This window comes from Pteronotus mesoamericanus, unplaced genomic scaffold (assembly GCF_021234165.1).
Source record: "Pteronotus mesoamericanus isolate MK-2021 breed Mesoamerican mustached bat unplaced genomic scaffold, CSHL_Meso_final contig_2, whole genome shotgun sequence".
NCBI lineage: Eukaryota > Metazoa > Chordata > Mammalia > Chiroptera > Mormoopidae > Pteronotus > Pteronotus mesoamericanus.
The window spans coordinates 10,459,082-10,569,690 of NW_026555084.1; the positions used below are offsets into that span (position 1 = coordinate 10,459,082).

The 110,609-nt window shown below is 41.8% G+C and overlaps 4 protein-coding genes across 5 annotated transcripts; all 4 read left to right on the forward strand.

The window, feature by feature from the left end:
• The first annotated feature begins 14,234 nt into the window (after window positions 1-14,234).
• Window positions 14,235-16,972, forward strand: GARIN3 (golgi associated RAB2 interactor family member 3). Its single transcript, XM_054567898.1, has 3 exons — window positions 14,235-14,843; window positions 15,512-15,761; window positions 16,065-16,972. Exons 1-3 carry the CDS (start codon window positions 14,235-14,237, stop codon window positions 16,970-16,972), a joined length of 1,767 nt encoding a protein of 588 aa, XP_054423873.1.
• A 9,749-nt stretch (window positions 16,973-26,721) lies between these two features.
• MED7 (mediator complex subunit 7) lies at window positions 26,722-33,737 on the forward strand. Of its 2 annotated transcripts, none has more exons than XM_054567899.1 (2): window positions 26,722-26,789; window positions 32,427-33,737. In XM_054567899.1, exon 2 carries the CDS (start codon window positions 32,444-32,446, stop codon window positions 33,143-33,145), a length of 702 nt encoding a protein of 233 aa, XP_054423874.1. In that variant the 5' UTR covers window positions 26,722-26,789; window positions 32,427-32,443; the 3' UTR covers window positions 33,146-33,737. The 2 variants fall into 2 exon arrangements, with proteins under 2 accessions (XP_054423874.1, XP_054423875.1); XM_054567900.1 differs by lacking the exon at window positions 26,722-26,789 and adding an exon at window positions 26,954-27,740.
• A 16,626-nt stretch (window positions 33,738-50,363) lies between these two features.
• HAVCR2 (hepatitis A virus cellular receptor 2) lies at window positions 50,364-62,753 on the forward strand. The gene is made up of 7 exons (XM_054567901.1): window positions 50,364-50,418; window positions 51,459-51,797; window positions 52,659-52,745; window positions 56,695-56,735; window positions 57,583-57,709; window positions 60,728-60,764; window positions 62,531-62,753. Exons 1-7 carry the CDS (start codon window positions 50,364-50,366, stop codon window positions 62,688-62,690), a joined length of 846 nt encoding a protein of 281 aa, XP_054423876.1. The 3' UTR covers window positions 62,691-62,753.
• Window positions 62,754-75,434: 12,681 nt separating this feature from the next.
• LOC129066368 (hepatitis A virus cellular receptor 1 homolog) lies at window positions 75,435-98,302 on the forward strand. The gene is made up of 10 exons (XM_054567903.1): window positions 75,435-75,446; window positions 77,830-77,887; window positions 79,923-80,261; window positions 82,533-82,622; window positions 85,610-85,699; window positions 88,534-88,632; window positions 91,581-91,636; window positions 94,702-94,810; window positions 95,656-95,692; window positions 98,087-98,302. The coding sequence occupies exons 1-10, from the start codon at window positions 75,435-75,437 to the stop codon at window positions 98,196-98,198; spliced, it is 1,002 nt and encodes a 333-aa protein (XP_054423878.1). The 3' UTR covers window positions 98,199-98,302.
• Window positions 98,303-110,609: the final 12,307 nt, after the last annotated feature.

Consider the following 110,609-nt stretch of genomic DNA (forward strand, 5'->3'; position numbering starts at 1 on the left):
AAAAAATACATATATTCTTGGCTGTATGGTTTGCAAATGATATTTGAAAAACCTTAGACTTGAAATGATATGAAGGACTGGAGTTTAATCTTTATAGTTCCTGGTGCAGCCCTTCTAACAATTAAGGCATGTAGCAGCAGGGGTAGGAACAGGGGTTCTGCAGCCAATGGGCATAGTTTGTGTATCAGTTTCCTGCTGCTGCTGTAACAAATTATTACAAACTCAGTGGCTTGCAAATTTATTTTACCATTCTGTAGTTCAGAAGTCCAAAATGAGTCTCGCTGGTCTAAAATCAAGATGTCAGCAGAGTTGGAATCCTTTCTAAAGGTTCTCTAGGGTAGAATCTGTTTCCTTGCCCTTTCCAGCTTTTAGGATCACCGGCATTCCTTGGCTTATGGCCCTCTTTCTCCATCTTCAAAGCCAACAACAAAGAGCAGGTCAAGTCCTCTCATCTCATACAACTGAAAGCTCTTCTTCTGCCTCCCTCTCCTATACACAAGGACCCTTGAGATTACCTTGGGACTGCCTGGATAAGCTAAAATCGCCCCTTTATGTTAAGATCAGTTATTAGTGAGCTTAATTGCATTTTATATCTTAATTCCTCTTTGCCATGTAACCTAACATATGCACAGGTTCCTGGGATCGGGACATGGGCACCTGTAGGGGAGCCATTGTTCTACCTACCACAGCACAGATTCTGGCTCCTAACTGGCTGGGAGACTGCAGGCAAATTACTCAAGAGCTACAAGCCCCATTTTTCCCATCTCTAAGAAAGAATAACTGAGCTCCTACTCAAGGCCCTGCAGGGCTGTTCCCAGCCTCATCTCACACCTTGCTCATGCGGTCTTACTTCAGCCCGCATGCACGCTCCTTATGCTGCTTCAAACATCTGTTCATTTTACCTAAAAACATCTTTCCTCCCTATTTTGCCTGATTAACTCTAAATCATACTGCAAGTCTCAGTCTACATGTCACTTCCTCAGGGAAGTCTTCCTGGCTTTCCTAAGTCAAATCCACCAATTATACCCAGATGGCACCTTGTATGTTTCTCTTCACACCACTTAAGATAGTTGTAATTGTACATTTTGAAGGGTGAATTTTGGATTAATGTCTGGCTCCCCAACTAGTCTAGAATGTCCATGATGGTCAGGATTATGTGTGATTTGGCTCACCATTATATACTCAACAACTGTCCCAGTGCCTAGCACGTAAAAAGGATGTTAAGAAAAATTGTGTTGAGTGAATCACCAAAGAGGGTGGGACAGTTGAAAGAGACAAGGAGCATAAAACACTTAAGAAAAATATATTGAAGTTTTTTAAAAAATTTAAATAAAAGCCCATAGGAATCGCTCTATGTCACAGGTAGATACTTTCTTTTCTACCCCAAAACTTAGTGGAAAAGCAGAAAATCAGTAAATCATCCAGAATGGCACAATAAACAAAGCGTGTATGGGCTCTGAACACAGACAAAGGTATGTTGAAATCCCATTTCTCTCACTTACTAAGCTGTTTATATCCAAGGGAGCTAACTATCCTCTCTGATCCATAGCCTCCTTATGAGGGCCCTTTTGAGAACTGAATCCCATAAACTCTGTGAAAGGTGGATGCTAAATATCTTGCCTTAGAATTAGTACTTGTTTGAAGTATAGCATGTAAGTCCTAATTCTAGCTTGAATAACCAAGAAATCTGTTTGTAAGCAGAGATGACATATACTGGACAGAGATGAATAATAAAGCAAAACAATCAATATTGCTATACAGGAGTGCAGTTATCTAAAATTTATTTTAAAACATAAATGATCAGTGAGCAGATTATAGCATAATTTTGTTTCATATACTGGAAGCCCGAGCATAATCAAGGTGGTGGGGAAGGGGGCACTTTAAATGATCCTTCCTCCCCCATTCTGGGGTTTTAAGGCATATTCCTAAAAGAAAGGGGTAGTTTTCTGTTGTTGTTGCAGAGTTGTTTTTCTTCTGAATATGGGCCTGAGACAGTACCCGCTCTCCCCTTCTTCCCAGGTAACCGACTTCCTAAAAGTTACCTGGATATCTGGTCAGCCAGAATAAAGGTTACATTTTTCAGCCATGTAACTGTTTTCTAACTAATGGAACATAGCAGAAGTGATGAGCACGACTTCCAAGAAGTATCCTTAAGGGCAATCATCATATCATTTTTATTCTCTTTTTCCTTCTTCCTGCTGGCTAGAGTATGGATATGTTTGTTGGAGCTGGAGCAGCTATATTATATCATGAGGTGAAAATTATAAGTTGAGAGGAATGGCATGTAGGATAGAAGGCTTTTGGGATCCTGATGACCTTGGATCTTCCATCCCAGCCTGGGAGCACTTTTTTTTTTTTTAACATAAAGAAAAATAAAATTCTATTTTCTAAGCCCTCGTTATTTTGAAGTTCTGTCATAAGCAACAAACCTAATTCCAACTAATGCAATGCTATATTCCAAACTAGACTGTAAACTCCTTTGAGAAGGGTAGATTTGTACCTGGTTTGTTCAGGTTGAAAGATTTACAGACTTCACCAAGTATCTGAGGCGGGAAAGCAAAATATCATCAGTAGGTATTATGATAGGAACTTTCATTTGCCAAGTCTCCATGGAGTGCAGTCATAAGTAACTTTATTCTCTCTCTCATAGCCCCTTCAAATCCACTCGCTGGGATTTGTCTTTGTCCTCACCTAAATGTAACCCAATATTTTCCCTATTACTTTCAAGAAAACATACATAAAGAAAAATAATCCTGCTTTGGTTTAAAAAGTTCAGTTCATAGGAACCAAATTCAAGAAGCTCTTACTAATCAAAGGTGAAAGAATCTGGGCATCAAAAAATCAGTAATGGCAATGACCTGAATAACAGACAAAATGTTAACATCATGAATTCATAAGATATTTGAAGAAAAATCCCAACCCATCGATGCTGGAGAACCAATTTATTATTCTGAAAACTGGGGAACAAAGGAAAAAAATAAACTCTAGTTCTGTTTTTCCTGAGGAACTCTATCTCAGTTTAGTAATCAAGTATTTAATAAGAGAAAGTCCTTTAGTGAAGAATTCCAGCAGATAAATAAAGGAGTGATAGACTATTACCACTTTGCAATCCTGATGATATAATAGATCTGGGCAACTGTCATCAATTAACTACTAAAATCATTATGTAAAAAGCCACTAGGGAAATGTGTAATTTATATACTAGACTGATAACAGTGTAACACACTGATCAATCTTAACATCACACAAAGAGAGAAAACTAGACATTCTATTTCCTGATGTGATGCAGTAGGAAGCACAGGAAACACCTACGCAAGGGTCTTGCCAAAAAAAAAAAAAAAAATCAAACATGAATCTCTTTAAACCTCTAGATCTATATCCAAATTTGCAGGAAACATAGGAGGTGGAGGAACATGACAAATGCATGGAGATACAAGTGGATAAGTCCCAAATACACAAATGACCCGTGTCTGCAATAATTAAGTCAGAGGGAGAACCTATGGATTGAGACTTTTTGAGAGACATGTCAAGCATAGGATGATTTTGTTCTGATGTAGTCAAGCAAATTAATTGTGTAAAGACATTATGAGACAATTAGAAAATCAGAACACTGCATATTTCATGATTAATCATCATTGCTTATTAATCAAAATTTAATTATTATTTTTAAAGGTGTAGTAATGGCACCATTGTTATGATACCTTTATCTTTATTTTCCACAGAAACATACTGAAATAACTATTGATAAAATAATAGAATGTATGAGATTTGCTTTGTTAGAATCCAGCGGAGAGGGACAAATAGGTAGGGAAGGGGATGAAAACTGGCCATGAGTTGAAAATTGAAGCTGGGGACTTCCGGTCAAGATGGCAGTGTGGCCAGACATGGCTCACCTCTTGCCACAACCACATCAAAATTACAACTAAAATATAGAACACCCATCACTCGGAACCATCAGACATCAAGTTGAATGGAAGTCTTAACAATTACAGAATTAAAGAAACCACATCCATCCAGACTGGTAGGAAGGGCACAGATATGGATTGGGCTGGTCCCACACTCACATGTGGTGGATAAAAATTTGGAAAAAGTATTTTGGCAGTGAGGAGTCCTGGTCCCTCACCAGGGTTCCAGTGCCAGGAAGATAAGTCCCCAGAACTCCTGTCCGTAAAAAGCAGCAGGGACTGAGTTGGTGGAAGAAACTAATAGAGCCCCAAGTAGTTCCTCTTAAAGAAGGGGATGGGTCAAGTCAAGGAACATATATAAAGAACCCATGGACAAAGCCAAAGGCGGGTAGGATTGAGGGTGGGAGGTGGGGGTGGGGGGAGCAGGAGAAAGTGGTGGCGGAAAAATGGAGACACTGTACTTGAACAACAATAAAAAAAGGAAAAAATACAGTACACAGATCATGTATTATAAAATTGTACACTTGAAACCTATATATTCTTATTAACCAATGTCACTCCAATAAATTCAATTAAAAAATAAAGAAAAAAAACCCACACATGGACTCACGGACTCAGACTCATTGCCTTTGAGCTCTAGCATTGGGGTAGCAGATTGAAAGGCACCAGTGGCATACTGGGAGAAACTGAAGTGCCTGGCATCAAGGTGAGCAGAGGCCATTGTCCCTTTTCTAAGCCCCTCCCCCCTACCCCCACAGAGTTGGCAAGCTGGCGCCATATCTGAGACTCTATTAACCTGGCTAATGCTGTTTGACTTGCCTTGGAGATCCCCGGAGACTCTGCCTATCCAACTTACGGCCCACCCAAGCTGCTTTTCCATATGAATGGCTGGTCTTGCTCATACTGCACACCTTCATAAATCCTCTCAAATGAGAAAGAACTGGTTTCAGTAAGTCCCAGGCCCAGCACTAGCAGCAGCCAGCCTAGTTTCACAACTTGGCTTTGCCTGGGAATCTCCAAGCCCAGCACAAGTAGCAGTCATCTCAGATTGCTTTATAGCTCAGGCAGAGTGGCCCTGGGCAAAACATAGGTAGGGACTGACCTTGGCCTGGATCAGCCAGGGAAAATGCAGGGCCAATGCACCCAGTGGACAGCTACAGACGACATCAGAGCACCACGATCCTGCCCTTGCACAGCTGATCCCCCATGGAAGAAGGAGGTTTGTGGTCAGTGGTCACAGCCAGTCCTTGCAGCTAACTGGCTGGGTTAATCATTCCAAGGCTCAACACAGGAAGAGGGTGTACTCAGTCCACCAGAAGGGCACAATTTGAGTACCCAGTTTTGGTCATAGGGAAGGCTGTGCCACTGGACCCTGCAGGACACCTACTACATTAGGCCACACTACCAAGACATGGAGTCAAAGCAGCTCTACCTAATACATAGAAACAGACACAGGGAAGCTGCCAAAACAAGGAGACAAGAAGCATGGCACAAATGAGAGAACAGATCAAACTCCAGAAAAAGAGCTAAACAAAATGAAGATAAACAATCTATCAGATGCAGAGTTCAAAACACTGGTTATAAGGATGCTCAAGGAACTTAGTGAGGACCCCAGCAGCATGAAAAAGATCCAGTCGGAAACAAAGGATACACTAATTGAAATACAGAACAATTTACAGTGAAACAACAGTAGAGTGGATAAAGCTGAGAATCAAATCAATGATTTGGAAAACATAAGGGAGAAAAAAAAAACAACCAATCAGAACAACAAGAAGAAAAAAGAATTAAAAAAATGAGGATAGTTTAAGCAGCCTCTGGGACAACTTCAAGAGGTCCGACATTCACGTCATAGGAGTGCCAGAAGAAGAAAAGAAAGAGCAAAGAATTGGAAAGCTATTTGAAAAAATAATGAAAAAAACCTTCCCTAATTTGGTGAAGGAAATAGACATGCGAGCCCAGGAAGCACAGAGTCCCAAAGAAGATGTATGCAAAGAGGCCCACTCCAAGGCAGATCACAATTAAAATGCCAAAGGTTAAAGATAAAAGAGAATCTTAAAAACAGCAAGAGAAAAGAAGTTAGTTACCTACAGGGGAGTTCCCGTAAAACTGTCAGCTGATTTCTCAAAAGAAGCTTTGCAGGTTAGAAGGGATTGGCAAGATACATTCAAAGTTATGAAAAGCAGGGACTTAGAGCCAAGATTGCTCTACCCAGCAAAGCTATCATTTAGAATCAAAGGGAAAATAAAGAGTTTCCCAGACAAGAAAAGACTAAAGGAGTTTATCATCACCAAGCCACTATAATATGAAATATTAAAGGGATTTCTTTAAGAAAAAGATCAAAATTATGAACAATAAAATGGCAAAAATGCATATCTGTCAATAATTGAACCTAAAAAACAAACTAAGCAATTGAGAAGAACAGGGATAGAATCATGGATACAGAGAGCGCTTTGATGGTTGCCGGATAGGAGGGGGTGCGGGGAAATGGGTGAGGAGGTGAGGGGATTAAGAAACACAAATAGGTAGTTACAGAATAGCCATGGAGATGTAACGTACAGCATAGGAAATGGAGTTGCCAAAGAACTTATACGCATGACCCATGGACATGAACAAAGTGTGGGGATTGCCTGAGGGAGAGGGCGGTGCTGGGTGGAGGGGTGCAAAGGGGTAAAAATCAGGACAACTGTAACAGCGTAATCAATAAAAGATCATTAAAAAATTAAAAAAAAATTGAAGCTGAGTGATGGGAGTACTTTATTCTATTCTTTTTACATTGCTGCACGTTTGAAACTTTCCATAAGGAAAAGTTAAGGGGAAAGAAACAATTCAGTGTATTAATCAAAACTTGAATCACATTCAATTTAATGTTTTTTCCTCAAGCTAAGTATGGTTCTGCTTCAGGCTTCAAAACGTGACACTTTTTCCCACGGCTTCCTAACTTCTCCTTCCCCACACCCTAGCCGGGCTCCCAACCTACCCCCTCAGGCTCAGGCAGGGGGAGGAAGAAGGGGAAGAGGCACCACATTCAACGGGACTACAGCTGTAATCTGGATTCCATGTCCTTTGTGGGTGGGAGACACGCCATTGCTACTTTTTCTTTCATGGGGAACTTGTTCTGTGTTTTGGTGTTGCCGTTATTTTCAGAGGGCCCTGATGGTAGTTCTCTTGATGTGGGAGACGCCACTCTGACTGGCCGATGCTCCTAAGCCTCAGCCCTTGGGCTTCTGCTGGTGCGCCTCCAGGGCGCCTCCTTCTCCTCCAACTCTGTCGGGATCCCTTCGCCATTTCAGTTATCCTCTTGGGTGAAATTCCTTGAGAAGGACCTATACACCATTTATTCCCCGCCATGGCTCTACTCTAAGACCCAGGCTTGTGCTGCTGTTAACAGATCTACCTTTTACTCCAAGTACAGCCTCTTCTCCCTCTGATACCAAATAAGCGGCTCTTCCACAAGCCTTCCCCATTACATTTCTCCCAGCGGGATTTGGACACCAAGTCGCGTCTCCTAAATTCTATGAGACTTATGCCAAGCTCTTTGAGAAGTCGCTTGGCTTCTGGTGAATGCAAGCAACCGCTCTCCTTTACTCTGGTGGGTTGTGAGAGGAAGTACACAGTGCACTAAAATCTCTCTCTGTATTTCAAACCCTTGTATTCTAAAGGCTGCAGGCGGGTGAACACTATCACGGACAGACCCTGTTTTGCCTCTTATTGTGTGGAGCATGGTTAATGCACTACTCAGTCTCAGGATAGGATGGTACTTGATTACTTTAATTGTATTATTTTAGGCCTTTGCCTAAAACTGAGTTGGGTAAAGCCTCATTTGATATACTATAACATTCTATAATTTTCTAATTATAAAAACAACTCAACACGGCACTACTAGATATAGATACTTATACAATGACATCAGAGCTTTTGGCTTTTACTTCTTAGCCCTGTGTTGGCTTCCTGCTGAGGCAGGCTTTCCTCCGGAGCAGAAAAAGTGGTTGACATTTACCAGGAGAACTGGATTCTCTTTTCCTTCTAGTTTCAGAAAAAGTCTCAGAACTGTGAATCATTGCCCTGGCTTGGGTGACAGGTAAATATGTCCCTTAATCATTACAGCCAAGGCAATGGAATATTTTGTTGTCCATCTCTAGGTCTGCACCCTTTCCCGGATTTGGGGGTGGGATACAACCGGCCCTGCCCAACCCTGTAGGCCGAGAGTAGTGGGAGATGGTTCGCCAAAGGAGCACCTGAGCCCTGCCCCTGCAGTACGAGGAAAGGTTGCCGGCTCCTCAGCAAATGGTCTCAGCCCCACACTCACCTAAAGCCCATCTTCTTCTTTGCTTTCTCATTTGACACCTTACAATTCCAGTCCTCTTCTCTGGTCCGGGAAATGGCCATGCAGAGAAGTGAAGAGCCCTCCCGTGTCCAGGCCAAAAAGGTCCTTCCACTGTTCTCTTAGGATGAGGCTGTGAAGCCCTTTATTTTCCTTATGGTTCTCATCCAAGCTGGATCACGTTTATTTGTATCTGTTTGAGAGTAATACCTGGAATATTTGGTACTTATGTAACCTCTGTATTCTGAAAAAAGTTTTTTAAAAATTCTTATTCCACCTAAAGCTACTAATCCTAGAGAAAGAAAAGAGCATAAGCACATAGAGGTATATGTACAAAATGTTCAATGCAGTGCTGTTTGTAATGGAAGCGACGTATATACATCGGTCATGAAACTGGTTCAACGATCTATGGTACATCCATTTGACGGAACACTACGAGATCATAAAAATTAATAATGAATATCTGTAATGCATCACCATCAAACAGTGAAAGATACATTGTTCATTAAGACAGAAAGGGTGCAGACCAATGAGTATGGTATGATTTGTTTTTACATTAAAGCATTTTGTGTTTACATTAATGTACCAGTATATGTATATGCATATGCATAAGGCATTATTAGGAAGTTTACATATCAAACTTCTAGCAAATGAGCTGGAGAGGTAAAGAGATGTTTCATTTTTTGATTTATGTAATTCAAAAAGGTGGTATTGTGGGAGAATTTTTTACTTTCCAATTTAAAATAAAAATATGTCCTTTGTCAGAAATCATTGATCAGTAGAAGACACTGATAACTGAGGTGGCCAGAAAACTTAGAGCTAATTTTTTGAAATATATAAAAATATTTCTGGTTATAAAAGTGAAAATATTCTCAGTGGAAAAAGCAAAGCAATAAATAGACAAAAATATTAATCACTTATAGTCTCACTCCTCAGAAATAATCAATAGTCACATTTATTTTACATTCTTCCAGTGTTTTTTCAGAGCTAAATTTAATATTTAATTGTAAATATCAACTTATCCCAGCTTCTGAATTCTTTAGTTCCCTCTACCCATATAGAGGTTTTCATCTTTATTTTTAATTTCACCATTAACTGTTTTAATATTTGTGTGCCTACTTAACTGCAAGCTTCTTCAGTATAACATCAAAGAAATAAATATATAAACTGAGTTGGGACATCTCATGGTTCATAAATACAGCAAAATTGGAACCTGAGAGAGGGAAACAGTCCTAAGACTGATAAGCAGGGCAGAATTTTGGCTCTGAGTTGGGCTAAATATGGCTGAGCAGGAAAGAAACAAGCAGGGAGCAGAAAGAGTGTAGGAGGTGGAGAGAGGTGCCTCTAGTTGGATCAGCAAGTTGAAAAATACAATTATTTCGATCACCTGCCTGGCTTCCTTTATTGTATACCAGCCCATTTTCTTTCTGGGCTTTCTCCGCCCCCTCTCCCCCCCCCCCTCCACTGCCATTTTCTTCTTAAACCGAATGCAAAAGCAAGCGGATTTGCATAATGACCCTCAGGGGAAGAGCCTAGGTGACTGTGGTCTTTTTCTGACAGCCAGAGGTAGTCTGGCTGGCTGCCTCAGTCCTAGGTGCCCGAAGCTAACCGCAGCTCATCCCACGCCATCTCGGCTTCACAGCATCAACATAAAAGTTCTGTGGATTGTATTTTAGACCAGGGGATTTACCCAGTATGTACACATTGTATACAGTATGGAAATCTCCCCACCCTCACATCCTGCCTTGCTCACAGTGCCCTCCCCGGCAGCATATTCATTGAAAAGGCTATTTATAGCTGTCTGCTTGCCTCGCTTTTCAAAATAATAGATGAGGGGCACAACAGACTTGAAACCTCTTCCCATGATAATTATGTACACTTCAACCATCTGTAATTTTGCATGTCTGTGTATACTCAGCACACCATAGAGTGTTTTGGGTTTTCACTCTTCACATCACTTCAATCTTAGGCCAATTTAAAATGTACAGATAACTATCCTCAGAATTGTTTGGCAGTTTTTCTTCTTACAAAGCAATTATTGTTAGTTTTAAATATTGTGATAAATGTTATTAGTTCCACCATTCTTTCAACTTATTCAGTATTCCTCTGTCCTGTATTTAATTGCCCTCCTGTTTTGTTCTGTTTCTTCATTGTGTTTTCCTGTTGGGTTGTGAGCTTTCTGGATTTAGGGTCATGGCTTATACATGCTTCACTATATTCTTTTTAGGAAAAAATTACTCAAAACTTGTAAATTAAAAAATCACAAAGCAGACAACCTGTACTTTTAGTGTCATATTAAAGCTTGTTTAATCCACTTGCCCAAGGATTATTTAATTATTTAAGAGAAGAAAGTAGGGCAGTGAGTTTGGATCAATAAATCAAGACTGAAGTATTGCTATCTATTATTTTTAACAGCTTTATTGAGATACATTTCACATACCATAAAATTTACCCACGGTTAATGTATAGTTCAGTGGTTTTTAGTGTGTTCACAGAGTTGTGTACCTATCACAATGTGATTTTAGAACATTTTCAGCACCCCAAGAAAACTATTATTGATTAAAGTCTCAGACTGTGATATTCTGTAATTACATGTTTTTGTTTAGTAGAAAAGGTAACCCCAAAGGTTATGCTTTTATTACCCTGTAGACATTTAACCAGTCTTTTTTAATCTAGCCTGGCTATGTTAATCCAACATTCTTTCTCCAACACCAATGCATATTCCTAACTTCCTTTGAACCAGCTGTGCTGTCCTGCTGGTTCCCTTATTGATGAATTAATTAAACCTTTGACATGTTTTCATTCTATATTTGTAAGAGAGTCATGTTTACAAAAATTTGAAACTTATATTTTGACAACCTGAATACTCTCAGTACAATGATGGGCACATAGTGGGTCATCAATAAGTATATCTTGATAGATTGATCTCAATATATATATTTTTTTTTGATAAGGGATGTGTCCGAGTTTTAAACTTTGGGAGAAAAGAATAAATTTTTGAAAGGTCTTAAAGAAAAAAATCAGAAAATGGATTTTGAATAACATTTTGTATTTTTGGTTCTCAAATTCTAAAACTTGGTGTCAGAGAGAGTTAAATTAGAATGAAGCTATTTATTTATTTTCTCTCTCTAGGCTTAAATCAATGAATATTCTCGGAATATACTTTTACTGGCATACCATTTTTATAAATCTATGAACTAAAAGCATTTTTTTTTTGTACAAGTAGTATATGCAATGGAACAAAAACTGAAAGGTATGACAGAGAATGTCCTGGAAAGCTAAGGCTCCGTTCCACCGCGTCCCTCAGCCAGAAGTTGCCCAGCGCTGCTCCTGTTACCGCTTTCTCGGCACCCTCTCACACATGCACACCCACAAACACGCACACAATTAAAACCATTTTATTGAAAACTGTATAGCGTACCAATATACGCTACTTTGCAACCTGCTTTTTTTTACTTACTAATATTTATTGAAAATTGCTCAACATCAGTATCCATAATATTGATCTCAATCAGAACAAGTTTAGTGGCTGATCACTGCTCACTACTTTCGTTGTTACGACATATGTCTCCCCATCAGCCTCCACTTCTGTCCCCCTTGTTCTTCTACCATCTCTTTTCATCATGGTGGCGCAAATGATCCTCTATATATACTGGTCAGATTATCTCCCGTTTAGAGCAAAGTCGAAGACCTCAGCATGTCTCACAAGGGCCGTCCCACATGGCCTGCTCCCGATAACCCCCACGGTGCCCCTCAGCCTCATCTCCAACCACTTTGCCTCACTTCACCTGTCAGCGTAGCTCCCTTGTTACCCTCTAACACGCTAGGCACGCTTCCATCTCAGAATCTCGGCCCTTACCAGTCCCTCTGACTGAGATGCTTATCCCGCAACATCGGCATGGCTTCTTCCCTGAACTCGTTTAGGGTCTTTGCTCAAAGGTCACTTCTCATTGGGTCTTCCTTGATAACCGCCACTAGTTCCCCACCCCCTGCACATACCCCATCCCCACTGCCCACTTTATATTTCCCCGTAGTGCTTTTGAGCTTTTGACATACCATATAGTTTACTCATGTACTGTCTAGATACAAGCTGCATGACAGCAAGGATGTTTGTTTTTGTCTACTGCTATATCCTTAGCACCTAGGGCAGGGCCTGGTACAAAGTAGACAATTAAGTGAATGGATGAATTTATGCTGCATAGTACTTGTATATTTGCCTGCTATTTGTGTGTCCTAGTCTACTGCAGTTACGCCATTTCACGCTTGGGGGCTTCTATGTGCTTTTGGTCTCTGTGGTCTTGATGAAGTTGCTTAACTTCTCTGACCCTTGATTTCCTCCTCTTTGAAAAAGGGATAATAGTTGTACCTATATTTTACAGGGCTGTTGTGAGCATTAAAATTTTTTAAAATGTAAAGTGGGTAGCACCATGCCTGATTTATACTACGTTCTCAATAATATGATTGATTTCTCTCATTAGTAATCATTCATCAGAAATGGACTTATGAGAATACAGGATCAGGTATAATCTAGAAAAATCTTATTTCTTATTTTTAAACCTAATAGTGTTAACTTTATGTGATTATCTCTGTACAGTAAAATGTAAGCCACTTTGTTCTTTTTTTTTGGAGAAGCCATTTAACATCCTTAGAAAAAGCATTTTAGCACATCAGAGGTAGAGTCTATCTTTGCATTTCCACTTTCTGGCTAGTCCTGAAAATAGTACTTGCTCAATACATGTGGTTGAATAAACAAATGAAGGAATGAATCTCAATGGGCACAAGCAAGTTCATATTTATTGAAAAGTTGCCATGTGCCAGATACTGCAGTAGACTCTAGGGATATAAAAAAGAACATTTGGGGGTGGGAGTTTATTTCAAGACCTTTACAGAGTAATCACTGACCTTGGGGGATGTATTTTATATCAGTAGTTTTCTAACTGAGGGAGGGGGAATTTGGATTTTTCACCTTGTGCAAACTGAAAAAGAAAAACTCCAGAAAGACGTCTTTGCCATAATTTCTCCGAAGAGCTTTTCAAAGAAACCGAGCATCAGTGGTTTATCAGGTAGACATCAAGAGTGAAGTAGACATACCAGTGTGGGAAATCCTATGGTGATTCAAGAACTTTTATGAATTCCTGTGGTTCCCTGTGAGTCCCCACATAGATGACTAACAACAAACAATTCTATATTTGGAGCACAGTGAGAGTCTAACAGTGAGCCGTGCAGCTGGAGGCAGAGAAAAATCTCTGACCTGAATCCCAAGACCTAGGCTAGAACCCAGCTCTGCATTCTGACCCTAAGCAAGATAATCCTGGGCCTCCGTCCCTAACCATAAAATGATGGTTTTCAAAATTAACCTCCTTCGAATGAGGAAATGGGTGAGAAATTCTCCATACCCTGAAAACCACTGTACAAGTGGGACTCTAGTTTTGATAGGTAGCAGAAACCCCTTTGGACCATTCATTCAATAACTTCATCCAACTTCTGAGTGCCTGCTGGCATTGTGCTACTCACTGGGCACTTGGAGAACAACAATCACCAGTCCACAGCCCACTCCAGGCAGTTTTTCAGCAAAAGCAAAAATATATTTGCAGGAAGATGACCGTTACAGGGGTATCTGTAACAGCAACAAAAAAACAAACAAACTGGAAACAACCCAAATATATTACAAGAACAGGGTGGCTTCATCTATTATGCATCCCAACATTTTGATTAGAAAGAATATCCAGGCTACCCACACCTGTACCCTGGCAAGGTCAGCCTGTGACCCTTAGAAGTGGTGGTTGGTTTGGGGGGAGACTGGTGACCGTGCCCCAAGGGGGTGGCTGCTTGGAGGCTGGACAAAGGGGTATGTAATGGTGACAGGTCACAAAGGACTGTGAAGGGTAAATGCAGTGGTGTAAGGAGGTCTAGGCAGAGCCCTGCAGGGAGATGGGCAGTTGCCTTCACTCCCTCTCTCTCGGAGACTCGATTAGTGGCTGGTGGAACTGTCTTAAATTTAGAGAACCATGAGCAGTGAGTGTTTGCTACCTTATTACACGGCCCGCAGCTACCGTTCCATGGGTGTGTTTGATACCTCTATGGGGGACCTGCAACGACAACTGTACAAGGGAGGAGAGTATGATATTTTCAAGTATGCACCAATGTTTGAGAGTGACTTTATCCAGATTAGCAAGAAAGGAGAGATGATTGATGTGCACAACCGTGTCCGCATGGTGACAGTGGGCATCGCATCCACCAGCCCCATCCTCCCACTACCTGACGTCATGCTCCTGGCTCGACCAACTAAAATCTGTGACGAGCATGCCAAACACGCCCGGCCCACCAAGGGGAGAGGTCGCAAGCCCACGAAGACCCTGGAGCTCACCAGGCTGCTGCCCTTGAAGTTCGTCAAGATCTCCATCCACAACCGTGAGAAACAGCAGCTGCGCCTGAAGCTGGCTACTGGCCGTACTTTTTATCTGCAGCTGTGTCCCTCTCCAGATGCACGAGAAGACCTATTTTGCTATTGGGAAAAACTTGTCTATCTCCTGAGGCCACCAGTGGAGAGTTGCAGCAGTACCCCAACACAACAAACTGGGGACACGGCGACCATAGAGGATGACAAAAGCCTGGTGGTAAGCATCTACAGAGACTCAAGATAATGGGGCAGGGGGCTTTGGGAGAGCAGAGCAAAGCGGGTCCTACAAAGCCTTTGGCGGTCGCTAAAGCTCAACTGGGAAATGCATTCCATTTTTAAAAGGCTCAGGGCCCCCGCGATGGCACTCACCACACTGGGGAGGTTCCAAGTGCTTCTCCCAATTGTCTCCCAAGGCCAAATTTGCAAGGCCCAGGTGGTCTCTTCCTTCCTCTGTCTCTCTGAGACTACCATTGCTGATTAAAATCAGCATAGCCCCTCTGTGCGCCTGCACATGCATAATTTCTTTTAGCAGCCACTGAAATGGAAAACGGGTAAAACCCCCAACCCTGCAATTCCACTTGTAAGAATCTGTTCTGCAGAGAAATAAGCACAAGTGTGCAAACTAAAAGTGTGTCAAGATTGGGAGCTTTATCAGTGCTTTCCATGGCATAGGCATTATCCAAGCAAAACTGAGTGACTGACTGACAGGGGTGCTGTAGCTGGGACGTGGCATCCCATGTGACCATTAAGCTTAGATGGAAAGACTATAGAGGTTCTTCTAATTAGAAGCTCTGGAGTCGCTGTGCTCCAGGATGAGAGAGAGCAGACTGCTGTGGCCTCGCTTTGTCATCTCTGTCTCACCTGTTTGTCCTCCCATTGGCACAGATCTCAGAACTCCATGGAGAAGGGGATCGGGATAGCGTGAGGCTTCACAAGCTTTGTGATGTGTCCAGAGCCACTTCTTCTGGTTATGCTGGGGGAGAGAGAATGCCCGGTTCACCTTCCACCAGCAAAACTCCAGGTACTGCCGAAGGAGCAGCAAGGCGGGCAGCCACAGGCGTGGCAGTAGCAGGAAGAGCTACAAGCCCTACAGCAAACGTGGCAGTAGCGGGAGCGGGAACAAGCCCTACAGCAAGCATGGCGGTAGCAGGAATGGGAACAAACCGTACAGCAAACGTGGCAGTAGCAGGAACAAGCCCTACAGCAAGCATGGCAGTAGCAGGAGCGGGAACAAACCGTATAGCAAACATGGCAGTAGTGGGAGCAGGAACAAGTCCTACAGCAGGGATGGCAGTAGCAGGAGCAGGAACAAGCCCTACAGCAGGGATGGCGGTAGCAGGAGCAGGAACAAGCCCTACAGCAGGGATGGCGGTAGCAGGAGCAGGAACAAGCCCTACAGCAGGGATGGCGGTAGCAGGAGCAGGAACAAGCCCCACAGCAGGTGCTTTGAGCATAGCAGCAACCAAAAATGTGGGCACAGGCCAGGGAGGCTCAGCCCTGGTTGGAGCCACCGCCAAGGGCCCAGGAGAAAGTGGATTCAGCAAGGCCGTGGCAGGTGCTGCCAACATATCCTCAGAGGGTACGAATTTGGTGTTGGTGGGTGCTTCCAGCTCATCCTCCTTAGGTACTTCCATCGCGACCACGGGGGCTGCCAGTGCCTCCACGGCGAGCAACCTGGCGTTTGCAGGCCCAGTGACAACCAAAAATCCTGCCACAAAAAGAGCTAAAGGTTCAGTGACTGGGCCCCTTGTCTCAACCCTGAAGAGTGAAGGCTACATGAGTGAACGGGATGGAAGCCAGAAGGTCTCCCAGCCTGGAGCTGAGGCTCAGAAGGAAAAAAAAGAAAAGAGAGAAAAGAAGGACAGAAGTTCCACGAGGAAAAGTTCCCACCACCACAGGCCAAGAGGGAGCAAGTCGGCCCGGAAATCATCCTCCCAACAGTCATCGTCTGGCCATAAAAGCACAAGAGGTGACAAAAAAGAAAAAGGGCAGAGCAGCGTCAAGGGCAGAGGACACAGCTTTCACAAGAGCACCAGCCACAGTGCCACCACAAAGGAGTCGAGGACAGCCCACAAACTAGGGAAGAGCAGATCTAGCAGTTCAGGTCATTTAAGTAAGAAATCCAGTAAGATTGGCTCTTTCTTCAGAAGTTTCAGAGTCACTCGTGGTTCGAAAACTGAGGTCTCATCACATGACACAGAGATGGATTTCATGGCTAAGAAGGTAGGGAAGCGCAACATAGAGGCCAAAGTAGAGAAACGCCCAGGTGGCCAGGATCTGGAGATCTGTGGTACCATGACATCGGAGACGATGGAGACGATCTTCATAGAAACCAAACCCATTTAAATAGGAGCCAGGGCAGGACGCAGCAATGGAGACCCAGCCTCACAGAGGTATCCCTGGAGACAATGCCCACTTTCTTTAATAAAGGACACCATACAACTCCAAAAGTAATGCTTCTTTTGTTTGACTTCCTATGTTCCCAGTCCTGGTAGTGACTTCACAGTGGCTTCTGTGATGTGAACTGCGCTCAAGCCTGAGACCCCAGCCTCCAGTCACACAGAACCCCACCTCCCTCCATGTCCAATATGAGTGTCCTGCCTTGACTCAACCCTCTTCTGCCTTTGGTTTCCCCAAGACCGTGGCCCCAGGTCACACCTATGGGCTGGGAAGCACCACCGCCACCAAGTCCCCATGCCCTTCTTACTTTTCTCCCCAAAGGTCCCTGAACATGGACATTCAGTCCAGTCCCTAGACTAAGTGAAGATAGGATTCATGTCTCCTCAAGGAATAATTAGGGGAGAAAAGAAGGGGGTGCAGCAGCATTTGTAGGCAATCAGAAATTGGCCAGGAATTGGTAGCCTGAGGGCCAAATCTTGCTAATTGCCTGGTTTTGTAAATAAAGTTTTATTGAAAAATAGCGACAGCCATTCATTGATATATTGGCTATGGCTGCTTTCACACTGAAACAACAGATCTGAGTTGTTGTGACAGAGACTGTATTGTCTGCAACGTCTAATATATTTACTATCTACCACTTTCCAGAAAAGGCTTGCTTACCACAGATCTAATCTGAACAATTCTTCTTCCTCTTGGGTATATACTGTGCAGAAACTCACAGGTGCTCCCCAGGCGACAACTAGATTTTTAATAATAAAACAATTTGTAATAGCAAAACCCCAAATGTTCATCAAACAGAAAAACTGATAAATTGTGGTACTTGCCTACAGTGCATATACTATAACAGCAAAAGTAAATAATAGCTGTATATGTTAGCATGGATGAACCTCACAGAATGGTGAATAATACAAGCAGGTCAGAAAAATACATATGATATGGTTCCATTTGTAGAAGAGTCCAGAAACAAGGTCAAACAATATATTTGTGGGTATTTGCTAAGGGTGTAGAGAAAAGCAAGGAAATGATAAACACAAAATTCAGGAGAGTGGATTTCTACAAGGTGAAAAGGAGGGAGGGCTGACCTGGAGGTACATACGAAGAGCTTCAAAGGAGGGGGGACGGTTCTAAGCAAAGGAGCACATCCATGGTAATTTATTGTTGTATCTTTTTTTTTTTATTTTAACATCTCTGAAATCAGCATGGTTTTAAATTGCTGTCAGGTGGCAGTCAGTGCCTTAGAAATACCAACCAATTTATTTAACTTATGTTTTCCTTTGTGCAAGAGAAGTACATGACAAAATATCTAAGTCTGAAAGATATCTTTCAATAACTATAAAAGAAAAATTCCAAGTAACGTAAGTCCTTTCAATCCAGGAACATGGAAAAGGGTTAGATATCTCGTAGAATAATCCAAAATGCTGTGTCCTAAAGAACTCTACTAGGTATGCGTGTGGAAGGTAATTCCAAAAATAAATCATACTACATTAGAAATGAGATAGTAAGTTTTTAAAATGTCTATTTTTAAAAAAGAAATTACATTGCCTTTTCAAAGGAAAAAAGCTGTCAATGACTTTCACGAGTCTATCAAAATCATTACATTGTCTTAACAACAGATGATAAAAGTTGAATCTGAGAAAAACAATTCTGGGAACCATGCACATTCGTGTGGAGCCTGGGAGTGGCATGCCCAGCCTTGCAATTTCTGTCCGTCCTCCTCTGTGTCAGTAGTGTCTCACTGAGCAGTGAAACTTAGGGACTTTCTCCAGAGACTGAGTGTGTGTCCCAGAAGTCAAGGAGGTGAGAAACAAGGTATTCTGGGAGGAGTGGCAGCTTAGGAATATCAGGGGAAGCCCTTCCCCGTTGCTCTGATGGGTGGCTGGAAAATCCCTTCTCATGATTTCTGATGTACAAAGACCAATAGATGCTGGGTATCAAGGTGTCCTTGGAGTTGACTCCTGAAGCAGTGAAGGTAGAAGGTAAAAGCAGAGAACGAAGCATGCTCTCAGAGACCTAAGCGGGCCTTTGGGAAGCTTATGGGGAATATGAGAGGTTATGGGGTAAAGGAGAGGGAGGAGGGGGAGCTCTTTCCAAAACAGTCAAATTTATGCTATGCCAGAAGCCGATATATCCTAGTTACAAATGGCTTAATCTCATGATTCTGTAGACCATAGCTTTATCCTTTGTCCTTCTTTTAGCTTTATTTTATGCATTTCCACTCTCACACCCCGAGGCGCTTCTTTTACACAAACCTAATTTGTCCACCACGCAGGGCGTTAGCTGAGCAGACCCACAATTTACACAAATGCCGCCAAAGTAAAGTGGAGGTGGGGATTTGCCCACCACAACGAGCTCTGCCAGGCACTTTCTCTGTATTTCCTTTTCTATCTTGACAGTTCATCAAGAGACACATACAAAATACCTACGTATTTCAAAGCAACAGGCCTCTTCCTCTTGGGCGGGGGGTAGGGTGGTGGAGATATCAATTCAGGCATCAAGTCAACACACCCCATCAGATAAAGGCCAATACTTTTGACAGTAATATGCATCATCATGGTAGCAATTCTGCTGCAGCAAGTGTAAGGAGGAGATGGATGGCTGATTACCAACCCGTGCCCCACACCTACATACAAAAGATGAGAAGGGAATGTTTTGCCAATAGCAAAATAAGATAATTCATGGAGTCGTTGTGATTGGGTGGTCTTTCAGACAGAAGGAAGAGGTACCGTGGTGGGAAGAGGCAAGGTGCCTCAAACTATCGAAGGCAGTGTTGGGGCTGGCAGGGCGAGAGCATGAGAAAGGCGTTGAGGGACACTGCAGGGGACAGGGGCGGCCAGGCTTTGAGGTCCGTGTAAAGGATGTTAACATCCGACCTTAGAAAAATGAAAAGCCACTGAAGTGTTTTAAATAGGGGAGTGACTTGATCAAATCTGCGCTTTGTAAAGGGCGCTGTGTTTGCTGAGGAGAGAAATATTTGTGGAGGGTGTTATTAATGTGTGACCTTATGTCCCTTCCTATCTTTTGCTACAAGATCCATAAAATAAGGAGATCGGAAGGGATGTTTTGAAAGAGGACTTTCCATTTGAAGTATCCATTTTGGGGGGTGAGGGGCGGTGTGGCTAGGACTTGTGGCCTAGGCTGCCGGGGGGTGAGTTTGGATATTGCCTTGGCTTCAGAGTACTTCCCCACCTGAGGTAATGCTCTTTCCAGAGGACACGACGAGAACCGATTGATGTAGAGTGTGATGGTCTGGCCCTCTTAGTCCAACATAGAGCCATTCAACTTCGAGAGCTCTTTGTGGGGCCTGCCTCACAACTCGACTTCTTCCTCTGTGTACTCCTGCTTTCTTCTCTTCCCTTCCACAGGTGCTGGTCCTAAGGGAACTCCTTAATAAACATTCTTCTCACAGAACTCTATCTCAAAATCCTTTTTTGTTTGCAGTGTAATTTTCAATACTCAAGATATGGAAGCACCCAAGTGCCCATCAATAGACAAGGGACTAAAAAAGCTGTGGTACAGATATACAATGGGATATTTCTTGGCCGAACAAATATCCCCTTTGATAATTCACTGATTACTCAAAAATCGACCGGTTAGACTTACGCTTCCAGAAAGATGGAGTAGGCAAATTTTTCCCTATTCCTCTCATTCATAACTAAAGACCTAGGATATTGTATATACAATAAACATCGTAAGACTTTGAAAAGTGGAGAGATGCAGGGAGGCCAGCCAGGGACCACAGGGATTGAGGAGCAACAATACTGTGAGCTCCCTGGGCTTTTCTTTCTGTTTCATGCATCCCAGACTTGGCAATCCTGAAGAAAAGACCCCCAAAAACCTTATCTCTCTAGCCAAAAGACCAGGAAAAGAGCAGCCAAAAAAGGCAGAAATCTTTTAAACAATAACTGCTCCACTCCAGCCAAATAGCACAGAAAAAACAGTGCTTCCAGCCCTCCACTCAAACAACCAATAAAATGGAGAGATTCAAAAGCAGGTATGATAATGGTATAGTTAATTTTTCTTTGGTGAAACTTCACATAATGAATGATGTAGACTTTAACCACAGTAACAGCTACAACAAGTAATTCAAAAGGAATTACCTGCTTTTTTTGTAGGGTTCTAAATCCCTTTAAGTTCTTTAGCCTGCAAGAAGAGATAAGTGGCTCTCATTGGGACCACATTGTCTGTCAATGGGACCTCATACCTGGGGACACAAGTCTTTGTTAATAAAATAAAGTGTAAACTGAGGATAGTTCCCAAATGCCAGGGTTACTGCTGTCCCCTGCTGCTGAGGACAGGTATAACAGGCACAAGAAACCGGCATCCTCACATCCTGCCTGCTGCACACAGATCTGGGCTGTCGAGATTGTTAGTGATGAGGTCGTTAGTAACCAGGAGATTAGGGACTGAAACTGCATAGAAGGGAAAAAGCCATTAGTGATGACTCCCACCTAAAGTACATCATTTAAACAGTACACATGAGCTGACAGAAACTACATGATAGAAAGAAGCAGGAATTGGAGATGAAAAATTTAATTTGCTAGTTCTTATTTCTTCTGCATGGGCCGACAAACAAGTAACAATAATAGGTAATTGACTAAAAAGAGCTCAGAGATGTCATTTATGAACCTGTCTACTAATGACAGAGGTGCTAAGACCAACAGAATCAGAATCAAAGTAAATGGTGCTGGAACAACTGGACTCCCACGTGAGGCGGGGGTGGGAAGAAGAGGAGTCTCAATTTATCTTACACAAGATATATAAAAATTAACCCAAATGTAAAACACAAAATTATAAAGCTTCTAGAAGAAAACACAAGGGGAGATCTTTGTGACCTTGTGTTAGGCAAAGATTTTTTTTGGTTAGGACATGAAAATGTATGCACCATAAAAGTAAATAGGACTTTATCAAAACTAAAAACTTCTGCTGTTAAGAAAATGAAAAGATTAGCCACAGATTGGGAGAAAGTATTTACAAACTATGTATCTGATATAGGACATATCCATTGTGTGTGTGTGTGTGTGTGTGTGTGTGTGTGTGTGTGTTTTCATGGGCATGTTTTTTTATAACTCAATAGTGAGAAAACAAACAAGCAAGTTAAAACTGGGCAAAGCATTTGAACAGAACATTCACCAAAGAAAAGTTACACATGCCAAATAAGTATATAAAAGATACTCAATACTGGGGAAATATAAATTAAAACAACAGCACAACTATTGGAATTGCAACAAATAAAAATAAAAAGGAAAATACTAAGTGCAGATGAGGATTCAGAGCAGCTGCAACTCTTACAGCGTGATAGTAGAAATAAAACATGATACAGCCTCTTTAGAAAAATGCTTGATGCTTTCTTATATAGTTAAACATATAACTGTTACAAGGCCCAGCAATTCCTTTCCTATACGGACATTTATAGGACTGAAAATAGCCCAAATGTCCGCCCACTGGTGAATGAATGAATGAATGGAATTACATACAAGGGAATACTCCTCACCTGTAAATAGGAACAAACAACACTGATTTACCTCAGAAGTTCTATGCTAAGTGAAAGAAAGAAGCCAGACAAGAACATCTGTACACTGTCTGATCTTATTTATATGGCATTCTGGAAAGGCAAAATCATATAAACAGCAAAAAGATTAGTGGTTACTAGGGACTGGGGTTGAAGGGAGGAAAAGGAATGCAGAGAGGGCACAAAAGGAATTGCTTGGGTGATGGAAATATTCTATGTCTTAATTCTGGTGGTGGTGGTTATGTGGCAGTACATATTCATCAAAATTCCTGGAACTGTACACCTGAAGTTAATTTTACCATGTATAAATTTTACTGCAATAAGCCTAACCTCAAAATAAAGCAACAGGGTGGAGGAGAAGTGTGAACATTCCTGCTTGCCACTTAGGCGCAAATGATCGATAATGATGTTTCTTATAATGTGTCAAGCTCCTAAAACAGACAAGGTGCCAGTTACCATGTACCCCTGCCCGTTTCTGCCCCCTCATCCCTGCTCACTCTCCCTGTGCACACAGGTTCCCTTCCTGGCCCTCATTCAGGGAGATCATGGCAGCCTTGGGCTCTCTGCCTGGGGCTTTGGCTGTCTCCCAGAGCTTCCCATGGTTGACTCCTTTTAGTCACTCATGTCTTAGCTCCAAAGTCACCTTCCAGGAAGAGACTATCCTGATCATGCTGCATAAAGGAGCTATCCTTATCCCCTGCGACTATCGCATTATTTTGTATTTTCTCCCCATAGCCCCTTATGATTATTTGAAATTCTTATTCCTTTGCATGTCATCTGTATTTCTGCATTAGAATACACAGCTTTGCCTTTTCTACCTTCTAGAAAGGTGCCTGACACAGCAGACTCACAAATAAGGTTTGTTAAATGGATGTATTTCTTGTTAAGCTATACAAGGCATCTTTAAGGAAAAAACCTTCCATTCAGATTCTGGAAATACAGTTACATAAATGTTATTACATGCCATGTTTTCACCAGCCCCTCTCACGATAGGGATTTCATACCATTATTCGTTTGTAGTTTATTGTAAAAAACTCTAGACTGAGAGCTAAGGGTCCTAGACTGTAGCCTTGACCCTGCCACTGGCTGTAAGACACTGTACCTCTGGGTCCAGTAATTCCTTTTCTAGAAATTTATCTCAAGGAAAAAAGATAGACATGTGCACAGACATATACAGGGTGGGGCAAAAGTAGGTGTATAGTTGTGAGTCTGCAAAACACAGACGTTATTCTTGTATTATTATTTATTAATTATTATATTACTTTCCATATGAACAACTGTAAACCTACCTTTGTCCCATTCTGTACATACAAGGATGTTCATCCGGTGTATTAATAATAATAATGGAAATTGAAAGGAAGATAGTTGCACACAATAGGGCTCTGGCTAAATAGACTGTGATTTATCCATTACTGTCACACTGTGAATTCATTTGGAAAGGATGATTATATTCATTTTAACTTATTCAATAAATATGCATTGAGTACTTGCCAATTTCAGGCACTGTTCCTGGCGCTGAGCATGTAGCAGTGAATGACACAAAGGCCCTACACTTAAGAACACTGTTTTCACGGGGAAGAAAGACTAAAAATAAATCAATAAATATACTGCATAGCATGGTATCCAAGGATAGTAAAGCTCTATGAAGGAAGGATAACGTGTAATAAGGGGGTTGGGGCATCCCCCAAGAGAATGGCTGGGCGTGTGCTATTTTATATGGAGCGATCAGGGAAGACCTCTCTGAGAGGGTCGCATTTGACCAAAGACTTGAACGAAGTGAGGAAGTGAGGCAGGAGGTATCTGTGGAGAGGTCCAGGCCAATGCAGTGGCCCGAGGTAGGAGCACGCTTGACGATTTTGAGAGAAAACATAAAGCCTGTAGCTGGGGGAGAGTGAGCAAGGGAAAAAATAGGGGAGGGAATATGATGGGAGAAAAAGCCAAGGGCTTTATATGGGCCATTGTGAGAATATTTGATTCTCCTGCAAATGCGGTAGAATACCTTGGAGAACTTTGAATAGGGGAGTGGTCAGATCTGTCTCATATTTTAAGACTGTGTGGTAAGTAGGCTAAGGGAGGACAAAGTTGGAAGCAAAGCAGCCATTTAGGAAGCTATTTCAGAAGTCCAGGGGAGACAATGGCTGCACGGACTAGGACCGTAACGGCGGGGATGGTACGAGCTAGTCACACCGTATTTGGGACTTGTACGTCTTTCTACATAGAACTAGTACAAAGGGCCAGTATGGTAGTTTTGATGGCCTACGGGAGAAAGAGGAGTAAGGGATGAATTGTTAGATTTGAGCCTCTGCGGCTGAGTGAAGCTGTGTACTACCGTCAGGTAAGGAGGCCTGAGTAAAAAGTGGGTGTGGTCAGGGCCTGGATACCCGCCGGCTGCTATCACCTGGATGATGTTCTAAGAAGCGAGAACTGAGTCAATTCAAATAATCACATGGGCTAAGTGCTGCTGAGAGTGGAGTAAAATAAGGACTAAAACTGACCATTTTAAGTCACAGGTGTAGGTAACATTGGTCTCGGGGCAGGGAGAAAAGCCTGATTGAATATGCTCAAAAGTGAATGGATTTCCTCAACAAACGAATTTACCTGGGGGGAAAGTTGGGACTGGGGGAAGCAACCTATAGAGTACACATAATTAAAGGACACATCAGCCAGTCACAAAGGAAAGGACTATTGATTGAACCCTGAGGCAATTGGTGTCCAGATACTGACTTTATTTTGATGCTGTTAAATAATTACTCATTTATTTTAAAATGAGCTCTGTGGATATGTGACGAAAATAAGAGTCCTTATCTGACATGTTGAAATGAAATATCGATGGGTAGATAATTGTTGCAGTTGGGTGATGAGTACACTATTCTCTCTAGTTTTTTTTGTATGTTTTTGTGAACCCTGAGAAGGAAATATCTGCTGAGAAGGACTCCTCGGGGTTAACTGGACACAAATTTATAACCAGAGTCTAGCAGTCGTTGCTGACAAAGTTCTCTCGTGGGACTACTCTCCATTTCAGGGGGAAGCCACAGACTGAGCTACTCCTGTGTAGTACTGTCTTCCTGCCTGTCAACTCTTAAAAGGAGTGTCAGGTATAGTCTTTACGCCAGCGGGCTGACACAGTGCCCTGTCCAATGGGAATGGCAGAGCTATAGCCTCATTTGCATCTTCAGTGACCAATCAAAACAGCTCCATACCTAGCAATCAGAACATGCAACTCTGACCAATCAGGACAGCGCTACTTGAGCCCATCATGCTATGCAAATTTGGATTCCTTATTTGCATAGACCAATCAGGGGCTCGGGTGGGAACTTTCTCTGTAAAAAGTGGACTCCCCGTTGAGTGCAGGGAGCACATTTTCGTTTTCAGTGGGGGCTATGTCTCCTACATTAGTAAACTGTTAACCCCAATCGCTTCTCCCTTTTACTGCATCCCATGGTGGGCACTCCTGTTGGCATTAAATTGGTGGCAGCAACTTTTGTTGACATTTGGAATGCTCCCCAATAAGTTTTTAAAAGTGAAATCCAAGAATCTTGTTTTAAAGAGGTAAAACTTTTATCAGAATAACAATCTTTTACGTGCAACATGTTCTTGTAAGTCTTCTATGAATTTATAAAATTATGACACTTCTAATGGAATAACCTTCAGAAGAAAACTTTGATTTCTTTTTCAATTTGCTTATTTGTTACCTGCAAAGAAAACAGGCATCTCTGAATTTCTAAACAAAAGTAAAAGTAAATGGATGGTGAGGAAATGGAAATTGAGAATGTATTATTCATTCCCAATCACGGTCACACATATTTCAGGATTAAAAAATATTTAAAGAGTATGTGGAATCCAATCTCATTTTAAAAAATTGACATCATTTTAAAAAGTATCTCCTTATCTCTATTTTTCAATTTTTATGTATGGCGTATAGATACGTTGTTTAATTGTAAATATTTAAAAAAATGGAGCTACCAGCTGCTGTTGTAGTTTTACTAACAGAAAGTTAAGGTACAACCCTACACTAACAACCCCAACACGCTCTACCTCGGCGCTACTACTGGGAACCAAGCCTGGGATAACACAAGATATGCGCAGACGCAATTGCGAAACAGCGGGCTCGGGAGGGACTAGAGTCTCGCTTAAAGGACAGCTCTTTCAGCCAATAAAGACACAGCATCATTGGCTTTTTCCCGAAGGAGGACGGCGGAAGTCGGATTCGCTTGCGGTGGAGAAGGCGGCTACCAGAGTAAACGCAGAGCTGAGGTAAGTGGGCGGCGACGTTTTGGGGCTCGGTTCCGCGAGGTTTTTCCCGTTCCGGACCCCTCTGCTTTGTCAGGGCGGACTGGGAAAGGGGGAGGCCTGGCGCGGAGTCCACTCGCTCGCCTCCCCTCCCGCGCCCCCCAGCGCGGCCTCCCCGCCGCTTGTGGAGCCAGGGCGTGGGCGGGCTCGGAGCTTCCTCCGGGTGGGGAGGCCGAGCCGGACTGGAGGTTTGGGACGCCTGGTTTGCTAAGCTGTGTGGCCTCGGCGGGTCGCCATCCCTGCCCGCCCTCCTCAGGGAGCGACCCTGAGATGGCCGACCTGATAGGGGGCGGGGGAGGGAGATAGGCCCCACGCCTAGTCGTTCAGGATTCCCCTGGAGAGGTTTTAAAACTACGTTGTAGCAGCCTCTTTGAAAGTAGACAAAGGGAATCAAGTGTCGGGGCAGAGGCCCGGGCGACGCGCCGTGACCCCTGGCGCTGGTTTTACTGCAAGTTCGGTCTAGAGAAGTGATAGAGAAGTAAAGCGTAATTTCTCTACTGTGTCGGGGTCCTTTCGTACAGTGGGAAGCTTCACGGTTTCCCGACCTGGGAGCGGGCGCCGTGCCGCTGCGAGGACCGGGCGGGAGGAGGAGTCCTGCCCTGCACCGGCCGCCAGCCTTTTGGTCTGGCGCCCAAACTTCCCTCGTCGAGACTTGGGCTCCTTCTCTCTAACGGGGTATTGGAGCTCGTGCTTAACTCGGAAGCGGGGCGAAGGTGGAGAGGGGATATACAGCAATGGTACCGTTACCCGCGGTTGGCCTTTGGAAAATGGCAGCTTGAATAGAGGAACGGGCATGGTGCAGAGGAGCACGAAACGGGACTCGACACCCGAAAAGGCTGGAGTGGGTGAAACCGAGGCTGTCCCAGTGTGTGTTGAAGTACCAGATCAGTGCCAGTTCTCTGATTTTTGTCGTTGGTAAGAGAACATTCTTGTTTTGGGAATATGCCCAGCAGTGTTTGGGTGTAAAGAGACGAGAGACCAGTAGGGCAGATGAGGGGACATGTTAACATTTGGAGAACCTGCGTGAAGAATATGGAACGTTCTGTGTAGTAATACTATTCATACAACGTTTCTGTGTCTGAATTTATTGATAAAAAGTTTTTAGAAGTGGATTATAACTTTGCAGCCGTCATAAGTTTGTAAATAAATGGCACAGTACACATATTTGTAACCCCCCACCCCATGCACTTTCACTCTTTTTCCTTAATGTCTGTATTGTATTATATGCACTTTTTTGTGTGTGTGTGTGCTTGTACCAGTGTTTTTATAGGATAAATTCTAGAAATAGAATTTTTGGTTCAAAGGATATCAGCATTAACATTTTCAAGACTGCCAAATTAAATCCAAATATGTACTTGTTCCCTTTTTTATCATGTGGGTATGAGAATTTTCCCATATTCTCTGGGGTACCACCGAAGAGTGTTAAGTGGTGGTTGTGATGGTGGCTTCTTTGAGGGCTGAGGTGAGTGGGTGCTCACCCCACAAAGCTTCCCTGAAGGGCCAGGATTGCTAAAAGCCTGCTTCTAAATTTGGGAGGACCCCTCTGAAGAAAGTGAGAGGGAGGAGCGTGTGACCTTTGCTAGGGCCTGCCACACAGAAGGTCTTCTCACATTTGTGGAATCATGGAATATTTGAAATTTTGTGTTAGAGGAGAAGTATCCTTTTTAAAATTTGGTTTTAAAAGTGTATTAGCCTATCTTTCTGCCATTATTTAGCATTTGCATTTTCCTTGCCATCCTTTGCCTATTTTTTTTTTAATGTAGGTTTTAAAAAGACTCATTCAGTGGAGTTTCACAGATCTCTAGCATCTTTTAGGTCTTGTTTGGGGTGCTTGAGGTAGAGATGTGAACAAGACAGGCAATTCCTGAAGTTACAGTGCTTTTCTTCTTGTGGGGATGGAATCAGAGAATACGTTTTTAAAAAATCAAAATAAAATATCTAGTATTTGCCCTTTGTTAGCTTTCAAGCATTTTTATCCCCCCCAAATGGGATTGCCTGTTAATTTTGCTTATGATGTATTTTATTTGTTTTTATTAAATTTATTGGGGTAACATTGGTTAATAATAATATTATGTAAGTTTCAGGTGTACATCTTTATAATATGACCTCTGTATACTCCATTGTGTGCCCATCACCCAAAGTCTAGTCTCTATGTTTTTGACCTTGTACTCTCTTTGTCCTTACCCACCCACATTCCTCTCTGGTAACCACCAGTCTGTTGTGTTAAATTTATTTTTGGTAGTGAATCTATTGGTCTTTTGCCGTAGTCTTAAAACTTTGATGTTATCTCCTTGATAGATTATAAACAGCACTAGGGTGGAGGCACTGTTTCTTGTTTACTTTTGAAAGACAGTACAGTGTAGGGTTTGAGCCGGTCAGACTCTGGATCCTTCCTCAACTTCTTACTCTGACCACCCAAGCAGCTCACCTTTTCTGAGCCATAGTTGTCTCATTTCTAAAATGGAAAGAGCACCTTTCTTTTCTCAGATTTCTCACAACCATGAGAAAAGTATTTAGAACACTGTCTGGCATATAATATGCCCTCAGATATTATCTGTTATCATAATCATCCCTGGATACTCACTGTCATATATTAACAAACAATAAATATATAAAGGAGTGAACAAACATTAAGGACATTTGTACCTACTTCCAAATTCTCATTGATTTGGAGCTCTCTTGAAATGAATGGGGCTGCTCAACAAATATTTATGAAGCTCCTGTGTGCACGGTTGTGGACACAGTGAGAATTATGATAGTCAAAAATTTTCTCTTCATAGAGCTTATTGTCTGATTGGGGAAACAGATCAAATACTGGTACAGAGAATAAATGCCGAAAGGCAGAATCTGCTTTTGATGAATAATCAGAGAAGTTCTTTCTTTAGAAGTGACATTTTAAGCTAGTGCCTGAAGCAGGAAACCCAAAGGCAGAAGAAGCTGTTAAAGAATTGCGTAAGAATACTAGTTTGAAGACAATATTGCTAGGCTATATAAGGGGAAAGGGATGTGGTGTAAGAATTATGTTGGCCATTATAAAGAACAGTAGTGAAAGCAAAAAGATCCCTGGGGAAGCAGTTGTATTCCAGCAAGAGGGAATAGTGACTTGGTCATACTTGATGAATTTGAGGTAGTGAGGGTGTCGAATCAACAGGACATCATAAATTGGACAGTGATCGGGAGGAGAGGAGGTTGATAAAAGTGGAAGATTAAGATAACTCTTAGGTTTCTGGCTTGAAACCCTAGGTAGGTAATGGGGACATTTTATTGAGATAGGGAAAATGAGAAACGGAGGAGTAGATTTAGGCTGTTTCGTGTATATAGGGGATGAAATTTTTATTTATGTACGTATGTATTTTTTTTTTTTTAAGTTTGATTACCTTATGAGACATCCAGAAGGGGCTCAGAGGCAGTCTGGACTGGAGATGTAAAGAGACATAAACATAGACCAGAGTTTTTGTACTTTGACAGAACATATTGACATTTTGAGCTGGATAATTCTGTATTGTGGAGGGCTGTCCTGTGCATTGTTAGTGTTCAGGAGCATCCCCAACATCTACCCATTACTTGCCACTAGCACCCCTTCAATCATGACAATTAAAATTTTCTCCACCTTGCCATGTGTCTCCTTGGTGGGTAAAATTGACCCTGGTTGCCTAGGAATGGTATTAAAAGCTATGGAATTGCCCTGGCTGGTGTGGCTCAGTGGATTGAGTGCCGGTCTGTGAAACAAAGGGTCTACCAGTTTGATTCCCAGTCAAGGCACATAACTGGGTTACAGGCCAGGTTCCCGGTGGGGTGGGCTCATAAGAGACAACCACACATTGATGTTTCTCTCCGTCTTTCTCCCACCCTTCCCCTCTCTAAAAATAAATAAATAAAATCTTAAAAAAAAAAAAAAAAAAAGGCTATGGAATTGACTATGATCACCCAAGGAAGAATTTAAAGCAGAGGTCTAAAACTAGTGGCCAGCAAAATTGTTGTAGATAAGTTCATTTAGACCCCACACTACTTGACAATTTCTGGAATTAATTAGCAGTATTTAAAAATTGAGAGGTTTCACATAAAAATCTGGGTTTTTGCTCTCTCTTGAAAAATTAAGAAACTGAGGAGCAGTGAATCTTCATTCCCACATTAATGCTAATGGCTAGAAGTTTTGAAATCTGGCTTGTGTTGCTTCGTTCACTCTTATCCCTGCCCCATAGCGCTTCACTCTTTATGTTGCCTACCTTTTCCCTTTTGCGAATCCTTAGAAGAGGTCCCAGCGCAGTCCTCTGAGACACCCCGTGTCTCATAGGGTGTTCAAACTTTTTAAAAAATGGATTTGCTTTCATCCCCTATACATACCCCTATATACACATATAGCCTAAACCTTTTCTTCCCAGTTTCTGATCTTCCTTTCCTCAATTAGATGTTCCCATTATCCACACTGATATTAAACTTTGGATAAAGGAGAAGCGCAGTACAGGAGACGGAGAAAGAGTGATTAGTGAGGTAGGAAGGAAACGTAAACGTAGGCTCACAAAACCTGGGCGGGGAGGGGAGTGTTGCAAAGGAAGCAAATGCTGCTGATAGGCTGAGTAAACGCCTTAGAAAAATATCCAGTGAATTTGGTCCTGTGGTGATCGTTGATGACCTTAATGAGCAGTTTTTGTGTAGGTAGGAGGTTGAAGCCAGATTGGATAATAACAAAAATGAATATGCAGAAGGCTAGTAAAACAGTGAATTGTGGGCTCGTACAGTAACTCATGATACCTGTCTCCACTGTCTCACTGATTCTCAGCAGTATTCTGTCTACCACTTTGGCTTGGTGGAAACTCAGGGATATCCCAGAGCTGTTCTTAGAACGTAACAAATTCCAACTATAAAACTGCCTCCAGTATATTACGGATCCAGTATATTATGGATGTTGTGGATCTTGAAAATCTAATAAGATCAGTCTAAATGAACACTCAGAAGGGAACCTTCTCGTTTTATGATATACCTAAGCCTCAAGTGAAATAGATGTTATTGTGGCCATAGAAGATACATTTGGGTTTGAAATTTCAGTAATAGAAATAGAAAAAATAGACGTAGAAATAGAAAACTTGTAGAGTACCTTGCAGGAAAAATGGGGTGAAATTGGATCATCATTTTATCAGAGAAGCTTAGATGATACCAGCTGTCTTGAATACAGCAATATTAACTTTGTCAAAGTGTTTATTACAGTTATAGGTGTTTGCTTTTGGAAATCAGTCTATAATATAAAACAAAGGTGGTACATGTGATAGGGAGACAGCATGGGTAGTTTGGCTGTGGAGAAGAGTAGATAAATAAGGCATAACTGGTGAGGTGTGGAATCTAGATTTTCTTTATAGATGAAAATATACTACAGCATATTTTGTTATGCCAGTGAAAGTATCTAGGGAAGGAAGGTAGTTGGATGATAAGAGCAGGATGGCAGCCTTTCCCCAGTGTAAATGTGAGTTTTAGAAACTAAGGAGATCATTTTGTGCTGGGCCCCAAACTGCTAGGGTGAAAAAAAGAAAATATTCTGTCTCTAGTCACCCAATGTGACAGGTTTGTTTTGTAGAGGCACTCTAAATCTTTGGTCTCTTTCTATAGGTTCTTGATCTTCCACAATGGGTGAGCCACAGCAAGTGAGTGCCCTTCCACCACCTCCAATGCAGTACATCAAGGAGTATACGGATGAAAATATTCAGGAAGGCCTCGCTCCCAAGCCTCCACCTCCAATAAAAGACAGTTATATGATGTTTGGCAACCAGTTCCAATGTGATGATCTTATCATCCGCCCTTTGGAAAGTCAGGGCATCGAACGGCTTCATCCTATGCAGTTTGATCACAAGAAAGAACTGAGAAAACTCAATATGTCTATCCTTATTAATTTCTTAGACCTCTTAGATATTTTGATAAGGAGCCCTGGGAGTATAAAACGAGAAGAGAAGCTAGAAGATCTTAAGCTGCTTTTTGTACATGTGCATCATCTTATAAATGAATACAGACCCCACCAAGCAAGAGAGACCCTGAGGGTCATGATGGAGGTGCAGAAACGTCAACGCCTTGAAACAGCTGAGAGATTTCAAAAGCATCTGGAAAGAGTCATTGAGATGATTCAGAATTGCTTGGCTTCTTTGCCAGATGATTTACCCCATTCAGAAGCAGGAATGAGAGTAAAAACTGAACCAATGGATGCCGATGATAGCAACAATTGTACTGGACAGAATGAACAACAGAGAGAAAGTTCAGGTCATCGGAAAGACCAGATTATAGAGAAAGATGCTGCTTTGTGTGTTCTAATTGATGAAATGAATGAAAGACCGTGAAGGATGTTTCTTTTGTTGTTGCTTTTTCTTTTCAGTAAATAGCATCATATATTGTTAATTTTCTCTTCAAGAGTTAAAAGAGAGAACTAAGAGTTACGTAAAGAGCTTCAGTCTCCAACTTTATCAATTATGAGATATCACAGACAGTAATTTCTCTCTATAGCAAGCATAGGCAAATGAGTATGACTATATTAAGAGTAATCAATTTAGCCCTGGCTGGTGTGGCTCAATGGATTGAGTGCTGGCCTGCGGAGTGAGAGGTTGCTGGGTTGATTCCCAGTTTGGGCACATGCCTGTGTTGTGGACTAGGTCCCCTGTTGAGCGATGTTCAAGAGGCTACTGATTGATGTTTCTCTTGCACATCACTGTTTCTATCCCTCTCTCCCTAATTTCCACTCTCTAAAAAAAAAATAATAATAATAAAACATTTTTTTAAAAAAGTAATCAACTTAAAAAGCAAAGTGCTGCTGTTGTGTGGAACATTCCTGTTGCTGTAAACATTGAAGATAATACTTAGTAATAGCAAACTTTCATCCTTGAAAAGTAGATTGGTCATCTGATTTAAGAATGCTAAATAAAGAATATCAAACTGCATAAATACGACATTATGAAGTCTTTATATTTTACTTAAAATTTGCTTAATCTCTAAAAAATTTTAATATGTTAGAGGAACCCCGTAGAGTTATAAAAAAGCAGTTTTATTTTTTCTCTTGACTGCTCTTGTAAACACACTATCTTGGCCTCTTGCCCCTGTCCTGGATGGTCCCATAACTTGTTTTAGTCATTTATATAGTAAGTCCTTTGATCACTTTTAGTTGCAACCATTCATTTTAGTATAAAAATGTTTATGTAACTAACTGTACATTTTCTTTAAAATTAAATTTATGCTTGCTTAAAGCTGGGAGCCTGCAGTGGGAAGGTAGTTTGGTGGCAGAGACTGTTAAGTGTTCACTGGAGATTGTGTCTCCCGAGATAGTTGTTTAGATAAGGCTACCCGGCCAGGGACTACATTTCCCCACTCTCCTTGCATCTATGTAAGGCCACGTGACTAAGTTCTTAGCAGTGGAATATGAGGGTAAAAATTCAGGCGTGCCCCATAAAAATTTCATAATTCTCCATTTTCATCTGCTGGCTGGATGGCCACACCTAGGATAACTTTACCATTTTGAAGATAGTAAAGGTTCTTGAGTTTGGGCACTTGAATGACTGAAGACTAGGCCCCCCCTTTCATTAACTCCCCTCCATCCTAACCCCAACTGATTTGACTTTATATGAATAAGAAGTCACCTTGTTTTTTTCACAGATTTTCTTTATTTTTCTTATCTTCCCTCTAACCTCCCAACCAAAGTCTTGGTGAAGAATTGGCCTTGTATCTGAGTTTCTCTGTTGGTGTTTCTCTTAACACAGGCGAGTGGTTCTCAAAGTGTAGCCTTGGGCTAACAGCATTAGCATCACTTGGGGCCTTGTTAGAAATACAAATTTCACATCTAAATCAAACTTTAGGGGTGGTGCCCAACAAGCTGTGGTTCAGCAAGCCCTCAGATGATTTTGTTGCAAATAAAATTTAAGAATCACTGATAAAGGTAATGTCTTTTCACAGATGTCCACTTCTGATTTTTTCCCTCAGTCCCTGGTTTCCAGTATACCATCCTTAAGGAATTAACTCTATTAAGGTCTTCAGCTCTAGAGCTGGCAAAGACCTGTTTAAAGTGGCCAGAGGTCAATTCTCTGTGAAACATCCATCCTTCTCTTTAGGAATCTTGGAGTGTAGGCTATTCCTAAATAGACCCTGGTCACATTTGTTTTTGTTTTTTTTCTCGGCATGTGTTTGGTGTAGATCTGTGGCCTTCAGAGACTAGAATACACAGTCCAGTCTCTTAAGCTTAAATTGAGGGGGCAGGGAAATCAAACTAGACATTGTGTTAACACTTGAGCAACTCTCAAAAGAAATCTCTTCTTTGCCCTCAACCCTTTTATAACTTTGAAGGTGTTGGGTTAAAAGGAACAAAACCAATTTTTGGCTGCTTTGCAAATCCTCGCCAGGGGAAGAAAACTAATTGAATACAACGTTACAAGATTTACAACATAATTTGTATATGAATTTGTGTGCATTGGGAGAGGATTAAGGGATTTAAATTTTAAATTCCACTAGGAACCTTAAAATCTGAGAGGATATATCTTGTAGATCTTTTAAAAGAGTTTTGATATGAACTATTACACTGATATAAAGTAGCACTAGTGGTCTGATAATTACAAGTTTAAAAGTTTATATAAAATCAGTCTTGTGAAAATTAACATCTCTGTACACCTGGTAATAATGGTTATTCCTGATAGATTGATTCCTCTGAAATATCTGTAAGAATAGCCTGGGCACCTCTTACAATTACCATTCCAGGTCCCAGAACACAGAGATGCTTATTGCATTGTTCTGGGGCAGAGTCCTGGCTTTGACTTTTAAGAATCTCTAAACTACTTTACTGTGCAGTGGGTTAAAGGAGTATTGCATTAGTCAGTACTCTATACTTGAACTAGTGTAAGCAAAGGGATGAATTTTTTGGAAGCATACTGTTACATGATTGAAGGATAAGTAGAACATCCAAACTATGGAGAGGATTGGGAGGGTCTCCTCTGGAACTGGAACTTAAACTGCATCCAGACCCCCTCTGCCTCTGCTGCCTGTCTTCTGTTAGCCTTACTCTCAACTTCCTTCTCTTGACAGCCCAGCTTGTTCATGGTATGGCCGAGAACATGGCTGCTGATTGTTACTAAGTGTTAAAGTCTTTCTGCACCTCTATCTGGGAGTTGTCTCTTAGATTTAAAGGGGAAAAAAAAAGTGAAAGGCTAATTAACCAGTCTGCATGGAGGAATTAGCCATGGCATTCCTGATTCCAATGGGACCAATCAGTTGGGCCCTGTAAGAACTTGACAGTCCCGAAAATGTCTTTATTGGGGTAGGTATCCACCTCCCGCGGGAAAGGAGATGCTGAGCTGACCTTACTGTCGATACCTACTACAAATTAAGCACACATAAGTTTTTGATACAAATAGCAAAAATAAACGTACTAATTTATAGTTACCTTATCTATGTGAGGGGGTCTTACCCATCATTCTGTCATGTATTCATTGTATTCAGTATTGTCTTTTCTATGCTTGATACTTCATTAGTTGCTGGGGGTTTGGAGAGTGGGGAGGAAAGTAGAAGAAAGATGAACAAGAAAAATGAGTTAATTTTTGAAGGTGTTCACACCCTAACCATATAGCTATCATATGAGTAACATTCTGAAGACTTGCTTCCAATTATATCCCTATTGCCTGCTCAAAACGCCTTTTTCACTCTCTTTTTAAGTTACGCTTACATGGTCACATTTGTTAAGGGCTTTGGAAGGCAGCTTCAACTGTGCTGTGTGGTATTTCAGAAAAGGCCTGTGCTAGGTCCTGAGGTCACTGGAAACAAGTTAAAGGGTGTCATGAGGAAATAAAAAGTTGACATGATTTGGATGAGAAAGGCCATTGTGCCCACAACATAGGAGATTAGATGTAGAGAAGCAGATGGAGGGCAAGTTACAGGATTTAAAAGGCCAAAGAAGGAGTTTGCTTTCCTCTAAATCTGATGGGAAATCAATAGCAAACATATATGGGGCTTTGCTGACACTGTTCTAATCACTACATGAACAAAGTCATCTTATCCTCACAACAACCCAATGAAATCAGTATAATTTTTACACCCATATTACAGATGAGGAAGCAGTGGCTCTGAGAAGTTACGTAATTTACCCAAGGTCTCCAAGGCAGTGAGTGGCAGAGCCAGGATTGGAAAATCAGTTTCTAAGCCAACACACTCAACTTCTATACTTTACCACCTCTCTACTGCGTCGTATAGTTAATAAGTCACAGGTAAGTAGTGGAGCCAAGAGTAAAATCTAATATTTTGACCCTATAAAGGTCCATACTCTTAGATATTACATGATAATGGACTGAGGGAGGAAGAGATTTGTACATGGAAACTACGAGCGAGCTCTGGGCATGTTAAGACATTTATGTCTTAAACTTCTGTGGGTATTTTAAGGAGATACCTACGTATCATATCCACTTTATGAAACTGAGGGCCAGTTTTGTGGTTTTATGGCTACAAAGCACTTAGCATAATTTCTAGTACTTGGTAAACTATCAAAGTTCAACTATTCTTCCTGCTAAATTGTCTTTTGCCTGGGGCACTTAGAATTAAAGATTGAAGAACTGGTTTCAAATTGCAATGTAATGAATCTAACAGTAAGTGGCACTCTTACCTCAAGTGTAGTAGCTGCATCCAGACGGCAGAGGCTGAGAGAAAGATGACGAAACTCAGAGGTTCTGTTTTTGATTCTGAGGTTTTTTCACTCACCAAGCGAGGCTTGCTGCCTGTGCCTGACTGTGACCTTTTCTAGTGGAGAGAACAGGGTGTGAATTCTTCAAAATAGTCAGTATTGTGTTGTGAATTAGAATCTTTTGATCAGAGCCTTTCTCCCAGGGCTGCCTAGAGGAGACCTGGGGAAGACCTCAGATGTTACTGTTAGTAGTAAGACACTACGATGCTTCTCACGCTTGCTTAACCTGTGACCAGATTCTGTGAAGTTGCTGGTTCCCTGCTTCCCACTCTAGGTTTAGAATAAGGAAAGAGATTAAAAAAATGGGAGTCCAGTGGAGGTGTGGTTGGCCAGGAAGGCATTATATCAGCTCTACAAGAAGAGATGCCTTGTGGGTCTTTGCTGATTTTTACATTCATTCATTCAACAAATCTATTATGAATACTATGCAACCAATTAAGTTATTAAGAATGAGAACACTGATGTCAGAAGATTAAGATATGGTAAGAAGTTGCTGGGTATAGTCTGAGCCCATATTTGTGTGTGCATAGTCAAATTAAAAAATTATATAAAAACCATTTCATGTGAGGAAACTGAGACTCAAATGTAATTTGCCACACATGACACTTCAGCTAGCAAATGGCAGAATTAAAACAGAAAACAAGAAAAAGAACAGGCGTAGTGGAATCTGGGCTTTACTATTAACTAGGGTAATTATGATACCTGTCTCATAGGCTAGGTACCATCCAATATTGAGGATGAAAGAGAAGACCTATCCTAATTGTCCCCAAGCAACATATTCAGGCCTTGGGCTTGCTAATTATCTGTGTGGAAATATCTGATCCGAAAGTGCACGAGTCTGGGGTGCTGAGTTACTGCTACCTGCCAGGGAGAGTGATAAGAGAAGGAGGAAGGCACAAACAATAGAAATAAAAAGGATATGACTATAGATTATATTGACAGTAAGAAATGGTATGAAAATATTGTAGATAACTTTATACCAATAAATTGGAAAACACAAAATGGTCAAATTCTTATAAAATATCCAGTATTGGTTTAAGAATAGAGAACTTGAATAGCTTTCTAATGATTAAAAAAAAAAAAAACCAGTATGCAAAATATCACAAAGAAACTTCAAGTTGTTTGAAATAGCTTTGCTGGCAAGTTCTACCAAAGATTGCCAGAAAGAAAAAAAATCCAGTCTTATGCAGACTCTTAGAGAATAGAAAAATAGGAAACATTCTTCAGCTCTTTTTATGAGACTAGCATTTTAAAAAAACATTAACCTAATAATACATAAAAAATAAAAGGTAATGCTTTATGGCCAATCTATGTTTATTTCAGGAATGTAAAATAGAAAACTAATTAATGTAGTCTGTCACAATAACAGATTAAAGGAGAAAAATCACTTGATCATCTCAACAGATGTACAAAAGGCATTTTATAAAATTTAGTATCCATTCATGAAAAAGAAGACCTCTTAGGATATTTAGGAATAGAACTTCCTTAGTCTAATAAATGGTAGCTCCATAGAACCTGCAGCATGTATTATACCCAAGGTGGAAAGCTAAAATTGTTCCTTTAAGAGAAGAAATGAAACTATGATGCCTCCTATCAAAAGTATTAAGTATGTACTAGATTTCCTAACCAGCACAGAAAAATAAAAAACACATATTGAGTCCTAGCTGGTGTGGCTCAGTGGATTGAGTGCCAGCCTGAGAATTGAAGGGTCACTGGTCTGATTCACAGTTAGGGCACACGCCTCAGCTGTGGGCCAGGTCCCCAGCTGGGGGCATGGAAGAAGCAACTGATAGATGTATCTCTCGCACATCGATGTGTCTCACCCTCTCCCCTCCTTTCCCCTCTCTCTAAAAGTAAGTAAATAAAATCTTTTTTAAAAAAGTATTGAAAAGTTAGAAACTGTGATTATTTGCAGAAAATGTTTTTCTACATAGAAAAGTCAATTTACAGATAATTTATTAATAAGAGTTTACTGGTTGGAGGAAAAAAACATTAAAAAATGCATTTCAGAATACCAGCAACAGACAAATTTTTAAATAAGATACTTTGTAAGATAACATCAATAATATGAAGTAGCCAGGGGAAAAATCACAGAATAAATTGAAGACCCCTATGGAGAAAATTTTTAAATTTTATTAAAATTTTAAAGAAAATCTAAATAGAGGAAGTATGTTTATGGATTGGAACAGTCAATATTGTAAAGGTCAAATTTACCCCACATTGATCTGGGAACTCAATGCAAGCCAATCAAATTTTCACCAGGTTTTTATTTTTAATTTGATAAGATGATTCTAAAATGTATAGGAGGTACAACGGCCCCAGCTAACCAAGGTGACCTTGTTAAGAGGACTAAGGGGAAGACTGGCCTTATGTGCTATGCAGGGTGTGGCAGAAATAACGCCCCTTGTTTTAACTACAAAATCATAAGCCTGTCATCCTGTTAACATAACAATATCACGCTCAAGAACACCATTTGACATTTTAGGTGAAATGTTCAAATTAAAACTATAAATTATTACACCCATATTATTACCCTACCAATCACACTCATGCAGGCATTACTTCTATATATGGGACCCTGTGTATAGGAACTCCACATACAGGAGAGCTTCAGAGACAGAAAGAGAAAATAAAGAATAAAGGACATTATGAGCTAAGGATGATGTCAGAGGCCTGGGGCCTCAGAGGGGAGTTAGGTCATTTACAGGACAGAAGGAGCAGATATTCAATAATTAGTTGTTTGCCCTGCCCTATAGATAGGCCAAAAAGGTTTTTTTTGATAATGACTCATTATGGGCAAGTCCCCTAATTTAAATTCTTTAAGGGAGAGGTAACATTTCTCAGGAGCCCTCAGGGTCTGGGTTGCCCCAATCTTAATGGTTCGTAAACCAAAGAAAAGGTGCTTATTTAACCTTGAAGTAATGAGAAAAATGCTGAGTAAAACCACAGTAAGATGCCTCTGTATCTTTACCAGTTTGGCAAAGAAGAAAAGAAACCCACAACTATATATACACATACACATACATGCATATATATCTGGGAAGCTTAGTTGGTTAGAGTGTCTATAAACTGAAGTTGATGCAATGTTCTGTGCATCTGTTATATTTTCCATTAAACAATAATTTAACCTTAAAGCCATGTTGTGACATCATCATATATCCATCATACTGGAAAAAATTAAAGTCTGACAGTACTGATATTGGCAAAGACAGAGTTCTTGTCACCACCAGAGAGAATGTAAGCTGGAATAAGCACTTTGGAAGACTGCTTACCATTCTCTTATAAAGTGGATTCCTACGAGAAGTGAAAAATGATGATATGGAGCCCTGGCGAGATAGCTCAGTTGCTTAGAGCATCATCCTGATATGTCAAGGTTGCAGGTTCAGTCCCCAGTCAGGATTCCATAAATAAGTGGAACAACAAATTAATGTTTCCCTCTCTCTGTCTCTTCCTCACTCTCTCTCTGAAATCAATAAATTAAAAAAAAAATTAAAAGAAGACTGATGCCTTTAAAAAATGACAATATGGTTCAGGGACAAAGAAGGAAAATAGTAAAATGAAATAAAATAAGAAAGAGTGCACACCAGAATTGGTAAGAAGCATGCCCCTTGAACTGAGAATCATGGTTAATTTTACTCTGAACCTGGGTCAAAAGACTAATAAGCAAATAAAAAGAAAGAAAAGGTGCCCCTTGGAGAACATGCTCAATACCTCTCCCACAAGGAAGGCCTCTGTACGAAGTATTGGGACCTGCCTTTTCAAGATGAGGATGCAGATGGGAATTCCCATGGTGACTCACACATAGCTCAGCAGAATTTTCTCCACGGTGGACCCCTTTTCATCCTTTTCAGTTTCATCACTTGGAGGTTCACTGAGCTATTAAGAGTAAAGTTTTCACATCCCTCCCCATTTCCTCTACTCTAAAGAGGTCTGATTACGTGGGCAGGGGCAGTATTAACTTCTCTTAGAAGTTACTCTCTGCGTAAATATTGTGATAGCTCAGAATGCTGACTTGCCGTGGCTGAGCCCCCATTTTCTGTGCTGTGGGGCAAAGAGCCCTGGAGAGGGCACAAAGCTGGCTCCTGCACTGATGTGCGTGTAACCTCAACCTTGCCTCAGTAGTCGCTAAATATAAAAACTCTACAAACACAAGAGCTCTTTATCAACACCCCAGGATCGTGAGGGGTGTGTCTTTGTAAGTTAAAAAAAAGCATAGTATTAGTAAAATCCCATTTTTGTAAGAAAAAGAATGACACATATTTGGAGGGGCAGGTGTTTTATTTTATTTTATTTTTTATATTTTTAGACAGAGGAGAAGGGAGAGAGAGAAACATCAATGTGTGGCTGTCTTCCAAGCGTCCCCTACCAGGGACCTGGCCCGCAGCCCAGGCATGTGCCCTGACTGGGAATCAAGCCAGTGGCCTTGTGGTTCATAGGCCGGTGCTCAATCCACTGAGCCACACCAGCCAGGGCTGGAGGGGCAAGTTTTCTTTCCCCATCTGCCTGCCTCATCCCTTTTGGGATGGGGTCTATAGCAGACATTTATCTTTGCTGCCCAGCAATCAGTCCTCCCCCTGAAATGTACTGCACTTTCTTGAGGGACCCACCTGTTATCTCAGAACATGAGTTTTGAGGATGTGACCCTGGCCTAACCCAATCAGTCCGTTTTGACCCTCTGAACACAGAATGTTTAGGAATGTGCCTGTAACCCAGTTTGGGCCTTTGAGGGAGCGTGAATCCCTGGGCTTGTGTGAGAGCAGTCAAGACATGTTCTTGGTGTGTGGATATGAGCTCTGTAGTGCAGGAGAGAGACACCGTGGAGTTGGAGGAAGGAACCAACGCTGGAGACAGCCCGACATCAGGTCTCTGTTAACGTCACTGGAGCCACTGAATTAAGTCTTGCCTGAAGCTGGGCTCATCACTAATGTCAGCCGAAAAAAAATTCACTTTATAGTTTAAGCTACTGTGAGCTAGGCTATCTGTCATTTGCAACATCGAGTTTGTTGGCATAAGATTGTTCTCTGAAAAGTGATCGGTAGTAAGGGAGAAATTTGTCTTGTAAATATGTCATCCCGGAGAGTGAGAGTGAAAGGCCTAGAGTTGTCCCCCCAGGTACGCCCAGGACCTCTGGTCTGAAGTAGCCCTCAGAACTGATACCCGGTTGGGGCAATGTTGAAACCATTTGATGCAAGCAAGCACTGAGACCACAAACATAAAAGTAAAATAAAAATGAAAAGACTTCCATCTGAGGTGGAGTCTACTAACTGACAGAAGATTTAATGGGGAATATGAAGAAATGTTTTGCACCTCCTCCTGGATCCCATTGTGTTCATGATATTCAGACATTAAAATGTTTATATAGAGAGAGAGGTACTCAGAAAAATGTCTGAAAGGAGATCCAGTATATTCATAGTGGGTATTTCATGGTACTGGGATCATGGCCTTTGTTTTATTTATTTTATTCTTATATAACTTTTCAGAATTTTCCACAGTGAATATGACATATAACTTAAAAAACAGGTTTTGTTTTTTCAAGTATAGATACGCATTATTACATGTGCTCTGAAAGGGAAGTCTCATGACTAGCTGCAACCTGGAAGTCAGAATATCTGTCTCAGAATTGCTTAATTTAACCTCTTACCCTCAATATCCAACCATAGTGTTTCCCTTTACAAAAATTTGGGACTAAAATTACATGGAACCTAAGTAAGATGTTGAGAGTTAAATAAGAGGACTTTTGATTCAAATCAAGTACATATAGGATTCCCTAGTGGGCACTGTGGGGACCCCCTCAGTATCCATTCCACTGTGGCTCCCGCGTTGAATAGGGCGGATTCTAATTGGACTGAAATTTTTCAGATAATCCCATTAATATCACCCTTCTTTTTTTCTGTCTTCTAACCTGGGTAAATTTCTCTAACTTGGTTTTATGAATTTAGTCAAGTGGCGCATTAGTAATCTTTATTTTGTAATTTGAATTATAATACATAAAATTCTAATGCTTTCATTTGGTGCTTGGAGGCCATCTTTAAGGAGTCAGATTTTCTGCCACTTTTCCTGCTGATGAAGGGAAAAAAGCAAAACACTGGCTTCATCTTTATAGTAGCATTTTAACCCAGTAGTTTCTATGTAGTGCCTCTCTGCATAATTATAACCAACACTTGACAACTGTCCCTGAATAAAATTCACAATGCAACTCTCTAAACACAATTTAGAAATTTAGAAGCTAATGGATTTCAATACAAGGCTCCTTTGCAAAAAAACACACTCCAGGGCTCCTTTTAAAAAACAAACTTCCATGCACATAATTAAAGACTCATAGTCCTTCATGAGTCTTTTATGGTCATCTTTACAAATAAACTGTGACAAAGTCTCCATTTCAAGGAGTTGATAATTTTGATATAGTCGCCCAATAATTTTTTTTAAGAAATTAGAAAAGATAGGACGTTTTAAAAAATTCATAAAGTTTGTTGGTGTGATGCTGGTTAATAAAACTATGTAAGTTTCAAGTATATCACCCAATATTTTGTTTTGTTTTGTTTTTATCTGGGACCAAACAAATAATTTATTTACCTTAATTACCATGTATAAGATGGAAAAACAGATGTTCTCTTACATGTGGTTTGCTAATTGACTTCATTCTTTCTGTCCATTTACATGAATCATTTTGAACATACCAAAATGCACTTGTCTAACAACAGCAGCAGGAAAACAAACACAGCTGCTACCACACTCTCATGCTCTCTAAGGTATTTAACATCTATAAAATCTTATTTGATCTTTATTCACAAATTCTGGCAAATTCAGTCACTTCTCCCTCCCATATTCATGTACATTCACACATTCCCTGGAAGTCAGGAAATTTGGCCACAATTATACTTAAAACCATGATTTAAATATGACTGATTTTGAAAGAAATGAATGACTTATACTTAAAATTACTCAACATTTCCCTGGCCAGTGCAGCTCAATTGGTTGGAGCATCGTTCCATAACCAAAGGTTACGGTTTCAGTTCTCAGAGAGGGCACATAGCTTGTAGGTGCCAGCCCTGATCTGGATGCTTACATGCATTTGGGAGACAATCAACTGAAACTTCTCTTTTGCATCAAAGTTTCTCTCCCTTCCTCTCTCTCTGAAAGCAATGAAAAAAATGTCCTATTGTTAGATTAAAAAAAATTACTCAACATCAAATATATTCTACGAAATCTTTATCAGGATCCATTTTTCTATTATATCTGCCTAATAGTAGCAATGCTAAAGTGCCGTGATCCACTTAAGTAAGAAGCTGACATGGTTTTCCTTTATATAATATAGCTGGTCATAGAATATTTAAACTGCTTTCAAATTTTAGGTTAATGTTCTTACTGCTGCCCTGCTACTTACCTTAATTCATCTTAGTATTTTATGGTGCTAGACATTACTGTCTGCATACTGATCACAGAAGTTTTAAATGCAGTGCCTCCTTTCTCCTCATTAATGCTGCTGCTAAACTTCACTTCTTAAAGAAAAATGATTATACTCTATGCCATATATGTTTCAAAAGAGATAAATATACTGTTGAATGATACTGCCATCTGTGGTACTTTAATTCTTCTGTGGAGTATAACTTGATTGTAAGTGTCCAGATAATATAAACTAAGTTTACCACTTTTTTAAATTACAAAGATAAAATAAATATGGTAATAAAAATCCAACATAACAAGATTATAAAGCACTAAATAAAAATCTCTCATTCTTTATTCCCAATTCTATTTGGCAAAGATAACTACTGTTTTTATTTCAAGTTCTTCTGGTCACTACCTCCTTAATACTGAATATTATATTTATATGTTGTTTTTTCTTTACCTTTTTATTTATTTGCCATTCAATCATTTTTTATTTTTCAGTTATTTTTAACATACAGTATTATATTAGTTCCAGGTGTATATCCCAGTGATTAGATATAACACTAAGTGATCATCCCAATAAATCTTTTACCCATCTGACAACATACATAGTTATTATAATATTTCTGGCTATTTCCATATGTTGTACTTTACATCCTAAGGACTGTTCTGTAACAATCAGTTTGTATTTCTTAATCCTTTCATCTTTTTCTCCCATGCCCCTAACCCACTTCCAACTGACAGCTGTCAAAATGTTCTCTATCTACGGGTCTGTGTCTGTTCTGCTTATTCATTTATTTTTATGTTTATTTTTAGATTCACTTGTTAATAGATATGTATTTATTGCCACTTTCTTGTTCATGTTTTTAATCCTTTTTTTTCCTTCTTCTTAAAGAAGACCCTTTAACATTTCACATGATACTGGTTTGATGGTGATGAACTCTTTTAGCTTTTTCTTGTCTGGGAAGCTCTTTGCCTGTCCTTCAATTCTAAGTGATAGCTTTGCCGGAGAGAGTAATCTTGGTTTGTAGGTCCTTGCTTTTCATCACTTTGAGTATTTCTTCACATTCCCTTCTGGCCTGCAAAGTTTCTGTTGAGAAATCAGCCAACAGTCTTATGGGAGTTTTCTTGCTTTTCTTATGGGAGCTTCCCTCTGTTTTTCTCTTGCTGCTTTTAAGATTCTCTCTTTGTCTTTGACTTTTTGCATGTTAATTATGATGTGTCTTGGTATGGGCCTCTTTTGGGTTCATCTTGTTTGGGACCCTGTGCTTCCTGGACTTGTATGTCTATTTCCTCTACTATGTTAGGGAATTTTTCTGTCATTTTTTTTCAAATATATTTTCAATTTCTTCCTCTCTCTCTTCTCCTTCCAGCACCCCCATGATGTGACTATTGGTACACTTGAAGTTGTCCCAGAGGCTCCTTACGCTATTTTCATTTTTTAAATTTCTTTTTCTTTTTGCTCTTCTGATTGGGAGTTTTTTGTTTCCTTATATTTCAAATCACTGATTTGATTCTCGGCTTCATCTACTCTACTGTTGATTCCCTGTAAATTATTTTTCATTTCAGTTAGTGTATCCTTTATTTCTGATCAGTTCTTTTTTATGGTCTCTATGTTCTTTTTCTTTTTTTTTTTAAAGATTTTATTTATTTATTTTTAGAGAGAAGGGAAGGGGAAGAGAGGAAGAGAAACATCAATGTGTGGTTGTCTCTCGCGCACCCCCTATTGGGGACCTACACCGAAACCCAGGCATGTGCACTGACTGAGTGGGAACTGCACTGGCAACCCTTTGGTTTGCAGGCCAGCACTCAATCCACTGAGCCACACCAGCCAGCATTCTATATCCTTATTCATGCTGTTGAATTTCTCATTAAGTTCCTTGTGTATCCTTATAACCATTGTTTTGAATTCTGTATCTGGTATTTTGCTTGCCTCTGCTTTATTTAGTTCTTTTTCTGGAGATTTCTCCTGTTCTTTCGTTTGGGTCCAGTTTCTTTGTCTCCTCATTTTGGCTGCTTCCCTAAGTTTGTTTCTATGTATTAGGTAGAGAGCTGCTACATCTGCCAGTCTTCATAGATTGGCCTTATGTAGCAAGTGTCCTGTAGGGCCCAGTGGTGAAGCATCCCCCGTCCCTCAAACTGGGCGCTCCAAGTGCGCCTTTTTGTGAGCTGTGTGCACTGTCCTGTTGTAGCTGAAGCTTGATTGCTGCTGGTTTCATTGGGAGGGATTGACTCCCAGGCCATTTGGCTGTGAGGATCAGCTATGACTATAGCTGAGGAGCTGCCATGCAGGAGCCGACCCTACAGAGCCGCACTTGCTTCAGTGGGGCTTCAAGGCTCACTGAGTCCACCCCTCGAGTGTGTTGCTTGTGAGTGTGGAAGGGCGGGTCTGAAGCTGTCCACAACCACTCAATGTTTTGTTATGTGTAATATATGTATGTAGCTGTAAGGAAGAACGAGGACATTCTGTACGAGCTGAAAGAGAGAGATCTTCAGATTATAATGTTAATTTAAAAGGTGCAAACAGATCAATCTTAGCATCTCTAAATGTGCAGCAACCAGACAAATGCGATGGAATCCAAAGGACTTGGCACTAGCTGAGAAGTATTCTTGAATACTTCTAACCAAAATCTAACCAAACCTGAATCTAACCAAACCTCTAGTGCTAAGTTTCATTTATAGGAAATAGAAAGAAAAGAGACTGAGACCACAGGGAAGCAGAGAAAGCCAGAATATAGGACATCCCACAGGGCAGCTGACTTGCACAACAAGTCCATGTGGGGCTCAAGGGGAGGAGGGGAAATTGTCCTAGATTAACAGGCAGTTAAGAGCCAAATACAGTGTAGGAACCTAATTGGGTCTAGACTTAAACAAACATAAAAGAACATTTCTTAGTTTATTTTTTTTTAGGATTAAGAGCCACTTTATTCTTTTTTGGTTTATTTTTTAAATTAAAAAATTTTTTCTTAATTTTATTGAGTGATTTTAAAGAGAGGCAGGAAACAAGGGTGGGGGTAGAGTGGGGGGAAAGACTTCAATGTGTTGTTCCACTTGTTGATGCATTCACTGGTTGACTCTTGTTTGTGCCCTGACCGGGGAATCGAACCGACAACCTTGTCATGTCGGGATGATGCTCTAACCTACTGAGCTACCCAGCCAGGGCCTATTTTTTATTTTTTAATTACAGTTTACTTTTAATATTATTTAGTATTGGTTTCAGGTGTACAGCATAGTTGTTAGTCATACAGTTGTTAGTCATACACTTTAAAACTTATTCTCTTGCCCAGATATTTCGGTACACACCTGCCTGGCACCATACATGGTTATCACAGTGTTATTGACTGTATTTCCTATATTGTACTTTATTCACTTATTTGTTTTTCTTTTTTTTTAATCTTCACCTGAGGATATGTTTACTGATTTTTAGAGAGAGAGAGGGAGAGAGAAACATTGATGTGAGAGCAATGTTTCTCTTGGTTGTCTCTCGCACACGCCCCAATTGGGGATTGAATCCACAATCCAGGCGTGTGCCCTGACCAGGAATTGAACCTGCAACCCTCTCGTGCACAGGAAGACACTCAACCAACTGAGCCACCTGACCAAGGCTCTGTGCTATACTCTACATCCACGTGACTGTTTTGTAACAACCAATTTGTACTTCTTAATCCCTTCACCTCTTTCACCCGGTTCCTCACCTTCCTACTCCCTCTGGCAACCACCAGGTCCTCTATCTGTGTCTGTGAGTCTGTTTCCGTTTTGTCTGTCTATTTTGGGAACATTTTTTTGATAATCGGGGGAATTTGACATGAACTAAACAATTAGGTGCCACCGGATAGTGCAAGATAAAGATACAAGGATGGGCATTGTAGTGCTTGCAATAATTTTTTTTTAAGGCTAGAAAGCCACCACATGCCAGAGAACATTTCTAGAACTCTTCCTGGCAGTGAGAAGGGACCTCTTTGAAAGGAAGTTGGCAGAGAGGCCCTAGCAAATGCCCACGGCGAGAGGCCTGGTCAGAATGTTAGGTGAATTTTTTTTTTTGGCAGCTTTATTGAGAGAGAATTCACATACCATATGCTCTTAGTTAATATGACTCCTAGCCCCATAGTTAATTCACCCTACCTCACACTTAAATATGGGCATTTGCTGATTGTTATTAGTTACGTGGGCAGACATATTAAGAGCAAATATCAAATTCATGAAACATTGTTTATAGTGGAACCATCTGGAGCTTAAGGACTTGTGTTCTCATTTGAAATTACCATTCATGTGCCTTTGGGCAAGTCAATCTTCTCCTGTCTGTTTCCCTGTCTGTAAAATGAAGAGGTTGACTATGATGTCTTGAGTTACTGCTTGTGATGCTGTCTGTGCTCATGTTGAACAAGCTGACGATTTGTATTAAATGCATTTAATGGCATAAAGGTGGGTGTTAAGGAAATCAGGAAGTAAAGACAGAGAAAGAAAGACCTCCGGTTCTGAGAAATTATTTAGTCTGTGATCTCACTTGTCTTTCATAAAGAACCCTTGGCTTTTAAATTTTCCAGGCAAAAGTCACTCTCCCAGGGCTGAGACTGCTTGGGTCTGAGACTTTACTTCAGTGATTACTGACAATTGATACCCGAAGCCCCTGGGGTGGGAGGAGAGACCCTGTGTATACAAGATGGAAGAGAAGTCTCCTTAATTCTGCCCACAGGAGGGGAAAAGCAGCTTTGCTGACAGGACTGTGTCTTCCCGAAGCAGAAGAGTTTGAAAGTTCAGGTCAAAGTAAAAATATTAATACAAATTTCTCATTTTATAAGTTTTATACGTGAGGAAACTGAGACCCAGCAAGGTTATATGACGTAGGCCAATTTGTGTTAAAATAAGGCTGGTGATGGAGTGGAAAGGGCCCGTAATTGTGAGAATAAGGAACATGCCATTCACTGTGGGATTCCCCGGCTCCTAGTCCACTGTCTGGCACATAGTCAGTGCTTCGTGAACAAAGGTCACACAGCTGACAAATTGACTGACTTCTTGAAAGAATGCATGTTTTTTTTATCTTTGTTCCCTAGTAACTAGCTGGACCCAGGCACAGTCTATTTCAAGCCGAGGACTATTTCTTAGAAGACATCAGAAGGCTTTCTTTACTTGCTAAGGGACACTTTTTTTGATTGAGTAACACCTTTTCTCTGAGTATTGCTTCCTCTTTGTTGATACTAACAGAATAAATATCAGAGCCCACACAGGATGTGTGTGATGTAGCATCACAGAGACCTGGAGTTTCATTTGATGTCACTGTGCACATACCATCATTAACAGAGGAGGGATCGGTGGTCTGACGCTGGTGTGCTGGGCTAGCCCTCAGGGAAGTGGCCGCTGCTCCTGTGATTGTGGAGCAGGGACGCCGTTGAAGGAAGTCTCCGGTGCAATTGGAGAGCTAAAACGGCACCGCCCCAGGGCCGTTCTCGGGCTTTTCTTCTGCAGGACTCATGTTTTCGCATCTCCCCTTCAACTGTGTCCTGCTGTGGCTGCTGCTACTGACAAGTAAGTCTGGGTATGGACTTTTGCAATGGGATTGTGCCGGATAAAGATACAAGGATGGCTGTCCTGATACTTGCAGTCGTGAAAGTTTGGAAGCAACCTAAATATGCATGAACAGGGAAGTGGACAAAAATAAATAATTGTGATCTATCCATGATGCAAACAGTGAAACTGACTAAACATAATGTTATGAGATGTCTGTAATTCATAAGGTTGATTGAAAAAAGCAAGGAGCAGGATAATACATAGCATAGAGTAGACGTCTACTTGTGTGTGTGTTGCAGGATGTGGGAATACATGAATGCTTCTTAGTGTACAGACTCTGGAAAGGGGAGCTGGGGAATGGGGAAGGGCAGAAGGGGACTACTCTTTCCATATACTTTTAATGTGGACTGCTTTACAATGTATTTTTTTTAAAGACAATTAATTTTAAACCTAAAAACAGCCATACATTAGTTTCTCACTCAAGCAAGGGTTTTTATTCATTATGTGCCTGGTGGTTGAAGAGAGAGAGAGAGAGAGAGAGAGAGAGAGAGAATGAAAGAGAGAGAAGATAAAATTGCGACAGAATAAGTGCCTTTGTTGGTGAACAGACAACTAGCCCCAATGGGTGAGCTGTTTTCCTGGCTGGCAGCGACTGACTATTTCTATCAGCCCTGCCCCTTCCCCCCCGCCCCCGTGTTCCCAGGCCCGGCCACAATTCTCTCTCAGAGCATTGGTCTTCAGAGTGAGGTTCCAAGGGCAGCCATGTTAGCAATTCCAGGGAACTTGCTAGATAGACAAAATTTCATGCCCCACCCCAGAACTATTAAATCAGTAATTTTAGTAATTGAGCCCAGGCATCTGTGTTTTAACCACACTTCACCATGACTCTGATGCCCCTCAGGCCTGAGAGTCCTTGCCTTAGGGGATCTTCCTCCAAATAGGATAGCAGCAGTGGTTTCTTCTTTATTCTATTAGTTCAAGGCATTACTTGCATTTTACCTGAAGTGGACCAAGCTCACTCATTGCCTGCATCTTGTGCTCCTTGTCTCTTTATTCAGGGTCTTTGGCAGGGTCATACTCATTCGAAGTGGGCCAGAATGCTCTTCTGCCCTGCAACTACTCTCCAACCACCTACGAGGATCTCGTGCCTGTGTGCTGGGGCAGAGGACGCTGTCCTGTGTTTCAATGTCAGGGTGAGGTGCTCCACACGGACGGAAGGCATGTGTCATATCAGATGTCCAGCAGATATCAGCTAAAGGGGTATTTGCAATATGGAGATGTGTCCTTGACCATAGAGAATGTGACTTTAGCTGACAGTGGGTACTATTGCTGCCGCATCCAATATACAGGCATAATGAATGATAAAAAGTTAGACTTGAAGCTGGACATCAAACCAGGTGAGTGGAACTTTGCATGCTCTCTTTGTTAATAAAATTCACGTGCAGTTTATGTTCAATTTACTGACCGGTCTCACTTCTGACTTCTCCAGTTACAACCTTGATGGTGGGCCCCTAACACGTACAGGACCTTCGGCAATGCCAGACCATGTTTAATTTCTCTGTCTGTATTGAAACTCAAGGATAGGATCTACAAAATGAGAGGAAAGGTCCAGATCAGTGGTTGGGAGCCTGACTCCCCATTAGATTTACCTGGGCAGCTTTATAACACCTCCAGATGCTTGAGCCCCACCCACAAGCCAGAGAAAGCAGCGCCTCTGGAGGCAGAGCCTGAGCCCGGGATTTTGCGCAGTCTCCCCGGGGCGGTTCTCCCCGACGTGCAGCCAGGATTGAGACCCCCTGAGCGGCCGTGTGGGGGGGAGGTGCCCACGCTTGGGTGTTGAAGAGTTACAGAGCGTGTCCGTCGTGGCTGCTGGAGCGGAGTTCAACTCCAGCTCTGCCTCTTCCTAGCTGTGCAATTTTGGGACAAGTTATTTAAACTCTGGGACTTGCTCCTCCATGAAATACGGTAATTCCTACCATATAGGCCATTGCAACCTACGGCTTTAGGAGACGTTTTACGAAAAGCATCGGTGTGGCCATTTGTGTGGCTGTGAGTTCTATTATTAACACTTAGACTGTGACAGCGATGACCGCAACACAGTTCTTAAAATGTGTAACAAAAGGTGTCCAGGTTTGAAAGTTGAGCGTGTGTTCCTGTTTGTTTGCTGTTTCCTGTTTTTTTCTGCTGCCCCTTTGATGCCTGCACCAAACTCCCTGCTCTCAGAGAAGCCTCACCCTTGCATTGCTTTCTCACATTAGCCAAGGCCGCCCCTGCCTGGACCGCACGGAGGGACCTCACCACGGCCTTTCCACGGACGCCCACTACCGAGGGACCTGGCTCAGGTAGTTATACCTGCGGGGCAGGAGGGAGCCTTTAGGCAGCTTCTCAGTTCAGGGGATTTTGAATATGGGGGGGGGAAAACACGAGGAAACAGTTTAAGAGTAGAGGTATGAATGTTTTTGCACACATGAGGTAGCATTTCAGGTGAGGGAGATGATGGAGATAAACCTGTGCTGGGAAAAATGAGCCCTAGGCGAGGGTCTGGGTTAATCAAGGCCTAGCCTGGGGCCAGTGCCTTTCAGTTCTTTGGGTCTCAGCTTTCTCTTCTGTCCAGAGAATTTTGGATTTCATGATCCAGTAAAATTCCTGATTCCCACCTAAAAGAATTTCAATCTACATACTTTGACAAGAAAGGAAAGCTAAACTTCTGTCTAATATTGCTATTACTTTTAGGTTAAGTAAATTTAATCTAATGAAAAACTCTTTCCATTGGTGATGTTTTGCCTTGCATTGGTTCCAGTCCCTGGTTGGGATTGGATTAGGTGGTTTCCTGGACCCCTTCTAACTGGAGTCAAGCCCAGCCGCCTCCTCAGATTTTGATCTCAGTAAGAGCAGTTAAATCCTTTAAGTAGTTAAGCAAGGACTTTCCCATGCTGTTCTGGAAGAGAAGATAGGATCAGAAAAGCAGGCTTCAGGTCACATTGATCAGAAAGGTTAATCTTAATTATTTATTCCCAGAGACCTAGTCTCTCCCAAACTCTCAGGATCTCAGTTTTTTATTCTGTAAAATGAAATTAAACATAGGTAAATCCCATTTCCTAATTTCATAAATGTCACAAATTGTACTTCATGAGATTTAAATAAGAAATGTGACTAAAGTGCTTAGCCCAGTGTCTGATCATAGTGCACTCAATACATGCTAGTTGTTAACATTACCAGTAAAAGCCAGCGGCAGAGTGACATTGTGGGTGAATGCTTCAGTGACAGGTGGGATGGGTTCTAATGTCAGTTCTTCATACTAGATTTGTGAACTCAGTAAAGTTGCTCAAACTCTGGGAGGCCCAACTTCCTCACCTCTCCAGTGCCTACTTCATAAGATTGTTATAAAGATTGAATGTGACAATGTATTTAAAGTGTTCAGCATAGTGCCTGGCCCACAGAAAGCCTTCAAAACTAGTTATGTGTATAGTTATTAACTTCAGTTCTCTACAGGTTTAATCGTTTCTGGTTCTTTAGTTATTGTTAGCCACCATCACTTCACACAGTTAGCGGGGAGATGAAATCCGGTGGGAACAGATGACCATCCATGTTGCAGGCTAATCAAGTAATACAAGTTATTTATTGTATGTTATTATTATATTTTTATTTATTTTAAAATTATTTTTAGTTTTTATAATTTAGAGAGAGAGAAACATTGATCTGTTGTTCTACTTGCTTATGCATTCATCGGTTGATTCTTGTATGGGCCCTCACCAGGGATTGAACTCACAACCTTGGCATATCTGGACAATATTCTGACCAACTGAGCTACCCAACCAGGCTACTATTATGATATTTTTAAAAAATCCTATAACCGCAGACCTAGAAGGGCCTTCAGGGGTCATTTCATCCCACTGTCCCATCCCGTGCCCCAGTGTTCTTTATCACATCACCGCCAAGGAGGCATTCACTCTATGCCCACACACATTCCTGAAGGAGGAGTTCACTTTCTCATGAGGCAGTGCGTTTCCTCGGAGTTGTCTGTACCATAAACAGAAGTCTCCTTCCTTTCAGTTCTTACTCAATTTGTTCCTCCCCTCTAGGAAAAAAAAAATCTCTTGCCTCAGGGAATACATGCACAGTACCTATAATCTCAGCTTTTCGAACAGTCAAAAAAATATTTAAACAAAAAAAGGAAGTGCCTTCAAAATAGGAAAATAAAATGAAAATTTCAAATTAATGATATTTAATTGCATATCTATAGTAGGTAACGTTATGATTGTCACCCTCAGGTCAACTCATATGTAGTTATATGTACCTCTTCTTAATGTTGAATGTGGGTACATTTAATATGTTTGCTATAAAGTGGACTGGAGCCTTAGTAAGGGTTCCAAGGATCCTGGAAGCTTCTAAATCCATCCTGAATACAAAACAAACGCAATCTCTCTTCCACCTGAGGGAGGCAGAACTGGGTCCTGGGTAAGTCGTCAGCTTTGGAAAACTTTGAATCTCAGGTTTGCTGATTAATAGTTGTGTGATCTTGGGCAAAGTACTCCTCTGAGGCTCAGTTTTCCATTTGAAAAATGGGAAAAGAATAGTACCTACCTATTGTGGTAAAGATTAAAAGAAATTTTGCACATAAGTTGCTAAGCACCACGTCTGGCGCATAACACATACTGGGTGGTAACTATTAAATTCACATACTTTTAAGACCATTGTATCCCCCCCCCCTCCCGCCCACTGCTGCCTTCACCACAGCCAAGGCTTGGGTTCCCTAGGAAAAACATTACAACTTCCTCCTACTGTTCTACCTTCTCGGTTGATGAGCATCTATGTGGTAAGCCACAATGACCTAAAAGAGCTCTAGTTTATTGATCATTTTCACTGTAAAATAAAGAGAGAGAGACAGAGAGAGGGGGGGAGAGAGAGAGAAAGAGAAAGAGAAAGAGAGAGAGAGAGAAGTCAGATAGTTTTAGGCCAAATAAATACAGGAAGCAGCAACTGGATTTTCAGTAGAAAATCTTGTATGTGGTTAAGATTAATGTTTATTAGCAGCTCCACCGATATGATTTTTATACTTTAAATTCCTTTTGGGAAACAGAAACAAAGGTGACTCTAAGGTAATCTTTTTCCTTTCTGTTTTTTAAAAAAAAATAATTTAGGCTGATACTATGCTCATATGATATTAAAATCATAGTCTGTTAAACCAGGGCTTCTATATTAAGGGATTTAGACTTTTAGGCCTCCAGAAAGTGACAGGGGCACTTAAGAAGTTTCAGAATCTCTGACTGAACCAAAAAAGAATGAGTAGGCATACTCTATTTTCCCAAAGCCAAATCTATGAGGTCAGGCAGGGCCTGTGCCCCTCATGTTCATTGCTCTGTCCCCTGTGCCTGACAGAGTGGGTGTGTAGTACATGTTCATCGAATCGGTAGGCAGATGAATAAATAAATAAACAGAAAGGAAAGAAAGTGAGCTGGCAGCTGGGAGATGTGATGCACTTAATAGTAGTGACAATGCGGATGTGAAGGTTGTTGAAGGCAGCACAGTTAGGAGCGTATGCGTGTATTCACAGTAGCCTAGATATGGAAGCAACCTAGTTGTCCATTGATAGATGAATGGATGAAGACACACACACACATACACACACACGCACGCACGCACACACGCACGCACGCACGCATGCGGGCGCACGCAAAATGGAGTATTACTCAGTCCCAGAAAAGAATGGAATCTTGCCATTTGCAACAACATGGATGGACCTAAATGGTACTATGCTACCATTGTTCCTACTTGTTCCTTCTTCAGGATAGTTGTTTTGAATGCTAAATGAGGTATTTTAAGAATTTAGCACAATGCCTGCTCCTGGTAAATTGTAGCTAAAGTTATTTTTATTTTCATGTTTAGGCAACCAAATACCCTGTCTCCCTCTGAGAAAATGCCAAACTTTTTCAAGAAAATTAACTCCTGTTACCTGTTGAATTCTAATTATAATGCCTGCCTGAGTGTTATCAATGTTTTTGGTATTTTGTAGACACCATTAGGGCCTGTGGATACAACAAACTACATAGTCAGCATAGGCCTTCCTGGCAGAAATTTCCATTTCATACAACATAAATGGTTGAGTTCATTACTTGGATAAAAAAATCCTGAAGTTGATTCATTAGTGTTCAGTAGAGTTTATTGGTCTCCCAATTCATTGTTGGGAAGAGTATGGAGTAGAATTAATTTCATATATGATTATAGGCATCTCTAAGACTTTTAAAAACTCAGATAAAAGAAAACATTTGTAACCATTCTTCTTCTTTGTGGCAGAGACACAGACACTGGAGAGCCTCCAGGACAAAAATCAAACAGTAAGGAACTCTGTGTGTGTGTGTGTGTGTGTGTGTGTGTGTGTGTGTGTGTGTGTGTGTGTGTATGCGCGCGCGTGCGCTAACACTGTGTTTAACTCAGAGAAAATAAAAGTTTGGCTTTAGCCTTCCTTCCTGTGCACTCTTTCCTTGGGGGAAAATGCCTTTATTCTCCTCAGTTTCAAATTCCTTGACTATAGAATGGACTGAAATTTTAGGAGAGGATTTTCTGTGTGACCTTCAGTTATGAGGAAAAAAATAAAATCAAGTGGCAGCAATGGCAATAGCTGTTATTCATTAAGTATTTATCATGTAGTCAATATCAGGTCCTGTGCCAAGCATTTTATATTTTTGTCACTTCATTTCCCCAATAACTCTACAAGATGACTCAGCTCTTGGTGACAGAGCTTGGGTTGGAACCCAGGATGTCTAGCTGCAAAGCTGTGGCTTTTAAGTCACTGTCTTTCTGTGAAAAAAGAGGTTTCACCAGACACCAAACTTGGACTACTCTGAAACTTTTTGGAACACCAGGGGATCTTGAAGGCAGCGGACTCTTCTCTAAAGCCCATTTTTGTTTGTGGGAGAGGGAAGGCCATTTACTGAGAGCCCCTCCTTTGTCTACCGCCCAGAAGGGCACATTTTATTCTCCTGTGAACTCCAAAGATTAAGCTGCTCCCTTTCTTTGGGTGTTTTGAGGCTTGTTTGGAAAGGAACAGATCAGGGGTGGTTTCAAGGTCTCTGTATACCTGTGATGCTCTAAAAGGCATGTTGCAATGCACAAGTCATGGAAATGGCTGAGCGTACAGCCAATTTCTGGCCAGATGCTGCAATTCTGTTTGTGTTTCCATAGCAAATATCCACATTGGCTAATGAGTTGCAAGACTCTGATGCTACCACCAGAAGAAGCATCTACATCGGAGCAGGGATTTCTGCTGGGTTGGCTCTGGTTCTTATCCTTGGTGCTTTAATTGTCAAATGTAAGTCATTTAATGTCGTATGTCTCTCCCTCTGATAAGAAACTGTTAACATAGAAACCAACATAAACCTAGATAGAAAAATACATTTATATTTATACCCAAAGGTGGTTAGACTAAAACTCTTTCGTCCTTCCAAACCCTAGCAATAATAATGGCTAATTTTTATTCAGTGGTTACCATGTAACAGGCAGACATTGTACTAAATGTTTTACATGCATTTTATCATAGTCACCATTCTATAAAGTAGGTAGGATTATTATCCCCTTTTTAAAGTAGGGGAGAGTAGAGCTTAGAGAAAATAAGCCACTTTCCCGAGGTTTCAGAATCAGCAAGTGGTGAAGCTGGAATTCAAATTCAAGCACCTGTTCTCAGTACCTGTTCTCTTGTCTTTCGTTAGGAAAATTAACCTTTTTAATTCATGAATATGTCTAGGTTTATTAGAAAGCCCAGCAATGAAAATCCTTTCCTTCTGTGAATTTTTCTGTCTTCTCTGTTTCCCAGGCAGAGAGCTTAGAGTGAGATATCAAGTCCTTTTACTGTTGGGTATGGCCAGGACTGCAGCGTTAGTATTTTCCTCAATCACAACAGTCAGCACATGCGTTTTTCTCCAAGTTACTTATCTTTATTTTTAAAAAATGTTACTAAAGGGTGATTTATATACAACAAACGTCTTATTTAAAGTATATTCAACTTGGTGAATTTTGGTGGATGATTGTACCTGGGAAACTATGACCACAGTCAAGGCCCAAACGCTTTCATGAGCCCAAAAGCCTCACACTTTTTTAAAACTGTGATACATTCTCCTCTTTGACGGCAGAGGCGAAGGCCTTATATCCCAGAGCTTGATGCATTATAGCAGCCTTTCTTACTAGTATACAAACAGGGACAGTGTGTAGGGTAACCAGCGGTCCCAGATTTGCCCAGGACTGAGGGGAGTTGCTAAGATGTGGGACTTCATTGCTAAAACTGGGACAATCCAGGGAAAATCAGGATGAATTGCTCACCCTAATTGTGTGGCTTTATGTGCATTAAATCCTTACAACTACTCTACTGAGAAAGGCGCCAATATTATTCTAACTTACCAAATGGAGAAGCAGTGTGCTGAAAAGTAAAGCAACGTGCCCAAAGTCACATAGGGAATTGCTAGATATAGGATCTGCAACCAGGGCTCTCCTGCTCCTCACGATTATGTTATTCTGCCGTTACTGCTAAATGGGTTATGTAGAAAAAGAAACTATTCCCCCTACACACTTACCAGGGTTTAACAAAGGTATCACTGGATTTGTGAACTGATCACATGAATATGAAATTTATGGATTGATAAGGAGCAATGATAACACTCACTACCTTTGAGCTCTGCCAAGGCCTGAATATTAGAGACCATTCTAGTATGTGTAAAGGAGGGTTAGAGCGGGGAATGAGGAGTAGGAAGTCTGACATTTTGTGTACACATGCACTCACACATACAGGGCTGGCCAAAAGTAGGTTTACAGCTGTTCCGATGGAAAAATACATAATACAAAAGTAAATAAGGCATGCGCCCTCTTGGGAGCACGCCCACACATTTCTTCCTTCTCAATGTGCATCTTCTAAACTCTCAGAGACCCCAGAAGACTTGCAATGAGGGGAGCAATGGGAAGCGGCATCTTGTCCCAGGCTAGCCCCGTGAACCTGTCTCCAAGGCCATCTTTTCTCTGGTTTCCCAGTGAGCCAAAGCAGCAATATTGAAGTTGACTCTCACTTATTCTAGAAAGTCTTTCTTCTCTTGGCTTCTGAAACAGTGTTCTCCTACTTCACTGGCCAATATTTTTCAGTCATTTTTATGTCCTCTTCTGCTTGACTTCTAGGTGTGGAGATCCCTCAGGGCTGGCCATTTCCCTCTCTCTACACCTTTATGCAATGACCTGTATTTCCACAGTCTTAAACGTCACCTTGGTATCTCTCTCCAACTCTCAGAATGTTTGTTCAGTCGACACCCCCACGTAGATGCCTCAAACATCTCACATGTCCAGTGGAACTCGAGAGCCTACATTGCACCTGCCCAGCAGGCAAACTCTCCCTCTCTGGTCCTCCCATCATGATGTTACACTGCCATTTGAAAGCCAGAAAGCCAGAAGTCATCCTTGAATCCTCTCTTTCCTCGCTCTTAACATACAATCCAAGTTCAATTCCCTCAGCCTTTCTCCAAAATATATCTAAAATCCATTCATTACCCTGTATCTCTCTTAGTCACCACCTTACTCTGACGGAACATCATGTCTACTTACCTCCTCACTTCATTCTACCTCCTTTTAACCCACCTTCCACATAGCAGTCTGAGTGGTTAAACCCAATCACACCATATCTACATGCGTAGTTATTTCTTACAGGTCTTAGTATAAAATGCAACCCCTTGATTGTTACTTAAAAGGTCCCATAGGATTGAGCACTAGCCTACCTCTCAGATCTTATCTTGAGTTGCTCTCTTATTCCAGCCGTGCTTTCGGTTTCAGGCCCTCACCACGATCTCTCTCAGGGGTTCTCTCTGCCTGGAATACTCCATCTGGCTCTTCACTTGGCTGAGATCTCTCAGAGCTGACCTTAAAGGTCCCTTTTCTGAGCGTGCATTCCAGGCCACCTTCTCTAGGATCAGTTCCAGTGCATTGCTGGTTTCCTTTATATCACATTACAATGAGATATTATTATTATTATTATAGTTAGTATTGTTGCTTTAAAAATCTACCCTCACTAGAACACAGGCTTCACAAAGTCAGAGCTCATAATTTACCTTTGTGTTCTTAGTGCTTGGCACACTGCCAGACACATAGTAGGTGTTCCACATATTTGTTAAATATGAAAAATGTATTTTTATTACTTCTAGCATAGTTCATGTAATAAACCAAGACACACAGTGGTAGTTTGATTTAATTCGATCTAAGGGAAAACCAGGTGTCTTTAAATAGTCCTTGCCTCCAATGAGTTCATCTTATTTATTTATGACAACAATTTTAATAGACTTGTCTTCCCTCTTTTACCTAGGGTATTTTCATAGGAAAGAGAAGTTACAGAATTCAAGGTAAGAATAAAGGGCGCAGTCGGGGAAAGCGGGGATCTTGGCGGTCCCTGCACTAACATGGCTTTGATCTTTGCCCTCAGATGTCCTGCCCTGGGACCTTGGGATCTAATCTTACTCTTGCTTTTTGCTTTACGCCTAAATTTATGAAACGCAAACACACAGCTCTGTTCACTTTATGATTGCTCTAGCTTCTTTAGTCCTAATGTTACAGTACAGAATTTATCTCCCCATTGATAGGAAATGCTTATTTATTTCTATATCAATAGATCTTTTCCTTCAACTGGCCCTTCAGTTGATTGAGCATTTACTGTATCCAGGCTTTGGGTGGACACTGGGTTCTAGGAGTGAACAAGAAAGCCAGAATCTATTCTCAGGGCTTTTATAGCCCTGTCCAGGTGTTCTTAACTCAAATAACCTATGAGAATCACTTATGGTACTTACACAATGTGTTGTCAACCCCAGAACAAATACACCAGAATCTTTAGGGATGAGGATGAGGCCTAAGCATAGGCATTTTTCTAGAAACTTTCCAAGTAATCCTAATGTGTACATAGGGTTGAGGACAACTGGTCTGTAATATTGGAGTTTTAGTCTCCATTCGTGACTATATTCACATATATTTACACATATGCATGCATACACCCCAGTTCCAAATGTGTATAGCTGACACACCTTATACTAGATTCTAATAATATAGACAAAGTAGAGACAATATATTCATGAAGACAAAATAGTCTACAGTAAAGAAGTCAAAAAAGGTCAAGTAAAATATTGAATTATCAGTAGTTTTAAATGATCTATGTCACTATTCTTTCTTAGAGCGGAAACCTGAAATGTGATAACATTCATTGGTATCAGTTACATGCATTAAATCATTATTTGTGACATAGTTGGTTAATGTTCATCTCTATCTATAAAGGTAAACTGCATAGAAAATAAGGAACTTGTCTGCCACATTAACAACTATATCCCCCAGCACAATAACTGATACTTAATAGGCACTTAATAAATATTTGATTATGGAATGAATAAAATGCTCCTTATAGCGCCTTGGTGAGATAGAGCGCTAATTGATCCCATTTTATAGATGAGGACCCTGAGACACAAAGTTTTCTAATATGTAGCCTTCATGGAATCTGTGTGTTTTATTCACTGCTGTATCTCTTGCTGCATAGAACGGTGTATAATACATTAAATATTTCCTGAATACATGAGTGAAAAAACAAAACCCTGCTTTCCCAAGATTGTATGGCTGGTAATTGACATGACAGAATTCAAACACAAATTTGATTGGATACATAACATACTCATTTTGTTTTTGTTTTTTGAAATTGTTCCAGTCCACAGAATAATGGGAATAATAGTACAAGGTACAATAGAATCCTTTATATAAACATGTTAACAATTTAATAAGTTTGCTTTATCTGTTTCTTTCTTTATACAAATTGCTCCTGAACTGTTTTAAGGATGTTTCAGACATCTTGACACTTCACCAAAATTTTAGTCTGTAGATCCTAAGAATAAGAATATTCTTTGAGATCCCACAATGCCACTTTTATACCTAAGAAAAGTAAGATTAATTCAAATTATCTTAATGTTTATCAAATTATCCCATTTTATGGTTTCTCCTCCTCCCATTGCCCCCAGTCAGGACCCAGTCGAGCATCATGACTGCATGGGGTCAAGGTCTCTTAGCAAAGCTTATTCCCTTTATTCTGCATGGCCTGGGAAATGCTTACCTCAGCTGCAACATTTTATTTCCACAGCCTCATCACGTTGGCCAACCTCCCTCCCTCAGGGTTAGAAAACACATTAGCAGAGGGCATGCGCTCAAAGGAAAACATCTATACGATTGAGGAGAACATATACGAAATAGAAGATCCATCGGAGTATTACTGCTACGTCAACAGCAGGCAGCGACCCTGACAACGTCCGAGGGGGCTGTTGCTCTTCCGTGCCATCACACCCAGCTTCATTTTTGAGCTTCTATTGTCTTCTTTGGAAACTATCAAGTGTGTCAGCTGATTGGCATTAAGGTTCTGCCCACTGTCACCAAGCAACCTTTTTCCATTTTCTGAAGATGATGAGCTCACATAAGGATTGGACCGTGACCTGCATAATTCTCAGGCTTGTTACATTAGCCCTGCATTCCGGCCACGGGGTTACCCAACTCAGAGGCTGCTCATTGGGGCATTAGAACCCAAAGGAGCTTCTGTGTAAGATGGAATTCTTACTATGGGGTCCTAGAATTCCAGGGATTTCAGTCCCATGATGTGTCCATGAAGCTCCTGAAACTGTGGGGAAAGTTACATGCTGGGATATGTGCGTTGTCTCTTTTGGTACAAAATGTCTAAGGGCCACTGATTTCAAGGAGCACGGTGACTCATCAAAGGTTAAGAAACTACTGGAGCAGGACCAGATGGTCTTGAAGGTGTCCTTTGAGTCTCAGGGCTTCTGCTGCTTTGAAGGAAGACTCTCCAGCAGCAGCTGCCCCTGCACAGCTCTCCTCCCCAGTTGAAGACGGCCCAGCCGGCCAGCGGTGGCGCAGGAGCACCTGAGAAAAAGGAAGTGCCCTCGGTGTATGTTGTCAAGTTCTGCTTGGGACGCACTCAAAGGGAAATATCTCTGACCAACTTCTCCATTCATGGAGAGAACTGGAGCTTGTTGTCCACAGAAGAAGAAGCAGTGACTGGCATGCAGTTTCTGTTTCCCAGTGGAAAGAAGGCAAAGGGCTCCAGCGGTCCACGTTTGTCTTGGTGGAAAGACAGCTTCCATTCCAAGGTTGTGGAGACTGGGTCTGCTGTATTTATTTGTTGCCACCCTAGTGCGTGCCATTGCTCTCACACAACATGGAAATTTGCAGACGGAGCGCTGTCACCTCACTTCTTGGAGAATTCGCAAGCACCCCTAAGCTCCGTGTGTGCCCTTACGTAGGCAAAGGTGGCTGTTGTTTCTCAGCATCGTCTCCCATGTCAGGCGCTTGGAAGTCTGTTACCCCTTGTCTGTTTCCCGCTTCCTGCTGAGCGCTCCTCTGTGCACAAGGGACTAATCAACAACACCCACCTGTCCCTGCCTGAAGACTGTCCCCCCACCCCCAGGTGATGGCTAAACTGCTGCTGTGCCACAGGCCATAGATATTAGTCACCAAAGGCGCGGGCAGGCTGTCTGCTTGTTCCTAGGAGGCTTTCCGGCAGCCTGAGCTATGGTGTGAATTCTAGCATTGGGCTGCATCTAGACAGCTTGGGGAAGTGCTGGCTTTTTTTAGGGAGCCATGGAAAGGAGATCATTTTGCAAAATCACAGGCAGTGGCTCTCATACTTGTTGAAAAAAATTAATCATAATGTTTTAAAGTTACAAAATTCTGGTGGGAAAGGACTTCAGAACACACTTGGGCCAGCTCAGTGGTTCCCCCACAAAGGAGATTCTTATCCTACAGCATTTGAACAAGTGCATGTATACACGGATTACCATCGCAATATTTGTGAGAGACTTTTCCATCAGCAGGGGAATAGTTGATTATTGTGATCCATGAGCACGTGGGTGCAGGCAGAATTAGGCAGTTTTATCATTGAGCTGTTTTGCTCATTCAGCAAGTGTTTATTAGTGCTTACTAAGTGCCAGATACTCTGATGCTGAGACCAGAGAGACAGACCAAATAGACACACCCCTGACCCGACAGAACTCCTAGTCTGACCGGCTGGAGTATTCATTCCATCCATTCGTTCCATGAACATCCATTGGCATCGACTCTGTCAGGCATGGGGTTAGTCCCCAGGAAAAGAACAGCGAGGAAGCAGATAAAACCCTCCCTCCGACAAAACTTATGTTACTTGTCCGAGGAGAATGCTATATTGCTGCGTTAAAAGAAAAATATGTTTTAGAATAGTACACATAGTTGGTGTAAATTTTTTCCTTACCTTAAAAAAATCTGGAAGAACACACCCAAATTAATTTGGTTACCCCATTGAACAAATGATCAAGAGGCAGACGTTCACTTTTTTCTTTCACATGCTTCTGTAATTGTTTGATGATCTCCATTTTGTTTTGTAATAAAAAGATTAGATTTAAACATTACAGCACTATTTTCCTGTCTGCTTTCCGTTTCATAGAAAGAAATGAAGACCTGAACAGGTTAACCTAAAGGTCAGGGCCGACAGCAGAGTGTGACCACAAGGTCAGACTGGAACCCTGATTTTCAGAGTAGGATCCATATCACATCAATCATTTGGTTGGGAAAGATGGCAGGAAGGGGAATAAAAAGCTGCTACAAGCGCCCTGAGATGACAACTGGAAATTTAATTAAAAAATGTAATTAGTTTGAATATGTGTTTTGGTCATTGAAGTGCCTTGGATTTCTGTTTGTTTTTGGTTTCATTTCCCCAGAGCTGTGCCTAAGAGTCTCACAGGCTATGAAAAGAGGGGCCCCTTATCTTTTATGACTGAAAAAGTAAGGCCTTACTACACTTTTTTAAAAATTTATTGATTTGAGAGAAAGAAGAAGTGGGGGGAGAGAGAGAGAGACAGACAGAGAAACATCAGTTTGTTCCACTTAGTTCTGCATTCATTGGTTGATTCTTGTCTGTGCCCAGACAGGGGATGGAACCTGCAACCTTGGCCTATCTGGACAACGCACTAACCAACTGAGCTACCCGGCCAGGGCAAGCCTTACTATGTTTTATCTGCCTATTACTTCTTCTCAGCTTGAAATTCTCAAAGCAGAAATTCCAAGTGATTCTTTGTTTTATTGTACTTTACCTTATAGTGCTTCACGTGTGAGTTTTTTACAAATTAAAGGTAGGGCCCGTCACCAGTAAAAATTTCTGACTCGCTTTATTGTGAGTGGTCTGGGACTAAAGCCACAATATCCCCAAGGTTTGCCTGCAGTTGATTTTGGGACATCTCCAGGTGCCTATTCCCATTTAAATTTTAATTTTATTCTCATTGAAAGTTAAATTCAAAAAATTAAACTAAAGCATTAATTGGTCTCCAGATTTCTAGTGAGAAAGTGTGGATCCTTCTGGAGAGAAGTAATGGTGCCCCAGAGCTATAATCTTTAAGATGTCCATCAACGTTTTCTGGGACTCAGTTGGAAAGAGGGGAAGGAGCGGGGCAGCCGGTGGAACATTGGGTGAAAGGTGCTCGAGCTTGAAGAGGGTCCGATTTTGACCAATGTTGCCTGGGAAACCTGTGCAAGGAGCAGGATGAGTCAGAAATGTTACTTCCAGGCTTCAAGCTCCTCTGTCTTTTTCTCAGTTATGTTGACTACAGTTATAAAGGACATCCCAAGTGACTCATTTCCTCATAGTAGTGATTTTTTTTTTCTGAATTCTTATTCAATTTCCTTCTGCTTTTGCTGTGACCCTCTTTTTGCAGGAGTGAGTTGGTTTTTTGTTGTGTGTTTTTTTTATAATCCACACCTGAGGATATGTTTATTGATTTTACTTTTTGTTTTTATTTTTATTTATTTATTTTCAGAGCGAGGGGAAGGGAGGGAGAAAGAGAGGGAGAGGAACGGCCATGTGTGAGAGAGACAATGACTGGCTGCCCCCAACTGGGGACCTGGCTGCAACCCAGGCACGTGCCCTGACTGGGAATTAAACCAGAGACCCTTTGGTTCACAGACCGGCACTGAGTCTACTGAGTCACGCTATCCAAGGCATGTTTATTGTTTTTAGAGAGAGAGGAAGGATGGAGAGAGAGAAAGAAACATTGATTTGAGAGAGAAACATAGATTGGTTGTCTTCCATATATGTCCCAACTGGGGATCGAACCTAAACCTAAGTGTGTATCCTAGCCACAGATGAACCCCACAACCTCTTGGTATGCAGGACAACGCTTCAACCATCTGAGCTACCGGGCCAGAGTGTCAGTGTTTTGTTTAATCGTTTTTTAAACTATTCATGTGTGGTGGTGGGCCATCTTTTTAAATATGCATATTATTATAACATAGTTCTTTTGTGGGTATGTCACCACTGGAAAATATTTTATTATAGCTCATAGTCCACTTTATTATGGCTTATAGTTCATGTTTCATGATAAGTTGGTATGCTATCTTTTGTCATTTCTCTTTTTTGTATTTCTACTTTTGTGTTCATTTGAAACCTAGTTCATTTAAAATGGAAATATTTTACACTCCAATGTAATGTTTATTGTCATTTGGTCAGCTCTGGAATATCCACATATCTATACATCTAAGATGTTTTAAATTTTATTATCCACAGTTTCACTTGCCATTACTTCTCAGTTGTGTGCTGAATTTAATCACTGCTCATAAAACACTGAAGTAAAACGTAACAGCTGTATATTTGTAGGTTAAGGGTGTTCCACACAGTTTAGTTTTACTAATCCTATAGACATTTTAATTCATTTCTTTATTCCCAAGTTTGCCGCTAGATCTTAGCAAAAATCTCTTGACCTGAGGACTGGCTAAATCAGAGAGCTGACGTGGGGATCCAGCGGCGAGGGAGCTTTAATGGCCCAGGCACCCAGGCCTCCAGAAAGTTCTCGGCCAGGCCGCACTCTCTTGGCTCTCTCCCGCAGTCCGCCTACTGCAAGAAAAATCGCTGCTACACTGCAGGAGCCACCAGATAGTTTCTAATCGCCATGGGAGAAAAGGGCGATCTGATTTGGTAGAGTTTCAGATAAAAACTAAACAGCGTGACACGTAGCTCTCCTAGCTCTTTTATTTCAAGCAAAGGTGGTTACGAGGGACCCTGGGTGGGGCAGCCGGCCTGGAGCCACTCGCCTACAGTGTGTTGAGACTCGGAGTAAGAGGACGAATCTCTCTTTAAGCAGAAAACACACAACTTGTTAAGTTGCTTGTTTCTTTGTTTTATTTATTTTTTTTTTACCTTTTCATTTTGAAATAATTTGAGATTTACAGAAATTTACAGGGATTCACCTCTTTCCCCTGACTAACAGCTAACGTAACCAGGGTACGTTCGCCAAAACGAAGACATTGGCATTGGTGCAACACTATTATCTAAACTGCAGACTTTGCTGGGATTCCTATTGTTGGCTTTTTAAATTTTCAGTTAAATGTTGTGCGAAAACCATAGTCGTTTTAGGTGAAGGTGAAAGTCCTTATTCCCTATCCTCCTCATCAAACCTTCCCGTCCCCACTCCGCAGGAATAATCAGTGTTACCACTTTATTTTTCTACACCAGCACTGCCCTGTAAAATCACAATGGGGGCTATGTCGGTGATTTAAAATTTTCTACTAGTCATATTCAAAAGAGCAAAAAAGAAACAGGTAAAGTTAATTTTAGGAATATAGTTTAATTAACTCAATCTATTTAAAGTGCTATTTCAGTGTAGAATAAATATAAACATCATTAATGATTTTAATTATTTTTTTATCGCAAGCCTTCAAAATTCAGTATTTTACATTTAGAGCACATGCCAGTTCTGACTAGTCGCATTTTTAGTGCTCAGTAGCCACACATGGCTAGTGGCTCCAGGATGAACACACTTCTAAACCATTCTCTGTTCTCTCTCTCTTTCTCATATTCACATGTAACTTACTTCCCCCTCACTATTTATAGAAGGACATTGGTCTATGTCAAAATACATGAGACAACCGTCTGTATTTAGATAGCTATGTAGTACTAAATAGAAAAAAATGTACATGATCTGTTCAATCACTGCCCTTTCAGATAAGGCTGAAATCCTTAGGACAATCCTTTATACAAAAACATATGTGCATTTGTGTATACTTCCAAGGTATACAGTTCTAGATGTGGCATTGCTATGTCAATATGATCATGAAGTAGCATGTACACAGGGCAAATAATAGATTTTAAAACAAATATGCCAGTCAGTGTATTACTAAATGTATATTATTTTTCTCAAAGCAGTCATTTTAAAAAGCTATTTCAACGATGTTCCTTTCACTCAAAATAATTTCCTTTTGTTTTTTGAAATGTGACTTAAGGAAAAGAAAGATACTTGACTTAAGGATCAGTTTAAGCTATAATACCTAGGCCAAACAACTCTCTCAGGCCTTATTCTTTTGTAATCATGGTTATTATTTATTAACTTAATTCATTTCCTCCATCCGTCCCTCCTCCCACCTTCATTCTTTCCATCCACTTGCCCACACACTCACCCATCCATCCACCCATCCATCTATTCACCCATGACATAGCTTCCTAATTTGTAGCCCTCCCATTCCACCTTGCTCTCCTAATGATCACTCTTCTTACACAGAAGCCTAAATATTTTTCTTTTCTTTTCTTTTTTTAAATCACCAACCAGATTCAACTACTGTTAGTTAAACCCTTTCAAAACTTCCCATGGGACTTGATTTCTGCTGACCTCATCAACCTCTCCTTTCTGCTTCTAGAACAGACCAAGTTCTTTCTGGCTTTAGAGCTTTTTCAACACAGCTGTTTTTCCTCTGTTTGGAGCACTCTTCTCACACTGTTCACAGAACTGCCTCTTTCTCACCTTGGAGTTTCCAGCTTAAAGGTCATATAAGCCCTTTCCCCAACCACTCCGTCTAAAGCACCAAGCTGCCCATCCCTAGTCCAGTTTATTTCCTACATAGTTTATTCTAATCTAATGTCTCCTTGTAATCAATTTAAGTCAGTAAGTGGATAAATTCAGAAAGAAGACTGTGGGGGACTGGAGAAGTTTGACTTTCAAAGAGCCTTCCCCATGTTCTTATGCAGAGGTGTGGCAAAGAGATAAAGAATGGAATTCTGGAAGAGAGTTGTCTTTGAAAACCTTTGGGGGAAGGATCAGTGACAACTGCCAGAGGAGCTGGAAGCCTCCTGCCTCACCGGTAAGTAGGACCCTCTGGAAATGTATGCCAAGGAGGAAATCAGAACTTTGTTGCTTGAACTGTCTGAGCATTATAGGGCATATTAGGACAACGATGACTGAGCCAATAGGAATTAGGGAAAATTCGGTGGGGGGCTGGGGGCCAGAGTCAAGGTGGCTGAGCAGGTAAATCCTGATCTTACTTCTTCCCTGGAACATGTGGAAATTGTAACACAAAGGTCCTTGAGAACAGCCTGAAAAGTAGCTGAACAGAGGATCCTCTACGGTTATAAAGAAGGAGCCACGTTGAGACAGGTAGGGGGGTAGATATGTGGTCCGGGCGGGTCCCACACCCCCGTGTGGTGACTGATGAATGGGAGGGAGAGCTGGGCTGCAAAGGTCCCCCGGGAGGAGCCAGAGGTCTGAGCCCCACACCAGGCTCCCTAGCCTGGCGCGCCTATGCCGGGAAGACGAGTCCCTGTAACGTCCAGCTTTGAACACCAGTGGGGATTGTGTCTGAGACTGCGGAACGGTTGTGGGAGACCAAGGAGCTGTAGTTAGAGGTTCGGCGCAAACTCACTCCCTCCAGGGTCCAGCACAGAGGCGGCAGTTGCAGAATGGCCTGGGACACAGGGGAGGACGTGAATTGACCCACTTGAGGGCAGAGGCGGGAGGGGCGGGGGTTGGTAGGAGCTGTTTCGGGGCGCAGGAGCGCTGGTGGGTGTTATCGTTCCTTTGTTGAGCTCTCCTCCCATCCAGCCGGCCCAGAGCGGGCAGGAACAAAATCTCTCTCGTTCCCTCAACCTGGCTACACTGTCTGCTCTGCTCTGGCTTTTCCCTGAGACCCTGCCCCACCCAACCTGCTTCCCCTGCTGGAGCTCATTCCGGCAGCTCCAGGCCCTTCACTGGAGCCCACACAGTCTCTCCTAAATGCCCTCAAGCTCTACAGGAATGATGGCCTGCTTCTGGCGGGCCCTGCCATCTCTCCCAAACGCCCTTACATTCAGCACGAACAGCAACCTAGGCATCTATCAATAGATGAATGAATAAAGGAAGAACTTGTGGTACATATGTTTAATGGAATTAAACACAATTTAATGAAATTGTACCCTTTGTGACACAATGGACCCAGAGGGCAGTATTCTAAGTGAAATAAGGCAGTGAAAGGAAATTCCATCTGATTTCAGTTATATGTGGACTATAAAAGCAAGGGCCAACAAGGCTAAATGGAAACAAGCTCAGAGATTCAGGGAAGAAACGGATAGTTGCCTGATTGTGGTGGACGAAGAGATGGATGAAAAAGATGAAGGGAATAAAAAAGTACAAATTTCCAGTTATGATATTACTGACAGGGATATAAAGTACAGCATAGGGAATATAGGCAATAAAATTGTAAAGATTATGTATGGAGCCAAGAAGGTATGAGACTTACCGTGGTGACTTTGTGAGGTATATAAGTGCCTAATCACTCTGTTGTACACCTAAAATTAATATAATATGTTACATCAACTATAGTTTAAAAATAAATTTAAAAATTAGGAAAAATTCACATAGAGTTCTTTGACTTCCTTTGGAGATAAGAGTCCCATTTAAGTGGAATCACAGACTCTTACATTTGAGTTGTTAAGCTTTTCCTGGGCATTATCAGGGAGGGAAATGGTGTGTGGCTGGATGAAGACCTGTATATTCAGGCTTGAAAGCTGCGTGGCATTTGAGTCAACACATTCCTTTGCTGAGCCTCTCTTCAGCTGTGAAATGGGTACATGTGTGCCTAGAGCACAGCTATACGAGTAATTTTGCTCCTTGACTTTTGTGATTTGTAAAGTAAAATGATCTGTGAATTGTAAACAATAACTAGCTGTGTAAAGTCTAATGTTTGTTAGAGGAGGAGCCTAGTACTGGCTTCCAACTTTTGTCGGTTTGATAGTACTGCAGTCTTTTCTGTGTTACAAACTACTGAGATTACAAGATTAGCAGGTAGAAATGGTTTGGCTGGTTTGGTTGGAGTTGTGTGAGGCTTGCGTTGGAACAGTGTGATCTGCTTGGGAAGGCGGGCAGCTTGTGCAGTTTAGATTTTGGTATTGGGAAGCCATTGTGGGGGAGGTACTTGATTGGATTATTTACAGATGCCCAAGATGATTTTAAAAAATCAGCTCTCCATAGGTGTGGATTCTCCCACTCTCTCTCATGGTCGCTAGGGAAAAACATCAGCTTCTTGGGCAGGTCTCACTTTCATGACACCTACCTCCAGTGTCACCTTAGTGCTGCCAGAAGGTCACGCATTCCTCCCTAGCCCATGTGTTCTCCTAGGCACGTCTAAGCGGGACCTCCCAGCTTGACACTTCCTTCCCTCCATTGCTACCCTGATTTTTCCTCTCTCGAATCAATTTTTCTTCCTTCTCTCAGTCATTTCCAGAGCAAATGAATAGGCTGTTATTTTTAGCATTTTAATAAATCCTCTGTTGCCCCAACTCTCTAAATCCCATTTTCTCTTTTCTTTTTTGGCTGCAAAATTCTTTTAAAGAGTTCCCTGTCTGCAATTCTCCTGATTTTCCCTTTCCTTGTAAACAGTTTTCTCAAATATTCATAGGGCCAGCAACCAGTCGCTTACTGAAATTGGTTTGGTCAAGGTCATGAGTGATCTCCAGGTTGCTCAGGCCTGTAAACACATCTCATTCCTTGCCTTTTTAACATTTGGTTCATGATCATTGCCTCTTCATTGATGCATTTGCTTCTCTTGGCTTCCAGGTGCCATTTATTTTTTCTTTTCTTACTCCTTCCTTGGTTTGCTTCTCTATGTGTATTGTTGCCTCTGCCATCTCAACCTTTTGTGGAAGGCCCAGGGCCTAGTCCTTTGCCACAGGCATTGCCTTGAGCATCCCTTCAAGGTTCCTGACTTGAAAATACCATTTCTAGGCCAATGACTCCCAAACATGTTCGTTTAGTCCAGACCTAAACTAGGTATAAACTAGATATCTTCTAAATCTAACAGTCTCCACTTGGGTGTCTAAGACATCTCAAACTCACATGGTAGAAATCCAGAGTTTTTCCGCCCAAACCTGCTACATGCATCTTTCCCTAAATTAGTGGTCTGTCTTTTGGGCTCAAATCCCTTAGACTCATCTTTAGGCGCCTACTCTTCACAGCCTTTGGGAACGCTGTTTGCTCTGCTTTCTACACATCCAGAGTCTTAGCTCCGGGCACGCACTGGTCCTCTCGGCTGCTCCCCCTCCCTCTGTCCTGGGGCGCCGCGGAGTCCCCCGACAGCCCCGCGTGCCTGCAGGGCTCCTTCTGAAAGGTGTCTGCTCCTGTCACCTCTGTGCCTGCAAGCACGTGCCTTTTTATGTGCAGCCAACATCTGGAAATTCGTGTTTGGTGCCTGCGCCTATCGCTCCACTGGGATCAGTCACAAAGTTGACTCTACATAGTAACAACTTATAAAGATTGTGTAGCTTAAGTTAAAAAACAAAACAACAACAACAGCAACAAAAAACCCCACTGAGTTGTTTGGGAACCTTTAGGACAGAGTGGTGGCTCTCAGGGGAGATTGGCTCGTCAGAAAATCCAATCCTATGAAATGTGCAGTTACTTAACATCTCGGGGCCTTGGTTCTGAGTCCCTGGCTTGGTTCTTGCTCATTATTTCTTCCACTTAAAACACCCTTCTTCCATGCTCCCACTATGAAGTTCATGTGTGACACCTTTAGAGATATCTTCTCACTCCCCCTCAATAGCCCCCTCAGTTAATAAAGAATCTCTCTCCACACCTTTGTGCTTCCATTTGTTTATTCAGTCAATGCTGTTTGGGTCCTTTACAAAGTTTCAGGGATAGAGCAGAAAGGGAAAGGGAGGAGTTCTGCCTGTAAGGGTTTATGGCTTCGTATTGTTTATGGATTAGTATCGAGGACTGTCAACACAATAACCATTTGTGGCTATTTAACTTATTTACATTTTTATAAGTGTTTATTTCAGCTAAACTGACAACAGAAGCCAGGAGAAAAACCTCACAGGCTCCCTGAATTTAAATTAATTCAACTAAAATTAAACAGAAAATGTTAACTTCCTCATTTGTACTAGCCACGATTTAAGGGCTTGCCCCACACCCCTATACAATAACTCCATCATCACAGGAAATTCTAAGAGACATGGACAACACAAACATACACACACACACATCACAGGAAACAAGGTTCACCAAAACGTGGAGAAAACTGAAATAGAGTGACACGGAGAGTGGTTGGCTACTTACGGTCGAGGGTCCGGAGGCATGTATGAAAAGGTCACACGGAAGCAGAGAGCAGCATGACAAGGAGGAACCTGGAGCTGGTGGGGTAAAGGAATGGGAAGCTATCAGAGAACACTGCCAGGGAAGAGATGCTAAAGTAGGGGCGCCTCGGAAAGAAGGGGAATGGCTAGAGCCCTGTGAACGGGAAGAGAGTCGTAGAAAAATCTGAGAGGTCGGCAGGGGCCAGATCTCTGGGCCTTTGTACCTGGGTTAGGAGTTAGGAAATGTTTTTCTGAGAGAGCCATGGGAGAGTTAGTGGGGGAGTGACAAGCCTGATTATTGATTTACTGCTTATATTATTCTGCCAAATTTTGTTAGTTAAACGCTTACTTATCTGTGTCATTGCCAGATTGTACAGTCTTGGGACTTTTTCATCCTTCGTGTATTTAGTCATATCCTGTTAGCCTTAATATGGAAGAGTGGAATTAAATTAGAAAATCCTTATCACTGACCTAGTGGGCTTTGGCAGAGTCTCAGAGTATAACAGAACTAGTCATAAAATCTTTTGCCTCCCAAATATATAAGACATGACCTACTTCAGGGGAGGCATTTCAGAATTTGTCCCCCAAGCTTTGGTGGTGGTTGAGCTAGGGTCAATAGTGTCTGCTCTGAGTATATAAAGGCGAAGCATAAAGGGAAAGCAGGTATCCAGAAATGTGCTCCCTTCTTGGTAGAACTCATCTCATTACTCAGTGGGATTCAAGTGGCTGGCATTGCAAAGCTAGGAGAGCTCTGAAGTATCGTGCAGTTCAACCCCTTCATGTTGTGGAAGAGGCAAATTTCAACACATAGACCAGGGCACTGCCTGAGTGAAGGCCCAGTGACAGGGGGGAGTTTACGTTCAAGGAGGTGGAATAAAGTCTAAGACAAGGGCCTCCTCCAAGCAAGGCCGCCTGCAGACAGTGAAGCCCCCCAGGCAGAGCGGGGGCCGGTCGCTGGAGAGAACAAACCCTAAGGGTAGAGGGCGGTAACAGGCCATGCCCTGCTGTCGAATTTGGGCTGCCAGTTTGTAGTATTAGACTTTAGTTTTCTTCCAAGTGCAGAGGCTGCTGGAGTCAGGGGCTCCCGTTCCTGGGAAGCCCAGGACCCATTGCCACAGTGTGCCAAGGCCGTCACCCACTTCTCCACCAAGCCTCTCATGGGCTACTAGAAATGGAGGACCAGCGCCGCCCTGGGAGGAAGCTACGGCATCTTTAGACCAGAAGGGAGTTAATGACGTTGTAGGCAGGCTTACATACGTTTGTGTGGTTTAATGACTAAGAGCAAAACTAAGAAGACCTTGTCTGGAGTCTAGGCTCACTTAACCTTTCCAAGCCCCAGCTTCTTCCTCCAAGAATGGGGCTAGTAACAGCGCTTGCCTAAGGGGATCTGTGAAGGTCACATGCACGGAGCCTGCGACACAGTAAATTCCCCACAGACCTTGGCTATAGTATTCACACATATTTAGGTGTAGTTTTCAGAGTTAACACACAGCCTTTTTGTTCATTGTAACTGTCCTTTAAGGGGGGTAGAGCAAGTATTTTTAGTGCTGTTTTATGAATGAGGAAATCAAGGTTTGGATCAGCTTAGTAACTTGCAGAGATACCCAGCTTTCTGGGTGGAAGAGCTGGGATCTGAACCCAGATGTGGAGGAGAGTGTTTCTTGACCTGACCACTTTCTGTCCCATGCGTTGAACTTGGGCCAGATAAGAGGTTGTTTTCCACGATCCCCTATTATAAACTGATGATAATTGATGTTCATTCTGAGAAAAATCAGCACCTTATCCTTACTTTCTGCTTTGTGGTGGTTTCTGATATAGGCCCATTGTACTGACCTGGATAAGCATTCTAAGATTAGAATACATTTAATAAAGTGGACTTAAGTATGAAAAGTAAACCGATGCAAAATCAAAATTTTGTTCTTTCTTTGTGTTAAATTATAGTAAAGGTATGAAAAACAAAGGACACAGCAATAGGCCCCGAAGCTTGTCATGGACCAAGGAGTCATGATAATAAGGGCACCAAGCACTATTGTCCCTGGAACAAGGACCATTTAGTAGAATCTGCAATGGGATTTTCCACCAGGATGGGTCAGTGACTTCACATCCCTGGATGAGAGGGAACTGCTTAGTCTCTGGTAGGACCCTGTCATTCCAATGCTGTTGAGACCCATCCATGGAGACGTGCTCTATGTGGACTGGCATGTGCACTATTGGAAGAGGGGGGAATGGTTCCTAGTCTGGCCTCTTCCCCTCCTATTCACCTCCTCATGCCAGAGAGCATGACTTCCTCCTGGCCAACATGTATGACTTACACAGCCTGGCCAGGCTACAAGTGTAATTCTCGTAGAAGGAGAAGATCTCCCAATTCAAGTCCCTACTAAACATTTGTCTTTCTAACCTTAGGGTTCTGCTGATCTTGTGGCATCCAGTTATGGGGATAGGGGCCACCTGTGCCATTATCAAAACTGAATGTTGTATTTTTATACCAGATGCATCTGCAAATATTTTTTTTGGTTAGCACATATAAAAAGTCAAGTGCACTGTAAATGCCTTACATGATCTGGCCCCAAGGCTACTAGGTGACCTACTAACCCACTGGTTTTAGTCCTGGGGGAACATGATGGAAAAAATTGTTACTAATATTTGGACTTTCCTTTCCTTCTCCCTTCCTTCCTTCCTTCCTCCCTTCCTTCCTTCCTTCCTTCCTTCCTTCCTTCCTTCCTTCCTTCCTTCCTTCCTCCCTTCCTCCCTTCCATCCTTCCTTTAATTTTTGTCTCTTTTCTTGTATGTGTCTGTACTGTTTGCAGAGAACTGTATCTTCAATGCAATCAATTAGTCATACGTGAGCCACCTTCCTACTACTGAAGCCCCTTGCTGACCATTCAGGTCACCTCGCAGAAGAGAGGAGGCATGAGACTGTAAGAGCCAGTCATGGGAGTGGAGTGCAGTGGAGAGAATTTCCGTGACATGACTGCTCTTTGTCCCACAAGCTGGGTCCAGGCCAGAGTGGAGGTTGCTTTCCATAGACACCTCTTTGAGATGATCCAGTCCTAATCGATGTTCGTTTTGACATTAATCAGTACCCCTGCCTTGCCTCTTACTCTGTGCCAGTTCTTGGAACAGGCCAGTTCTTGTCCTGACCTGGTCAAGCATGTCAAGTAATTTCTAATATCTGGTAGCATTCATGAACTAGTATCTGTGACCGTCTTCACCCTTTACTCTATATAATTCTTTGGTACCTGCCAACAGGCATGGAGATCCATTTTTTCTTGCAATCATCCAAGAGGAGCCATGTATGTAAGTTTTTCTTGTTAAACCATTACTTGCCAGAATGGGGTGGCCTGCTTCTTCTGTCAGTCCCTCTCTGCCCTCCATTTACAACGGTAGATTTTCCATCTTGGGGCTTTTCCTTGGGTTTGTGTGTATGAACACCAAGTCTGGTCCATATTCTGATATCATTCAGTAAAATGCATGAGTGACCGCTTCTTGTAGCATGAAAGAAGAAACACAGTGATTCACAGTCTGGCTTAATTCTTGTTAATACATAACGAGGCAATATAACTGAGGCTGGGGACTAATCATTGGGGCCACAGGGCAGGAAGTACCTCCACGCACAAAGGGCCAGCTGAGTATCATCTTAGAGGCCAAGGGTAAGTGCACCACCACCATTGGAAGACAGGTCTTTGCTCTAGTGTCCCCCGTGCTGAGCCTGCCTCTGGCTTCCTTCCTGTTTGCTCCTTAGTCTCTGGTGTGAGCAGCAGGAATCAGTTTGGACTTTATGTGTAGGGAAGGAGCTAGGAAATAAGGAACTGCTTCCGAGGAAAACTTTGCCTGTCTGTTGGAGGTGCAGAGCCCTCAGCCACCTAAGCTAACAGAGGCCTGAAGCCATTGTACGTGGTCGCCAGTCCCCAGCAGGGTAAGCTCATGGGATTCACCCAGCCAGAGCGAAAGGAAAAGTTGCACTCTGAGAATTCAGACTTGTTCCCATACCTTCTGGTGGGGGGCACACCCAACAGTCCATTTTCTCCTTCCTTTAGGCTGATTCCGTCATGCATCCGTGGGTAGCCTTCGCGGGCCTCATGCTACTTTGGACAGGTAAGGGAATAGGTGGGCTGGGGTTTGGAAGCCCTGAGTGGGTGGGTGTGGTGGAGGTGCATGTTCTTGGGCTCTGTTGGAAGGTGATGGGTCAGCTAGTGAGCAAAGAACCAGGCTGCAATCTTAGTCCAAAGACATTGCTTAAATGCTCTGAATTACAAAAGCTGTGGCTAAGTAGAACTGTGTCGTATGCTGCCATTTGTGTTGAAACAAAAAGGGGGTGGGTGGGTCGGCAGGTATGCGTGGACTTCTCGTGTGTATGTGAGAAATAGTACCAGTGTGACCTTGGGGTGGGAGGGGATGGAAGGAAGGAATGAGGACAGGAGGGAAAAGTGACCAGTCTTTCCTTGTACACTCTGTGCAGTTTGATTGCATTTTTTTAATCATTTACAATGATTTATTTTAAAAATAAGATATTTTAATTCAAAACATTCTATAAGATGGAGAAAAACTTAGTAGTAGATATTCTAAACTTAAACAATAACCTGCAGAAGTGGGATTGTGGGGGGAATTTTTATGCTACTACTATAACTTATAATTAGCTTGTATTATATTTGTAATGCAGAGTGATTTTAGGCAAAAGTAAATATTATATTAATCCAGTGAAAATGGACTCTTATTTTAGGTAACAATAAACATTTTATTCCCAGAGAATTTCTGTAACTCACAGCTGAGTCCTGACTATGACTATTTTACAGGATGTAAACTGCAACACGAGAAATACAGTCAATAATATTGTCATAATTATGTATGGTGTCAGGTGGGCACTAGACTTATTGGTGTGATCACTTCATTAGTTATATAAATGTTTAATCACTATTTTGTACACCTGCAACTAGTATAATACTGTATATCAGTTGTAATATAAAAACTCAAAAAACTTAAATAAATAAGATTAATTGGTAAATGTCAGATTTCATTTAAGGACCACCTTGACTACATTTAACAACATAGAGTTTCGATACCACTACCACAGGGGAGAGTTTTGTTTTTAAGTGGCATCGTTCAGTACTCGACTGAATATTGTCCCGCTCCTGGCTTCACCCGGGGAAGCGGGCCCTGCTGTAGGGCTGGCTGCCACCCACCCACGGGGTCCGGTGCCTGCGTGGAGGGTTTTCGAGCAGCCTAAAGCACATGATAAGCCTTTGCTCCTCCTGGAACTTTTGGAAACCCGTTTCCTAAAAATTGATTTCTGAAGGGTTTATTAGACTTCTGCCTTTAAGCCAACAATACCTTAAACAAAACATTAGTTTTGTTTATTTTTGTGAGAGAGAAGTAGTGAGGTGACTTCATCTGTGATAGACATTTAAAGAATCTCAATAAAAATGAAAACTTTAGCCCTGGCAGGTGTGGCTCAGTGGATTGAGTGCCAGCCTGCAAACCACAGGGTTGCAGGTTCGATCCCCAGTCAGGGCACATGCCTGGGTTGCAGGCCAGGCCCCTAGTAGATAGCGTGTGAGAGGCAACTCCACATTGATGTTTCTCCTCCTCTCTTTTTCCCTCCATTCCTGTCTAAAAATAAATAAATACAATCTTTAAAAAAATGAAAACTTTAATGACAATAGAATTTTCAAACATATTTCAGCTGAGACAGTGATGGACTCTAGGGGAGGGGAAGAGCGACATGCATGTGTTACCTATTTAATAAGCAGAGCCTGCCAAACACAGAATGAAATACATGCTCACGTATTGCTAGAGTGTCATTTGGTTTGAACACTTTGGGAAGAAATTTGAAAAAAGAGATGGAAAAGATTTCTGCTCTTTATTCTGATCATTTCTCTTTTAGACATTTATCCTATTAGGAAACAATCCTAAATATAGGAAAAAAAGTTTATATTATTTGTTATTTATAAACATCAAAAACCAAAATGTTGATAAAGATGTAAACCAAAAAATGCTTATAATAAAATTTTTAGACTGAAGACATAAGGTCATGTGATTGCAAATGAAATAAACTATGTAAAGAGAAAAAGGCAGGAATTAATAAAAAATTAAAACACTGAGTCCGCAAGCTCTGTTTTCCCCTTATTTGCAGAAGCTGCAGTTGCTCAGGCGCGTGTTAACGGAGTGGTGGGCCAGCCTGTCACGCTGCCCTGCACCTACTCCACAGCTCGTGAAACCACATCCATGTGCTGGGGCCGTGGCTCATGTCCTTCCTTTCAATGCGCAAGTCCACTCATCCGGACGGATGGCTACCGCGTCACCTTTCAGAGGGACAGGCGTTATACCCTGAAAGGAAGGATTTCTCAAGGGAACGTGTCTTTAACCATAGAGAATGCAGCCCAGTCTGATAGTGGCACGTATTGTTGCCGTGTTGAGCGCTCAGGGTGGTTTAATGATTTGAAAGTCAACATGGTATTGGATGTAAAGCCAGGTGAGCTCATCTTCCTTCTTCCTTTCATCACCTCACGTAGGTGAACTGAGATGTTTACTTTTGGTAGTAGTTTTTTCTTCCTTTAATAAAGAAAGAGGAGGTTGCTACAATTGTTTTTTAATAACTCCTGGGAAATAGAATTACTTAATTGGGTAGAATGAAGTGTTGAAAACAACTTTGATTCAAGAACGTCAGCTAGAGGATCTTCCCAGTCAGCAAACTATCTCTTACAGCAGTGCTTCCAAAACGTTAGTTACTTCGTGAAAAAGCATTCACTGCTCCATTGTGAATTGTAGTGGAATTGTTTGTCAAGCTGAATTTATTCAGTTTAAACAACTCTACTTTTCTCTAAAATGATGTTAATGAAAAGTTAAAATGACCTATATTAACATTGTAAAACTAATGTGGAGAACTTCAAATGTATGATTTAAATAATATTCTATAAGATATTGTCAAGTAGAGACATTACCAAGTTTAACATTTACCAACTCAATCTTGTTTCATGTACACTGCATAGGCATATATACTTCCACCCCTACGCTCTGCCCTATCTTGGATTTTTTGAAGTAAATGTCACCTCATATCACAACATTACTTGTTTAAACATTACACTGACCTTATTGCAATATGAAAACATTTGCATTCCCAATATGTTCACCAGCTGCTTTTAAGACTTTCATGAAATCCAGAAATCTGGGAAGTTAACACCTCTTGAAACGCACATGCTAATAGCCGTATCATTCCAGGAGAGAGGTAAGTTCTAGAGAATTTCATGGTTTCTGGTGTTCTCTCTTAATGAATCTCCTTCAGCTGAGGTATTTTTTTCATCCTTCATATTTTTTATTGTATTTTTTCCTCAACTAAGGTTTCCTTTTAACAGTAGAATTCAATACCTGTGACCTTAATAAGCTATATCTCTATTTACTTTTTTAATTAAAGGAAACTTCTTTTTGACACCTCTTATTTTTTGGCATTTATTTGTTTCCCTATTGAAGGCAAGTAAGATAAGGCCAATTCAGATAGAGAAAACTGCTGACTCCGGGAGAACTATACTGGGGAGATAATATAAGAAAGCCCCAAAGTTGAGATTTTAGGAAACTTCTTGCATAAAATGGTGCCTGATAAGAAAAAAGAGGGCACATTTTCAAATTTTCAAATGTATTTATTTACAGAGAGGAAGTGGGGAAGAAAGGGAGAGGCAAAGAGAAACAAACATTGATTTGTTGTTTCACTTACTTATGCATTTGTTGGTTGGTTCCTGTACGTGCTTTGACCCAGGACTGATGGGACTCCCAACATTTGTTTATGGGAACCACCTCTAACCAACTGGCAACTATGCCACGGCAAAAGCACACATTCTTGAATCAGGCCTTTATCCATCTGCTTTTGTGCCAGTCGTTGTGTTTGTGCTGAATTCTGGTGTCAGCAATCTTTCTGGGTAAGTGGTTTGGAATCCTACCCACTCTGACTCTGGAAAGAGACAAAGTTATTTCCTGTAATCTAGTCCACCTTGTAGACAAATATAAAAATTGTCTGTGTGATCTAGAATATATATGCTAATAGGGGCCAGATTATCCTCATTTAGGATGCATGTCCTTTGGGAGGGTACCCTCAGATCTGGTTGAACTGAATACTATTTGGTAACATTCTGGGCCTGGGCAATTTATTTTATTTTATTTTATAGAGAGGGGGAAAGAATGGAGAAAGAGAGGGAGAGAAACATTGATCAGTTGCCTCTCACATGCCCCCTAGTTGGGGTCCTGGCCCGCAAGCCAGGCACGTGCCCTGGCTGAGAATCGAACAGCCAGCCTCTCAGTTCACAGGCTGGTGCTAAACCCTCTGAACCACACCCCACCAGCCAGGACAGGGAGCTATTATTTAAGTCTTACTCTTTCACCCCTGAAAGGAAAAAGACATGTCTAGGCCCTAAACATTTTCCCCACTTCACAGATGTTTATGAAGATACATAAATCAGGCAGACATGGCTGGCCTTTTCAAGTTGCTTCATTGTAAATTCAGGGTATCCTATTTGCCTCTGAACTTGCTGAAATATATACCTTTCAATACAGCTGTTTCCCTTTTGCAAGTTTGTCATAAAGTCCTCCCCTGTCAAATTCTAGTTGGTCAATAACAAGAACTCTGAGTTCAAGAGAGACTAGTGCCTAGTTTTGTCTCGGGACAGTCTCTCTTTGGTTATGTTGATGTACAGGACCAGTGCAAAGCTTTTCTTCCTGCTGCTTGATTAATCCTGGCTTTCATGTTGGTCTGTAGCTCCACCTAAGGCCACCAGGGCTCCAACATCACCTAAGGTCTTCACCTCTGCTCCTACAACTGCAGCACCAACAACGAAACTCACGACAGGTAAAGTGATGTGTTTCTGAGGCCAGAGGCCTTCTAATAAGAAGATGTAAACCACCCAGGTCATGTGTTAAGTCAGGGACAATCTAGGATACGATCTGCCCTGGATTAAATACGTGGCCCCACAATATTCATGATCCACCATTTTTTATTGGATGTACCTTTTGTACCTTCAAAAATTTTTAGAGTGGAAGGTCTCATGCTTTTTTTTTTTTTTAATCATATTCTCGTAGGTATTATTAGACAACTTACCCCAGACCATGGATCTTGGACATCTAAAGAGGATGTTGTGGATTTAGCCCAGTTGAGCACAGGTTTATGGGGAAATTTTGGGGATGCCATAGAAGGAGGGTCAGGTTAATGATTTCAGTCCTCACAAGCAGCTCTGAATGGAGATCCTTTAGTCCACTCTGAAGTCAAACCCTCCACTCGAGGATAAGATTTCAGTGAAGATATTTGCTCTGTCTCCTATGTTAGGAACCATGCTAAGTCCTTCACAAACGTATGTCAAAAATTCTTGGGACAACCCTGTACATTTTTTAGTGTGATTCAATCCTATTTTATGGTTGAGTGTCCTGGCAGGTAGATACATCACCAACAGGAACAATCGACAGCTCAATCATGTTGTATATACATTGAATTGACCTTATTGTATTATGAAAAGAATTGCATCCCAGTCACAGATCACTAGTTGCTTTTAAGATTTTCATGAAATCCAAAAATCTGGGAAGTTTGCATTTCTTCCATGGTGATATGGACATATTAATAGCCTTATCATTTGATTAAAAACTTAGGTTCTTAGAGATTTACTGGTTCCTGCTTCTCTTAGTGAATATCTACCCACTAAGGACTTATGTTGACCATAGACCCCACTACCTGTGTCCCTAATAAGTTGTGTCTCCATTTCTTTCTTAAGAGAAATGTTATTTTGTGATCTCTCAACATTTGGAATTGGCTTGTTTCCCTTATGAAGGCAAACACAATAAGGTCAGTTTGGGTGAAGAAAACAGCTGACTCTGGGACGCTCTTCTGGAAGCCCAAAGGAAGCTAACGAGACATAGTAGGCCATAGAGAGACGTGAAGATTAGCATGCGGAGAAGAAATTATGGTTACAGCTTATTTGGAGTTGTGAAATTATTTTTATCCGGCTGGATTTTTAAAAAAATGTTATAGGAAAGAATCAGTAGATTTCTGTAGTGCCTCCCAATTATTTAATAAGCAGGTAATTATGAGGCCGGTCCTCTATCCAGTGGGCAGTGGGTCCATAACTGAGCTAAAGGCATTCTCTGCCTCTGATAACCAATTCTTTGCTTATTGTTTTGTTTTGTTTTTTCATTTTTTTTACAGACTAAGTTCATTCTTTAACCTACTCTTAGAGCTTTTCCTCATCAACATCTTCCCTATCCTGGTTGTTCTGTGGGTAAACTATTTACCCCTGAAGAAAGCAAGTTCATTAAACAACCCAATTCAGTTTTCTCCTCTTTATTGTCTCTTATGCTCCTATGATCAGAAATTTTGCATGCTTGCTTTTCCCCTTTAGATTACATTTTTAAAATGTAGAGAGGGAATTGGAATGCTCTCCTCTTAAAAGCCTCTGACTATATCTTAGATCAAGATCAGCAAAATGTAGCCCCAGCGATGGATAAGATTGGAAAACTGGCTCTTTGACTGTTTCATAAATAAATTTTTATTGGAAAAGCCACACCCAATCATTAGACCATCCTGTCTGTGGACGCATTCACCCTGAGACTTGAGCAACTGCCACTGAGCCCCTCGAGCCCTGGGAGCCTAAATAATTTACTTCCAGGCCTTTTGCAAAAAGTTTGCTCTCCCCCGCTTTAGACTAATTCTTTGCATGTGATGAACACTCAAAATACTTGTTCAAAGGATTTTTTCCCTAAGGCAATATTGTCTCACTTCTGAACTGAATGGAATCTCTTCACAAAGAAGAGCTTCTCAACCAATTGTCTCCTCTCCAAGGTTGTTTGTTTTTTTTTCGTTTGTTTGTTTTTGTTTTTTAATAGTTGAGTTGAGCTACAAAAAACATTGCAGGGGGAAAAAACGGTGCCTCGGAGCAGGGAAAATGTATACATTGTTTAATCTGGCCTTCAATGATCAGCTTTTTGTGACAGGCACTGTGTTAGGGCTTAATTCTAACTTCAGCTCTCTCTCTCTCTCTCTCTCTCTCTCTCTCTCTCTCTCGCTCTCGCTCTGAGACCTGTATGTGGTTTGAAGTCCTACACCACTTCTGACTGCAAAGAGTCAAAGTCATTACCTATGGCCATTACCTGTGGTCTAGTCTACCTTCTACCCAAATATATGTTGTATAAATCCTCCCTACAACCTAGCATATGCTAGTGGGTGTGAGTTAATCCTCATTTAAGGTGCTGGTTTGGGGAGAGGGTAACCTCAAGACTGATTGAGCTGAATGCTATTTATTTTGTAAACATTCTGGGCTTGAGAACTACTGCTTAAGTCTTCATCATTCACCACTGAGAAGACAAAGACAGGTCCAGGCTCTAGACATTTTCCCCACCTCACAGATGTTTATGAAGACACTTAAATCTAATAGGCATGGTTTTCTTTCTTTTTATTTAATTATATTAATTAATTTATTAACTTACTGAATTTATCAGGGTGACATTGATTAATACAATTTTATAGGTTTCAGATATTCAATCTATGATACACCATCTGTATATGGTATTATGTGTTCACCACCCCAAGTATGACTATTCCTTCCAAAGTGCTTCAGTGCAAATCCAGGGTAACTTTTTAACATCTGTACCTTCTGGAATCTTCATCTTTCAATGCAGCTATTTCTTTTTACCAGCCTACTTTCAGCCTTCCCATTTCATATTCGAATTGACTAATGACAAGAATGCTGAGTTGAGAGAAGATTGGGGTTGGTCTTTCATTGGTTGAGTTGATATACGGGCCCAGCTCTTGTTTCCTGCTGCTTTTAATTCTTGCTTTATGTTGACTTCTAGCTCCACCTAAGGTCACCAGTGTTCCAACATCACCGAGGGTCTTCACGTCTGCTCCTACAATGCCATCATCCACATGGAACCTCGAGACAGGTAAACTGATGTGTTTCTGAGGCCAGAGTCTAGGCTTTCTAATGAGAAGACGTAGTAAACCTTCCCAGGAATTGTGTTAATGCAGAAGTACAATCTAGAGTAAGGCTTCTGCTCTGGGTTCCAAACATGGCTTCACAGGGTCTGTGAACCCCTGTGTATATTATAGGCACCTTTTACACTTAAAAGTATTTTCAGAGTGAAGGGACCCACTGGTGTTTTTTAAAATTGGATTCTCAAAGGATTTCATTATTAGCCAACAACTTCAGACCACTGATCTTTTACATCTAATGAGGGCAATGTGGATTTGACTTAGTTGAGCAAAGGTTTATAAGGAATGTCAGAGAACAAGGGTCAAGTTCATGAGATTCCATCTTCACATGTAGCTCTGCGTGAAGCTTAAGTTGACTCTGAAGACAGGCACTCAACTCAAGGATAAGATTTCAGTGAAGATTTCAGAACATTTACTCATCTCCTATGTGACAGGAATCATGCTCAATTTTTTTACAATTATTCTATCACTTGATTCTAAGGACAACCCTATGTAATGGTGGTGTAATTCAAACCTTTTTTTGGCTGTGGGAACCCAGGCAAAGTGTCTATATTCATTGTTGAAAGGCATATGGATACAAAGTGGTTGAGTCAGGATTTGGTCTCCATGCATTTGAATTTGGGGCTGTGGTTACAGTTACTGGACCGTGCCTTCCACCGTGAGCCCTGACTGAGGTGACATGAGGAGGAATTTGTCCTGATCTGACATCCTCACTGACATCCTGGTTTTTACATCATTTAGTGACTTGCACAATTTAGTTTCTAGCATTCTTTAATATATAGCATAAAAATGGGGGAAAATGCTATTTATACTAATGACAAGGTCAGCATTGGATTTAAAGAGTTCAGGGATTTAGAATGTATGACTCCTTTTACAATTCAGGCTACATGCTGCACACTTCACATTTCTGATAGTTCAGGTGGAAAACAAATGGAGAATAATTTGACATGTGGGTGGCAAAAGAACTTGGTTTCCTAAGGACCAATTCAGGTTCAAAATTTCTATTTGTAGATAACTGACAGTAAAGAGCCCCAAAGCTGTCACAACTCTTTGACTCCTTGAGGTGGTCTGGATTCTGAGGAGTAACAGTGATGTCACAGCCTCTCAGCCGGAATTCCTGATGGGACATGTTGATTCTCCTTGACTCCCATTGAACCACATGTGTGTTAACCAGGAAGGACCTGAAGCACTGGGCTACGAGCAGAGTTTTGATGAGGGCTTCAGGTTAAAATTGGGATTTAGAGCCATAGAAATTTGTAAGAAAAACAGCTTTGTTCTTGGTAGCTAAATATTCCAAAGAATCTGTTGGCTTTTTCAATATTGGTTTGGCTTCCTTATACTTAGTTTGGTGTACTGTGTACCCACAAAAGTGTGAAGATTGCGGGACTTGGTTTGGCGAACACACATGAGTATTTGACTTCATTCAAAGCAGATTCAGAAGAAAAAGTCTGTGTGACATCCTAGGGAATATTAATTGTATTATTAATTGAATTGAGCCTCATCTTTATCCTGATAGTTTCCTAAGGAGTTTGAGTTTAGAGTTGAGCTTCCAGAACAGGAAGGAGGTGAACACCGGAGGTAATTCACTGCAGAGATATTTACCTTTACACCCACCCCCTGCCTGTCCTCAGTGCCTCTACACCTGCTGGCTTCCTAAAATAGCCGTGGGATGGTTGGGGCTTGAGGTTACAGGAGCAGGTGAGAAAAGAAAGATGCCCACAAAGAACCAAAACCAGGAAAGAAGTTAAGGTCAAGAGCCTTGTGTGCAGATCTAAGTTGGATAGACTCTGATCATCTGACTTTCTTGTAGTGTCCTGGTCATTGTTCCCAAAGAGGGCCACACCCTCTTATCAGGTTCGGTAAGGAGGAAACCATGAAATCGGTTCAGAACATAAGGAAAGGTGATGTTGAAATGTGAAGGCGATGGTGGCAAAGGGGAAACAGAAAGCGTGGTGAGAGGCAGTGAGGGCAGCCCAGGTGTGAGAATCCTTGCCCAGCCAGCCACACTCGTTTGCTCTGAAAGTCTGTGCGGTGCTCTCGGGGGCGGGAATATAAAGACCCGATAAAGAGGCAAGCGATGCATAGCTGTGCGTTGGACAATTCTGGGGCAGCATTTTGGGGGGAAATGGAAGATGAGTCAGAGAACGCAGGAAATCAGTCATACAAAAGCGGTGACCGGAATGCCACTGCAGAAGGAGCTGGGGTCAAGGTTACCAGGCATCGTGCTTTGAGGGCAGTGAGTGATTACCAAGTGGAGGCTCTGGGCAGCATAGTCAGCTTGAAGAGACTTCCAGGAATTCGGTACTGAGGGCACGTATCCCGTGCTGGCCCATAGGTGCATCTCCCTGGAAGGGTGTGTGATCGGATAACTGGGAACTTGAATAAGGCCAGAAAATCCACATTGGGGTTCTTGTGAAGACGGGAAGACAGATCAGTGCAAACGGCCAGGCCCCGTTCCATGAAAATGGGGCGTCATTTGTATGAATAAAGGCTCTATTTGGTTTCCTGCAGAAGACGCACTGTTGCAGGCTTTACACACTCAGGGGGATCCTAAGAGTATGAAAAGTGAAAAGTTCCCATCTATAGGTAACGATCGAGATCATTATCCATATCAGATTTCTTCCTAATAATAAAATACCTAGATAGCAGTACAGTGCCTCAATGTTGTGTTTGAATGAATTTCTAAGAGAGAGTTGAAGGTCGTTCCTGACTTTAGTTTTGCTGGATGTGGGTGGGAACGCTTGTCCACAAACAGAGCACAGCGCTCTCATCCTTTCTGTTTCAGAAACTGCTTCATCTTCTCCAGTGCAGACAGCAGAAACCCAGCCTAACACACCACAGGGAACGAACACGACCAGCTCATCATCACACTGTGGCCCAACAGGTAACCTCATTTTCTGTCCTGAAGCCCTAGAGCATTCACATTCTCATGATCATTGATGTGCTGTTAAGAGCACATGATCTGGCACGAACGCCGACACTGGTCCTTCCATCTGCTGTGGGACTTGAACAAATGTCTCTCTCTCTGAATCTGTTTTCACCATTTGTACAATGAATGGAACATCTCTGACCGCGTAGAATCCTCGTGAAGGTTAAATGAGGGGAAGAACGTGGGGCATAGTGACAATAGCCACTATGACTATCGCTTAGATGTCTGGGTACTTTAGCATAGGTAGCTTGTATGATTTGGGAACATCCACATGCATATCCCTATCTTTCTAAATCGCATGAACCGGTCTTTACTTCATATGTACTTATTACTGGGTTTACTACCTTGGGCCAGAGCTATAATATTGTTAAATCGGGACCAAACTGGTCACCTGCGTGGATGTTTCGCCTAAGCTCTGAGCCTCAGCGCATCTAGGAGGCTGTTCTGCTGCCTGGAGAGGCCTGCAGGGGACACTGAGAGATGGTTTGCGGCCACCGACACTGGCGCCAAAGGGAGAGGCACGCCCCACGGAGAGCCTGCTATTGCCTTCTATTTCTAGGCCGGTCCCATGTAATTCCTCCCTTCTGAAATGGAGGAATGGCCTGTCTTTCCCACGGTGGAGAAAGGTGGTCCTGCAGCCTGTCCTCTTCCCCAGCTAACCCTGTGACCCAGGGTGCTGAGGGTGCCGAGCGCCCCATGCGGAACCCCCCTGGGTTTGTGCTGTACCCAAACAAGGGCAAACCTTGCAGACTCCTCCCGTGCAGGCCTCGCTGTGCCCAGGAGCTGCCAATCTGTGGGGCCCCCCTACGGCCTCCCTCTTGCCAATCATTCCTGGAAGATGGTTCATTGCAGTGAGAGTCACAGAGAGACCCATTCTGTTGGGATGAGAGCATGTGACATTTGGTTTTGAATGTGGAATCCTTACATGCAAACTGTTTCCAGACACATAAGCAAAGTGAAAAGAGATAAGAACACAGGGTAACAGCAGGAGGAGCAGCCGCACCCGCACTTTTAGGGCTGTGAGCAGGAAGAAGGTAGGAGTGGAACTCATTTTGTAAATACCATGTCACCGTAACCCGGTGAAGGCAGAGCTTTCCAGGGTGGAACAGACGTTGGAGCAGCTGTGTCCCCATCCTGGCGGGTGTCTGGGGCTCTGAGCCAAACCCTGCCTGTGCCCGAGTGAGCCTCCCACGGGCGGTAGCTTCACAGAAGCAAAGACTGTTAGGTCTGGAGGGATTTCGGTTGTAGTATGGCCCGCCGCCCACCTTGGGCAGTTGTACGGGCCAGGAAACTTTCCTACTTTACCTCATTTAATTTTTCAGCGCAGGCCTTCTTAGTGCCGCTGCCAGCCAGGGCAGGCCCCGTGGCTGAGTTTGGGAGTCAGCGCCCAGCTCCGCGCAGGCACGGGCTGCGTGGCCAAGGGCGAGTGGGTGCGTTCCTCCCCGGTGCTTGTGCTGACTGAGGGGCGGGAGGTTTGGGCAGTCGTGGCACAGTGTCCCCGCCCTCTGCTCCTTTCTTAGAATGACATAATATTTAGTAGCAGCTGATATTTATCTGATACGATGTTAAGTACTTTACATGCATCATCTAATTTAACAACTTTATGAGATGGGTGATATAAATAAGTTATAGTTGTAGTCCAAGGTTACTTTAGCTAGGAAAAAAAATATATATATATATAATGTATATGTATATATGTATGTATGTGTATATATGGATGTTAATATACACACACACAAATATATGGATGCAATGGACCTTGGTCAAGGTCACGCTTGTAAGGGATATTTTCTTTTTTGAACTCAATCTCCTCTGACTCAAGTCCAGGCTATTTTTACTGCGTCTCTCAGTTCTATATGTGAAGGACTTAATTAAGGTCAAACACAAGCACAAACACAGCCTAGACTGAAGATATTTCCTAAACCTAGATATTGCTTTAGATTAAAGTAGTCTCAGAATGAGTAAAATGTAAACACAGAAATTACTATTGAGTCTCTAAAGCTTTGTCCATTGTTAGGGAACTTCAAAGAACCAAAATGTATGTGTAGTTATGATTGGATGCTTTTGTTATTAATAGAGTTGGAAACTTCTTTAACCATTTCACATCTGTTCCTCATCTATAAAATGGGATTTAAAAAAAATTGTTGTAAGGATGAGAAGTGCTTGGTACATCATAGATACTCAGTTAAAGAGAATTCTATATTTGACCTATAATTTCCTAGGGAGGTCAGCCATATGTTCTATATTACAAACCAGGTATTTCAGAGCACTATTATAATTTGAACACTCAGAACTTGAAAGGAATGGAAAAAGATATTTCATGCAATGGAAACAGAGAAACTAAGCAGGGTTAGCAATACTTATACCAGACAAAATAGACAGTGGCAGACAATGTAGGAGTTACATGAAACCTGTTTTATGTATCTTGATGGGTTTTCCTTACGGTTTGAATGCAAAGTCAATGCAATGTCCACCGTGAATAGAGTAGTTTGATCTTTAGATGTGCATAGGGCCCCTGGGCTCTCATTGACAGGTTCTCAGCTGGCATAAAACTATTGATTACCTATACATGAGTGGCATTCTTAACCTGGTTCCAAGAATGGTCCCTGTGATCCTAAAATTATAGGTGAAACTTTGTATGCACTGCATTTTTTTTCCATAAAGAAGTAGAAAGGAGTCCATTTTCATAGGGTCCATGACAAAATTGTTAAGAAATACAACCTTACATGATAAATTCATAAATGCTAGTAACTTGGTATAATTCTTCCAATACCTGCTGCATTTCGGCATACTATTATTCATCTTTTCATTTGTTACCAGAAAGCAATATAAATATATTTGGTGTTTGTAGTGAAAATGCCATATTTTTTCTCACTCTGAATAATTTTCTTTTTGTTGAGCAGATGGGAACAGCACTGTGATGCAACCGTCAGAGGGTGGCTGGCAAGACACTGGAAATGTAAGCAAATCCCCCCTATTTTATTCACCTTTCCTCGTATGTCTCCCTGGAGGCAAGTTATATTCAGGGATTACTTCTGTAAGGCTCGCCCCCAGGCTGACTCTTTCTAGGGAAGAGACAAAGAAGAAAATAATTCGTTTCTTAAATAGGGATGCTTTAATTAATTTGTAAAGTTCACGTAGATACAGGTAGAGCAGCTTGTTAGAGGTGACTGAGAAGTGACATTTTACTCAAACCGACACACACACAACCCCCACAAGATGACAGGCTCCCTCCTGGCCAAAACTTGGGCAAAAAATAATGAACTAATTTCAGGAGAGTGAGTTAACATGACACGCCCAGGAAGACTTCGGTTACCATCTGGGGGACAACAGACTTCAAGTCTCTGCGGTGGCTCGGAGGCCACCCCCAACCCACGTATTATGAACATGGAAGTGTGCTGCTTCGACCTGGGCTCCCTGGTGTGCTTTCCACCTGGATAGTTCTCTTATGGCGCAATGTTGAGGGCACCGCAGAGTTTTTCTATACCAGAACCTCCCCATAGGATGACTCATTAACGTTTTAATGTCTTCAACAACTTTGTGATGTTGAAAGGTTTTCTTGTACTTCTCCTCAGTGGACTTGAGAAAAATACAAGGGTCTGTAGTGTCATGATGCTCACGAGAGGCTCCTCCTTGCAAATAAGTTAGGCCAATTTATTAATAGGATGCTTTTCTTTTGGCTTCCTGGTAGAAACCACTTTCCCTTTGTATGTTCCGATAACTCTTACAAGCGACTAACAAAAGAGTTTGATGTATGACAACAATCCTGGTCCCAGGGGGGAGAGAGGACAACACGGCCACAGTAAAAGAAATCGAAGCTCAGGCGAAGTGGGATTATTTAGTGTAGGTTCAAATGACTTAATGTTGTATATCTTAGTGACAATGGGAACACTGCATAGGAGTTATATGAAAAATTTTAACAGCTTCTACTCATCGACGCTGATTGATCTGATGGGTGTGGGCTGACTTTGTAAGTACTGTACCTCCTAAATATTAGAACTATCACTATGAAAATGATTATTGCATTGCTACATGGCCAGACTTAGGCTGAATTTGGAAAAAAAACACCACCACCACATTCTAAATGGTGAGATTGTTTTTGACCTCAGTTGCCTGTAGGACGGGTATGTTTAGCAAAAAGTAGAAACAATTTAGGAGCAAGTTGGGGATCGGCTCTGAGTACGGGCAGCAGCCCCGCTCTCCCTGCCTTTCTGTTTTTTATCAGCGGCCTCACATTCTATGCGCAGCTTCGTTAACAGAAGCCTGAAAACACCCTGGGGTTCAGTGCTGTGTTTGGGAATTACTTTACCAAGTCCATTTGAACAATAGTATCCTAATGAAGTACTAAATATTGTTAAGAGTATATAATATAAAATGGTAGCACTGGTTATTTCTGGATGTTAGGATTATGGTTGATTTTAGTTTTCTTCTTTTTGTGCTTAGCTGCACATTTTAAAATGAACATGCACTATTTAAAAAAAAAAGATTTCATTTATTTATTCTTAGAGAGAGGGGAAGGGAGGGAGAAAGAGAGGGAGAGAAACATCTATGTGCAACAGATATATCAACCAGTTGCCTCTCGAGTGCCCCCAACTGGGGATCTGACCTGCAACCCAGGCAAGTGCCCAGACTGGGAATCAAACCAGTGATCTTTTGGTTCACAGTCCGACACTCAATCCGCTGAGCTTCAACAGCCAGGACTGAACATGCACTTTTTATGTAATGTAGTATTTTTAAAAAGGAAAGCAAAGTCTCCTTTGGCAGCCCATGTACAATCTACTACTTTAGCCCCCAAAGTTCAGGCAGTACCAACGCAGCTTTCCCTTCCAATAGTGGCCATTTCCCTTTTAAACATGGATGGCTCAAGTGCTAAACTACCTTCCTCATGTTCCCCACAATGTTTTTCAGGATATACCTAAACGTGCCATTCCCAAGGACCCTATTTACTTATTTTTTATTTAATTTTTATTGATTTTGGAGAGAGAGAAGAAGGAGGGGAGGAGGGAGAGAGAGAGACATCAATCTACTCCTCCACTTCTTTATGCACTAAATGGTTGCTTCTGGTATGTGCTCTGACTGGAGATTGAACCCCTAACCTTGGAATGAGGGGATGATACTCTAACCAACTGAGGTACCCAGACAGGACTAAGGACCCTATGCAATATTCAGTTGACAGACACAGAAACAGAGGCTCAGAGAAGCGGGATAACTCGTTGAGGGCCCCACAGGGACTAAAAGAGCCAGAATTCTGACTCCAGAGATTAAACTTTCAGCTGCAAAAGGTTCCATCCGTCTCTCTGATCTTCCACTTCCTTTCTGTTACCTATGCCCTGTGGGGCCTTCTTAGGACTGGAGCTAAGCTATGTCAGGGGGCCTGGCACGATGCCTGGCATAGTTCGGGCTTATTTGAGGAGGGTGATCTTTATGAAATGCACCAGGAGACGTAAACAAAATTCTGCACTTGTAGCCCATTGCACGGCATTTTAAGTTAACTTTCTCAGGGCCATGTCTGTGAGCAGCTGCTTTCAGGCCCGTTATATAGACATAGATAGATAGAACCTTGAATTATAGTGAAAAAAAATAAGGACTGTATCAATGACCAAATTCATTAATTGAACACTTTCAGATCATATAGAATCACCAGGTCAACTTATATATGAACAAATTTTTTTTCTTTTTTAATTTAATAAAAGGATGTAACTTACTGATTTTTAAAAATAACATGGATAATTTATATATACCCTGTGAAGTGTACAGTTTGAGCTTTGACAAATATATGCACCTGCATAAATACTACTTCAAGTGTGATATGAAATATTTCCACATTCCCAAGTACACACTGAATTTTAAGTTATTTTATAATTTCTCCATGGTTACAACGTCAGATCATTTCGTCTTATCCCTCATGATCTAGGAGTAGACAAGGGCCACTAAAGATAAATGTGTCTGAGTACATTATTTTAGGAAATGTTTTCTGCCCATAATTCTGACAAGATGTTTTTCAATCTGCTGATCTTTCCTCAGCGCGTGAACTTGGAAGAAAACCCATGGATGAGCCATAAGGCTCTCTCCATCGGGCTCTCCACGGCCGCCCTGATGCTGCTCAGTGTTTTGGCTGCCGTAGTTACCAGAAGTAAGTCATTTCAGGGTCGGGCGGAAGGGACAGAGCGAGGGTCCCAGAGCCGAACGGCCTGACTTCAAGTAGCTCCACACACCAAGTAATTCTGATTTCACATAACTTCCTTGTTTCATAACCTTGTTCTTTTTTTTTCTCTTAAAAATAGTGGCCTGTAAAGAGAAAAATGAAATTTAAATTCTCTATAGGAGAAATTAAATACTAAGAAGTAAGTTTGTTGAGTAGAGTTGGGATTTGGAAGGCAACAAACCTTGCTGTGTAAGACTTGTTGACTCTTCCTCCTCTCCTCCCGAGACCCAGTGTTTGTGCTTGTGAAGGACAATGTTGTTCATAGTTTTACAACACTTACTCAACTGAAGAGGCAAAGGAGACACTAAAGAGAAACAGATTTCAGGGCTAAATCTAGAAGAATGGGTTTCAAAAACCACCCACCAACCAGCTGTGTGTGTAACAAGCCTCCAGGAAAGAAGCACAAACATTCACTTTAAAAAATGAAGTATAATTATTATAATCACATTCAAGTAAGTTGGGGCATGTGTGTGAATACACTAAATCAAAAATGAACATGAGGTAGTTTGCACAAAGGAGCTTGCTTGGGTCCTACATATTTGAAAAGAGTTACATGAAGTTATCAGGGAAGAGTCTAGGCTGTCTTGGGGTTTTTTATTTTCCTCCTTTAAAAAAAATTCTTCTAAATTTAAATTTTTTTTTTCAGCCTCTGGCTTTGTACAGATTTTTTCCTATAAAAATAATAGCAGAGATATTATACGTGTTTAGGAAAAGATCTCATGAAATTCTTGGCTGACATGTTTAATTTTCTCTTTAACTGTTCCCCAATTTAGAATATTTATGTGAGAGAATAAAGGTGTTGCATATAAGGTAAGCTCGAAAGCTTTGTGTCAATGCCTGTTGATGTCCCTACCCTAATAAAAATAAAGAAGCATTTCTGTCTGTCCCTCTCCTCTTTCTCCTGAACTCTCCATTTCACACCCCGGATCCTGAAAAATCTCGTGTAACGGGAGCCTCCATTGCTGCCCGCAGGGTCCAGGGACAGCTTTAGCTTGCTGCATTTCCCTGGCACTGTGCCAGGAACTCCTGCAGACACAGCCCCCCAAGCCTCACCTCAGAGTAATGGGACTAAGTCACAAAGAGTGTTTGATGAAATTACATTCAAATGAGTTGTTTGGTTTGGTCTTGATTTCTTTCAGTGCCTTGTTTACTGAAAGCCTATTATATGCCAAAGAGATAAACAAAACAGGCAAAACACGTAAGCAAATAAACAGGGTCCTTTTAGTGCTTCCAGGCAAATGCCATGGGGGATGTAGACCAGGGTAGGGGGCTGTGTGAGCGAGCCCTGGCGGACCAGGAGGCCGCGCACAAAGACCTGGAGGAAGACCACGCCAGGCTGAAGCAGGGCAAAGGCACGGGGTGGGGGCAGGGCCTCAGTGCTCCGCAGTCCCCCGGCCCTTGTAGGCATTTGATTTACAATTTTTGTAAATCCACTGTACTGCCCAATTAAAGCTTAAATCCCCTTTACTTTCATCCATGCCTTGGGTTCATCTGAGCGAACACCTGTATTGGTATGAAGCCACTACTTACTACCAGTTCCAGGTAGCCTGCTTCATTCAGTCCAATTTGGGCTTTAAGCAAGGTGTTTATATACATATATATAAATAAATTTATTTATTTATTTATTTTTAGAGAGGAGGAAGGGAGGGAGAAAGAGAGGGAGAGAAACATCAATTTGTGGTTGTCTCTCATGCACCCCCTACTGGGGACCTGGCCTGCAACCCAGGCATGTGCCCTTACTGGGAGTCGAACCTATGACCTTTCAGTTCACAAGATGGCACTCAATCCACTAAGCCACACCAGCCAGGGCTCAGCAAGGTCTTTCTTTGGCTCAGAAGCCATCCTTCTTAGGCTGCCATTCATTATTCGCTGGCTGTCAGGCATTCCTATGTCTTCACTACATGAGCCAATCCCCAGAGTTTGCCTTGAACATTACCCACCACATCGTAACTGCTCTGTAAATGCTGGCTTTAACTATTGCTATCATTCCTTCATATCAATAAACCTGTGAGATAGGCACTACTATCCTCACTTCATACATTAGAGAACAGGTTTAGAAATTTTAAGTGACATCCCAGTTCACATCACACAACAGATAAAAGACTCAGCATTAGGTCTTTTAGAGTTCAAAACCCATACTAATAGAAGTTTTGAGTACCTGCTTCCATCAATAGAAGGGGAAAGAATACTTGTTACTGGCAGAAAAGCAAGGAATGTAGTATCCCTTTAGTCGATTTCTGTCCTATCACTATCGATATTTTCTTTATATTCACTCTTATCACTTAATTATAAAAGAAAATATTTATTGTAGAAAATATTGTAAAATATAAAAAAGGAGCAAAAAAACCCCACCCAAAATGGAGTATTTCCTCAGGCTTTTTTTTTTTTTTTGGCAGCTATATCACACTGGTTCATTTCACGCTATTGACACTTGAATGGTCTCACGCTTGTATCACCAGTTCATTTAAAGGTCTGAGTTGAATAAAGACTCAGTACATTTCATATTATTTCTGTGGAAGCTTAGGGATTAAACATCCTCACTATGTACAAATTATAAAACAGCAACTATATCAAAACTCTACACGTAAAGTTTTTGTACACTTGATCTGTGAGTGTATATATTATAAAGTCATCTAACTCATGGTTTTCAAATACTGACCATAAAGACACAGTAAGATTTTTGACACCATCATCCAGTACACACTTGTGTGTAACAACACTTTTAAATACTACATCCAATATGCTCAGATACTTTGTATTCTCTATTTTATCTTAAATAGAGAATGTAGGCCACACCATAGTTTTAATGACCATCTCTGAAAGGTCACAGTCCACCGCTGGAAAAACACCAGCCAAACAATTTCTTAGCCAACTTGGAGAATATGCATCTTGATTTAGTACTTCAGTTTGATATAATGTATCCATCTTAGATTTTCAATTTTTGTATTCTATTACATGAGTCTCTTGAAGGAGACTAGTCGGGCTTATTTGAACACTGCTTAGGTTTCCTACTTGATTATTAAATAGACATTTCTACAACTTAATATTAACAACTCTGGGGGCTTCTATTCCTTCCATAGGTTATGTGAGTGGGGCTCTGGGAGTTGCAAATTCTCAGTCTTACCTGATTATAAACAAACGGGCTGCTTATATTTTAGAAGTGACCTGTTTCTCTTTTACCATGTTATTTATTCTTTTATATAGCAAACTTTCATCAAATGACATTAAGGATGGAACGTCACAGAATGAAACTGCAGTGCACTACCGAGCGGATGAGAATATCTACTTTGAGAATAATCTTTACAGTGCACATTAAGACCCAGCAGCCGTCCAAGCCTTTATGCCCTTGACTGTAGAAGACAATGACCAGATCTCACCATGTCAAAGTCCCTTTAAGCTCCAGGATGATTTTTCTATCAATTTCCCACCATATTCCAACCTGTGAACAGTGATGTTGGTTAGAGTGTCTCTAGTTCATCTGTGTGTAGTCAACCTTGGCGGTGATAGATCCTAATTTTTCATGTGAAAACTGGCTCAGTCTTTTTTGATCATAGCAGAGCTCTCTCTCAATAATGGAATGAACTCTTTAGACTTTATGAATCCTGTGTCCAGCTAAAATCCTCACTGGGTAGGGAGGGAAAGAACTGTTATCTTTGTCACATAGGACTTGAAATCAGCAAATCTAACTTGGTACATAAATGACTTCACGTGTAAGCATTCCATAATTATCGTTTGATTTTTATTTTGTTTACTCCAAATGTTACATTTCTTAAGTCACCCAAGCGTTTGAAATCATAGAGGTGCATAGGTTTTTCCTTCCGAGGAAATAAAGTCAGCGTGATTTTATGATTTGATTTTTTTTAAGTCCCAAAAATAGACAGTTTTAAGTGTTTTCCCTGGGACCTGCATGGGGTTTCTAGGAGTCAGGAGAAGCTAGGGTGGTGAGTAGACCGAGGAGATCAGGGGAAGAAGGTCAGTTGCCACCTGATTTAACACATGTACACTATTTCTGCTGCATCTGGGCCATAGCTCCTAGCACTTATGTAGACCAGTGTCTGAGAATCTAAACTAATTTTTAGAATAATGCAGAGCAGGGATAAAAAAAAAAAAAGAAGGAAAAAAGGAGAGGAGAAATTAGGGGAGAAGGTTTGCTGCTTTAGAAAAGTATTGTAGTGTTGTTTGAGGGTGTTACTAGTTTCAGCTGAAACTCTAAATTGTCCCCAACCACTTTGATTATTTAAATTATTTTGGAAGGATGAAGGTTTTTTGGATCTCAAATCAATTTCAATGTTCTTCCTTTCTTACAACTGAATTAAATATTTGATTTTGCCAAGAGAGTAAAACAATTAAAAAAATGACATTTTTAGCTACCAGAAACATTTCTACATTAATAGTTCACAAGGCCGGGGATGCATTTCAGTTTGAGTTAATCCTGAAATAATTCACGCCTGGACTTCAGTGCTGCTCACACCAGAGTGGTCCTGGAGGGCAGGGTGCTTGTATTTGAAGGCAACTTTTGTCTACGGCCATACCACCCTGAACGCGCCCGATCTCGTCTGAAGGCAACTTTTTTTGACACAACTCTGCAGAATTCTAGAAGATTAATAGCAAGCGCCTCTGAATAGAGGTTGTATGGGTAAATAAGATGGTTAAGCATTGTCTATCAGATTTCCCAAATTGGGCCAGACTAATCTGGTCTCAAAAAGTTTGTTCCAGCTACAGTGTTTTCCCTTTATAGTGAAGACAACACGGGTGAACATGGAGATTTCAGATTGAAGCCCAGATTTGTAGCTTCTCTGGAAAGACCTGGCGACGCTGGACTGCATTCCTACACCGTCAGGACCTTTTAGTGACACACCACCCTCTCGCCCCCAGTCCTTGTCCCTGCAGCTCACGCTTGTTACCCGCTTTGTGACTTGCGTGGCTTTGAGTTATGGTGCAGTTCTCTTCTCCATGACCTTAGTGAGGGCACGTTAAAGGCTCTGGGTTCTGGCAAGCTCTGTTTATGCCAGCATTTCCATACTCGTTTGAAACTCATGAGCACAATAATAGCTACCGGCATGCCCGGTGGCACCTGTGGGACCCTGTGTGGGGGGTGGGGGCAACGGGTGGTACACGGAACTAGAAGTAGGACTTGAGTTCCATCCTAGCTCTTGCCAGTGACACTGGATGACATTAGGGCAAGTTGTTCTTTATGCCTTCGTTTGACATCTATTTTAGAGATAATTATTTCCACACCTACTTCCGAGCATAGTGGCAATTGTAATGATAATGATATGTTACTTGTGAGAGGTCTGAAATGTGAAAACCATTACAGAAATGCAAAGGGTTTTTATTTTTTTTCAAATTTTTAGTAATAGCCAACCTAGTATAAGTGCTTAGTAAATAATTTCTATGATGTTGCATTCACGAATCTCTTGCTATATAGTACCTTCTTATTTTTTAATCTTTATCCAAGGATATGTTTATTGTTTATAGAGAGAAAGGAAGAGAGAGAGAGAGAGAGAAGCATCGATCAGTTGCCTCCCATATGCAACCCTATCGGGGTTCAAATCTATAGCCTAGGTATGTGTTATGACTAAGGATTGAACCCACAACCTTTCTGGTATACAGGACAATGATCCAAGCAACTGAGCCAGCGGGCCAGGACAGTACCTTCTTATTTTTAAAAATGATCTTACTATCTTCTTTTTTGGAAAAGTTAATATTGAATAATTGGGCTATCATTTTATACCATAAAAAATAATTGTCCATACCTGAGAGGAAGAATTCGTTAGAAGAAGGAAGGGAAAGTATTTACTTAACATTAAATTAATTTTTGCCCTAACTGGTGTGGCTCAGTGGCTTGAGCACCAGACTGCAAACCGAAAGGTCAGTGGTTCGATTCCCTGTCGGGGTACATGCCCAGGTTGCAGGTCCCCAGTTGGCAGCACGTTAGAGGCAACCAACTGATGTTCCTCTCATAGGTTTCCCTCTCTCTCTACCTCTCTCTAAAATTAAATAAATAAAATCTTTAAAGTACATTAAATTATTTTCTGTAAGAATATTCATTTCATAGAATGTATTGAGTTTTCCATTCTCTACAATTTGTCCTGGAACGTTAGGACACAGCCATAACTAAGACCGTATTTTGAACGGGGGAAATTTTACACTTCGTAGTAGCAGAACCAGTCTTTCACGGATGGCAGTGAAGATAATAGGGAGCACATGAAAGCGAGAAGCTCTCTCATTAGTTTCATTTTATTCACACTGACAAAGAAACTTTTGTTTTCATTTTGAAAACAGGCCTCTTTTCTCAGGCTGGCCCGCTGAGCTCGCCCGCGTCGTCAGCGTCCCGTGGATCCCAGGACACGGGCGGGCGGGGCACGGTTGGAGGGAAGTGTGCCTGGCACTGCCTAGGGGCTGGGGCCGGGGCCGAGAACCACCTTGGACTTCAGTTCTCGAGGAGCTCCAGGTTCGCAGGGGGCCCCGCCCCCAACCCATCCGCGCCGGTACCAATGACTGCGGCGGAGAACGAGGATTCGGTGACAGAGGCAGTTTCTCAGCTGTGGCATTTGGAGCCAGATAACTGTTTGTTGTGGGGGCTGTCGGTGCACGGGAGGGTGTTTAGCAGCATCCCTGACCTCTCCCAGCCAGGGGACAGTTGTTGTCCTCCAGTTGTGACAACCACGAATGTCTTCTGAGAGGCCATATCACCCCTGGCTGAAAGTCACGGTGACACAGGATGCCTGGGGGAGAGCGGGGGAGGGACGTGGGTGGGAGTGTGAGGAAAGGTGCAGGGTTGGTCAGGGTCTGCCTCTGAGAAAGAGGTGACATTTGAGGTGAAACCGAACAAGGCAGTCCCTTGGGGGAATCCACCGAATGCCTGGGCCTTGGGGCAGGAAGGGGCTTGGGCATTAAAGGCAGAGAGTGAGTTGTGTTCCAAGAACTAAAAAAGCCAATGTGGCTGCAGCAAAGTGAGTGACGAAGAGTGGAGAAGATATGAGGCTGGAGACGCGGGCACTGTCCCAAGGGCGCTGGCTGCAAAGGGCTCTGTGACACATCGGTCTGAGAATTACGCTAACATTTGTTAACATGCTTCAGTGACACTGGTCTAAGTTTACAGAGAAAAGGCCAGTTTGGTCGGGGTGACAGAAGAGGGCATGCTGGGGAAGGAGAGTGGGAGCGGGGTACATCCTGACAGCGAGGGGCTTTTCACAGGCTGGGAGAGGGCTGCGGGAGAGGGGTCCGGGAAGAGGCGGAGGGTGACGGAGTTCGGCGCCGATGCACCGGGCTGGGCAGCGGCTGAACCCAGCCTTCCCGACCTGCAGCTTGCGGGGGTGGAGTGATGCAGGGCTGCTTTCAGCTGGTCCACGATGGACTTAAGAAATACATATGTGTTTTGATGTATAGTTTTAGAAAACAACGCATCATAACCATAATTTAGCCCTGGCTGGTGTGGCTCTGTGGACGGAGCATCAGCCTGTGAAACGAAAAGTTGCTGGTCCAATTCCCGGTCAGGGCACATGCCTGGGTTGTGGGCCAGGTCCCCGGTGGGAGGGCGTGTGGGAGGCAACCGATCGATGTTTCTCCCCCTCTTTTTCTCCCTCCCTCCCCTCTCTAAAAAGAAATAAAATCTTCAAAGAAAGAATGTTTTAAACACCATAATTTGGTGGATATTGTTTAGGATGACTACCATGTTAAAGTCAATTAAAACAACTTGAGTGAATGAGAGCAAAAAAGCAATGTGAGTATGGCAAGGGTCGTGTAAATGCCCGAGATTATGGGGAAAACAGATTAGATCAGCCAGGAGCGTGTCAAAGCACAGATTCCTAGGCCATGCTCCTAGGCGTTCTGGATCAGATGGGAGCTAAGGATTTATCTTTTTCTGTGTTCAAATTACAGAAGAAGAGTTATTACAAACTATTTTACATTTCAACAAAAACAGACTTCATGAAAGAACATGCACAAAAGAGCATGCAATAATTCTGCCTTTCTACTTATTTCAGAAATGAATCACACGAAATGAACACAAAAGCTTTGTATTTAGACTGTGTGGGAATTGTGATACCATTTTTGAGACTAAGCAAAATTACTCAGAGTTCCCAAAATATAGGAAAACCCTAAGAATTGCAGGGGAAGCATATTTACACTTTGAATTTCATAGCCTAGTTTGTTGAGAGATGTTTCTTCAAAGTTCACAGTGCTCTCTGGAGGGAAAGAAATAATTTGGGGTTTTTTTTTCCCAGTAAAAAAGAAACAACTGGACACTATATTTTGTGTATTATATGAACTCAATAATTTGTCTTTTATTCTCCCCCTGATCAAGGTCTTTTTTCAGTCGGTTGTGGAGACCTACGTCCTCCTCTTCCTCGTTGACTTTCGATCACATCAGATTATCAGAGAAAAGAGAAACTAAAAGCCATTGTCCCACCCGGTGAAAAGGTAGTGATAGCCATCAAAAAGTAAGGTGAGGCCTTATCAGCCTTGACTCCTCCACTGTAGGCCTTAGAACCTTAGGATGCCTGGGAATCTAATCATCAAGTTCCCTTAGGGATTCCCTTAGGGCAGGGGTGTCCAACCTTTGGCGTCTCTGGGCCACACTGGAAGAAGAGTTGTCTTGGGTCACACATCAAATACATAAATGCTAATGAAAACTGATGAGCAAAAAAAGGTCCATGCATAATTTTCATGGCACATGCCACCACAGAGAAGAAAAAAGTCCTCACATAATAACTCTAATTATGCAGCGGGCCTTTCAATAATCTTTTAATATCACGGAGCAGGTCCAAAGTTTGTGATCCCTAATATGGAAAATGTACATATTGAAGTAATAAAACTAAGTAATGTTTTGAGTAAATTTACGATTTTTGTGTTGGGCCACATTCATAGCTGCCCTGGGCTGCCGGCTGCCCGCGAGAGTTGGACGTCCCTGCCTGCGGGCCTCTCCAGCCCTGACTTCAGAGTGCGGCGGCCACTGGGGCCTTCCTCCAACGTCCCTTGAGCCCTTCCTCACCACAGCCTGCACTGTCATCTAAAAAAATAACATCCGATGGTGTTACGTGTTAGCTGAAAAGCCTCCTGCTGCTTCCCCGAGGCTAAAAGACCCTATTCCCTAGGAAGCCTTTTGCTTACTTCACACGACACCCCCCGCCCCGCCCCCCTGCTCCGAAAGCCAACCCATCTTTTGGGAGTGCTTGTGTCCTCTTTCTTCCCTGGACATGTCACTTTTCAAGGCTCAGCCCAATGTCACCTGTCCAGTCGTGCCGGCCTCACCCCCCCGCAGCCAGAATTCATCTCCTCTTATGAGCACCTCTGTGCAGCCCTTTCTGTCACTTGACAGATATGCCAGGTATGCGGTTGTGTCTACCTCATGTCATTCTGCGCAAGGCCAGGGCCCTAATCTAGCACGTGCAGCACATTTGGGTAAATTACAGAGACCCTGTGCCCCCTTTTCTGGCTGACTCAGCCCCTGAACCAGGGCAGAGGGGTGTCAGATGGAGTCTGTCCAAGCTGCAAGCACAGATAGTGACTCTCTAGTGACGCTGTAACTTAGTCCTCTGTAGTAGAGATGTGTAGGTCGATGACGCCTTGTATACTGAGTCTTTGAGGGAAGAGGCTGCAGTTTCTCAGCACTCAGTTTATACACAGTAGGTGCTCAATACATTTCTATGAAAATTGAAGAATGTTTCCTAGAACCTTCCTGTATGTGCTGTGGATGGGGTGGGGAGAGAAATTAATGTCTCTGAAAGTCATGTTATAAGATAGGAACATTCTAAAATTAGATGGTAGTGATGGTCGTACAGCTTTGTGAATATGTTAAAAACCACTTAAAACTGGTGAACTATATGTTATGTGCATTGTACCTCAAAGAAAAAAAATAAGAATACAAAACAAACTTGTACTGATGGATAGAGGGACATGTGTGATTTAGGGACTGTGGTGGGGTTGCGGGGGGCAGTTATGGGATCCAATCATAGGAAAAGGAAAAAGCTCGGACTGAGGGCATCTGGGCTTTGAACAAGGAGCATGACTTTGAGAACTGTCTACAGTATCTTGATACGTGCACAGTCTATTCTCATCTGTATCTGCAACTTCTGCTTTCTGTTGGAACCTTACCCTCTGCTTTGTGAGCATGACAAACAAAACCCCTGTCTTAAAGGGTCACTGGATCCTGTAAGAACCTCTGGAAACGCCCCTTTTTCTTTCCTGTACTTCTCAGTCAAACTTTTCTGTTGCAAATATCTATTTCCCTGCCTCCCATTTGCTCCGTAAACCAATGCAGTCTGGCTCCTGGCTCCACCCGTCCAACGAAGCTGTCAGATAAAGTTCCGTGTAAGCACAGTGGCCATTTCTCAATCTTTATCACACTGGACCTTTTCGTGGCATTTGACTCCTCTGACCAAAGCACCTGCCTTACAACTCTCTCCTCCCCTTTGCTCTCAGGAAGTGGTGGCTTTGTCCTGGTGTTTTCCCATCCCTCGCATTTGTGGCTGGATCCTCTTGTTCTGTCTCCCTAAGCACTCCTGTCTCCCACGACTCGCTCCGCTGTTTGCCTCTTTCTTGCCATCTTCTCTCCGTTAACTGGAGACCCAAACCTCTATTACAGTCGCATTCCCTCTCCTGAGCTGCAGATCCAGTTGTGAAGTGTAAGTTTATGCCTTTGCCCAACTGGAAGTTTTCAGTTATGATTTCTTCCTGTTATTTCAGTTCCACTCTTTCTTCCCTCTCCCCTCTCCTGTTAGAATTCCAATGATGTGAATGTTTGCTCCTTTGCTATATTCGTTCCAGTCACTGAGACACACATTTTTTTTAGTCTATTTTCTGTTACTCAGATTAGGTGAATTCTTATTAATCTGTCTTCAAGTTCTCTGTTTCTATTCTTTGTCCTCTCCACTCTTGTATGGAGCCCATCCATCAAATTTTATTTCAATTATTTTATTTCTTGTATTTTTCAATTTCATAATTTCTATTTGACTCATTTTTATAATCTCTATTTCTTGATTATACTCCTAGATATTTTTATGGACAAGGATATTTAAAGGGATATTTCATTTTGCATCTCTAAATTATAAAGTAAGCCCTGGCTGGTGTGGCTCAGTGGACTGAGTGCCTTCCTATGAACTGAGAGGTCACTGGTTCGGTTCTCAGACAGGACAATGCCCGGATTGCAGCCTAGGTCCCTGGTTGGGGGTGTGCAAAGGGGCAACGGATCCATGTATCTCTTGTACCTCTAGTAACTCCCTTTTTCTTTCCTGTCCTTCTCAGTCAAACTTTTCTGTTGCAAATATCTCTCCCTCTCTTTCTCCTTCCCTTTCGCTCTCTGTAAAAGTAAATAAATAAAATCTTTAAAATATAAAATAAAATTTGTCTGTAATGACCAATATTATACCTAATAAAACTAGTGATAACTCTTTAATACTGATTTCTATTTGAATTTTTCTGATTTCCCCTCTCCCCAAAATGTCTGTTTATAATTAATTAATCCAAATTAGTATCTAAACACACTAATAGATTGAGTTTGGTTGTTATGTCTTTTAAGTTTTTTTTCATCTAGAACAGTGACTCCTTCCTTTCTTTTCATGCCATTGACTTCTTGAAAAACTAGATCAGTTTTTCTGTAAAATGTCACATATGTGGACTCTCAGATTGTTTGAGTTCTTATAAGGTGAAAGAGCTAATGTTCAATTAGATCCATTTCAATGTTTTTGTAAAAAATACTTTATAAGTGGTGTTAGTAAAGTGCTGTTTCTAATAGCAAAATAATTGGTGGAGGGCTAACTATCTAGTAAAAGGGAGTTATTTAAATAAATTATGACATATCTATAGAGTGTGCAACCAATTCTGAAGACATTAAAACATATATAATAGAAGAGGATTTAAATTAAAGCTTGAGAATGTGAAACATGTCCATGGTGCAGTTAAGGAGAAGAGCTGGCACCAAAGCGCAGGCGTGCCGTGCTCGGTTAGGCCTGGGGAGTATAGCACAGCATTGGTGTTGGGATCGTAAACTATTTGCCTTCTTTTTCCTTTGTAGGAAATAAAGAAAAGAGAGATATATAATAATCATTATTACTTTGTAATAAATACTGATATAAAACCAACCAAAGTTATCTTATAAAGGCATCACCCAGAAATAAAATGGTGTAAACAAGGTGTAAACCTCTATAGCTTGTCAACTCCCCCTGAACACTGTAAAAAAAATTTTTTTAAAAAATTTATTGACTTTAGTGAGAATGGAGGAGAGAGAGGAAAAAAAACTTCGATTTGTTGTTCCACTCAGTCGTGCATTCATTGGTTGATCCTCTGCCCAGGGATAGAACCCACAACGTTGGCATATCGGGAGGACGCTCTAACCAATTGACCTACCCAAAGAGGGCCTCCCTACCAACACTTTTTATTTTTTTGTAAAGAGGAGAGCTTTGAAGAGGTACCTGGAACCTAAATGAGATGTTGACATTTAAATGAAAGTAGATTTTCAAATCAAGTACATACAGGAGTCCCATATTAGTGGGCGTTGTGCTGACCGTCCCAGTATCCATTCCACTGCGGCTGCCCCATCCTACGGGGCAGATTCTAATTGGACTTAGTTTTTCCAGATAATCCCATTTATATCACCCGTTTTTCCCCCTGTCTCCCAACCTGGATAACATTTTCTAACTTCATTTTATGAATGTTGTCAAGTGGCCCTTTAATTATCTCTTAATTTGTCATTTTAATTACATAAAATTCTAATGTTCCCATGTGGTGCTTGGTGGCCATCTTTAAGGGGTCAGATTTTCTGCCACTTTTCCTGCTGATGAAGGAAGAAAGCAAAACACGGGCTTCATCTCAACAGTAGTTTCTTATGCAGTAGCTTCTAGGCAGTACCTCTCTACATCACTGCACCCAACGCTCAACAACGGCCCCTGAAGGAAATTCACAAGGCAGCCCTCTAAACCCAATTTAGAAAGTATTAATTTCAATGCAAGGCATCTTTACCAAAACACATTCAAAACCTCCTTTTAAAAAGAAAACTTTCATGCACAAATTTAAAGAATTGTCAAAAAAGAAGAAAGAGCCACTTTAAAATGGAGCTGGAGCTGCCATGGCAGAAGAACGGCCTTGTGCGTAACACGCCTGAGACCTCTTGAGTGTTACAACAGGGCCGAGTCACCTCCGGACTGGGCCTGAAGTAAGCTTGAATCCCACAGAACTGCTTGCAAAGCTCACAAGAAAACAGTTATTATGGCTACTGGAGCTATGACTTATGGACTAAAAATTAAAAACACCGTTCGGCATTAACATCACTGCGTTATGTCATCTGCACCAATAAAAGTGCCTTCCTTCTATTGATGTAATTGTTCCCTTCTCTTTCTCATAAATACTCAGAGCCTTTGTCTCCTAATCAAACATTATTTGGGTTTCTGCACTAATCAGTGCTTTCCCGAATAGCTATTCATATTGATCTCAAATGCTTGTTGACTCTCATGTTGAAAGGCCTTTTTATTTTAAGGCTAACAGAATCCTAGGCCTTGATGGGTCTGCTATTGTCATTCTTACAAATAAACTGAGACAAAGTGTCCATTTCAAGGGGATGAAAACTTCATTTTATTGTTTTCACCCAGTGTTTTGTTAAGTGGAATATATGTATGTAGCTGTAAGGAAGAACGAGGACATTCTATATGAGCTGAAAGAGAGAGATCTTCATGTTATAATGTTAATTTAAAAGAGAAAGGTGCAAGCAGATCAATCTTAGTGTCTCTAAATGTGCAGCAACCAGACAATTGTGATGGAATCCAAAGCACTTGGCACTAGCTGAGAAGTATTCTTGCCAAAAAGTCAAACCTGAATCTAATCAAACCTTTAGTGCTATGTTTCATTTATAGGAAATAGAAAGAAAAGAGACTGAGACCACAAGGAAGCAGAGAAAGCCAGAATATAGGACATCCCACAGGGCAGCTGACTTGCACAACCAGTCCATGTGGGGCTCAAGGGGAGGAGGGGAAACTGTCCTAGATTAACAGGCAGTTAAGAGCCAAATGCAGCGTAGGAAACTAATTTGTTCTGGCCTTCAACCTAAGAGAACATTTCTTATTTCATTTTATTTTTTTTAGAATTAAGAGCCACTTCATTCTTTTTGGGTGTCTTTTTATTTTTTATTTTTCAATGACAGTTTACTTTAAGTATTTTGTTTTGGTGTCAGGTGTACAGCATAGTTTTAGACAATGACACACTTTAAAAAGTGTGCCCTCAGTATTTCCATACACACCTATGGGGCACCGTTCATGGTTATCACAGTGTTACTCACTGTGTTTCCTAGGCTGTACTTGTCATCCCCGTGGCTATGGGAGGGAAGGCCCGGATCAGTGGTTGGGAGCCTGACTCCCCATTAGATTTACCTGGGCAGCTTTATAACACCTCCAGATGCTTGAGCCCCACCCACAAGCCAGAGAAAGCAGCGCCTCTGGAGGCAGAGCCTGAGCCCGGGATTTTGCGCAGTCTCCCCGGGGCGGTTCTCCCCGACGTGCAGCCAGGATTGAGACCCCCTGAGCGGCCGTGTGGGGGGAGGTGCCCACGCTTGGGTGTTGAAGAGTTACAGAGCGTGTCCGTCGTGGCTGCTGGAGCGGAGTTCAACTCCAGCTCTGCCTCTTCCTAGCTGTGCAATTTTGGGACAAGTTATTTAAACTCTGGGACTTGCTCCTCCATGAAATATGGTAATTCCTACCATATAGGCCATTGGAACCTACGGTTTTAGGAGACGTTTTACGAAAAGCATCGGTGTGGCCATTTGTGTGGCTGTGAGTTCTATTATTAACACTTAGACTGTGACAGCGATGACCGCAACACAGTTCTTAAAATGTGTAACAAAAGGTGTCCAGGTTTGAAAGTTGAGCTTCTGTTCCTGTTTGTTTGCTGTTTCCTGTTTTTTTCTGCTGCCCCTTTGATGCCTGCACCAAGCTCCCTGCTCTCAGAGAAGCCTCACCCTTGCATTGCTTTCTCACATTAGCCAAGGCCGCCCCTGCCTGGACCGCACGGAGGGACCTCACCACGGCCTTTCCACGGACACCCACTACCGAGGGACCTGGCTCAGGTAGTTATACCTGCGGGGCAGGAGGGGGCCTTTAGGCAGCCTCTCAGTTCAGGGGATTTTGAATAGGGTGGAAAATGAGGCCCTGGCTGGTGTGGCTCAGTTGACGGGAGCATTGCCCTGTGCACCAAAAGGCTGCCAGTTCAATTCCTGGTAAGAACGCATACCTAGGTTGCAGGTCCAATCCCCAGGCGCATACGGGAGGCAATTTCTCTCTCACATGGATGTCTCTCTTTCTTCCTCACTCCTTCTATCTCTCCATCCCCCTCCCTCTCTCCTTCTGTCTCTAAAAACCAAAACATATCCTCAGGCAAGAAATAAAAAAAGGGAAAGAAAAATGCGGAAAGAGTTTAAGAACTGAGGGAAAAATGTTTCTGCACACCTGAGATAGTATTTCAGGGGAAGAAGATGGTTGAGATAAACTTGTGCTGGGAAAAATAAGCTCCAGGCTAGGATTCTTGATTAGTCACAGCCTGGCCTGAGGCCAACCACCAGGGCTAATAATAGCAATGGAGTTTGCGAATTGATCCCATGAGTGTGGCCTCTGGGTTGATAAAGACAAATGATGACACTCACTACCTTTTTGAGTTTTGCAAAGGCCTAGACATTAAGGACCATTCCAGTATGTACAAAGGGGTCTGAAAGGAGGCTAATGAGGACTGGAAAGAGTCTGACATT

Bases quoted from the DNA above. Each gene is read 5' to 3' on its own strand.
- GARIN3 (XM_054567898.1), top strand. From the start codon at position 14,235: ATGAGCAGTGAGTGTTTGCTACCTTATTACACGGCCCGCAGCTACCGT. The intron at 14,844-15,511 runs GTAAGCATCTAC...CCATTGGCACAG, and splicing joins AGGATGACAAAAGCCTGGTG to ATCTCAGAACTCCATGGAGA. The intron at 15,762-16,064 runs GCATGGCGGTAG...CAAGCCCCACAG, and splicing joins GGGAACAAGCCCTACAGCAA to CAGGTGCTTTGAGCATAGCA.
- MED7 (XM_054567899.1), top strand. From the start codon at position 32,444: ATGGGTGAGCCACAGCAAGTGAGTGCCCTTCCACCACCTCCAATGCAG.
- HAVCR2 (XM_054567901.1), top strand. From the start codon at position 50,364: ATGTTTTCGCATCTCCCCTTCAACTGTGTCCTGCTGTGGCTGCTGCTA. The intron at 50,419-51,458 runs GTAAGTCTGGGT...CTCTTTATTCAG, and splicing joins GTGGCTGCTGCTACTGACAA to GGTCTTTGGCAGGGTCATAC. The intron at 51,798-52,658 runs GTGAGTGGAACT...TTCTCACATTAG, and splicing joins GAAGCTGGACATCAAACCAG to CCAAGGCCGCCCCTGCCTGG.
- LOC129066368 (XM_054567903.1), top strand. The intron at 94,811-95,655 runs GTAAGTCATTTC...TCCCCAATTTAG, and splicing joins GGCTGCCGTAGTTACCAGAA to AATATTTATGTGAGAGAATA. The intron at 95,693-98,086 runs GTAAGCTCGAAA...TCTTTTATATAG, and splicing joins ATAAAGGTGTTGCATATAAG to CAAACTTTCATCAAATGACA.